This window comes from Myotis daubentonii, chromosome 8, assembly GCF_963259705.1.
Source record: "Myotis daubentonii chromosome 8, mMyoDau2.1, whole genome shotgun sequence".
Classification (NCBI taxonomy): domain Eukaryota; kingdom Metazoa; phylum Chordata; class Mammalia; order Chiroptera; family Vespertilionidae; genus Myotis; species Myotis daubentonii.
The window spans coordinates 43463183-43565645 of NC_081847.1; the positions used below are offsets into that span (position 1 = coordinate 43463183).

General features: G+C 44.0%; 4 protein-coding genes and 1 non-coding gene across 7 annotated transcripts in view; 1 reads left to right on the plus strand and 4 right to left on the minus strand.

Annotated features, from left to right (window-relative positions):
• Positions 1–10158, plus strand: part of GRP (gastrin releasing peptide) — a 10520-nt gene extending 362 nt beyond the window's left edge. Inside the window, 4 exon segments of the mRNA XM_059707583.1 lie at positions 1–88; positions 5164–5333; positions 5335–5407; positions 9773–10158. The exon segment at positions 1–88 is cut by the window's left edge and continues 362 nt beyond it. Of these exon segments, the coding sequence (XP_059563566.1) occupies positions 1–88; positions 5164–5333; positions 5335–5407; positions 9773–9816 (375 nt within the window). The 3' untranslated portion in view covers positions 9817–10158.
• Positions 10159–27564: 17406 nt separating this feature from the next.
• RAX (retina and anterior neural fold homeobox) lies at positions 27565–32298 on the minus strand. The gene is made up of 3 exons (XM_059707584.1): positions 31691–32298; positions 31147–31397; positions 27565–28356 (listed from the first exon to the last, which is right to left on the minus strand). Exons 1-3 carry the CDS (start codon positions 31965–31967, stop codon positions 27871–27873), a joined length of 1014 nt encoding a protein of 337 aa, XP_059563567.1. The 5' UTR covers positions 31968–32298; the 3' UTR covers positions 27565–27870.
• Positions 32299–40690: 8392 nt separating this feature from the next.
• CPLX4 (complexin 4) lies at positions 40691–67625 on the minus strand. The gene is made up of 3 exons (XM_059706233.1): positions 67267–67625; positions 61583–61670; positions 40691–42453 (listed from the first exon to the last, which is right to left on the minus strand). The coding sequence occupies exons 1-3, from the start codon at positions 67431–67433 to the stop codon at positions 42226–42228; spliced, it is 483 nt and encodes a 160-aa protein (XP_059562216.1). The 5' UTR covers positions 67434–67625; the 3' UTR covers positions 40691–42225.
• Positions 50359–50465, minus strand: LOC132240312 (U6 spliceosomal RNA). The gene has a single exon (XR_009454242.1). It is a non-coding gene; the product is annotated as a U6 spliceosomal RNA (small nuclear RNA).
• Positions 67626–70500: 2875 nt separating the features above from the next.
• On the minus strand, positions 70501–95368 carry LMAN1 (lectin, mannose binding 1). 3 transcript variants are annotated; one of them, XM_059706235.1, is made up of 14 exons: positions 95097–95367; positions 91860–92014; positions 91669–91776; positions 90461–90522; positions 88863–88962; positions 86571–86694; positions 84950–85008; positions 84400–84532; positions 82590–82783; positions 82383–82453; positions 76294–76447; positions 74311–74432; positions 73970–74032; positions 70501–70692 (listed from the first exon to the last, which is right to left on the minus strand). In XM_059706235.1, the coding sequence occupies exons 1-13, from the start codon at positions 95332–95334 to the stop codon at positions 73996–73998; spliced, it is 1557 nt and encodes a 518-aa protein (XP_059562218.1). In that variant the 5' UTR covers positions 95335–95367; the 3' UTR covers positions 70501–70692; positions 73970–73995. The 3 variants fall into 3 exon arrangements, with proteins under 3 accessions (XP_059562218.1, XP_059562220.1, XP_059562217.1); XM_059706237.1 differs by lacking the exon at positions 70501–70692 and having other exon boundaries at positions 72784–74032; positions 82590–82780; positions 95097–95368; XM_059706234.1 differs by lacking the exon at positions 70501–70692 and having other exon boundaries at positions 72784–74032.
• Between the last annotated feature and the right edge of the window lie 7095 nt (positions 95369–102463).

Consider the following 102463-nt stretch of genomic DNA (forward strand, 5'->3'; position numbering starts at 1 on the left):
GCGCCCCGGGCCCCCGCCGCGCCGGTGCGGGCGGCCGGAGAGACCACGCTGGCCAAGATGTACCCGCGCGGCAACCACTGGGCGGTGGGTGAGTGTCGGCGCGCGCGAGCCCCGGGCAGGACCCGTCAGCGCCGGGGGCCGTCTCCCCTCTCTCAGCGTTTCTGGGTCCCGGCTTTGGGGGCTGGGTTTGCTCCGACCTTTCTCCCCAAACTCCCCATCCTTCCCCGTCCTGGCCAGCCGGCAGCCAAGGGCTGGCCCCTGGGTCTTCCCTCTTCCCCAGGCACCCGAGCCAGCGCGCAGCTCTCCAAGCACCCAACGCCACGCGAAGATCCCCTTCCCTCTACACCTACCCAACACCCCCTTTCCCGGCACCGTCTCTCCCCGAACACCTTTAGGAAGCCGGGTTCCCGAGAGCGCCTCGGACCCCTGGTCCAGCCCGGCGTGAGCCCAGGCTGCGCCGTTGCGCCCCGCAAAGCCGCAGGTGGGGGACGTTAAACCTGTTCAGCGAGCAGTGCCTGAATCTCGCCTTTGTGGCTTTTCTGAATTTTCTCAGTCCTCCTGCCTCTGCAGCGATTGTTTTTTCTCTGCCCAGCCCTCCCGCCTTCCATCCAGAAGCCTGCGCTCGGGTAATCGTGCCTGCTCTCCACGCTGACCCTGAGCCCTGCTTTCCTCCGCCTCCTGGACCTAGACGGCCTCACCCTCCCCTCGCTCCTTTTCCTTTCCTTCTGCCGCTCTAGGCATGGGCTGGGAGGTTCGCTCATCCTGGCCCCAGGGCTCCCAGCGAGGTGTTACTGGGAGGCAGGTAGCAGTTCTGAAACCTTGCGCTCACCCAGTGTCACCCTGGGGATCTCGGCACGTCAAACAGCCTCTGGCAAATGCAAAGCGCCCCACTTCCTCAGAAACCATAAAGCCAACTACAGCAACCCCAACATTTCCTGCGGGGGAGGGGGGCTGGTCATCACTAATGAGATTTAAGGGGGGTGGTCGGGTGGTGCTGGTGGTGATGGTGATGGTGGTGGTGATGGTAATGGTGATGTGGTGATGGTGGTAATGGTGGTGGTGATGGTAATGGTGGAGGTGATGGTGATGGTGGTGTTTTTATATGTTTGTTTCTATTTCCTTAGTTATCTGTGTAGAGAAGGGGAGGGTGTGTTGGAAAGATACTTGCTAATTCGTATACATCAGACAACTCTCAGGTTCTCTGTGTGAAGACAGGATGACTTCATGGAAAGGAGTCAGGCTGGAACTGTCACTTCCTCAGCATTTCCATGTTGTGGCCGCTTCTGTGAGAGAATCGGAAAGCTCCTGGTTGCAGCAGAGTAGTTCGCGTTGTCGCTGAGTCATTGGCCAAGGCCGGCAGCCTGGGTGAAAGCATTTGTGGTCTCTGAGGGGCATGGGAACCCAGAAGTCTGGTGTGGAGAGGAAAGGCTTGGGATTAGGGAAGATAAAAAGCAAACCCAAAAACAACCAAGAAAGGACACTTGGGTGTCAAGGAAGCCAAATGTACGACTGATGCTTAAAAAGGCTCCTGGGACCTTAGAGCTAGTGGCCAGTGTCCAGGCCAGCCACCATCTGGTCGCCTGGGAAGGTGAAATGAAACTTCCAGACTTCCAACCTCTTTTTGCTCATCCATATTTTTTGTCCTAAAAAGGCTTTATTATTAGGTAACCCTTACAGGCCAAAAGGAGGACAAGAGAGTTAGCTGAGGAGCTAGAACCATGTCATTTCTGGTGCAAGCCAACCCTGATTGCCATAGTTCCAGAGTATATCTGCCTCCAGGGAATTAGGGTGCCTGGCATTAATCACCCTTTGTGGTGGTGCTTGGGCATTCCTCACCCAAAAGCATACAGACCAGTGGCAACCTTACATTTTCTTATTGCTCTCAGACACACTCTTTTTCCTTTTTCTCCCTTGGCTGGCTGTGCAGAGTTGTGGAAGAAAAAGGAAAGAGAAAGGAGAAGGAGAAACTCACATTTGGGTCTAAAATGACATTGTGGTTGAGCAAAAGTTGCCTTTGGGTAGACATGCTCTCGGATGGAATGTGAGCTTTCACAGGCAGGAATAATGTTCGGTTTTGAATGTAGCTTGCCAGTCTCCTAAGTAAATGCTTGTGGTCTCTATCAGGGAGGAGCGAGTCTGAACACCTGTGCTCAGCTACACACTGGCTTGACATTGTCACGCTATTCCAGAAACTGAAATAAAGTTTAAGCATCTGTCCAGAGACACTAGCTCCTAGAAGTACTTAGCACTTTGTCTTAATGGGTCATTTCCTGATTTTGAGTAATCTTCAAGTTTGAGTTCAAGAAAGTTGTGTTTCAAACCTGCTATTTTAGTAGTATTTTTAAGTGAGACAAAGGCCTTTTTTCCCCCTGGCCATGGTTTCATATTTTTCAAGTGCCTGTCTTTTGGCTATGCTGAGATCTCCACTATTATGATATGAACAGATAACAAAAGATGATGGGAGAAGAGGTGGAAGTGGGCATAGCATCCATGTTGCCATAGAGATGATTATTTGGTGGACAGGTGCCAGATCACCAGTGAAATAGGACCCAGTGAATGTGTGTTTCCCTGTGATGTTATAGATGGTAGCCTCTTCTTTTTTATTTATTTTTACTTTTTAAAAATATATATTTTATTGATTATTTTTACAGAGAGGAAGGGAGAGGGATAGAGAGAAACATCAATGAGAGAAAAACATCGATCAGCTGCCTCCTGCACATCCCCTACTGGGGATGTGCCCACAACCAAGGTACATGCCCTTGACCGGAATCGAACCTGGGACCCTTCAGTCTGCAGGCCGATGCTCTATCCACTGAGCCAAACTGGTTAGGGCAGTACCCTCTTCTTCATGACCAGTCTGTGGATCTGGGAGTGGGAGTCAGAACACTAGCCACTTTCCAAATATGCAAATATTAAAAACTCAAGAAAAGGTCCCAAGGATCTACAGGATGTCTCCCAAAAATGTATACATACTTCAACAGCTGAAAGCTGAATTTTGAAAATAAAATGTATTTTAATAAACACTGCCTTTATAATTATTTAAAGCATGTGTATACATTTTTTGAGGGACATCCTATGTGTGAAATCCATCACAGATGGTTTTTAGAAAAGTCCACAAAATTATTCAGGCCTAACAAAAATGCAGTTCTTACTTGTGGAAACATCTCCAGTCCCCCTCTGTCTCATGGGCAATAATGCCTTTCTCCTTTCCAGCACGCTAACAGGATGATAGGATGTGATGGAAGGCAAGAGGGACCGAGGTCATTACTGGGAGCATCAGATTCTAATCCTGCTTTTCCATCATCATGATTTAATTTTCCCCATGTACATAAAGCCAAATACCTTGCTACTTCCTGGGAAGTTCTGCAACATAATCACTGTTCTGGCTAAATGCAAGGTTATTTAGTGGCTCTCTGGGCACCAGGTTGACCAAGCAGACAAGTGAGGAGCCGATCACTCAGGATTCCTTTAGTGGGGACAGGGTCCTCATTAGGGAGGCCTGAAATTGTATGACGTGTCTTAAGTGACTTGACAAGTGCTCACACTGCTGGGCAGTGAAACCTCAGTTGAAGGCTCCTCAATACTCACAGAATTAATTTTCTGAATCACATAATCAATCATGATATATAGCTATATGATTCCTATTTTAAAGATAATATTAGAAAGCCTTTTGCAGACTTCATTCTTATCACAGACCCTAGAATGATTTCTCACTGCCTTATATTCTTAGGAAGTTCGAAGACTTCGAAGCATTATAGTATAGTAGAGTCTGGACTGTGAGCTGGTTTTTTTTTTTTATTGTTTAAAGTATTACAAATAGTAGTACATATGTCTCCTTTTGTGAGCTGATTTTAATCCTAGAATCTTTGCTTACCTGTGTGACCACTGGCAAGTCTCTTTTTCATCAGACTTACTACAGGGTGGATCACATGAAATGACCTGCACTTAGACATCCTGTAAACAGCACACTGTAATACACAATGACGTCACAGTGAGGGCTCCTCTTGGTGAAGAGAGATGCTGGGAAGAGGTTCTTTCTATTTTGTATGACTGAGGTCTGTCCAACATTATTCCCATGATGTTTGCTTGAAATACTTCTAATGTCAGTCAGCATTGGAGCCACAGAGAGCTCTTACGTGTGACCTTTAAATCAAAAGCACGATAGTTTTATTAATATTAGACATTTGAAAATACTATATAAGCTGATCATAGAGAGATGGGGAAAATCGAATGAAGAAAGTAAGTAAGATAATGTGAGAATATTTAAGCAGTGGGCTAAAGTGCTCAGAATGCAGACCTTGAATTCCCTGCCTCCTTTGACCCCATGGCTGTCCCCACTTGCATTCGTGAATTTCCATGGTTTTAGTGATTTGGCCTTCTGCACCGCAACTTTTGTTAATTTACCCGGCACGTGTACATCCCTGGAGCCTTCGGTAGATGTTCGCTGCCCACGTTAGACATCCCAGAGAAAATCCTGCATTATGTGGCTGGGAAGTGTTGGTCAGAGCTTGTTTTCAACCAGTTTTTCATTACATGCTTTACAAACTGTAATTTCTAGGTGACGCTTCCTAGATTCAATCTCAGCTAAGTTCTGAGAAAGTTTAAATGAAAAATTCCTTTGGTACATTTGTATTACAGATAAGAGATAAACAACACCCCCGCCCCTTTTTAAAAATCACACAAAGAAAAGCATGGAGACTTTTCTTTTCTTCGCAGTAGCAATTTCAAATCGGCGGGGGAGGATGTTTCAATTCTACCATTCAGTTGGGAATGGAACTCAGCGCACACAGAATTGGTGGTAGAATTTTAGATATGGAAGGTTCCCTATATTTCATTTAGTCCAACCTGTTCATTTTATATTTGAGGAATTGAAGACTGGGGAGGCTAGATGACTTGGCAGAGGTCACCTAGCTCGTTAGCAGAGGGGCTGGGACCATACCCTGGGTTCCAGAGCTGCAGGTCTGAATTCTGTCCAGTTCACTTCTCATTTTGAATAGAAAGCAAAACCAATCATCTATGAACTAACTCTAATAATAAAATGCTATTTATTCTTCATTTAAGAGGAAGAAGCACAAACATAATTGGGGTCCTTTTAAATTTCTCATTCATTCATTGCTCCAGGTTGAAGTTGTGGCGTTCTGTGTTTGTTTTTGTCTTTTACAGGGCACCTAATGGGGAAAAAGAGCACAGGAGAGTCCCCATATGTTTACGAGGGAGGGAGCCCGAAGTACCAGCTGCGGCAGCACATCCTGTGGGAAGAAGCTGCGAGGACTCTGCTAGGCCTCATGAAAGGAAAGGGGACCCGAAGCCACCAGTCACCTCCACAGGGCGCCCCTGGGTATTCTCCAGTCTACTCCGGATTCTGAGGATAGCAGCAACTTTTCAGATGTAGGTTCAAGACTCAAAGGTATAAGGAACCTACTGGGGAAGTGCAGGGGGTGGGGGGTGGGGGGGGGGTGGGGAGAGGGAGGTATTTGGGGAGAGTTGGGAGGAAAGGTTGAGCGGAGAATAAAATTGTTTACAATGCAAACCTTCACAGCCACTGCATTAGGCCAATACCAATACACGCTAAGGAAATTAGTAGACAACTGCCGCGCCATCTTTTCTTTTCAACATAATAGATTGTTTTTCCTCTTGGCACATAAAAATGCTGTGGTTTCAAAACTCCAGTTTAGGGGTTTTACTAGGAATTGTGTGTCCTAGCAACTGTGCATGGATGGAATGTTTTCAGTCTGCCAGGCCCAACCAGAATATTTTGCTAGTGAGGCTCTCTTTGAGTAAATCCCTGTGGGTCTACAGATAGGGTGTATTTTTGATGGACACGGGAAAGAGCCTCTTCATAGATGTTTTTAGAAGAGAGCATTCTTATTTGTGACCTTTTATGCAAAATGACACTTCTTCATTTTTGTTCCAAGATTACTGATTTCAGGGTTCACCCTAATATTTCAAAACTTGTTGAACATACCTAAGGGCAACTGATTTTCCCTGTATATGATTTTATGGAGGACAGAGAACAACAATTCCACCAAACTGGCATTGGTTAGATACAAGGACAGTCAATGAGTTAAAAGAGAGAAGAAAATGTCTAGGAAGAAGATGAAGCAGCTGAAAATGAAGTGATTCTCATTAACTGTTAAGAAGCTTTCATGAAATTTATGATAAAAGGCAAAATTAATTGGAATACTAGAAATATTAATAATAGCTAATTTTATTGAGTGTTCACTATACTCTAAGTACTGGGAGAAGCAGTTGATCTCCATTTGATCTATTAATACCCACAGCAATCTTAGGAGGAAGATTCAGGAAAATTCTATTCTTCTTTCCATTGTAGAATTCTCTGTGAGGAAACTGAGATGGTCACACAGCTGTTCACTGGTAAAACCAGGACAGGAGCCTGTGCTGTCTGCCTGGACAGTGTGCCTCCAGGACAGACATCTTCTGAGGCACTGTCCATGTTGCTATTATGTAGGAAGGATGCAGGATGCAGTAGCGCCATGCTCCTCCCTTTTTTGATAAGAAACAGTACTGACTTTCCGTCACAGAGCTTGGGGAGCTGGCTCCTTCACTTCGTCATGATGGCCAATTCTTTGATTGATGGTCCCTCTCCAGAGGCTCAGGCTGGCTTTGCCAACCCTCAGTTTATTTTCCGGAGGGAGCTCTGTGCTTCACTGCCCTTTGGTCCACTGTAGATTTTTTAGGCTCAACTCAAAACAAAAATGCATTTGTTGCATTAAGCACTTAGAGAGAATGTCTCTGGAAGCCTTTATTCAGAAAGAAAATCTGGATTAAGTCAACCAATACAGAAATAAGTAATAACTCCATATAAAGCCTCGAGTGATTCTCTTGCCCACACCTGTATGATACCAGCTTCCCTTTTGTGTGTGTGTGTGTGTGTGTGTGTGTGTGTGTGTGTGTGTGTGTGTGTGTATCACAGGGCTCTGAGGGCTCTAAGGACTCTAGCAATTAGTGACTGACTTCTTAGCTTCTGGCTGGACAGACTTTTTCTTGGACAAGTGTTTTGTGGGACATCCCATGGATGGATGGCCAACAGCAGTGCCTTCTCTTTTGTCTGAAGAGTAATACCAATCACCACTACAAAACCCTCTAAAATACTTTCACAAACACTGACATAGACTTACCTTTATAGCTCATTCATAAAATACACACACAGTCATGGCATTCATCTGCAGTGCCTCACTTTTGAATTAAACAGCAATATCCACTTTGAGTTGCTTTTCACCCCAAACCAGGCTCTGCATAACTTTGGATTGTTATGAAAATTCAGCTCCTTCCTCAAGGATAAAAACTTTCCCATCATAGTCAGAAGACTATTCTGTAAGCTTTAAGGCAATTACCAAAGAATAGTTCCAATAAGGTCTCTGAGTGGCAGTAGCGTGGGATGGGTTGAGTGGACCATCACAGAGAGTGACTGCTTCAAGGGGTCAATATTTACCAGTATTCAACATGATCTGAAAAGTCAACTTGATATAATCAGGCCTATTTTTCTACTATATCTGTTTATGCCTTGTTCTTGTTACAAGTTTAGAAAACCCATCCTGTTTCAGTCCACATCGAGTTGAATATTAGCTATTGTAAACATTGCTACCATTCTTTTGAATATATTTCCTGATAATATGAAAAATTAATTCAACAGTTTTTTATGTGCATAGAGCACACAGCTTAGAGCTCCCTTGGCTTTGGAAATTCCACCTCAATGAAAGTATGCTGTCATAAAACTTGAGAACATCTTATAATTGTCTTATTCACAAAGAGGGCATGCCAAGAGAATTGTTCCTATTAGAAATCCATATATCTCTCCAAGTTAGAAGGAAGTTTAGTAACTTAGCTAGGCATTACCAGAATTAGCAGCAGGAGTTCTCAGAGGTGAAGGACTTGTCTTAAAATTAATAACTATCCACATATGCTCTCCTCTCCCCCTTTGGTAAAAAGACATCAAGTCCTATTGCCAATTCTCCCAGAGCTGTAGTTAGAAATGCTGAGCATTTCCTAGGTTTTGATGACAAGGATATTGACTTAATTCAGAAAAGATCTGTGCAAATGTGCACTGAATCTACTAGGTAGATACGATATCATGGCAAACAAGCTCAGAAATTATGGCCAATCATTTTCAAGGTTAAACTTAATTTTCTTTTAACTATATCCTCCTTACAAAAATGAATGGAACTTTGATGCTATGGTTTCTATAACATAAAACAGTGTTTAGGTTGGCCAACTCCAGGGCCTAATCCCTAATCCTGCATGTGGTTGTGGATTGTCCTGAGTTTCAGTAAAGGTTGAAGTTGGTCTTTGGGTTCCTCTTGTCATTTAGACCCAGTTCATTATTCTTTGTAGCTTTCAGGAAAGGGACTTGAGGAATGCGTTGCCAAAGCTGTTATGGAAAGGAAGGAAATGTTGCACGTTTGCCCTCACTTTTAAGAGACTGCTCCCATTGTCCCATCAAATTATTATAGAGAATAGAAAAGTTTTGCTTATTAATATGTGAACTGCTCCAAAGGAAGCTCCAAAAAAAGGGAAAGCAACATGCAACCAAAAAGAACTAAAAATCCTCTGACCACCCTGACAGTTTCCATTAAGGAACAGAGGAATGTTGTCCTCCTCACACCCCTCCTACCTCTAGGTCCTTGATCTTCCTGGGGTACACAATTCTTATCCTTGTAGCTTTACTTCCTCTCCCTGAGCCAAACCACTCAAATTTAATATTTTCCACCAATGGGAGGACTTCTATGGATTATTTCCCACGTCCTCAGCTGGCCCCTTTTATGACCTGTGGCTCATAATGCCAGGTGGGTAGCAGCATCTTCAGGCAGGTTGGCGACCCTTAATAGTGCATCCTGGGCTCATGGAGGAGAGCAAAGCTAACTGGCTTGGGTGGGAGTTGAACCCCAGGCCCTGGCCTCATTAGCACCTGGCCAAGCATTGAGCCATGGAGCAGGTAATTTCTATTATGAGAAAATCAGTTTTGTTATTAGGAACAAATGGCTGGTCTGGATGCCAGAGAACCTGAATTTCCAGAATTATGCTCTTGAAAAGCATAATAAGCTCTAGTCTGGATGAAAAGTGTTTTCTTACCTCAGTGCGTAAAGGCTGCTATAGAATGATAGCTTTTCATTCTTCTTCAGTCTTGGTTAATTTGAACTGAAGCCACAACAAGCAAACCACAATTAATGGAGAACTGGCAGAAACCCATATAGCCTTGTCTTCCCAAGTTGCTCACACTGCTACCACGTATATTCATGGGTTTATTATACATAATTGTGTAATTCACAAATTGATTCATGTAATGAGGTATTGCCAAAAGAAGCCAAGTAAGAATTAAGGTTCCACATTCCCTAATAGTCCCCCTAACCAGCTGCTATTTAGTCACAATTCCTGGGGATAATACATTTAATTGTTAACATTAGTCAAAATATATTAGCGTGCAAGTTAAGCTGATATAACAAAAAGACCCCAAAAATATAGTGGCTCCCCAAAGAGAGGAAGTTTGTTTCTCTCTCGGGACAGCTATGGTTTTGGAGCATTAACATGCTCACTCAGAACACCTGAGACTCGTGAAAGCACGGATTGCTGGGCCTCACCCCCACTGGTTCCAATTCAGTCTGTCAAGGTGACCTAGGTCCTAGGAGTTTGCCTTGCTAACTAGTCCCATGTGATGCTGATGGTTTGTTGGGAATGGAGTTACGTCAAGTATAACTAACTACATTTGCTTAACTCTTTCTAATGTTTTTTTATGGTGCTGATCTCTCTGCTCCAGGTTCTCAATGTGAAGGAAGGAACCCCCAGCTGAACCGACAATGACGGCCTCTCTCAAAGAAGCAGAACAGAACCCTTGAGAATGCATTCCACAGGCATCAATTCTACTGGCTCATCCACCAGATTTCCTTTGTGCAAAATACTTAACTATTCTTGTATCTTTCAACCTTGACTAAATCCGTGGTTTTCAAGCAGCATCTTCTGATTTGAATTTGTCTTCTGTGAAATTATTGTCCATAAAGAGTCTTCCAAGTAATGCTCTTGGAATTTAGCCTCTGTGTCAATTACCTTCCAGTCTCTGACCTGTTGCCATTCACAATAAAAGCTTAAACACACCGTCCAAAAGGCAGGTAGTTTTATTTCAATTCCTAATGAGAGGACAGTGTGGCAGAGATTAATAAAAAACTTGATAATGAACTTGTGTGCTCATTGATGAGGGCTGAATTTTGAGTTCTCCCTTCTGATGGCCACTTATTGAATCCTTGCAGTGACTTACAGACTTTCTAGAGCAGTGGTTCTCAACCTTGGCTGCACATTAGAATCACCTGGGAATCTTTTAAAAATCCTGATTTCTGGGCCTCATCCTCTAGAAATTCTGTTTCTTTGTTATGGGGTGGGGCCACAACATTAGTAACAAAGAAACAGAATTTCCAGAGGATGAGGCCCAGAAATCAGGATTTTAAAAAGATTCCCAGGTTATTCTAATGTGCAGCCAAGGTTGAGAACCACTGTTCTAGAGGTTACTGCTAGAAGCTCATCCTCTGTTATTACCATCAGATGGACTAAGTTGAAGGTGAGGCTGGCCCGATTCACCACTTAATGGTTACCATTTCTTTAGCCCTAACCATGACCAGATACTTTGCCAAGGTTATTGATATTCTCCTTATAGCAGTTTGATAAGCCAAGAATAAACATTGTCATCCAATAGATAAGGAAACAGAGGGTTAGAGAGATCAAGTGACTTGTTCAAGGTCACATCATAGATGGAACTGGGATTCAAACATCCAAAGTCACTAGATTTTTTTTTTGCACTATTTAATGATTTCTACACTACCTCATTTTAAACCCCCCTTTCAGTATATTTAAGTAGCACCATTTCTTCAAAATTTCATTTTTGGTCTTGGAGAAAATGAATTAAGGAGATTCCCTTCCATTTTCAGAGAACATGGACTGGCAGCTCATAATGCTCACCAGGCCCACTTTTATCATGACATTCTCATGATGTTAACAGATTTTTGAGCTTCTTGCCATATGCTCAGATTTCTTTCATTTAGGGAAATCGCATTAGAAACAGTAAAGATATTTATCTTGCTCTGTTTTGATTGTCAAAGAACCACATAAGATGTAATGTGTTCTTTTTAATTTCTTTTAAAACCATGCTGATTCTCAACAGAGCCAGACCTGGGGAAATATGTGAAATGTGCTTCAGCATCTTATCACCTTTCACTTCTGGGACTCACCTGGGTTTCTTTCCAAAGAACTCAGTCCTGAGCAGTGGTAACTAATGTCTGCCATGTGGGTAATGATGGAGAGGTAAGCCCTGTCAGAAGGATTCTCCCTCCAAAGGACATGCATGGTTGACACTTCCGGTGGGGAGGGGAAGGCAGTGCCCTAGAACAGCCCCATCTAGACGGCCACTTCTTTGGTTGTCTCCTGAGAGTAGATGTGATCCTATGTTTTAGCTGAAATCATTTTTTCTTTATGAGTTCTGACTGAGAGACCGGAATAGCTCACCCAAACCTTCCGACCTGGCAGAGCTCCTCTGTACCAAGCCCAGGTCATGATTAGGATCTCTTAGTTGAAGAGCTTTCTTGAACCCTGTTTGCAAGTGAAGTCTTGTCACATATCTGTGTGTGCCTGCTGGGTCAGGCCATTTTTAGCTGCAGATAACAGAATCTATCATCTTGGGTTAAGTAGGAAAAGGACTTTATGAGAAGATAGTAGTCAGGGAAGACCAGGGAAACGTTCTCAAGGCTCAACTTGCAGGTTCAGTGCTCAAAGCCAGACCTCTGGTTGGGTTAAGGAGATGGCAATTGCATACATTGCTCCCCCTAACACATTCCGCACAACTGCCTGAACTGGCACTGACTTTCAAGGCCTCTGTCATAATCTCTGCCCATAGTATTATACCCCCAAAGCCTTGGCTCACTTCCAAATCAGCCTTCAATGTCTATATCTGATTCATGGAACCTGGGTCACACGCCTGTATCTAGCTGTGAGGAAAGCTGGGAAATGTAGTTTTTAAGATTCTACCTTGCTAGGATCAGACTAAAATTATGGGACCCTAGCAAAAAAGAAGAGATGTTGTTAAAAAAAATTGGTCAGCCACAAATAACAGGTGTCTTCTTTCCCTTTTGCCCCTCAAAAGAATTTCCTCATTGATTTCTGCCCATTGCTATTCTAGAGAACAGTTAATACCCAGCTGGGGATTCTGGGAAAGCAGGGCCAGGTGTGTGCACACAGCAAGAGCAGAAAATTGCTTTTAAGAGGTAACAATACTTAGAAATCCTTGCAGCAAAGCAGAACAGTAAGGAGGGAGAATCCACAAGGGAAGGAAGCAATATCACCTTCAAATCTGTTCTTTTAAAAGCACAGTCTTTTTTGTTGTTGTTAAGTGCTACAGGGTAATCTGGCAGCCTTTGCTTACAATCAGAGGCTCAGTGACACGCCAAGCAGGCATTTCAAGCAGCACGGTATAATTGCCAGCCCCACAATGCCCACCTTTCAGGGCCTACTGGGGCTATTTGATCTTTCCAGAGCATTTTTACCCAGCTCTAATGTGCAGGGAGTAATGGAAGTAAAACATGGGGTTGACATTATTCATCTTCTCAGCCACCGGCTGCTTTATAGACAATGAAATAGCGCTACCGGGGCAACCCACAACGATGAACGATTGCCATTCCCAGAGCAGGATGGAAGCCATTGCGTGCACTGGAAATACTCCTAGCGTCCCCTCCTGAGGCTCCATGTTTTTCTGTGCTTAGCTTATTGGCCATTTGTATATCTTTTAGGAAAAATGTTTTTTGAAGTCATTTGACCATTTTTGAAGTGGGTTGTTTTCCTTTGTTGAATTTTAGTTCTCCCTATACCCGTGGCCGGCAAACTGCTGCTCGCGAGCCACTTGTGGCTCTTTGGCCCTTTGAGTGTGGCTCTTCCTAAGCCTTAGGAGTACCCTAATTAAGTTAATAACAATGTACCTACCTAAATAGTTTAAGTTTAAAAAATTTGGCTCCCAAAAGAAATTTCAATCGTTGTACTGCTGATATTTGGCTCTTTTGACTAATGAGTTTGCCGACCACTGCCCTATACCTTTAGCTGTTAATAAAATTGGTGTAAAAGATTTAAAATACCTACTCTCTCATATACAAGAAATCCTGAGGGAGGTGGGATTTAGGGTCGTTTCGTTCAATTTAATTTGGTGACTCCACTATTTCTTCAAGCACGATGGGTTTCCATCTTGCCGCTCTGCCACCATGGTTCAGGTGTGTCCTTAGGCTGATTTCCCTCATGGCCGCAAGAGGGCTGCCGAAGCTCCAGGTGTCACATCCAGATGAGACAACATGCAACAAATCAAAGAGGTCATCACTTTTTAGGCTTTGCCTTATTAATAGCTCGGAGTCCTTTCCCAGAAACCTCTAAATCCCTCACACCTCAATGAGCAGCTGAGTCACAGGCTTGCCCCAAACCTATCACTAACCAAAGGGAATGAGACCGCTGACCTCACCAATTAGGATTTACCAATGAGTCATGTGGGAGGAAGGACAGAAACCTAAACAAAATCAAGGCTCCCTGAGTAAGGCAGGAGCATGAAATTGATTTGGGATGGACATCCAACTGTGACTGCAACCAGCATGAAAGTCATTTCTTGTGACCTCACCCAATATAGCAATTTCAAAAATTAGTCACTGCTATTAAGTGTGAACATATGGGGTTTTATCCATTCTCAGATGCTCGTGTAAAGTCCTTTTGATAGTTTTAAGACCATGAGTCCTTAAGAGCAAGCAGTTATCTGTTTCTCTTGCTCGAAGCACTGATGCTGTGATTTCCTTTGGCAGGCTGCTCCTCTCTCTAGTCTGGGCCTCTTTCATCCATTACTCCTTTCTTAGTCTTTCAAGACAAGTGGCTGTTACTGTAACAACATAATTGTTCCTCTGACTCTACTGCTGAAATAAACAGAAGTGAAAAGGATATAGAGAGCTTCAAATTGTGCCCAACAACTTCCCAAGATGCCTCAGCTATAGACAGCCACATGGACAACAGACATGAACTTTAACTTAAAATAAAGCCTGAGTGTAGTCCTTTCTTCCCACTTAACTTCCGAGGATGTGGGAAACAAGAAAAATGAGTAATGTGAAAAACCATTTACTTAGTAGTCAGGAATTGGCTGCCTGCTGGTCAGATACTACCTGTAGAGGTGCTGCTTGCTTGGACAGTTTTTTAAAAATTAGAACTAGCCACAGACATTTAAAAAAACAAGAGATTTAACATGCAAATCCAGGTTGCAAGTTTTTGCAAAGTTAGAAGACCTGCTCTTGGGTCTACTTTCCCTGAAGACAACTAGTACCCGACAGTGCCCTGTAGATTTGGCCCACATTCTCCATTTTGCCACAGTCCCCATCACACCCTAGTGATGCCCCTGCCTGCTTTATTTGTTTATATAATCTGCCTGCCCACTCTAGGCATTGAGTTGGTGGTCCTCATTTAACTGTTACATATGCCATGGTTTGTTCGACAATATATTGAAACTAGAGGCTTGGTGCACAAAATTCATGTACAGGGAGGGAAGTCCTTCAGCCTGGCCTGCACCCTCTCCAATCTGGGATCCCTCTTGCAATCCAGGACCACTGGCTCCTAACCGCTCACCTGCCTGTCAGCCTGATCCCCCTAACTGCTCTCCTCTGCCAGCCTGATCCCCCTAAGTGCTCTCCCCTGCCAGCCTGCTCCCCCTAACTACTCCCCCCTGCCAGCCTGATCCCTCACTGCTGTCCCCTGCCAGCCTGATCCCCTTAACTGCTCTCCCCTGCTGGCTTGATCCCTAACTACTCTCCCCTGCCGACCTGATCACCCCTAATCACTTCTGCCTCAGCCCTGCCACCATGGCTTTGTCCAGAAGGATATCCAGAAGGTCGTCCGGAAGATGTCTTGTCTAATTAGCATATTACCCTTTTATTAGTATAGATTCCTGCTCACACTTGTGATTCTCTGGGTGCATGTGCAGTGTTTTAGAAGGGTGTTTGCCACATAATATTTGCTTCCCTGGCCAACTTTGAAGATTCACCCCTTCCCTGCTGGTCATTGGATTAAGGAAGGAAGACTGTTGAAAAAGAGGTGAAATTGCTAGGCAATGCCATTCACTCTGAAATGCTGCTGGTGAGCAGTTCTTACTATGTGAACAGAGCCAGAATAGAATCTAGGGCAGAGTGTGGGATCAGACCATCTGTTCCCAAGATATTCGTTTGCTGAAGTGACCACTGTCTCTTGAAACAAGCCAAGCAGCAGGCGCTACTAGAATCTTGATGAGCTCCTGGTGCCTGTGTGGTCAAGCCCCAGTTTGACCTCTCTCCGCTCTGCTCCACCTGATTATGTTTCTGAGATGACTGAGGGCATAGTTCTCATAGAACCAACCAATCATTGTCTGGAGTCTTTAACATCACAAATAGACATTTACAGTTCTCTGGATAATGACATTGAGAGATAGAACTTGCATGAAGACTTCAAGAGATCCTATATGATTCTGATAGGTGAAATGTTAGAGACAGAAAGATGATATAGAGATCATAGATAGATAGATAGATAGATAGATAGATAGATAGATAGATAGATAATAGATAGATATTTCTTTGTCATATTTGAAGATACCAATAAATGTCTGTGTCCAATCTTGACCCTGATGAGGCAGTGGAGGGCGAGGAGCCTCCCGCCATCCCTCCTAACTCTTGCCTCTTTGCTGAGAGGCTGGGCTCCATGTTTGATTTATTCCCTCTCTCTGGACCACGTGAGCTGACTTTCTTTAGGTGGGGTTTGCCAAAACCAAAATACACAATCCCAATCACTTGCCACTTAAACAAGGAGCAATTTACTATTTTAAATGTAAAGGAAATGTGTTACAGGCATCCTAGCAAGTCAGGTGACAATAAGACTCCCGTTGTGGCTGGGATGCATCACTAGAGTAACCCCAAGTCTGCCTCATTTCTGGCACTGCTGGGAAGGCCTGAGGTTTCCAGAACATAATCAAGGAAAGAAAGCCATGGCAGTGACATGGTTGCTGGGGTCACTTATGGATTTAGTTTCTAGTAGAACTCAACCAAGATTTTTTAAAATATATTTTTTTCTGTGTGAATTTCTCTTTTTAGCATTATAGATCCTCATTTTGTTTTTTAATTAATTAATTAGTTTTAATATATTTTTATTGATTTTAGAGAGGAAGGGAGAGGGAGAGAGAGATAGAAACATCAATGATGAGAGAGAATCATTGATCGGCTGCCTCCTGCATGCCCCCCACTGGGGATCGAGCCTGCAACCCGGGCATGCTCTATCCACTGTGCCAAACCAGCTTGGGCCTCATTTTGCTTTTGTTTGTAAAGATTTACTCCTTAAAGTCTATAATTGTGTGACCTGATTTTTTATTTGTCTCCCTCTGCCCCCCCCCCGTGTGTATATAGTTTTCAGATATTTAGGAAGATTTGTGGTTTTGTTTCAGTGTATTACCTTGAAAGAGTATACCTTTACGTAGTATCTTTGGACATCCATTTCCACAGGCAGTCTCTATTCACTTCCTACAATGAACAATGATAATATTGTTTCCTCTTCTTCCTTTGCTTCACCCGTTCTCCAATATCAGTGAGTACACTTACCTTTTTTTTTGTTTTGTTTTTGGTATTTAGCTTTGTACTATTAAGTACACTTACACTTCTTTTACTTATCAGTGAAGTTATTTGACTTTGAGCTATTACATAGACGGCAATCAGCAAATTGACTCTAGTCCTTATCTTTTTACTTCATTCTCTCATTTTCTTTTGGTTGGTTGCATCATTTCTATATTGTTGGTACAGATAATGTTTACTTTGTGTTGTCACACAAAGTCCCACAGTTGCTTCCCTTCTGTTCTGTTTTCTTGCTGAACTGTCCTTAGTCATCTCTCGATTGGCTGAAATTCATCCTCTAATAATTTGGTAAGAAGGAATACTATTCCCTGAATTCTTCTTTGTTCAGAGTGACTTGTCTACAATCTCTATTCCTGAAAGAAAGTCCATCTGGAGTCAATTTTTTTTTCTTGAGTCTCCTGGAGTAGTCCCTCACTCCTGTTGTCCCACACAGCTTCCATGACAATCTCAGCAATTTTGGGCCACACTTACACATTTTCTGTTCATCTTCAAATCACACTATTTTCTAGTATCACTGACAGTGGTTGCGGGTTTTGTTTCTTTTGCATAATATCTGGGAAGAGAAGATAGGAAATGAGAAGGTGCAGTCTCAGAAAACTATGTTTAGCCTTGAACTATCCCATGGGTATCTTTAAAAAAGAGGATGGAAAGATGTGCCTTTGATTTTCCCTGTAACACAAGGAGCAAACACCACTTTAGCATGAGCAGAAGACACACCTGGGAATAGATCATCTTCTTTAGTATTTCAAAGCAACCCTTAAGATAGATATTATGCACACTATACAGATTAGTAACTTCAGTTATATAATTTAAGAACAAGATCAGGGGCATCTGGTCTCTAAATGGGAAAAACAGAAATAAGACCCATTTTTTTAATTCGAAGGCAAGTTCTACTTCACTATATCACATGGTCTCCTACATATACCCATTCCTGGACAGTGAATGTCTAGGAACGTAGAGGAGGTCCTAATATCCTTTCCTGCCCATGAGCCTTAAGTATCACCAGCATCTTGGTCACTTGTGCTAATTGGAGGGTGACCATAAAGGTCATTAAACCTCAAAGCATCTCCCTACCTGATTTTTACACACCTAAATTCTACTCTTCAAGATTTATTCTTTGGGTTGGTCATTATATCTCCGGAAATGCACCTTTAAATTGTAAATATTTCTAGATGACTGGTATGCTAGGATATTTAAGTCATTTATACCTTGGTATTAAATACCAGGTATTAGAAACTAACCTGAGTGGAAATCTTATCCTATCTAATAAAAGAGAAACATGGTAATTAGCGTACGACTACTACCCTTCCCATTGGCTAATCAGGGAGATATGCAAATTAACTGCCAGCCAAGATGGCGGCCGGCAGCCAGGCAGCTTGAAACTAACATGAGGCTTGCTTGCTTCAGTGAAGGAGGAAACCAACGTTCCCCACCTGCCTTGCCAGCCTCTGAGCCTGCAGTTTGAAACATTGTAACAAATATAGAAGCTAAACAAAACCCCAGAAACCTGCTTTCAGCCGGCTGGGATCTCAGAGCTGGAGTTATACATTGTTTCGATTATAGAACGCAAACAAACCAGATACCTGCTTTCAGCAGCAGAGGCCTCAGAGCTGGAGCCTCAGAGCTAAAGCTGGCCCAGAATTTTAAAAAAAAGAAAAAAAATGAGTGGTTGGGAGCTTCAGTCACCCACCAGCCTGAAAACAGCCCTCAGCCCCTAACCCAGACTGGCCAGGCACCCCATTGGGGACCCCCACCCTGAAGGGTGTGTGACCAGCTGCAAACAGCCATCATCCCCTCATCCAGGCTGGCCAGGCACCCCAATGGGGACCCCCACCCTGATCCAGAACACCCTTCAGGGCAAACCAGCCAGCTCCACCCATGCACCAGGCCTCTATCCTATATAGTAAAAGGGTAATATGCCTCCCAGCACCAGGATCAGCATGACAGGGGGCAGCGCCCAAACCCCCTGATCACCCTGCAGCTCTGTGTGTGACAGCGGTGGGGCACAACCTCCCTATCCGCCCTGCTCTGTTCGTGACAGGGGAAGGCGCCCCAACCCCCTGATCAGCCCTACTCTGTGCCTGATAGGGGGGAGCTCCCCAACCCCCTGATCGCCCTGTGGCTCTGTATGTGACAGGCTGCGGCGCCCCAACCCCCTGATTGGCCCTGCTCTGTGGGTGATAGAAGGCGGCGCCCCAACCCCCCCCTCCCCGCCACGGGCCCTGCTCTGTGTGTGATGGGGTAGAGCCATAACCTCCCCATCGGCCCTGCCCTGAGTGTGACAGTGGCGGCACCCCAACCCCCTGATCGGCCCTGCTCTGTGGGTGATAGAGGGCAGCTCCCCAACCCCTTGATCCGCCCTGCTCTGTGTGTGACAGGGGGGAGCTCCTCAACCCCCTGATGGGCCCTGCTCTGTGCGTGACACGGGGGAGCTCCCTAACCCCCTGATGGGCCCTGCTCTGTGCATGACAGGGAGTGGCACCGCAACCTCCCCATCGACCCTGCCTTGAGTGTGACAGGGGGGAGCTCTCCAACCCCCCAATCGGCCCTACCCTGAGCGTGACTGAGGGTGGCATCGCAACCTCCCAATCGGCCCTGCTCTGTGCATGACAGGGGGCGGTGCCCCAACTCCCCAATCGGCCCTGCTCTGAGCCCGATCAGGGGCTGCACCTAGGGATTGGGCCTGCCCTCTGCCACCCGGGAGCAGGCCTAAGCCAGCAGGTTGTTATCTCCCGAGGGGTCCCAGACTGTGAGAGGGCACAGGCCGCACTGAGGGACTCCCCCTTCCCTCCCGAGTGCACAAATTTTTGTGCACCAGGCCTCTAGTCTATATATATAAAAGGCTAAGCAACCCTCCAACTGTCCGACCAGTAGCTATGATGCACACTGACCACCAGGGGGCAGACACTCAACGCAGGAGCTGCCGAGCTGCACTGATTTGGCAGCAGTGGTTCTGGGGTGATGCACCCTGAACCAGAGAGGAGGGAGCCCAATTCTGGGGTGCATCACCCGAGAATTGCCCTCTCGCAATCTGGGACCCCATGGGGGATGTTGGAGAGCCGATTTCGGCCTGATCACTGCAGGCCAGTCTGAGGGACCCCACCTGCTGGAGGGACCCTGCTCACTTCGCAGATGACCTTTGAGCCATGACAGCATCCCAGATGCAGCTGGCAGAGGAGGGACCACGGGAGGTTGGCTCTTGGGCATGTCCAGCCCATCTCGCCCAGTCCTTCCCTGCCAGCCACATTCTAATTAATTTCCTTTCAATGTGCACGAATCCATGCACCAGGGCACTAGTAGTATATAATGTCTAAGGATAGGCCTAAACTTATTACCTAGTTGCTGTGTTTGGAAGGATACCAGGAAGAGGATACCATATTTTTACTGCCCAGGCATATAAAACTCTATGCTTAATAGAATTATTTTAATTAATAGACTTTGAATTAAGAATTGCCATCCTTTAGGGTTCATTCTATTAAAATGCAAGTATTTTTTCATGAAAGGTTTAAGAGGTTAGGTAAATCACGTTTGATTGATGTACATAATTTAGAAGCAATTTCTGCCTAACTTTAATGATGGAAGGGCATGAGAACATAAAAGCAGAAGCTTTCCAGGCCCCCTGGTTTCTTTGAGGTGGTTATTAATATAAAAATCCCCCTGGCTGGGTTGACCTGGTGTGTGTGTGGCAGGGGAGGAGGGCGGCGGGGTGGCAGGGGTGTGTGTGTGGGGGGGGAGGTTCTGAAAGGAAAAGGGGAGACTTTCCACTCAATGAGCAGCATCAAGCCCCTGCACTTGGGAGGACTCAGGGAGAAGGGTGTTACTAGGCTGAGGAAAGGTCTTTCTCATTCATTTCTCGCGATTCTGGGAGGAGGCATTTTATTAGAAAACTTACAGTACACAAGCGGCAGGTGAAGTTCTCAAGGTAGCCATCAGGTGGCACCCTCAGCTAAGTTACTAAATGAGCATCAGCACTGTGCACTGAGAGGATATTCCAAGTCCTCTGGTCCAGCCCTTAGGTCTTACAGGCAAAGAATTTCTGCCCCAGTGAGACCACCTTGCCTGAGACCACATGTCAAGTCTATGACAGAACTGAGGATCCTGTGATCTCCTGACAAGGAACCCAATCATCGCTCTACGATAGTAATCTGAAAGGAGTGCTCCTTACCCTAAACAAAGCAAAGTATAGAAGACAGGGGAGCTGCTGTTTGAGTTTGAGTCCAAAGTTTAGCAGGCTAACCCTTGAATCTTGAGCAGACTTTTGGTCGACTGCCAGGCAGTCACATTTACTGGGTGCTTATTTGCTCTATAAAAGAGCGAGAGAAGGGGGAGGGATTAAGGAAATGAATCACGAAGCGATCTGGGAAAAGTAAGAAAAGACTAGGCATGTAAACCCACGAGAGCTTCTGGAAGGAGATGTACTTTGAACTAGAGATAGAAAACTTCAAGGAAAGAAGAAAAAGCGACCTAGACAGAGGGCATATAGTATTCATCTAGGTGAAATCACAGGAACAAGTTCCAGTGTGAATTTAAGCCATTGCTTCTATTCCAGGAGAGCTGGTGTGTTAGCCTGGTATGTTACTTTGGATAAAAAGGTGTTATCCACCTTGAGCAATAATATAGAGGAGGAACTGGGGAAAGCAAGCCACTGTCAAGGTCATTTGTGTAGAGCAGAGGGTCTCTATTTCTGAGGTCAATGGGGAAGGAAATGAGTGAGTCATGCAGATGAGCCTTGAAAGCAGAAAGAGGAGTTAAGATCTGAAATGGCAGAAAAAGTGTGTGCATTTATTTATCACCGCCTAAGAGAGTAGGCATGCAATGTATGTTAGCTGAATTAATGACATCTTTATTGACTTGGCAACGTTTCACCTTGCAAGAGAGCAACACTTGAAAATGGCATTTAGAAAAATTATTCCAATGTGAGTACTTGAAATGGGTGGAAGCAGCAAGAGTTTGTGGGAAGACTTGTTTTTAAACAGCTTTATTGAGATGTGATTCACATATCATACTATTCACTCATTGAAGTACACTTATTTAGTTGGGTCAAAGATAAATGTAACCATCCATCCATCCATCCATCATCATAGGCAATTTTGGGAAATTTCCATTAATTCCAGAGGAAATCCCATATCCTTTACCTATCACCCTCTGTGTCCCCCATCCCTTGCCCCTCCTCCAGAACAAAGCAACCATGAATCTACTTTCCATCTTTATGGGTTTTCTACCTGGACTTTCATATAAATTCCCATTTTATGTGGTATGTGGTCTTCCACTTAACATAGTGTTTTCAAGATTCGCCCATGTTGTAGCATGTAGCAGTACTTTGTCCCTTTTATGGCCAAACTAGAGGCCTGATGCATGAAATTTGTGCAAGAGTAGGCCTTCCTTCCCCCAGCTGCCAGCACCAGCTTCTCTCTGGCACCTGGGACCCAGGCTTCCCTTGCAGCCCTGGCTTTGTCTGGAAGGTTGTCCGGAAGGATGTCCAGTCTAATTAGCATATTACGCTTTTATTATTATAGACAATATCCCACCACATGTCCATACCACATTTTGTTTATTACTTCAACTGTTGATGGACATTTGGATTGTTTACATCTTTTGGCTATTATGAAAAATGATGGTATAAACATTCACGTTCAAGTTTCTGTGTGGACATCTTTTCATTTCTCTTGGCCAGAATTGATAGGTGATATAGTAACTACATATTTAATAGTTTGAAGTATTGCGAAATTTGCTTTCCTTTTTTTAAAAATATACTTTTATTGATTTCAGATAGGAAGGGAGAGAGAGATAGAAAACATCAATGAGAGGGAACAATTAATTGGCTGCCTCCTGCACGCCCCTACTGGGGCTCAAGCCTGCAACCCAAGCATGTGCCCTTGACCGGAATGGAACCTGGGATCCTTCAGTCCGCAGGCCAATGCTCTATCCACTGAGCCAAACCAACTAGGGCCAGATTTGCTTTCCAAAGCAACCACACCGGGTCCCCTTTCCACCAGCAGTGTATGAGGGCAGCAGGAAACAATGGCTACACCCCATTCTTCTGAAGGAAGCAAGAATTATATCTTATTGTGTCTTCACAAGCTGCTTTTTTCCCAGTCGAGACCGAATTATATTTCGCCCCTTATTATTATTACCTGTCCTAACAAAGTCGGGCCTCTGTAGCTGCCTCTGGAAATACTGTCTGTCTCTCGCCATAATGTATTCAACTCGTGATAGCAGGTGCCTGTCACGATAGTGGTACCTCTGGAAACAGTGGCTTCCTGTCCTGATAATGGCTGCGTCTGGCAATAGTAGCTGCTTGTCCTGTAGTAGCTGCCCGTGGCACTATAACCCAGTCAGGTAGCGTAGCTGCCTGTCATTATATTGTCCTGCCCAGTAGTTACATGTCACGAGGTTTATGGGATTCTAAAGGAATTTTTTAATTGAATTTATTGGGGTTACATTGGTTAATAAAATTATATAGGCTGTGAGACGTGGCCAAGGATCTAGATGATTTAATCCAGTTTTACGAAAGGGCTTTTACAGTGAGCAGTTAAGGCAGTTAAGAAATTAATCACTAATGAGTCATTAACTCTGCCCACTATTGTGCAGTTAACAAATCGAGGTCAGATTATTAGAGCCCGTTCCCAATTAAGGAGACGACATTGGCACTAAGTGCGCCCTGGGGCTCTTGAAGGGACCTGGGCCCCTTTCCCAGGCAGTTTAGGACAGCAGGCCGAGCTCCCGGGGCGGGGCGGACTCTGGCTTCCGGGGCAGAGGAAATGCCAAATTCTCATTCTTATTATCTTCCCCAAAAGTCTTTTCCTGCCAGCTTCCTGGCCCTGGGACTGGGGCGGGGGCTGGAGGTGTGTGTGTGTGTGTGTGTGTGTGTGTGTGTGTGTGTGTGTGTGTGTGTGTGTGTAGGGGGGCGGCATAGACAGCACCTCAAATGCTAAAGTCCTGGGGGCGGCTGGGTCCACACCCTGACATCCCTACCGTACATGCCCGCAGGAGGGACCCGGCTCCCCAGAAGCGGAGTCCTACTGTCCCCGCTTCCCTCATGCGGGTTCCCCGAGGTCTCCGCAAAGACTTTCAATTAACCGATGAATCTGGCGGTGAGAGGCCAGGATCGGGGTTCCCTCCCTCCACTCGCGGGATTCTAGGTTCACTAGGGCGGGGTGGGGCGGGCAGGAGTTGTCTTCCCTGGTTTGATAACTCTTCCACTTGCACCCAGCGGGGCTGCCCAGTCCACTTGCTGACCCCTGGGGAAGCCTGCCCCTCCCAAGGACTCCCCGAGTCCTCGCGTCACCCACAATAGCTCTGATCATCCTCAGGGCGGCGGAGGTGGGAGCGCGGACCCGCAGGGGGCTGATGGGGTTCCGAGAGCCGGAAACCCCTGATGGATGAAAAGCTTGGACGGACCTGGAGCCCAGCGCGGGGCCCCGGTGACACCGGTGAAGAGAGCTCCGAGGGGCTGGGCCGCCCTGGACCCCGCGGCTCTGGAGACCAGCGAGCGGGAGAGAGGAGCCCGCAGTCTCCCGCGTCCTGGCGGTAGAGAAAGCATCGCCCCCAGAGGCGGGGAGCCGTGGTGCGCACCACGGACCAGACACCTAGTGTCCAGGAAGAGACTTCTCCCGGGGAAAATCGCGAACCCGAAGCTCCCCCACCGCCGCAGGAGAGACTGATGGAGTCCGGGAGCCGGGTGGCTGGCTCCGCGCAAGCAGGGGACCACAGGGTCAGCGGAGGGTCCCGGGCGAGCGCGACGGAAGGTCGGGGTACGGGACCAGGGCTGCTCCTGGCTCCGCCTGTCTCTCGCCAGCAGTCCAATTCCATGCGTCCTTCCCTGGGCGCCGCCCAACAGCATTCCCAGGAGCCCAAAATAGCTGCTCTTCCGACTCACCTGCTGGCCTCTCGCGGCCAGAGCAGACGTCATCCTCTGGGAAAGGGTCACCAAGCCTCCCTCTAAGATGAACGGGACCCAGGTCGGCCTGGATCAAGGCCCGCCTCCATCTGGGTCGCTGGGCGCCGAGCAGCGGTGTCTTTCCTCTCTGAACCCCGTAAGGCCACTCGCTACTGGTTCTCGTTCCCCTACAGGGGACCCTCAGGCTCATTACGAAGACTCAACAACCATTTCCCAAGTGGTGCGGGCTTGCTGGGGAGGCCTTTCCCCGGAGTCCCGTGCGCCCGCCCCAAAGCAGAGCCAGCACAGTCTAGTTTTGGAAGCCAGCGCCTCTGCAGAGTGATTTCTGTCACCCTGAGCTTGAGTAGCGGCCCCACGCGTCTCAGGGTTGTCTGGGGCTCTGAAGCTCCTTGTCCCGAGCCATTCTCACCTCCAGTCTGAGTTAAGTACTGGCTTCCAGTCTCACCTGCACCAGTTCGGCTGCAGTGGCAGCAAGAACCTCCGACTTTAGATTGCCCTGCTAGGCAGCCCCTGGGGGTGGGGGTGGGTGCTGAGACAGGGGTGTGGTCCAGCCCTCCCCAGGAGGCCCAGGGAAGCACTCACAGCTCGCTCCCACCTCTCAGGACCTGTTTCCAGGTGGCCTAACGAGCTGTTCTTGGGAACTGAAATAAGGAGCATTTATTCAGCAAATGTTTCCTGGGCGGGCACTATGATGGTGAACGGACCCAGCTTGTGGTTGTTACAGCTCCAAAGATTACAAGGCTGTTAACTGGGGCAACCTCTCTGGGCCTCAGTTTCCTCCTTTATAAAACAGGGCTAATTGTATCTTCCTGGTAGGGTGCTTATGAGTCTTCTATGAGTCAACAGATAGATGTAAACCGCTTAGAAGCCTGTTGGCACAGTTTTCAGTGATCATTAACCTTTAGCAATTTTATTCTCATTTCCTAAGGGCTTGTCCCTGAAATCCAGTTGGAATGGCTCAAATTGTTGATACCTAAAGAGATGGTTTAGCAGAATATCCACTCTCAAACTGAACTAAATAGTAAAGGAAGAGAAGGAGGTAGTGGGGAAATGTGGATGAAAAAAAATAGAGCCCAGGTCATGGTTTCATTTCAGGTCGGGCACATGCCCAAGTTGCAGGCTGGACCCCCAGTAGGGAGTGTGCAGGAAGCAGCCAATCAATGATTCTCTCTCATCACTGATGTTTCCATCTCTCTCTCTCCTTTCCTCTCTGAAATCAAGAAAAAAAATATATTTTAAAAAAGAATTGAAAGAAAAATGGCAGGGAGGAAACAAAATGAACAATTGTGGAAATAATCTAAGAAAAGTGAAGAAGATGCTGAGGTGGGGATGGGCCCAGGACTATGATAGGAATAATGAGGGCAGGCAGAGGGCGAGGGCAGTGAATTTGGGAGTTCTCTAAACAAATTATTCCTAGGTGTTAAAGAATGAAAGAGGACAGGCCGACCTGAAAGAAATTTACCTATGCATTCATCGAGTTTACCCATTGTTTCTTGCCAAGAGCTGATGTCACTTGGGCCACTTCATCCACTTCCCCAAGGAACATCTTTTGAGCGAAAGCGCAGGTATTCCTTCTTATATCTTGGGGGAAATAACCGATTAAATAAATGCTTACCGACCAACCTACTATTTGCAAGACACCAGAGGAAGGGCAAGGGTCCACAGCCCTGTGTATGCCACAGCCTCTCGAACCGGGCATAGCAAGGCCTGAATTCTGCAATGACTCCCTCTATCCCAAGCCAGCAGCAGTCATCCTTCCAAGGAGGTTTTAGGAAGCCAAGCGCAGCGCCGGGATGCTGCGGGGATCAGAGAAACGGCCCACAACGCCTAGGGCTTCACGCTGGGTCATTGACAATGTATACAAAAGACTTACAGCTGACCTGATTCCATCTTTCCCACCTCCCAGAGAGGTGGGCTCCGTTCTGACTAGGAAGGGGCGGGGGACTGGGTGGCTTACTAACGTGCTAACTAACCACCGACAGACAGTAGGCGGTTGATGCTCAGGCTCTGGCAGCACCTTTCGGGGTGTAAGCGTAGCTAGGGGACCGGCCGCCCAGCTTCCAGGGTCAATTTCGGATACCACAGCCGCTCAGCCTGGGAGCCCCGGGCCCTCCTTTACCGCGAGAACCCGGGGGGCTTCTGAAGCCCCGGGGACCTCCAGATTCCGTCTCCACCCCAGAGCGGGTGCCAGAGAACTGCAGATGCTGCCCGCAGTGCCCCGCGAGGACGTGCCTTCCCCGCCCCCCGGAACCGCTGGGGGTGGGAGGGGAGAGGGGGAGGTGCGGGGCGAGTTGGGGGAGGGGCGAGAGAAAGGCGCAGGGCTCAGGGAAGGGAAAGTCGCTCCCGGAATTGGAGGATTAATGTCATGGACCCTGGGTACCAGGGCTGGCACCGACTGGTGACCTGGACCATGATCTGAGGGGGCCTTGGCCGCGGCGCGCTGGAAAGAGGGAGGCAGGGCCGCAGGGGCTTGGAGAGGTTCAGTTCTCACCTTGGGAAGGTGGTGCAGACGCTTCCCATTGGGGGGTCCATCCTTCCAAGTAGCAGCCTCAACCGGGCTGTCGGGCAGCGCATAGGCAGCGGAGCCTGAGGCCCCAAACACCCCGAACGCCGCGCATTCGCACGCGCCCTTCAGCACCGGAAGGAGCAGCTCTGGACCCGACGCCCCGGCGCTGGGAATGGGGGCACTGTCCAGGGTGGGGACACAGCTCCGCGGAAGCACACTGCGCCGGGGGTAGCACAGGGGCCCGGATTCCGCGCACCCTCCTACTTTCCGGGACCCACCCCCAGCCCACAGCACAGTCCCTCTCCCACGCCATTCACACCCACACTCTCCTCCCACCGCCGCAGTCCCGACGGCGTTTAACTGGAGTCCAACCAAAACAAGTAAATCTTTAATTTTCCTCTCAAATACTTTGAAACTATTTATACAAACAATTCTTCAAACGCTATTTCCCCGCCCCCACCCCCACCCCTTCCTCCCAGTTGTCGTTTTCTGGGGCTGCCACGCCGCCCGGGAACCGCGGAGGCCGGGCGCTTTGGGTCCCTCGGACAGGGCCGGGCCGCTCGCTGCTCCCCCTCGAGCAGCGAGGCTGGGGGTCTCCGGGGGTTTGGGGTGGCTAAGGGGCCTCGGCCGGCCTGCGGGTCAGCCCTCCGGGTGAGTCCGGGACGGATGCGCACCCGAGACGCTGGCTGCAGCTTCGGGCTGCACGGGAAGGCGTGGCCGAGTCGGGGTCCCAGGGAGAGGGGCGCACGCCTGCGGTGCGTGGTCGGCTCCGGGCGGGGGGTCAGGCGCCCGGTTTGGGCCCCGCGCCCCTAGAGGGCCGGCCACGGCTTCCCGATGGCCTGGATGTGCTCCTTGGCCCTCAGGCGCAGCGCCGCGATGCTGCTGTTGCGCGGGTCCGCCTCGTCCAGCGGGAACTTGTCCGCGAAGCCGGGCCCGCAGGGGTAGGCGGGCGGCGGCGGCGCGAGGGGCTGCAGGCCGGGGCCCAGCGGCGGCGAGTTCATGAAGGAGGGCGGCGGCGGCGGCGTGTAGCTGGCGGGAAGGCTCTGCGCCGGCGGCCCGAAGCCCGGCAGGCTCTGCAGCGCCGTGGCGCCCCCGCCCGGCAGCGGCGGCCCGAGCCACGACTCCAGCGGCAGGGCGCCCCCCGCCGGCCCGCCGCCGCCCGCCCCGAGGGGCGCCAGAGCAGCCGAGGGCGGGGAGCGGCTGAAGGAGAGGAGGGGCGAGTCCTGAAGCTTCATGGACGACACTTCCAGCTTCTCCTGCCGTCGCCACTTGGCCCGTCGGTTCTGGAACCACACCTGCGGAAGGCGGCACAGCAGCCGTGGAGCTGCAGCCCAGCCAGCTCACTCCCCCCCACCCCCAAGTAAAACTGGGGCGCGGCCATCTCGCCCCTACTTCTTTCACCCCCACCCATCACCCCCCACTCGCATTATCCGTCCTCTTCCTTCTCCTTTCCTCTCTTTCCTCTGGGTCTCCTTGTCCCCCACTTGTCCCTGTGTATCTCACCTATAGCTATGGTTGTATCTGTTTCCAAAAAAGTGAAGTTAACCCTGGAATCAGACCGTGCGCTTTAGAACCCAGATCTCACCCATTTCTGTGACCTGCTGGTTGGCAACCCCTCCTGACACTGCGTTTTGACTCTGCTTCCCCCCTGTGTGGTTCAGCTCTCAGTAACACCCCCCCCCCAATCAGACTTTCTGTGCTTTACCTACCTTTAGTCGCTGTTATAAACATGTATATAAACCAAATACGCTAAGCACTGTAACTAGCATCACTGGATGCTAAGGTACAGCCACTTCCACGAATAACTGGTGATGATAACTATTAGAAAAGTGTGAGTTAGTTTTATCCTAAGTATATTTGAGTTGCTGCTTTGATAAGATTTTTATTTAATTGATACTCATTTAGAATTTTTGATATTGCTTATAAATGGCTTTTGATTATTATAATAGTTCATTATATCTACTTTTACTTTATGGAGCTAGTTCTGACATTACCCTAAGATGGGTTCAATGAGTTCAAGTCTTTTTTCCCCTTTACATATGGAAAGTGCATGCCAGAGTGAAGTCTGGTCTCTTAACAATGAAACATCCATTCTTGATTTGATAAAATCACAAGAAAGGGTGCATCCTCAGAAACAATTCTTGGAGAGGATAGGTCTAGCTTAGTGGAGTATCTAGAAAGAACTTTGGGCAAACTGGTGGCTTCAGTGTTATTTTATGAAGGGAAATGGAGGGTAGATATGACTTTAGAGACTTTAGAGGGAGAAAGCAGTTGTGAGTCCGTAAGGGTGGGGAGGAGCACCTCCAGGGGAGCTGAGAAAAGAGTCACCAGTATCCGAGCAAAGCAGGGCAAGTGTGCGTAAGGCTGGGATTTGGGGGGGAGGGGGGAGGAAGAACAAAAAATATAAGTGCCCCGCCCCCTTCCCACAACGTATTCCCCTACATATCTGAGGCTCCGATTTCCCCAGAAATAGGACATGTTTGCAGATGGATAACTGAGAAAAGAAACACTGGCTTGGGTGAGGGTTCCCATCCCCCGTCCCCTGCTTCTCAGGATGTCCCACTCCATCCCCCAGAATATCAGCCAAGGTCTTCAGATCGATCCTCTATCCGCAGTTGGAGGGCTAAAGACCTGGAAAGTCAGCTCTTATACTGCTGCCTCAACACAGCTGAGACCCTGCTTAGCACCCCACCCCCATCTGATTACATTGTAGCCCTGCATTAAGCACCCACCATATGCTGGACACTGCTGGCCCTGTGGTCACAGAGAAGTCACAGACACTGTTCTCAAGAGGACAAGCCCAAAGGACCAGCCAGAGGACAAGTGAAGAGGGAGGAAGGAAAGTGGGACAGAGGCGGCCTCAGGTGTGAAGGCAGCCCCTGATGGGCCGGGCCTCTATTCCGAAGGGCACTGGAAGGCTTGGCTCAACTCTTTCCCATCTTTCACTTGATGCTTTTCCTCTTCCTAAGACCAGCTGCCCTCCCTGGACAGCAGGTGCTAATATGTCCACCCCTCCCATGACACCATTGCAGCGTCACTGCCCCACTTTAGGAGAAATGGAACTGTCCTTGCCAGTTAATCCTGAGCCACCTTAGGGAACTATGTTTTAAAACAATGACATCTACTCGTTACTTTAAACCCTCAAATTGAGCAGAAGAGACAGACAAGAGCTTGTCCCCTTTTACTTTTAAGACAAGGCTGAAAGCCCCCAACCATCTGAGAATCTCACTTCCTGGAAATACACACACACACATACACACACACACACACACACACACACACACACACACACGCAACCCATTTAGCTCCCCTGCCTTTCAGATGCAGTGAAACTTGTTCCCAGTGACTCTTTTCAGGCCTCTGTAAACTCTCCCAATTTGGAAATCCTCCCAGATTTTTCACAGATGACTAGCAAATATTTAAGGCTTTCAAATATTTTAATGATCAGGGATTAAAGATAACTCAGCTTTAATTAAAGCAAAAACCCCTTTACAACAAAAAGAAAGGGCCTCTGCAGCAGGAAGCTGGTTGGATGTGCACCAGAGAAGCAAAAGTCAGGCCCTTAAATAAATCCCCGGGGAAGTTTCAACGGCGGCGAGGCGCCAGGCCCCTCGCAGGAAGACAGGGTTTGGGGTTTTAAACAGAGTGCTCGCAACTGGAGACTAGGGTGGCATTCGGGGCCCCAACCTGGTGACCCTCAGCTGCTGCCTGCATTCCCTCTCTGCTCAGTACTCACCCCTCCACACACCCCCCATCCTGGTTGCTACTAATGAGCGGTCCTTGCCCGACCGCGGTCCCGATTCCTCTCTTTAGCAACGAAGACGGAGACCCCAGAGGGGATGTGGAACTGAGAACTGGCACCGAGTGCCCCAAGGACAGCGCGGGGCACGTGGAAGAAGATCTGTGACGCTCGTTTGGGGCTCTGGCCAGCCAAGCCGAGGAAGGCCAATGGGAAAAGTGGCATCATAAATGCGCGGGCTCCGGGGATTCAAGGGAGCATTGGCTGCAGCTCGGACTACCCCCCCCCACACACACACACAACACACAACACACACATACACACAGGGACGGCCTGAGCGCTTTACCTGGACCCGGACCTCGGGGAGGTTGACCTTGCCCGCCAGCTCCTCGCGGCTGTACACGTCGGGGTAGTGGGACTTCTCGAACGCTCGCTCCAGCTCGTGCAGCTGGTAGGTGGTGAAGGTGGTGCGGTTCCTCCGGTGCTTCTTCTTGGGCGGCTCCTCCTCCGACAGCTTCGCGTCGCCCGCGGGTCCGACGGGCAGCCCTGGGCTCGGCCGCGCCTCCCCGGACTCCTTGGGGCAGTAGGGGCGGGGGCCTGGGGCGGCGGGGCCCCGAAAGGTCAGAGACACTCCCGGGAGTCTCCCTAGACCCACCCCGCCTACCCTAGGGCACTGGCAGCCAGTTGCGGGCTCCGGGATGAGCCGGCGGGAGGGGGGGCGGTGAGGGCTGCGAGGCGCCCCTAAGCTTTCTCTGAACTCACATTGGAAGCTCCTGCCATCGAACCCGCACCCAGGCGCCTTGATAAAAATTAAGGCTGCGCGCTCTGTCCTGCGGCGTGTCTACGTCTGGGCTCCCTGGGGGCTCGCAGCAGCCGGGGTGCGCACTCACCTTCGTACTCCGGAGCGGGCGGCGGGGCGGGCGGGGCGCCTCCCGCGGGCGCCTTGGGGCAGGCAGCCCTGGCGCCCGGCCTCGGGTCTCGCTCCTTGGTGCCCCCGGCGCCCGGCTCCGCTGCGAAGGAGCCGAGGATCCCGTGGTCCTTGGTAAATCCCAGGATGGCTTCGATGCTGTGCAGCCGCGAGGTGCTGCCGCCCGGGCTGCGGAGCAGGTGGCCGGCGAGCGAGAAGCTGCCGTCGGCCATGGCTGGGGCGCAGCCGGGCAGGTGCATGGGGAGAGCGGGAGGCAGGAGGGCGCGGCCCGCGCTCTCCGCAGCGCCGTCCGCTTCGGAGACCGAGAAGAGGCTCGAAGACGGCGCTTCCCGTGCACGGCCGTCCAACCCAATGGCTACCGACCCAAGGTCAAGCTCGGCTGGCCACACCGGCAGAGACGAGCTCGCTGGAGGCGGGCGAGCGCTGGGCCCGCAGCCGCCTGGGTCCCCGCAGGAGTCAAAGGGGCGACTCCCGGGAGCTGGGGCTCCGGGGGCTAAAGGCTGGGGACCCACTCACCCTGGCTCCTCCCCTCTGGCTCCCGACCCAGTCACCCCCACCCCCGCCCCGCAGCAGGCGGATCCCCCGGGCGGGGGCAGCACCTCTCATCTTCCTATTCCCTCAAGCACACCCCGGGGCCAGCGGCGGGGCTTGACAGGCCTGGGGACCCGGGTCTGGGGGCGCGGCCCCCGCCTTGCCTCAGTGGGCCCGACGCCCTCGGTCTCACCTCTTCGTCTGGGACTTCCCTCCTCCTGGGACTCACCTCCCCCTTTACCTCCCCCTTCACCTCCCCCATCCCAGACTCGCCTCGGTCCCCAGGCTCCTGCCTCCGCGGGGCTGGGCGCCCGGGGCGACCCTCGGAACGGCTCCACGGCGGTGGAAGTCAGTCCGCCCTGCTTTTCCGTTGTAATTTCCCCTCTATGTCCCCCTTTGTACCCCCACAGGCAATCCTCTTGGGCTCCGTGGTCCGAATCCCGGACTTGGGGTTTACTTTGTGTGTGTCTGTGTTAACTGCTCCTCCCCGATTGGCACTGGCGCGCGGCTCCCTCTCCAGCATCCAGCACCGGGCCCGGAGGCGGTGGGCCGTCTGCGCCCGCAGGCCCGGCACCTGCAGTGCCCCACGGCCCAGCCAGAGCCTGGGAGGCCCCAATCGGACGCGCTGCCGGGCTCAGTCCCGCGGGAGATCCTCGCTCTCTCAGCCTGTCCTGCGGGAACCCTCCCCACCCACCGACTCCCCAGGCGCAGGAGGGGACCCACCTCAGGCTGACTGGGGAAGGACCTTGAGGGGTGGGGAGCCTCCAGCTTCCCTGGGAGTTACAGGCGTAACCGCTTGCCTTTCTTTCTTTTTGGGAGACCTCTCGAGGCTTCCGTGGCCCAGAGTGGCTCGGAGGCCAAGTGGAAAGATGATTTGCGGGGGGGGGGGGGGGCTATTTTGTTGTCCACACCCACGGTGCTGTGACCGCTGGCTGAGGCCAGACCCCAGGCGGACCCCAGCCTTTGCAGAACTTAAATGCCTCCTGAAAAGCCAACGACCTTTAGGAAAGGACCTAGAAATTCTTACAAATCTTTGCAACAGGTGCCTTGATCCTTACTCAGGGGCGTCCCTTCCCTGCGCCGCGTTTGGTTATTCCCTTTACCGCGTTCTTTCTGAGGGTCCAGCTCTGACGCAAGCCCTGTCAGCCCCACAAAGGGAAGGAAGGACTGGGCCCCTGGCCGTGAGGAGTGCAAGGTCAGCCTGGGAGACAAGACAAAGGAGACACAAGAGAAGAACACCTGTGTCTGGATCCTCCACATTGAAATTGACCTGCGACTAAGCAAAGGATCCTTAACTGGGCAAATGGAGGGGAGTTAATTACACACATCGTTTTATTTTTTAAATACAAACATAAAAAGGTAAGTTAAAATAGCAAGCATATGAGTTTGAAGTGGCCAGCAACTGATTCAAGTTAAATTATTTTTAATTTGAAGAAAACGCTAAATAAATGAAAATCAATGTGTTGTATAGTGCTTGCAGATCGCTATACATTTTAGAACCCTTTCACATTCTTCCTGTCATCGGATCCCCACAACCCTGTGAGGTGAGCTGGACCTTATATGTCTCTGTCCCCATTTTACAAAGAGGAAACAGAGGCTCACAGTGATATGATACAGCTGTGAAGTGGAAGGGTCAGGACTAGAACTCAGGCCTACTGACGCCGTGGCCAGTGTTTTCCAGCTGCGGCTCATTTGTAATTATTAAGGTAGAGGGTGATGTTTTGGAAAGAATCAAAGCGTTCCTACATCTAAGAAGCTGAGGTAGAAATAAATGAAGCCAGAATCCCTAGACAGAGGCGCTGGAGTCCAGGAGGACTGAAGAGGATCCCACCACAAGCAGGTGAAGGAGCCTGCCCCAGGCTCTGCTCAGGCTGCCCAGGCTGTCAAAGGCACTGCCCGAAATCAGCCTGGCGCACCTCACAAGGTCCCATGTACCGTTACGTAGAGCAGGTGCTGGGGTGCTGAGGCCTTGGTGACCAGAAGGCGGCCTTGGGGGTAATTAATTGGTGTTTGCGGTTTCCCCTCTGACTGAGAATGCTTTTTATGTAAACTTGTCCAATATTAAACTGATCTCTATAATCACCGTTAAACAAAGATTGGCAGGGTTTCCTTAAGCTCCTGCCCACACGCTAAGGGGCTTAGCGCCTTGTTTTCCAAAGTTAATTCCCTCTGGAACTGCCCAGCTCTCCCTAATAGGCCCAGGTGAGGTGGGCTTTTATTTACTGTTTATTTCAGAGGCTGGGGGGAGGGGAGCAGAAAAGACTGCAACAGCCACTAGTGAGGGACTAGGGGGCAAACAGGGCGAAGTGGGACAAGGGGAGGTTGGGCTTCCTTTGTGAGCGACATAAAGAGCTAGTCAATACCATTGTGGGCACGGTGGAGGGTACTCCAAGCAATCAGCCGGGGGCCATTGTTAGGGGCTAATCTACATGTGTATTTCCCAAGAACTCGATTAGGGACGATGAATGGACTCAGCCACGTCCCTAATTCTTCTAGCAATTTTCCGGCAGTTACGCCAGCTCCTAAGCAGCCCAGCTTCAGCAAAAGTAAGGAGCCTGGCTTCTGAACTCCACCTCTGTTTAATTCATTAATTCATTAGGTGGATCAAAGAAAACTCCCCCTCCCACCCACCCCAGAGGGGCTGAATCAAGACACAGCTAAAGCCCCTTTAAACCAGGCATAGCTCAGAGAAACATTTCCAAAAGTGAGGAGAGTGGGGTGGTCGGGGTATGGGGTGTCTTATACGAGAGGGAGGCTCTGTGTAACGTGGGAAGCACAATACAGACAACAGAAGTTGGGAGAAAGATTTTGGGGAGCAAGGGCATAGAGACTGGTGAGTCCTAACAAAACAAAATCGAAATGCAAGCAGCAATTCTGCAGGGTGGCAGCATAAAGAGGCTCTTTTCTCTTGGGTCTATGCAGGAGGGCCTGTTTCTGGAAGTATTCTAGGCAGACTGCTTCACCACAACACTCTTGAGAGAAATGAGTGTCTATAGAGTTCACCTGGGTGGGTAGGGGGCATGGTCACAAAGTGAGTTCATGCCATCTGACCACAGCCTCTAGGAATTTTCCCCTGAAGTGATGTTTCAGGTTTGGGCAAAAAAATGTCGATTTAAGGTCCTGTGCACTATCACTTTATAAAGTATATAAAACAAGTAGATTGTCTGCATGTGGGTCATTCCCTTAGTAGATGTGGTTTCATCCTGGAGTAACTCCACCTACCTCATCCCACCTTATGGGACCATCACCTCTCACTAGTCCATGTTCATTCAGGCAGGCAGCTAAACTTCCGTTTCAGCCAAAGCATAACTCATATAATCATCACACACACACACACACACAGCCCTAGCTGGTTTGGTTGAGTGGATGGAATGCTGGCCCTGTGAACTGAAGGATCCCGGGTTCAATTTTGGTCAAGGGCACTTGCCCCAGTTGCAGGCTCCATCCCAAGTAGGGGTGTGCAGGAGGCAGCCGATCAATGATTCTCTCTCATCATTGATGTTTCTATCTTTCTCTTACTTTCCCTTCCTCTCTGAAATCAATTTTAAAAATATATATGTATTTAAAAACACAAACAATATATAACAGCCCTGCCGATGTGGCTCAGTTGGTTGGACCATTGTCCTGTTCACCGCAAGGTCTCGGGTTTGATTCTGGTCCAGGCACATAACTAGGTTGCGGATCCAATCCCTGGTCAGGGTATATATGGGAGGGAACTGGTCAATGTTTCTTTCTTTCGCTCCCTTCCTACCTCTCTAAAATCAATAAAAATAAATAAATATGCTTAGATCTGAGTTCACAATGATACACATAACATAAAACTTAAAAAAAGAAAATATGCCGAAACCGGTTTGGCTCAGTGGATAGAGTGTCGGCCTGCGGACTGAAGGGTCCCAGGTTCGATTCCGGTCAAGGCGGGCACATCCCCAGTAGGAGGTGTGCAGGAGGCAGCTGATCTATGTTTCTCTCTCATTGATGTTTCTAACTCTCTATCTCTCTCCCTTCCTCTCTGTAAAAAATCAATAAAATATATTTAAAAAAGAAAATATTCTTGAGATGGTTATCAGAAACATCATTACATTGGCACAAACAATAAACTTCTCCTACGCACCAGTTTACGAGTCAATATGACAATCTGAATATTCTCTAGTGTTTTCAGACTAAATTGAAGCAAGTGTTGATATTATGATACTGCAGTGAATAATCCCATCATATATTTGTGGCTAAAATACATGAAGCAGTGAAGAGATGGGCCCACGTAGGCATTTCTGGCTGAACTGAGAGCCCTCGTGGATGTGTGTGTGGGAACAGACATTTCATCTGATCACAAGATGAAACCAGGGCAGTTGGAAGCTGCTGTGTTTCCAGGCAGTAATGCTGTTTGAAAGACTTCCTTTTGTGTAAGAACACGGGCCACAGCTCTCTGCAAGACTGGCCGGTAATTAGCAAGAGGTCTCTGCTTCTTTGGCATTCTCATTGTTTCCCAATTACGATATTTTTTTAAATATATTTTATTGATTTTTTACAGAGAGGAAGGGAGAGAGAGAGTTAGAAACATCGATGAGAGAGAAGCATCAATCAGCTGCCTCCTGCACATCGCCTACTGGGGATGTGCCCGCAACCCAGGTACATGCCCTTGACTGGAATCGAACCTGGGACCTTTCAGTCCACAGGCTGATGCTCTATCCACTGAGCCAAACTGGTTTCGGCCAATTACGATATTTTGGGGAACAACATCATAAAACTAATCTTGATGTAGTTTTCTGTTATTTCAGAGAAATCTTTCTAATATTTAGAAGGGGGAAGTTTGTGGGCTCTCTCACCTCTAGCCCCCACCTTTCCTTTATAGATGTGGAAATGGGGGAACATAGAAGTGAAGGGATTTGCCCAAGATGAAACAGAACATCTGTGACAGGACTTGGGCTCCCCACCTCTCTATTAGGCCACCGAGGCGTTACCGTGCCATGCTCAGCCATCTGGGTCCTACCCTTGGGTGTCCCATGCTGGGACCCGGAGTAAGTCTGTGGATGAACCTGGAGGAGTATGTTTGTTATACAGACACAATGAAGTTACTCTTTACATGACTCCCAATCATTTACCACCCTGATTGCCACAGTCCTGAGCTTGCTTTTGCAGCTGATGCCAATCCAAGCAGACTTTATGTAAGAAAAAGAATCCCTTGGCAATAGTTTTGCATGGCGTTTTGGCAAACAACTGATATTCCTAGCCACTGGCCATGAGAGCCTATGGTTAGCTCCTCTTCCCAGCTCTGGGTTCAGTGACGTCAAGTTAGTAGCCTGAAGTCTGCCATAGTGGGAAGATTTCCACCACAGATATTGGCAAACACTACAAATCAGGACATTTTCCCTCATCCCCCAATTAATGGGCTTTAAATATTTACTAGCATTCCATTAAAGAATGAAAAATATCAGAAAGTATTATTATTAAAACTAACACATGATCTATTAGATAAGAGATGTCTACCTTTTTGCTCCTCCCCCCCCCCCAAAGGAATATTTACATTGTGATCTCAGACTGTAAGTAAAAGGGGAAACTTGGGTTCCTGCCAAAGAAATGGGCTGTTTTTGATTGCTAGGAGCAACGCTATATTAAGATAATTCCTCTTTACTTGTTTTCTAATTAAACTAATTGAATTCAGAGTGTCTAGGGGAAGCACAAGAGACATTTATCTCGAGGGGATGATGGCCTTGAAGCCAGTCAATCCTCTTAAGAGTGTCAGACAAATCCAGGGACGCCCACTTTGTAACAGCCTTCACCCCGCCCCCAACAGAGTTTAGCCATCTTCAGGATTCTTCTCTCCTATTTTATTTTATTTTTTTTTGGAAAAAAAATTAGGGAGCCCATTCTCATAGTTTCACAGCACCCTATGGTGGTCCTTATTATTACAATACTTTATTTCCCATATCACCCAAATTCAGTACACCCCCTTGGCTCTATTTCTGGACTATTTCTCATATCTGGACACTCTTCTCCACCTCCGCCACATTGCAGGCCGTCGGCCTATCTTGCTTGGACGGATTACTGACTTAGCCTTCAAACTGGTCCCCTTCCTGCTACTTTTAGCTCCCTACTCTCCACTCCACTCAGCAGCCAGATAATTTTTCAAAAATATAAATCAGATCATGCCACTTCCTGCATAAAACCCTTCACAGGCTTACTATTTTTTACACTTAGGATAAGATCCAAACTCCATGCACTGCTCTATAACACTTACCCCTTCCTCATTTCTCAAATAGCCTCATTGAGCACTGTGACCACCCTCCTATCTGCCCCAACTTGCTCATGAGTTACAGACACCTTGGCCTTTTTTCTCTTCTTGAACTCCTCCAGGCCCCTTCCTGCCTCCGGACCTTGCACAGACTGTTCTCACTCCCTGAAATGCCTGCCCCCAAATGTATACATGATTCTTCTTGTAATTTATTTTTCTCATAGCATCTTCCACTCTCCAAAAACTAATTTATTATTATTGATTCACTTGTTTGTTACCCATCTACCTTCACTAGAATCTAAGCTGCATGAGATTGGAACTTTTCTATTGGCATCTGGAATATACGTTGCACGCAGTGGTGGTTGATTTAATGAATAACTGCAAGGCCCTCTATTTTACAGATGAGGAGACCGGTTAAGTAACTTGTCTAATTTCACACTGCCGTTCTATAACACGAGGGCACTTTTTTTTTCACATTCCTATAGTCAGTCATCAAGATTAATTCTTTCCCAGGTGTTTGGAAAATGTCAAACTGTTTTGCTTCCCTTCCCAAATAGTCCACAGAAATCATTTGATCATTTTCAAAAGCCAGTTCTATCTGCTCTGGTCTTGTTAGCATCAGCGCTGGCTGGGGTCTCCTTCACCGCCTTTGATGTGAGTTTTCCTGGAATGAGGAGTCCAGCGCACTCAGGTCCGCCCTCTCCTCTCCGAGCGGGAAGCAAATTGTAGGGAATGCTGTTCTTCCAAAGTGGCTCCTGCAATTCTACTGCAGGCTAATAGCTTTAGTTTGCTTTTATAGTTGACAGCAATTTTATAGACATTTGTTTGTCAATTTTTATTGTACTTTCTCCTTTGACCCCTTAATCCCTAAAAATGCTGACCTTATATGTCCTGACCCAACTAATTAGCCCCATTTACCCTCCGGATGCTTTACTGAGGCTGTCAGGGTGCTCCCATGAAGGGGCTTCATTCAAACGTCAGAAGCTCACCACACTTCCTGCGGGGTTAGCATCCTACGCTACAGGAATGAGCTTTAAAGAAATACAACTTGGAAATGTTTAAAGGTTTCTGAAATGACTTAAGAGAATGAGCAAGCATCGCTTGGTACACCTATGCTATCATTCCACAGCTCCAGGAATTAGACATTATCTAAGAATGATGCCGTCAGTTCACAGATGAAGTTCTAACAACATAGTATAGTGTCCCAAGGATAGCAGCACTTCAGGGCAGAGAAGCTAAACTTGGGTACCTGTGGATTTGTTGTACTTATATTTCTAGTTTTGGTAAGGTTTGGACTTTTTCCATAGTAAAGGTTGTTTTGTTTTGTTTTTGTTTTTGTTTTTTTTTTAAAGGCAAACATTTTACAAGATTTCTAAATGTGAATTTAATTTGTACAATACCTAATTTTATAACATTCTCCAAACATAATTTTTTTCAAAGGTACTCCCCCATTCAATCTTGGCTGATGAAATCGGACAGACAGAAAGTGTCAGGACCCTTTTTTCTTGCATTGGCACTGGAACCTCAGTAGCAACTCCAAGCATAATTTTTGTAGTTCCCCAAATTGCTCTTTCTTTAAATATATATATAATTTATGTCCTGGCTAGTGTGGCTCAGTTGGTTGGAGTGTTATCCCATGCAGTGAAGAGCCTCGGGTTTGATTCCTGATGAGGGTACATACCCAGGTTGCAAGTTTGATCCCTGGTCAGGGATTGTACGGGAGGCAACTGATCCATGTTTCTCTCTCACATCGATGTTTCTCTCTCTCCCTCTCCTCTCTCTAATATCAATAAAAAAATACCCTCAGGTGAGGATTATGTATGCATATCTATACTAATAAAAGGGTAATATGCTAATTAGACCAGGTCGACCAGACATCTTCCGGTTGTCTGGTCCTCCTTCTGGACAAAGCCACGGTGGTGGGGGCCGAGGGGGGGGGGTTAGGGGCAATCAGGCCAGCAGGGGGGGCAGTTAGGGGAGATCAGGCTGGCAGGGGAGGGTGGTTAGGGGCAATCAGGCTGGCAGGCAGGTGAGTGGTTAGGAGCCAGTGTTCCCTGATTGGGAGAGGGATGTCTGACTGCTGGTTGGACCAGCAGTCAGACATCCCCCGAGGGGTCCTGGATTGAAGAGGGTGCAGGCCAGGCTGAGGGACAACCCTCCCCCCCATGCATGAATTTCGTACAATAACGGGCCTCTAGTATATATATGTAATATATAATTTATTTGTTGTGAAGGATAGCACATATAGAGAAAAGTGATTAAAACATAAATTACACCTCAGTGAATCATTACAAAGTGAATAGAGAGGCAAGGTCAGCTTCATGGGTGTTGAAACACCTTTAGAAGGATCCTATCCTTAGTTTAATGCTATACTGTAAATATTACAATTCATAATTGCTCTTCAACAACTTTTTCCTTGGCATCGAGAAGCACATCTGGCTCCCACTCAACATCCCTTTGAAAGGAGGTTACACTGACTTCAGAGACAGCCATGGCCTTTTCATTTTCACTAGGCCCCACAGATTATGTAGCTAGACCTATACACAAGTGAATAAATAAAACTCTGCCAACAACTCAGAGAAGCTCCTGGTATTCCCCTCACTATTGAGGTAAGAACATTTTTGAATTACCATTGTGATATCTTTTAACTTAGTGTTACTTTAGAAGTTTGAATATTTCTAATTTTATATTTATTTAAATTTCTGTTTTTTAATTACAGTTTTACATTTAATATTATTTGTATCCAAACTGCTATTTCTAATGTAGACAAAAACCTAAGGATGATTCAGCAATTCCACTTCTTGTGGCATTCCACAAAATGTCACTAAAAAAATTGAAAGCAGGAACTAGAATAGATATTTGTATACTCATGTTCATAGTAGTTTTATTCACAATCATCAAAAGGTGAAAGCAACCCAAGTGTCCATGGATGGGATGAATGGATAAGCCAAATGTGGCATATATATCCAATGAAATATTATTCAGCCTTAAAAAGGAAAGAACTTATGATACAATGCTACAGCAGATATGAACCTTGAGGACATTGTGCTAAGTGAAATAAGCCAGTCAGGAAAGGACAAATATTGTATGGTCCACTCATGAGGTTCCTATGATGCTCTACAAGGCTAAGAGCTGATGAAGTCTGTTCTCTGTCTTCGTACCTCATCTTTTACCACATCCCCTCTACTGCCCCTTGGCTTCCAACTGTCCAAGTGCCACACTTGATGAAAAGCATCAACAATGTCAAGGAGCCTGGGAGTGGGGGTGGTGTGGTCTTTGCCTGCCAATGAGTCTGCAGCCTGGGCTCCTGGTGGCACCCTGACCTTCCACATCTTTCTCGGAAGGGCTCTGGAGTCATGCTAATGATTGGACTAGGTGAGAGTTTGACCTCTAAGGAAGGAAATCAAAGAGAAAATTCCATTTGCTTTTATTTCTTTCTGGCTGTCCTGAAGATCTTTAAGCAGGTATGTGTTCTATGTCATTCACAGCTGAAATTTCATGTTAGCCACATTTATAGCTAAAAGGAACGTATCATTTTCTGCTGCCAGGTCCTAGCTAAACATTCTACCAGGAACAATTAGAACATTAAGTTGTTGTCTACGTGTTTGTAGAGAGTTTTGCCATCATGGTTTTTCTAACCCTGCTCACTGCATTGAATATGTGCTGCTCAAGACATTCCGTAGGAGAGTGGTCACCTCCACCTTGGCCTGGTCCCCTTCTGCAGACCTGCCCACCCCTCACATCACAGAACACTTCTGCTCTGCCGTCTGCTTGATTTCTGTGATTGTGGCCTGGGCTTTTTCTTTTATGGTGTCCAAGTCCATGTTCTGAAGATTCTGTAACTGCCCCAGAATAGAATCCTTATCTTCCTCCTCCTCGTGATCTTCATCTACCATTTTTCGGAGATCTTCAGGCAAATCCACATCATCTCCAGCCATCTGGATTTGGTTCTCATCCATTTCACTCTATGTGGAAAAACAAACGTAGATAGAGAGACCACTCTAAAACAAGCAAACAAACAAACATTAAAAGCAGCAGGAAAACAAAGGTCTGTTGAGGAATGAAGAGGATGGCATGCCTAGCTGTCTCTCAGCAGAGCCTTGGCCTGGTAGCTATCATGGAGGCTAGAAGTCACGGTTGAGACACCCCTCTTTCAGTGCACTTGGGTGGATCAGAACCTCTAGCACAGTGGTTCCCAGGTCCCAGCAGCCTCACCATCATGTAAGAACATGTTAGAAAGACAAAGTTTCGGGCTCCACCCCAGACCTAGTGAATCAGATACCCGCAGTGGGGCCCAGCAATCTGTGTTTTAAGAAGTCCTCTCTGTTGTGCTGATGATGCAAAGCTTGAGAATCAGGCACTAACCGGGCTTCAGGCTTCGGCAGCTAGCAGCCCTAGGCTGTGACACAGTGGCCCTGGCTGATCTGATTCTGGAGGGTGGGGTTTGGGTTCATAGTGGCCTGACAGTGCTCCCCCATTTTAGTCATCACTCTTGACTGGCAACTTCTACTTAACTATTGCCTCTTCCGTCCCTTCTACTAGATGGGGGCTCCTCATGGGTGCAGAATCTTGTCCACTTCAGCCTTCCATCCTTGGCACCTGGAAGCACGTCTGGCTCCCACTCAGCATTCATGACTAGTCACAGTTCGCCTTACAATTTTATCTTGTTGGTTCTGGGCATGGCTGTCCCCAGATTTCTAAGAGTATGTCACCTAATATCTTTGTTTTGTAATGAGAAAGAAGAATCTAGAGAAAAAGTTTCTCTGGGAAAGGTAAGGGCTGTTGACATCCCCAGATGGTTGCTATGAGATAATTTTCTGAGATCAGGTTGTAACAGGTGCTAAACTGGGCCTCAGGGGCAGATAAGATTTAAGAGAACGTCAGAAAAGCAAATGATAGGAAATATCTAAGTAGAATTGAGGACCCACCTCGATATGTTGTGACCAGTCTTGAATTTGTTACCAAAGCACATGACAAATCACATAAATATAAAATTATCATCTTAGTCTTAATCAGACCACATAGATTTGGTTTTAGAAAGGTTTTGACACCTGCTGAGTCCAAGGTGGAGTTCAATCAGCATGTACAGAGAGCATCCCACCCCCTTGCCTGGGTATTTAGTAGTGATAACCATAAACAAATATTGGTTGTCTCCTGGTCCAAATGGTGAGCCAGGGCCATGTGTAAACTTGAGTCTCCATCTCCATCTTCCCATTCTAACTGTCCAAGGCTCCATATTTCTTCAGCAGATCCTTCGAGAAGCTGGAGGCCGCAGCCTTTCCATAGAGCGGTTTCCTGTATTTGTTTCTCTGGGCAGACTAACAGCGAGCCTGACTCTAGAAACAGCTGGACAGGCAGCCTTCTGATGACAGTGCCCCAGAGGCATGGCCCTCACACAGGTCCTCCTGAAGGCCTCTGAGAAGGCCCACTCCCAGCGTCACCTCCCGAGGTCAGAGAAGCCTCTCCTGCACTTAGCCAGGCCTCGGCCCCTCAAAGTGCTTAATGGATTAATTAGTTCCTCGTCAAACTGTTGTGGGGATTAATTAGTTAGTTAATCCCCAGAGGCTCTCAGCCAATCCTCTCTGTCAATTTATTTTTTATTTACCTACCCTAGCGGTTGCCTTCCTGCTGATCACACTCTGGGCAGTTTTGCTGGGAAGAGAGGAGACATGGGATTGCAGCCTGTAGAGTCACAGCTCATGTCAATGAGGGACATCTTCTGTCTTCTCTTCTGCTCCCCGAAATAACATGTAATGATTTGAAAAGGCATTCCTGGGAATTCTGACACCCCATCCCTCTAGTTGGTAATAAGATCCCAGACCCTCAGGGGGGTGGGGGTTTGCACCGGGTCACTGTGACTCCTGCACTCATGGTCAGCCTCATGAGAAGGCCTTGCTCTCTTGGCACCTTACCTCTGGCCTAGGAATGGCCCATTTTTGCTCAATAGGCTCAGCTTTCCTAGCAACCTGGGCCTATTTATTTTCCATTTGTCACTAGGCCCTCAATTTTGGGAGAAAGCCGCCTAGACACCCAGCTTCCCTACCCACTGTCAGACTCATCCTCGTGTTTATGGGACCCAAAGGATGCGCACTGATGGAGGTCCTGGTTCACCTCCTGACCTTCTTTTTTCCAGGTTGTGGCTCCATCTCTCCCTGGGTCCCTGTGTGTATGCTTCCCAGACACCTGCCCTACTCTTCAGCCCTAGCAATACTCAGAACAGCAGCTCAGGGTACTCTCAGGATGACAGACCAGGTGCCGAGGCCTGGGCAGGCCCCGGAATGCATTTAGGCAAGGAATTTGGTTCTGGGTAGATAGAGTATGGTCTAAAAAGGGGTATGGGCTCTGGATAGGCCCATCCCTTTGGCCTTGCAGAATTCTCACCCCATGTGAAGGGGTGTGGCCTGAGAAAAGACAGAGGGGAGCCCTCTACAGCATGCAGCCCAAGGCAGGTGGCCCAGTTATTCAGTCTAAAGGCAGTATTGGGTGCCATGGTTGGTGTGGCTCAGTTGGTTGGAGCGTCATCCCGTGCATCAAAAGGTAGTGGTTTGATACCAGTCAGGGCACATACCTAGGTTGTAGGCTCAATCCCCAATCAGGGGAATGCAGGAGGCAACTGATTGATGTTTCTCTCTCTCTCTCTCTCTCTCTCTCTCTCTCTCTCTCTCTCTCTCTCTCCCCCCCCCCCCAATAAAAATAAATAAGTAGCCGAAACCGGTTTGGCTCAGTGGATAGAGCGTCGGCCTGCGGACTGAAAGGTCCCGGGTTCGATTCCGGTCAAGGGCATGTACCTGGGTTGCGGGCACATCCCCAGTAGGAGATGTGCAGGAGGCAGCTGATCGATGTTTCTCTCTCATCGATGTTTCTAACTCTCTATCTCTCTCCCTTCCTCTCTGTAAAAAATCAATAAAATATATTTAAAATAAATAAATAAATAAATAAATAAATAAATAAATAAATAAATAAAGGCAGTGTTGGGTGTGGTCAGTGGCTGTGTTCAGAGTTCTACAACCACCATCCTTCTAGAACAGTGATGGCGAACCTATGACACACGTGTCAGAGGTGACATGTGAACTCATTTTTTGGTTGATTTTTCTTTGTTAAATGGCATTTAAATATATAAAATAAATATCAAAAATATAAATCTTTGTTTTACTATGGTTGCAAATATCAAAAAATTTCTATATGTGACACGGCACCAGAGTTAAGTTAGGGTTTTTCAAAATGCTGACATGCCAAGCTCAAAAGGTTTGCCATCACTGTTCTAGAAGGACAATGCTACTGACTGTCTATCAGCAGCACAGTTGCTTCTGGTGACATTTCTAGCATTGGAATCAATTTCCTGGGCTGTGGACACCTTATGACTAAGGGTAGGACAGGGCCAGGGAGTGGCTAGAGGACAAAATGACATGCTCTGGAGCCAAGTCTGAACTCCTGGCCTCATTAGCCCTGGGTCCTCACCAAGTGAGCCAGCTCAGATCTAACAGGCCAAGGGCCAGAGTCCCATTTGTAAAAGGCTGAAGCAGATGCACACTGCTTTCCTGCAGAGATGGCCTAGGACAGTGGGAAGATCATGAGGTTTGGAGTTAGGAGACCTGGTTCGTGCCCCAGTTCTGTCATTTGGCAACTGCATGACTTTGGGCAAGTCAACAAACATTTCTGGTGAGGGCCCCCTCAGAGGATTATTGGGCAGATTGAATGAGACATGTTGTGAAACAGATTTGTAAACGTCTAAGACTGGGACAAACAGTGTCTGTGGTTATTAATGTTTTAGAGGAAGAAGGGCAACTTGGTATCAAGGTCTCTGCTAAAAGGGTCCCTGGGATAAAGAAGGCATGGACAGCGAAACAGATTGGGGAGGGGGAGGGTATAGGCCCTTAAGAGAAGGATCCGGGACAAAGCAGGCAATTAAGGAGTATAAGGGGTTTACACAGAGGGCCCTGGGCAGCCTTGCCTTCTCCTGTCTAATGAACCGCCCTGCCAATGGGGCCTTGTCTACAATACAAACAATGAATGTCTTGTCCAGGCTTTCTGCTACCCACTGGCAGATCTCAGGTTGGATATTTTGACACTGCTCACACATATAGGAAAGGCAGTCATGCCTCATTACATCCCACAAATGTAAGTGCAATTACGGCCAATATGATTCAGCTCCAGGGAGGGGAGGCTTGGTGCTGAGAACCAAGGCGTGCATGAATGAATGAATAAATGAAGGAAGGAAGGAAGGAAGGAATGAAGTGAACTAGCATACAATTAGGGGACTGATAAGCTACACTGTATTCTTAGAGGTTCTGTTTCAGAGGTCTTCTCATTTCTAGAAATCTTATCAATTTGGGATATTGTTTAATGCAGTTAAGAGCTCATTCTTTTTATGCCAACTGACTAGACTCAGTTTTAATCTCTTGGTTTTTAACCAGATTTATAATCTTTTTTAAAAATATATTTTATTGATTTTTTTTTTTTTTTTTTTTTTTACAGAGAGGAAGGGAGAGGAATACAGAGTTAGAGACATCAATGAGAGAGAAACATTGATCAGCTGCCTCCTGCACACCCCCTACTGGGGATGTGCCTGCAACCAAGGTACATGCCCTTGACTGGAATCAAACCTGGGATCCTTCAGTCCACAGGCTGACGCTCTATCCACTGAGCCAAACCGGTTAGGGCCAGATTTATAATCTTAATCACCAAGTACTGAAAGCCCCATTACTTAAATAGCCCCATATCGTGCCTTTGCTCTTCTCTATGACTGATTGATGACTTTTCATTGAAAGATAAGCACGACCCTGGATCCAGACTTCCTATGCCCTGGCTCTTGATCAACTGGCCTTCATCTTGTAGCAAATTTGAGATATAATGACAAACTGTCATGGGTGGTTATAAAGCCAAAAAGCTGAGCATTCACTAGAAGCATTGTTAGAGTCTAGTCAACCAGCTTGGTGTGTAAGCAAATACCAGTGTGTTGGATGCTAGGTAGCTTTGATTTGTTTTGGGTTTATCTATTTTGGTCTACATCAGCGGTTCTCAACCTGTGGTCGCGACCCCTTTGGCGGTCGAACGACCCTTTCACAGGGGTCGCCTAAGACCATCCTGCATATCAGATATTTACATTACGATTCATAACAGTAGCAACATTACAGTTATGAAGTAGCAACGACAATAATTTTATGGTTGGGTCACAACAGGAGGAACTGTATTTAAAGGGCCAGAAGGTTGAGAACCACTGGTCTACATGATACCAGACAGCTGGATTAATGGATTTCTTTCATTTTGGTGAGTTGATCTAACATTTGATGTTTATATATTTGTGAGGATCATGGACTTCAACAGTCACTTGTCTTCAACAACCACCCCTCACTGCCTCTAGCCCTGGTGACAGCAACCCCTGGTTCCTGTTCTGCCAGAGCTTAGGTGAGTGGGACTATAGAGCAAAGAATACAGCCAGTCAACAAACACCTCCATAGAAAGTAAAAGCGAGCAAAGGAAGGGGGATCTGGGCCAGGCCAGAGGGGAGTAGGCATGAGGATTGTGGGGGCCAGACTCCTGTAGACATTCATCCTTGTTCTGACCAGGGGACCTCGTCTTGCCCTGACATTTACAGACTGAGTAACCGTGGGAAGTCTCTTTCCCCCTCTCAGCTGGTGTTCTTATCTATGAAGGGGAAATAATATCTCCCTGCCTTCCAGGGTGGGTGTGAGGGTTAGCTGAGAAAGCTGGTGTGGCTAAGAAACATATATTACATTCCCACTGTGCAGCACCAGGGTCCCAGGATTCTTTCTTCCCTTCTCATGTCCCCTTCGGACTTCAGTCCACAGCTCTTTCAAGGGTGTGAGTAGAAGGAGCAAACTGAACTGGGGTAGGATGGAAGAAGAAGGAACAGAGGGCCTGCCTGGGCCTCTGATGGCCCCTTCGTCAGCCTTCTCCCTGCCCCCCCCCCCCCCAAACAACTGCTCAGAAGCAGGAGGTTCCGGTGTCCTGCTGAGCAGCCCCTAATTCAAAGGAGGCAGGCAAAGAAAGGTTCACAGAATCATATCTTTCTTTAAGAGACAAATTTTAAATTCATTTCTAATGGAGCTTTCAGTGTGATACTTTGAAAGACAATTCTATTGATAAACTGTCTTCTATCTTCATCTTTATTCAAACTGAACGACGCCCTTAATACAGCAGACAAACAACAGGTGTAACTAAATCATGGAGCTCAGCTGGGGGCATGACATTATTTTTCAATGACTAACCCAGATTGACAATTCTGTTAATAGGATTAGGGTTCATTGTGGAACTGTTTTCTCTTATTAATTTGGCTTGACTTACATATACATTTTGAGTTGGCTAGGAAGAAGGGGCACCTTTGTTTTAAGACATAATCTTGTGGTTTTATTTAAAATATACCACTTCCTCTAGTGGAAGAAATATGACATCTTAATTATAATGTCAAGGAGCCTTTGCATTTTAATACAGAATTATAATTTCGTATTATAATATTATGATTGTAAATTCAGACTTGTTCTTTTCATGAAAATTTATTTTAAAATAACTGATGGCAGATAGATTCTTTCTGCTGTTTTTTATACTTTGTTCTTTGGGTATGGTTCCCACCGCCCCCCCCACCCCCGACTCTTTTTCCCAATAACATCAATCATAGCAAACCTTTTGCAAAGGTGTGTGTGTGTGTGTGTGTGTGTGTGTGTGTGTGTGTGAAACTTTGACATGCCAGGATCCATACAAGGCATTGAGATAAAGGTGAAAAACGGAGCCCCTTTTTGTTAAGCAGCACAGTGTAGTTGGTGAGAATATTCAGGGTGGAAAAGGCCTAAGAGATGTACTCAGGTATTACAGGAGCAAGGAGGAGGGTGGGTAGAGAGATGTCATGGAGGTTCTGGAAGAAATGGCACTAGACCAAAGTCTTACAGGAGGGAAGGGGACCACAAGGAATAGGATATAGAGAACAAAGTAGGAAGAAAGTACAGTCCAGGCAGGGAGTGGCACGAGGCTGGAAAGACAGGAGCTACATCATGGGGCCAAGGGGTTTGACTTTATTCTAAAAAGTCATGGTATCTCTCTCTCTCTCTCTCTCTCTCTCTCTCTCTCTCTCTCTCTCTCTCTCTCTCTCTCGGGAGAAACAGGATCAGATTTGCCTTTTGGAAACCTCACTCTGACATTTTAAGAGGAGCAAGACTCAAAGTCAAAAAGCTACTAAAGAGCCATTGAAATAAAAGAGGTGAGGAATGATGAGGCCTGCACTTGGAATGGAGTTTAGGAGGTGAAATTAGCATGACATGATTATTTGCTGGAGAAGGAGGAAGAGTTAAGACTTCTGGTTTTCAGAGGGACGGGTGTAGAAAAGTGTAGGGCGGGGCGGGGGTGGCTGGGGGGAGACTCGCCAAGGTGAAGCCAACAGGAAGCCCGGATTAAGAGATAAAGAAGGACTCAATTCTGGAGATGAAGTTTGAGAAGCCGCAAAGAGAGGTGACATTTAGGGAGAAGGTGTGGGATGGAAGTCTGCACAGCAACACACACATAGGTGGTGGCTGGAAGCAACAGCACCTGGGGAAAATGTTTGCCTGGAGAGGGAAAAGAGCAGACGGAGGGAGCACCCTGAAATATCTGCAAATTTGGGGTGGACAGTGGAGAGTTAGCCATGAAGAAGACAGAGGAGAAATAGTTTGAGGAGAATGAGAACCAGAGAGTGGTGTCCAGAAGCTGAGAGAGGGCTTCAGGGAGGAAGCGGTGACCAGTGCCTAAGAAAACGAAGAGAAACAAAAAGATAATGGAACCATTTGATCGAGTGTCTGAAGGAGAAGTTTCAGCAGGACGGTGGCAACCAGTCCTTTAGGAAGGACACCTAGAAAGCACGTTTACTCTGTGTATTATTTTTTTTTAATATGGAACACTTCACAAATTTGCGTGCCATCCTTGCTCAGGGGCCATGCTAATCTTCTCTGTATCGTTCCAATTTTAGTATACATGCTGCCAAAGCGAGCACTACTCTGTGTATTTTTGTTCGGAGAGACCAAAGAGAGGAAAACCTGAACATACAGGATTAATGGACTGAGATCCAAGCCCAACGTGAGCATCACGGCTTGCCATAGCACCTGAGGCCCTTTAATTACTGGTGATTTGAACGCCAGAGGAAATCAGCAGAGCGGACGTGGACATGAGCGTGATCATGGCCGATATGTTTTCTTAGGTGTGCTGCAGATGCTGCCGTTTGATCACTGCACTCATCTGACTCCTTGTGTCATTACTGCAATTAAATGTGGTCACCAGAAGACATGGGTATGACACATGGCATTGTCACTGACAGTAAACAACAACCTCAGAGAGGAGGCCTTTTATAGTTTGTCTCCTCGCAGCCCAAGTTTCCTTTCCCTACTCAGCAACCCAGTGACAACACTCTTCCCCACAGAAAACAGCCACTAAATAACTTAGAAAATATAGTGCTGATCCCCAAACACGACATTGTTATCCTCATTATACCAGACAGCTCCCGGGAAGACATATTCCTCAAGTCTGCTCACTACCGGGCCTGCAAAAGGGGCCCAGAACCGCCTCCTGCTGGCTACACAAACACGGACGGACGGACGTGACCCTGAGGAATTGTGAATGAGGCACCCCAGTTGTCCCTGGTTAGCAGGGGGACATGTTGAGTGTGCCAGCTCCTGGAGGACTGTTGATACTATTAGTGTGGTGGCTTGCCCAACGTGGACTTTATAAGATGGCCCAGGGCTAAGAATTCTGCAAACCTTGAGGGAGGGGAAGGTTGTTACTAGGAGCCCAATAAGGCCTGGGTGACCCGCTCCTTCTGCCCAGCACCTTTTTTCTTGTTAGACAGTTGTGTTCAGTTCTCAACTCTACTGTCCTGGGCGGAGAAACACAGGTTAGAGAGGTTGTGGAGGGCAAGGGCATGAAAAATACCAGGAGAATAAGGAGACTCAAGGCTCGGTTGTCATAGTAAGATTTGTGGTCTTGGGGAAGATCACATGAAACTCAATTTACAGGAGTTTTATGGCTATGCATTGAGTGTACACCTATGTCACGTGCTTTTCTGTAGATAAAACATAAGTTCAATAAAAAAAGAAATAACAGCCCTAACCGGTTTGGCTCAGTGGATAGAGCGTCAGCCTGCGGACTGAAGGGTCCCAGGTTCGATTCTGGTCAAGGGCATGTACCTTGGTTGCAGACACATCCCCAGTAGGGAGTGTGCAGGAGGCAGCTGATCGATGTTTCTCTCTTATCGATGTTTCTAACTCTCTATCTCTCTCCCTTCCTCTCTGTAAAAATCAATAAAATATATTTTAAAAAAGAAAAGAAAAGAAATAACACCCAGGCACTGGGGTGAAGGAGCCAACGTGCCATGGTGGCTCAGGAACCCACACCTGCTCTAGGAAGAGACAGAGAGGGAGAGGAGGGGGCTTCCGCGTGCTCCCCAGGTGTCCCCGCCTAGCCCACAGGTTATTGCTGACTGTTAATAACAATGCCATTTGCCTTATGGATGACTTTTGATCACCATTTAGAAAAAATAGGCATCACACTGTACATTTTAGCCCAGGGCCTCTTTCGCTTCTAAATGGAAGTTTGTCCTCTTGACTCCCTTCACCCATTTTGCCCACCCCAACCCTTGCTTCTGGCAATCTGTTCTCTCCCTCTATGAGCTTGCTTTTTTAAGACTGCACACATGAGTGGGATCATACAGTATTTGTCTTTCTCTGACTTATTTAACTTAGCATAATGGCCTCAAGGCCCATCTACATTGTCACAAATGGCAGGGTTTCCTTCTTTTTCATGGCCAAATAATATTCCATTGCATATACGTCACAATGACCATTTTTAATTGCAGTAATGAGGTAAGTAATCAATTAACTACAGGAATCAAGGTGCCCCCATGAAGGAGATGTATGTCGTGACTTGGGCATCTGTTGTCCCATCTCCACCCTAAGCAGTTTCTCACCGGCCCAGGCCTCTGTCCACCCCCTGCTGCTCTAGGAGGGGAACACTGGCTGGTCAGCCCCTCATTCCTTTCCCTCCAATTCACTGGACACGTTGCCATGGTCTGGAGTTTTCCTAATCACCGTGATGCCCCTGGGCACTGCCTAGCCTTCCAGGGCCTCCCTGGCCCTCAGGGGTGCATCCAGGAAATGAAAACCTGCACTGTAAATCCCCATGGTTTCCAGATGGCACTCGAGGGTTCTTCTGCAGAATCAGAGGAAGACCTAACATTACACCCAGTTCCGTAGTAGCGACAGCATGAGCCCCTCCACATACATGGACTTGACATAGCATGAGATCAAAGCATGGCATTCAGGCCCTCGGAAATGGCTATCCCCACTCATCTTTCCCCCTAAGTCATCTCCTCTCAAGGCTGCATATGCCAATTCCACAAGTACTGTCAGTCTTTTAAGACCCCTGGCTTCCCTCATTGCTGTGGAGACAGCTAAAACCTCCATCCTGGCATGCCATGCATGGGAGGGTCCCGCTGCTCAGATGCCTCCTCCCTCCCACCTGACCCCACCTAAGTCCCTCACGCGTGCTGCACCCTCCTGCTTTGTGACAGCTGCTCCTAGGAGGGCCCGCCAGGCTCTTCCAGGCTTGCTAGCACAGGCACTTGAGAATAAAATGTGCAATCAAAAGAATGGACTTCAAAAAAAAGCGACCCTCAGACATTTATTTCTGTTCCCCACCAGCACCACTGTCCCTGCTACAACGCGCGGTCCCTGGTCCCTGCGGAAGGACTGAAAACAGTCACAGCGAGGGTGCATTACCCGGGGCTGCCTGTGCCCGCTGCGACTGGGGACACCAGGGGGCGCCAGGGGCCCGGATTCCTGTCCCTCGCAGCTGCCGCTACTGTGGGCTCCCAGTGGAGCCAGGGTCTGGCTGGGACAGGAGTGGCCATTCTGCACAGACAGGAAGCCGCAGCCCGAGGTGTGATGTCTGATGGGGGTGGGGGGAGGGAATGGGGGGGGGTGGAGGTGTGGAGACTGGAAAATGTGGCTCTCCCCCAGGGCCCCTTTCTAGCCTAGAGGCTATTGAAGGCCCACTGCACCCAGAGCCTCCAATGGGGCGGGTGGGTGGGGAACTGTAACCTGTGTCAGCCACGAGGCAGAGGAAGTGCCCAAGTGGGGGCTGGCGGCAAATGCAAGGTGCTGCGTTGAGGTTGGGGCGTTCGCCACATCTGGGGATAACTGGGCAAAGTGGAACATGATGGATCATATCCCCCCAAAAAGCAGTAGTTGTATTATTAGTATTTTTAGTATTTTCTACACCATAGACAAATTCTTGAAGCATTGTGTGTAGAACCCATCTTGACAAAACATAGCCATAACTAAGGTGACCCAGCAGGCCCCCATTTGACAGCAAACTCTGCAGCGAAGGATTAAGTCTCATCTCTCTATTTGGATTGTACTGGAATTTAGTCCTTGACTCACAGGTCTGTGGGCAAGCCGTCAGACAACACAGAAGAAGGAAAAGGGATGTGCCTGGCTGCTGGGGGTGGCATTCCGTGACACTTCACTGAAATAGTGACCAGTACAGGTTGTCTGTCCCTAAGGTCTTCATGCAGTTTTAAGCCACATCGAACTGAAAACTGCACTAAACTTATGGGACTCCTGGAATATTAAGAAGAGAAAGAGATGGTGTTCAAATCCTTTCTTAAGTCACTCTTTTTCTTTTTTAAAAATTTATTTTATTGATTTTTTACAGAGAGGAAGGGAGAGGGATAGAGAGTTAGAAACATCGATGAGAGAGAAACATCGATCAGCTGCCTCCTGCATACCCCCTACTGGGGATGTGCCTACAACCAAGGTACATGCCCTTGACCAGAATTGAACCTGGGACCCTTCAGTCCGCAGGCTGACGCTCTATCCACTGAGCAAAACTGCTCAGGGCAAGTCACTCTTTTTCATGGTTGAGAGGCCTAAGTTCCAATCCTGGTTGTCACTCAATAGCTGTGGATTTTTAACCTCCCCCACCCTAGCAGCTGTAGTTTCCTTGTGCTAAAAGTGGCGTTAGTTTCTTACATGAACTCAAAGGCCTCGTTCAGGGTTAATGAAAATATCAGGTGAGGTCTCATAAGCATGATGAATTTGAAACAGTACAGAAAAGGGGCTATATGAGCATAGGTAAATCATGCAATGAAAGATTCTGGACTCCACTGTTGGCCATTTATCAACTTTGTCATAGTTCCTTCCATTCCCAACCCAGCTGGCTTTGGGGAGCAGTACCCTAGGCAATTATAGTCGTTATCACTCCCCAGGGCCTGGCCCTCTCCAGGGAGGATATGAACGTGCAGATTTCACAGCTGTAATTCTTTCCTTTTCCCATAGTTTCTGTTGGAGAGGCTCTTGTCCCACATGCTAGCTTGGGTCAGAGATGTGGGAATTATTTTTCTCTGAAGAGCATTAAAACCCTGCTGCTAAGGCTGAAGGGGCTCACCCCAAGGATCGGGAAATGAACAAGACCACTGGCTCACCACCAAGGAAGAAAACAATCAAAAGCTCTGATTCTTGAGGTTCAGAGACCTCGAGTTGCTGTATTGTTTATAATGTCAGTGCGCTTGCCCATGGTCTCCAAGTCCCCTGGTTGTTACTATGTGCAATAATAAGAGCTATCACATATTGAGATCTTTCCATTAGTCAGGCACTGTACTAGGCTCTTTACATTATACAGGGCGGGGCAAAAGGAGGTTTACAGTTGTGGGTATGCAAAACAGAGTTTATTCTTGTATTATTATATATTAATTATTGTATTGTTTTCCATACAAACAACTGTAAATCTACTTTTGCCCATCCCTATGTTATCACAGACAAAAACCTTGTAAAATAGGTATCATTGCTCCATTTTATAGGTGGGGAAGCTGAGGCTCAGATTGTTTTAGAAGCCCCCTAAGGTTGCACCGTGTCACAGTGGCAGAGCCAGAATTGAAACCCATTTCTCATTATATCCCACAGAAGGACAGCAGCGCAGCTGACAAAAATAAATCCTGAAAAAGTCCACCTTTGTGTAAGAGACATGGCCTGTTGGCTGTGTGTGTGTGTGTGTGTGTGTGTGTGTGTAATTTCTGCTTTGTTCCAAACAAGATTTGTGATGCTTAATCAGATATACCCAAGGCAGGAGGCTGGAGCTCCAGTTTAGCAGCGTAAATCTGAGTCAGGCATCCTGCCTGGTGTGTGTGTGTGTGGGACGGGGGGGGGGGGGGGGGGGGGGGGGACCATAATGCTGAACAGCAGAGACACCCCAGGGAGCACCAGGAAACCCACCAGACCCTGGGAGTGGAAGGGATAGTGTTTAGAAGCGCTCCACTCTTCCACAATGCAAGCTCAATGGGAAAAAGTACTTGTTAAACCAGAATACAGGGCACAAAAAGCAAGGCATTCTTTTCAAACTTCGTTGGTCTCAAAGGCAAATGAGTTCAAATGTCATTGGGAGTTTTCCCGTTCTGGGTCCTAGGGATCAAACTCTCCCACAGGGTGGGTCTATTTAACCCTTTGGTGACTTCAGCAGTGATCTTGCATGGACAGTGTGGCCTGTCTCCCTTTGTTTCCTTGCTTGTCGCTTCTGAAGACAGCTTTCGGGGATCTGCAGAAGACCCACGGGGGGAATAGATTTAGTGGCTCTCATCCCGGGGGTGGGGCGGGGTGGGAGGACCATGTACTTTGGAGGATCTTCCTCTCTGGTTTCTCCAGGTGGAAGATGTTCTCGTAGGGAGCGTGCACCTCCGGAACGTGAAGTTGAACACTGACCTAGAGTCATTTAGAGGAGCTGGGCGATCCCCAGGAGGGGGAATGTCTGAGCCAGAGGAGCAAAGTGCTGGGCCCTCTGTCACCCATGCAGGCCTGGAAGAGTATGTCTGAGCCCTGCCGCACATGTCATCCTCGTCCCTCCGCTCCACAGTGAAATAAAAACAGATGTGCAGTAGATGCACTGTGAATACCTTGGTCCTCTCAGCCAAGACAGGTAGGATGGAGCCAGCTGATGACCAGCCCTGCCACATCATTCCCGAACAGAAGCAACCGATCATTCCTTTGACATCGAGGCAGAATATTAAAGAAGTTGGGCCCCGGGCTCTGCCCTTCCGCTGTGTGGCCTTTGCGAGGAGGGGACTTTCTCTGGGCCTCCGTTTCCCCTAATGTAGGAATGAGCCTGCTCACAGAACTGAGAGGAGGAAATTAATTGACACATGCAGAGCACTTGGCACAGTGCCTGCACTTAGAGCTCAATGAATGGCAGCTGTGATCATTAGCCCCATTATGAATTTGTATATAGCTGTTCTAGAGTCTTTAGATAAATTTTCATTAAAATGTCATCTGTAGGTGTTCATTTTATTGAGTGGAAATGGAAGTTTATAGAAGCAGAATGACTGGGATCCAGTCTTTATGAACTCCTAGTGTAGTGCTCTTTTCACTATACCATGCCTTGGTTATGTTTGGTTATATATATCTCCTATCTAATAAAAGAGAAAAATGGTAATTGGCGTACGACGATACCCTTTTCATTGGCTAATCAGGGCTATATGCAAATTAACTGCCAACTATGATTGGCAGTTAACTGCCAACTAAGATTGGCAGTTAACTGCCAGCAAGATGGCGGTTAATTTGCATATGTAGGCACAATGCAGGGAGGCGAAAGGGAAAGCAGGAAGAAGCCCCCTGCCACTGACAGTGATCGGAAACCCAGGGGGGAGCTAAGAGCTGGGGGGCAGGGCAAAGGCGGCCCTGGGGCCGCCTTTGCCCTGCCCCCCAGCCATGATCAGAGAATCAGGCGCCTTTTCCACCCTGGCCAGTGATAGCAGGAAGTAGGGGTGGAGCCAGCAATGGGAGCTGGGCACGGTCAAAGCTGGCAGTCCCAGGAGCTAGGGGTCCCTTGCCTGGGCCTAAAGCGGAGCCCACGTGGGGCCACTGCAGCTGCAGGTCCCTGCTGCCCGGGCCGGACACCTCAGCCAGAGGCATTAGGCCTGGGCAGGGGCGGAGCCTGCAACCGCGGGGAGCTGGGGGTCCCCTGCCCAGGCCTGACACCTCTGCCGGAGGCCTCAGGCCTGGTCAAGGGGCCGATCCGGTGATTGGTGATCGGAGGGTGATGAGGGTCAACTCCTCTGGCCGAGGCATCAGGCCTGGGCGGGGGGCGGAGCCGGGGATTGGGGGGATATGATGGTCCCCTTGCCCAGGCCTGAAGCCTGGGTCAGAGGCGTCAGGCTTGGGCGGGGGGTGGAGCAAGTGATCGGGGGGAGATGGGGGTCCCCTGCCCAGGCATGATTCCTGGGCCAGAGGCCTCAGGCCTGGGCGGGGGCCAGAGCCAGTGATCGGGGGGAGATGGGGGTCCCCTGTCCAAGCCTGACACCTCTGGCGGAGGCGTCAGGCCTGGGCAAGGGGCCGATCAGGCGATCGGAGGGTGATGGGGGTCTACGCCTCTGGCCAAGGCATCAGGCCTGGGCAAGGGGCAGAGCCAGCAATCAGAGGGGTCTGGGGGTCCCCTGCCCAGGCCTGACTCCTCTGTCAGAGGCGTCAGGCCTGGGCAAGGGGCCGATCCTGCGATTGGAGGGTGATGGGGGTCAACGCCTGAGGGCTCCCAGTATGTGAGAGGGGGCAGGCTGGGCTGAGGGACACTCCCCCCCACACACACACACCCAGTGCACGAATTTCGTGCACCGGGCCCCTAGTATATATATATATATATTAGAGGCCCAATGCACAAAATTCGTGCAAGGGGCTCAGCCCTCACAGCCCCAGCTGCCTCGGCCAGCCCTTGCAGCCCCGGCTTTGTCCGGAAGGTCGTCCGGATGGTCGTTCTGCTGTTTGGTCTAATTAGCATATTAGCTCTTTATTATATAGGCCTAGAGGCCCAGTGCACAAAAATTTGTGCACTCGGGGGTGGGGGGGTCCCTCAGCCTGGCCTGTGCTCTCTCGCAGTCTGGGATCCCTCGGGAGATAACGACCTGCTGGCTTAGGCCTGCTCCCGGGTGGCAGAGGGCAGGCCCAATCCCTAGGTGCAGCCCCTGGTCGGGCTCAGAGCAGGGCCGATTGGGAAGTTGGGGCACTGCCCCCTGTCATGCACAGAGCAGGGCCGATTGGGAGGTTGCGATGCCACCCTGAGTCACACTCAGGGTAGGGCCGATTGGGGGGTTGGGGCACCACCCTCTGTCACACTCAAGGCAGGGTCGATGGGGAGGTTGCGGCACCACCCCCTGTCATGCACAGAGCAGGGCCAATCAGGGGGTTGGGGTGCTGCCCCCTGTCACGCACAGAGCAGGGCCCATCAGGGGGGTTGGGGCTCCATACCCTGTCACGCACAGAGCAGGGCCCATCTGGGGGTTGGGGCGCCGCCCACTATCACCCACAGAGCAGGGCCGATCACGGGGTTGGGGCGCCGCCACTCTCACACTCAGGGCAAGGTCGATGGGGAGGTTATGGCTCTACCCCGTCACACACAGAGCAGGGCCCATCGGGGGGGGGGGGTGCGTTGGGGCGCCGCACCCTGTCACACACAGAGCCGCAGGGTGATCAGGGGGTTGGGGAGCTTCCCCCATCAGGCACAGAGCAGGGCTGATCCAGGGGGTTGGGGCGCCTTCCCCTGTCATGAACAGAGCAGGGCGGATAGGGAGGTTGTGGCCCCGCCCCCTGTCACACACAGAGCCGCAGGGCGATCAGGGGGTTTGGGCGCTGCCCCCTGTCACACTGATCCCAGTGCTGGGAGGCCTCGCGGCTCCACTGATCCTGGTGCTGGGAGGCATATTACCCTTTTACTATATAGGCTAGAGGCCTGGTGCATGTGTGGGGGCCGGCTGGTTTGCCCTGAAGGGTGTTCTGGATCAGGGTGGGGGTCCCCACTGGGGTGCCTGGCCAGCCTGGGTGAGTGGATGATGGCTGTTTGCAGCTGGTCACACACCCTTCAGGGTGGGGGTCCCCACTGGGGTGCCTGGCCAGTCTGGGTGAGGGGCTGAGGGCTGTTTTCAGGCTGGCGGGTGACTGAAGCTCCCAACTGCTCCTTTTTTTCTTTCTTTTTTTATTCTGGGCCAGCTTTAGCTCTGGCTCCAGCTCTGAGGCCTCTGCTGCTGAAAGCAGGTATCGTTTGTTTGGTTCTACAATGGAAACACTGTATCAACTCCAGCTCTGAGATCCAGGAGGGCTGAAAGCAGGTTTCTGGGGTTTTGTTTAGCTTCTATATTTGTAACAATGTTTCTTAGCAGCACAGAGGCCAGCAAGGCAGGCGGGGAATGTTGGTTTCCTCCGTCACTGAAGCAAGCAAGCCTCATGTTAGTTTCAAGTTGCCTGGCTGCCGGCCGCCATCTTGGCTGGCAGTTAATTTGCATATCTCGCTGATTAGCCAATGGGAAGGGTAGCAGATGTATGCTAATTACCATGTTTCTCTTTTATTAGATAGGATACACACACACATACATATAATTTGTATTTGTATATATATATATATATATATATATATATATATATATATATGTATTTGTATATATATATATACACTAGGGGCCTGGTGCACGAAATTCGTGCACTGAGTGTGTGTGTGTGGGGGAGTGTCCCTCAGCCCAGCCTGCCCCCTCTCACATACTGGGAGCCCTCAGGCGTTGACCCCCATCACCCTCCAATCGCAGGATCGGCCCCTTGCCCAGGCCTGACGCCTCTGGCTGAGGCGTCCGGCCCGGGCAGCGGGGACCCGCAGCTGCAGCGGCCCCGCGATCGTGGGCTTCGCTTTAGGCCCAGGCAAGGGACCCCTAGCTCCTGGGACTGCCAGCTTCGACCGTGCCCAGCTCCCATCGCTGGCTCCACCCCTACTTCCTGCTATCACTGGCCAGGGTGGAAAAGGCGCCTGATTCTCTGATCATGGCTGGGGGGCAGGGCAAAGGCGGCCCCAGGGCCGCCTTTGCCCTGCCCCCCAGCTCTTAGCTCCCCCCTGGGTTTCCGATCACTGTCAGTGGCAGGAGGCTTCTTCCTGCTTTCCCTTTCGCCTCCCTGCATTGTGCCTACATATGCAAATTAACCGCCATCTTGTTGGCAGTTAACTGCCAATCTTAGTTGGCAGTTAATTTGCATATAGCACTGATTAGCCAATGAAAAGGGTAGCTCGTACACCAATTACCATTTTTCTCTTTTATTAGTGTTGATATATATGTATTTGTGTATATATATATATATATATATATATATATATATATATACAGTAGTTCCCCCCTTATCAATGGTTTCACTTTCCGTGGTTTCAGTTAACCACAGTCAACTACAGCCCAAAATATTAAATGGAAAATTCCAGAAATAAACAATTCAGACATTTTAAATTGTATGTTCTTCTGAGTAGTGTTATGAATTCTCACACTATCCTGCCCAGTCCTGCCTTGTACATGAATTGTCCCTTTGTCCAGTGTCTCCACACTGTTTATCCGCCCTGTCCTTAGTCACTCAGTAGCCGGCTCGGTTAACAGGTGGACTGTCGTGGTATCACAGTGCTTGTGTTCATGTCACCCTTATTTTACTTAAAAATGCCACATTCACATGACCTTCATTACAGTATATTATTATAATTGTTCTATTTTATTATTAGTTATTATTGTTAATCTTTTAATGTGTCTAATTTATAAATTAAACTTTATCATGGGCATGTGTGTATAAGAAAAACTTAATATATACAGTACAGAGTTTGCAGTATCCGCAGTTTCAGGCACCCACTGGGGGTCTTGAAACATATCCCCTGTAGATAAGGGAGGATTACTGAATACATATATTCATGACCATGATTCTTTGCTGATAATCAAACATTCTCCATTTTTAATTATGTAAGAAATGGTTGGAGGCAAGGTAGAGGAGGGTGGGGATAAGGGGGAGAGATCAACCAAAGGACTTGTATGCATGCATGTAAGCCTAACCAATGGACACAGACACCAGGGGGGTGAGGGAATGAGTGGGGGGGTAGGGGGACAATGTGGGGATAAGGACACATACGTAATACTTTAATCAATAAATTAAAAATAAAAATAATAAAGTTAGCATTATAGATTGCAAAAATAAATAAATAAATAAATAAAATAAAAATGTCTTTTTATGCAAAAAAAGAAAAAGAAAGAAAAGAAATGGTTGGATGTGTATTGTGTTAGGAGTGTCTCACCTTTGGAAGTCTGTACTTTTCTCTGAGATGAACTCTGAGGCATGCCCTCTCTGCCTTTTTTTGTGTAAATGAAGCATCTCTTTCCATCCTAAAAGGAAAAGAATAGAAGAAAGTATCAGAGGGTGTAGAGCAATGGCTCTCAACCTTCCTAATGCCGCGACCCTTTAATACAGTTCCTCATATTGTGGTGACCCCCAACCATAAAATTATTTTTGTTGCCACTTCATAACTGTAATTTTGCTACTGTTATGAATCGTAATGTAAATATCTGATATGCAGGATGTATTTTCATTGTTACAAATTGAACATAAAGCATAGTGATTAATCACAAAAACAATATGTAATTATATATGTGTTTTCCGATGGTCTTAGGCGATCCCTGTGAAAGGGTCGTTCGACCCCAAAGGGTCGCGACCCACAGGTTGAGAACCGCTGGTGTAGAGCTAAGGAGTTCAGACCTGTGCTCAGAGGAGCCAGACATGGGGCTACACCTTCCAGTCCCACTGCCCTCAGACGTGGGGATGGGTTGTGGGAGCTGCATTTCTAACAAGCTCCTGAGTGATTTTCCAGACAACTAAAACATCCAGAACTGGGGGTGCTTTGGAGGCATGTGGTATTGGGGTTGTAATATAAAGCCATTTCCCTTCCTTGTCACCCCCCACCCCACCCCCCAGGGGTGTTCCCTTCCCTGTTTGAAAGGAGGCAGCCCTTCAAAGTGAGACTGATTGCGCACTGCTCTGGGAACCACCTAACTGGACTTGTGATTATGCTGGTTTGAAATAAACTCCCTTGCTTATGATCCCAACAGAGGCAGACACCTTTGGGAATATCTGCAAAGTTCACAATACCACCTCCCCTCCTTGCCCACAGGAGTGTATTCCTGGGGCTAAATTTACACACATGGCCCTGCCCTCTAGCTGGATTGGATTGGACTAAACTGGGTAAATGAAACCTCTTCGCTGGGAATTTGGCTGGAGCTGGTGGCTGGAGCTGTGACAGGTGAACATGGAGGCCATCGGCTGTTTTCCAGGGTCACCTGGTCTGTGTAATAGACTGAGGAGAGAGCTCCCTGCTAAGAAGAAAGAGCAAAGTTTCCTTGTGAGATAGAAGCAATGGCGAGGGATGGAAAAGAGTGCTAGTGGCTTCCCAACAGCTCTCTGCGTATTGGTTTAGGTCCAGGTGGAGCCTGATGGTAGTTCTGCTCTTGGGTTTGGGGAAGCAACTTTGCATGAAGCACTATTTGCATTAAAACAAACTGTTTCATTTTCAGGTGGCTAAACTGATTTCTATTCTCAAATTCAAGTTTTGAAATCATCTTAACCATGACGTGGAAGGCTGACTCCTGGAAGAGCTGGGTCTGAAGCACTCAGATTAAACTGCTCAGCACTGGGCCTTGGGCTCAGGCACCCCCTGAACCCACTGCCCACCACAAAATGTCAGGCCTGGAATAGGCAGGAGGGAGTACTGGGTTCAATCTTCTAGTTTGGGAGAGGGAAACAGAATTAAATGACTTATCCAAGACATGAGTGACCCGTGGCATGGGCAGAAACAGGTTTTTTTGTTCCTCCCAATATTTTATTATAAAAAATTTCAAACATACAGAAATGTTAATGGACTTTTTCAGTGAAACCCATGTACTCACCATCTAGATTCTACAATGAGCATCTTACTAAGACATGTTTTATCATATATGTACCCCCCTCTAGCCATTCCTTTATCCATCTTATTTTTTGATGCATTTCAAAATTGTAGAAATCAGTACTCTTTCCCCCACTGCAACATGCATGACCATTAATTATAGTTATGTCTTTGCTTATAGTTTTATTATTTACCATCTATCATCTACCTACCTATTTATCTTTGTTCTATTGATTCTGTTTCTGTGTATAACACAAACTCCTATTAAGATATAAAAAACATACTGTCACCTGAGCACATTCCCTCATCCCCATTCCCAATCAACACCTACTCCCACTGTGTCCTTGCTGTCTTAGATTGGTTTTGCCTGCTCCAGAACCTCACATAAATGTGACAATACATTATGCCTTCTTCTGTGTAAGGCTTCTTTCATTCAGCATAAAAAACTTTTGAGATTTATCCACGTTTTTCATTTATCAGTTTGTTCCTTTTTATTACTGAGTGTATTCTACCATATGAATATATCACGTTTGTTTATTCATCCTGCTTGCTGATGGACACCTGGGCGATTTCCGGTTCGGGGCTACTGTGAATGAGGCTGCTATGAGCATTTCTGTACAAGTGTTTTTGTGAGCATGTATATTCATTTCACCTAGGCAATATCTAGGCATGGAATTACTAAGTGATAGGGTAATTTGGTTGACTAAGTGTAGTTTTATTAGAAACTGTCAGACCTTTACCCCAGTGGTTATACGCTCATACATCTCATCAACCAGAAGAATTCTATCACACTTAGGCCAACTTTTGGTATTGTGTCTTTTTAATTTTAGCCATTTTGGTATGTGTGTAATGGTACCTTACTGTGATTTTAATTTTCATTTCCATGATGACTAATGATACTGGGCTTTTTTTTTCATGTATTCATTGGCCATTTGTATATCTTTGTGAAGTATTTGTTCAACTCCTTTAAAAAAGTATATTTTTACTGATTTCAGAGAGGAAGGGAGAGGGAGAGATAGAAATATCAATGATGAGAAAGAATCATTGATGAACTGCCTCTTGCATGCCTCACACTGGGGACTGAGCCCACAACCCAAGCATGACCAGAACTCGAACCGTGACCTCCTGGTTCATAGATTGATGCTCAACCACTGAGCCATGCTGGCCAGGCTAGAAATTATTTTTACATTCTAGACCCCAGTACTTCATTAGACATGTTTTACAAATATTTTCTATATTTGCAGCTTGCCTGTTTATTTTCTTAATGGTGTCTTTTGATAGAAGTTTTTAATTTTGACATCTAATTTATCACTTAAAATTTGTATGGTAATTGCTTTCAGAGTCATGTTTAAAAAATCTCTGCCTACTTCCAAGTTGCAAAGATATTCTATGCTTTTTTCTAAGTGCTTTTATAATTTTATATTTTGGTCTGTGATGCATATCAAAGTTCAAGTTACAAACATTACTGTAGCAATTGTACCATAGCTAAGATAAAGGGACATTTTAATGTAATTAAGAGACATGGAGGGATAAGCAGATAGCTGTTTTATTTAGACTTTTCCAAATGTTTTCTGTTTAGGTGTAGACCTCTTTCAGTATTAATGTTATCAGTAGTGAAAAAAAAATCTGAAGATAGAAGTAACATAAAAACGAATGTGCAGTAGAGTGCATTGTTAGGTAGGTTTCAGATTACAATTAGAGGAGTGAATCCCACAACTTTTCTAAAATGACGAGGACAGGTTCAGAAGGTTTCTATTTACTAGTATTCATTTTAATGACTGCATGTGCTATGATATCTATAGCTCTCTCTACATGAAACTTGTGATGAACCATTTTGATGCCCACTTCTTTATGCTGTATTTTTGACAATGAAGCTCTTGAAAACTCAAGCAATGGACTATGGACTAGAAGTCATGCCTCTTGCCATGGAGAAGTAGGCTGGTCCCATTGTCTCATTAATATTTCTTACATTAGATGACTACATAAATTTATAACACACACACACACACACACACACACACACACACACGAGTAGCTGGCAAATAACCCAATCCAATAAATAACAATATCATTTGGGTGTTTTGGTCTTTGATCTGTCCAGATATAAAATTAAGGAAAATGAGGACATTAATCAAACAGATGCCATATCTGTGAGTAGGTTTATTACTGAGACATATTAAATATTTTAAAAGATCAGGTGTATAGTCTAAATACCTGACCATTTTGCCCAGCCAGTATGGCTCGGTGGTTGAACATTGACCTATGAACCAGGAGGTCACACGGTTCAATTCTAGGTCAGGGCACATGCCCAGGTATCGGGCTCATCCCTGCTGGGGGATGTGAAGGAGGCAGCTGATCAATGATTCTCTGTCATCATTGATGTTTCTATTTCTCTCTCCCTCTCCCTTCCTCTGTGAAATCAATCAATCAATAAATACCTGACAATTTTCCTTTTATAAGCCCACTTGAGCTGAGAATTTGGTGCTATTGTTCTATTTCTATTTCTTTATCATACTTGTTTTTTTTACATGCCATAGGCAAAACTAGACAATATTCAAGGAATGCTGCTTTATTTATTTATTTATTTTTGCCCAAGCATTATCTTAGCATCAACATCACTTTTGTGGTTGTATTTACTTTTTAAAGCTGACTTTCAATTACTGCAGAGCCAAGCATAATACCAGTCTAGATAGTTTCTAAGCCATGATTTCTTTCAGAAAAAATACAATAGACAAGGTTTCCATTAAATGTAGGTCTTTGTACTTAGTTTCCTCCAGGTCATTAACCTTTTCACTTATAATCACCTTAGCAATAGGACTTAGGCAACTCTTATGTAACTATCGTTAGCAAAATAGCCATAGTGGCAAAAATATTTTTCTTTTGTAACATATACTGAACATTTAACCTCAAGAACAATGTTTCAATTCTTACTTGATTACTAAAAGATTTTTAAATTGATTCAACCTTGAACTTAAAAAAAATTACATATAGATTGCACTTATTTAAAGCTCAGTCTTTAGTAGTAAAAAATTGTTGGTGATATTCACATTCCATAATACCCAACTAAAATATTATGAATATTTTATTTTTATTACATTTTATATAGCCATCAGACTGTCCTTAATTTTTGGAGGTATATGGCTGAAATAGGGGTGAAGTATGGTGATTCCTATAATTTTCTTTAAAAGTTGTTCTATCTATCTATCCATCCATCCATCCAACGAATCTATCTATAAGCAAATATGTCATAATATCATATGCTCTGTCCAGTGTGGCTCAGAGCATCATCCCATATACCGAAAGGTCACAGGTTCGATTCTTGTCAGGGCACATGCCAATCGGTTTGCCTGCAGGAGGCAACAGATTGATGCTCCTCTCTCACATCTATGTTTTCCTTTCTCTCTCCCTTCCCCTCTCTGAAAATATCAATGAAAGTATCCTCAGGTGAGGACTTAAAATCTATACATAATAGGTATATATGGGTATTCATTATACTGTTCTTTTTCTGTATCTTTAAAATTTTCATAATACACAGCCCACAAATTTATTCATAGTCTGAAAAGCAAGTCACGTTGTGCTTTCTAGGCTTTTATTTGCAACATGTGAGGTCAAGATGGCTGCACTAGATGTTCTTTAAGGCCCTCTTCCAGGTGCCAAGTCTGAATTCTTACAATTTGAAAGCTTTCTATGTGCTAGGAGGGTGAATTTCAGAAAACCAATAAAGATAGGCTCACATTTTTTCATGCTAATATTTAAATTGAGGTTGATTACAACGTGCCCCGATCAGAAAGTGTTAAGCTGCTTAAAAAGAACATATAGATTCACTTTTTCTTTTTCATTTCTATTCATACAGGTAGGATATAGTAACTGCTGATGCTACAAAACTGTTCACTTTAGCAGAACGCTTTCGCAAGGTTGGAGGCAGACAGACAGCACAAGGAAAGGCATTTACAGAGCAAAGAGAAGGATACTAGGGAACTGGTGAAGGTAAGGCCGGCAGGAACTCCGTTTTGTTTTTAAAGGGAAATGAAGTAGCAGGCACTCACTTATCCTCGATCATTTGCTTCTGATATTCCTCATATTCCTCTCTGGTCATCCCCTGAGCTGCGGCAGCACCCGAGGTCCCTCCTTCTTCTTTATTTTCTTCAGACCTGCCACCAAATCCTAAATTCTTTACCTGGTTACTTATCATAGTTTTCACAAAGAAAGCCATTGTTTCTGCTCCAGAAAAAGAAACCCCAAAACTCAGACTAAACCTGAAGAAGAGAAAAAAGACAAACTCTTCAAATATCTTCAATGACAGCCAGGCCTTTAAGAGCAAAGGGTTTTGCAGGGCCTCATGTCCTCAAGGGCGTCCTGATGGAGAAGAGTGGTTTGCGGCTGTAAGCTGGATTAGAGGCGAGCTACCTCGGATGCAGGGGCAGATGGTTCAGATTATGGAAGACTACAATCAGATGGAACTGACTACTTTCTGAATTAATACACTAAGCTAATTTCAGAGGGAAAAATCCTTCCCATTTTCTACCCTCCCTCCTCACCCACTTCTAAGTTTTATATTATGCTAAGCACATCCAGAGTTCTTCAATTAAATTAGTCTGACATTATATGGCTGTAGTATAATTTCCAAATTCTAGCCCAGAGCATGTCCTATTGAAAAGCGAGTCCAATGAGACTCAAAACCCAAAATGCTTCATTAAGCAAAAATAATCCGTTGATCCGTCATTTTATGTTATTGGACTTTGCGCTATGCAAGGATTTGTCTTTGATTTGCTTGGATTCTGTCCTGCTTTGGTGGTTACTGTGTCCCATACAAAAACACTTAACTGTGGCGAGTCCAAAGGGACTGCCAGTGGGTCCTTAATTTACATCTGGAAGGTTCTCCCAGCCTTCTGCACTGAAATGGTGCATGCCTGCATGGAAGTGATGCTCTGGACACTTTTCGGTGCTCCCATCCTCAGGGTAGGGACATATAGGTCACATCATCAATGTGATGGGGCGCCTTCTTTTACATACAGTCCACTTTCTGGGTGCTCTCTTTAAGCTCAGTGATGTACAGTACTTGGAGAAAACCTTTGACAATGTCTAGTCACACAGCAGGTTCTCAATAGTCCTGGTTTTCCTCAGGTCAAGGGAGGAATCTAGTACGGCTAAGACTTTAATCTACATTAGTATCTTTCTAATTAAAGCATTCCAAAGCAGGGGTGGGGAGGACATGTAGGCTATTTTTTTAATCTTTATTGTTGAAAGTATTATATAGGTCCTCCTTCACCCCCACCCCCATTAACCTCTTCCAGCCCGTTCCCATTCCTCCTACCCCTACCCGCCCCCAGCCTTGTCTGTATCCATGGGTTATGCATACAAGTTCATTGGTTGATCTCTTCCCACCCACCCACCCTTCCTTGCCTTCCCTCTGAGGTTCAACAGTCTATTCATGTTTTTTGTCTCTGGGTCTATTTTTGATCACCAACTTATTTGGTTCATTAGATTCCACAAATGAGTGAGATCATGTGGTACTTATCTTTCTCTGACTGGCTTATTTCACTCAGCATAATACTCTCCAGGTCCATTCATGCTGTTGCAAATGGTAAGTTTTCTTTTTATATTGCCACATAGTATTCCATTGTGTAAATGTACCATAGTTTTTTTATCCACTCATCTGCTGATGGGCACTTAGGCTGTTTCCAAATCTTAGTTATTGTAAATTGCGCTGCTATAAACATAGGGGTACACACGTTCTTTCTGATGAGTGTATTGAGTTTCTTAGGATATATTCCTAGAAGTGGGATCACTGGTCAAATGGAAGTCCCATTTTTAAGAGATAAGGGCTAGCTGCAACCTATGCCTATTTTAACTGTAGACATGAGCCCTTCTAGGAAACAGATGACTATTCTTCAGATTGTACAGAACTATGTCATCTGCAGTTTTGCCTAAAATGCTTGTTTTATATACTTAAAGATCTGGTTTCTCTTTTGCTAACCTATTTAAAAATTATTTCCCATAACAATGACTATTTGCTGGAGATCTGCCCTATTAAAATAGTTTTGGTCAGAAAGTGAAATTCCCCAGTCAACATGAATTTGGTAGGTCTGACAAAAAAACCAAAACAATAAAAATTTCATTATATTTTGTTATAAATTATTTATATTGATTATAAAATCTTTTAAAATTTCACTTTATTAGGAATTAGGAAATATAAATGGTAATGGTGTCAATTCTAAACTAAAACCAGTTTGTAAAGCAGCCTCTCCCTGTCCAGTCCTTTTCTGTGTGTGTGTGTGTGTTGTGTGTGTGTGTGTGTGTGTGTGTGTTGGGGGCAGTGCCAAGCATTAGAGACCCTTAGGTGGTAGCTACGCCAGTGTGCAAACTGAACACTCGGGCATTGCTTTGTTTCATGAAGTCAAGTCTCTCATTGTCTTCCCAAAAGATAATTCCATTGAAAATGGGATGTCTTTGAAAACTTTTTAATTCTTAATTACAATGGCCTTTCTACTTGGGACATTCAGTAACTGTATTTGCTGCTGTGTGTAGAATCATTCATCCCTCCAGAAAGGGAAAATAAATGGGACCACTAGGTGTTATCCCTCCAAAGGCTTCTCATGCTCCTTGAATAAACCCCAGATGTTCACTATGGCCTGCAAGGCCATGTCCCAATACCCCCAAAAGTGTCTAGCTAGGGCCTTCAGAGCATCTAGTTTCCACCATACAGCCCCTCCAAGCTCACTAATCAGGCTTAAGTTTCCTTTGATTTCTTTTAAACCTATCTAATTTATTTAAATTTTTTATTTTATCCAGTATTCTCAGAAGAGGGGTCCATTTCCTTAGTCTACCATTTTCTGACACCACTTTATGAAGATTCTCTTTTACATTCCACCAACCATGGGGGAAAGTATTATGAGGAAACTGAAGGTCTTCTTTACTGAGTGGCGGAGCCAAAATTCAAGCCCAGATTTGTCTGGCCCAAAGCTCTACTCTTTCCTTCTTATACTGCATGACTCTCAGAATTGAAATTACTTGGTTAAATGGTGCTTGCTAAAAAGATTAAAAGATTTTTTTACTGCCATTAATAATGAATGACTAAGATTCCAGATTAATTATACTTTTACCAGTATTTGATTATGCAGGGTTAGCATTTACCCATGACCATTTCTACCTCTTTTCTTTTTTATTTTTAAAAATATATTTTGTTGATTTTTTACAGAGAGGAAGGGAGAGGGATAGAGAGTTAGAAGTATTGATCAGCTGCCTCCTGCACACCCCCTTCTGGGGATGTGCCCGCAACCAAGGTACATGCCCTTGACCGGAATCGAATCTGGGACCCTTCAGTCCGCAGGCCGACGCTCTATCCACTGAGCCAAACCAGTTAGGGCTCTACCTCTCTTCATATGCTCCCATGTGTTGATTCCGCAGGTGGTACGCCACCCAGGGCTGAGCACACAGTGCGTCATAAATGAAATACTATCACAAATCAGGGCCTATTTGGAAAATAAATACCTACCGATTACTGGAGAACAATGAAGGAAAAAGTAAATTTACTAAAATATTTCTTTATTTGAATAAGGTCAATGTCATTTCTTGAATTCCAGCTAGCATCAATAACAATCAGAAAGAAAAAAAAAACACTTGACAAAATGTTATCCAATTAAAATTAACAGTGGGTAGAAAATTCTTTTAAACTTTTAAAGAAATATATTAAACAGGCAACATACAGATCTAAAAAGTTGCAAGTGGTGATTTCACATTAGATCGTATAAATAAAATAATCCCCAATATAATCACTTGTTCATGATCTCCCTGTGAAAAGCACACGGCAGGAAAAGATATCACATCCGAATATTCACAACTGTCACGTTGTCACAGACACCGCGTCTCTGAGATGCAGCGGACCTGGCAATCCCTTATTCAAGTAGTTTCTGTTTTCCCCAAGTTATCAAAAAGTACAATTGTCTGAGACAAAATGTCACAAAAATCGCAATCAGGAACACAAAAAGCTTTAGCAGGCAGACATGAAGATGGGAGTTTTCATGGCCTGACCATGATGTGAAAATGATTTTTAAGTTTAAAAGCCATCAACTAAAGTATGAAGAGCTACAGGCAACAATCTGGGTTTAGTTTGTAGCTGCTACTAGACCAAGAGTTTCAGTAAAAAGAGCGTTAAGTAAACTGTGAGTATAAAAGACTCAGTGCATGTTGCTAATATAATTGACAACAAAAGTTACATTATGTGCTCAGCTCAGCTTTAAGCCAACAAAACAATACTCATTTTCCTCCACTCCCCTTCTTAGTGGTTCTCAAAGTTAGTGTGCTCAGGATCACCTGAGGCACCTGCTGAAAACAGATTCTGAGGCCAACCCCTGAGTTTGGGTTTGGATGAAGCCTGGGACCTGCATACTTAACAAGCACTCCAGGACCCGAAGGTCCATGGACAACACTGTGAGAAACACTGATATCCCTTTAGTACGTAACAAAAAAACCGTTTATTGTTTGTGGTTTCACAGGAAAGTTTCCAGCTGCATAAAACATCTAAACAATTAGAACACAAATAGGCACATTAAGTAAGGGTGTCAACCATTATGCAATTGCATTTCTTTTTTAAAGTGGCATCGTAAGCATGATTTACAGTATAATTTAAAAATCAATTTTGTTTTAATCCAAGGCACCTGTAAAATACTTGCTGGTGTGAGACAAGTTAACAAATTCAATTATACAAAAACAGTACAGAAATGAAAGAATCCTGGCAGTGACTGATTTTTCCACAGAGCAAATACATTTTTCTTCAGAAATGAGCTCAAGTCAATTGTTTTGAGGAAAATAAAACAAATTTCAATTAATATGATCAACACCTGTGCAAACTGTTTTGCCAAGTAATTTTGAGCAAATTAAATTACTAAGTCATGCTCGTGATCTTTCATAACAGCTGTCTTTGTTTCTATTAGGATGGTCAGAATGACTCCTCTGGAACTTCAGGCTGAAAATATACACTGCATAGACTGGTATTCCTCACTAAGTACAGGCACGTGTGACTGCGGATTTGTAATACTGAATATTTGGAAGCCTTTTATCTCAAGAGGATTTCCCAGTACATAGTCTACAAACTTAAACACTCTTCTGAAAGTATTAATTTTTTTTAATGAAATAAGAGTAAATTCTGTGATGATGTCTTTTCAAACATGAATTCAAAATGTTAACAGTACCAGGAAAAGCACTATGGAAGCATTTTCTATGTTGAAATGACTGAACTGAGTCAGTAATCATTAGAATATTCTCGTTCAGTGTTCTAGGAGAAATGCTAACATAAAAAGCAATGTTAGGACTGTTTGCATATGTAGCTCAAGTTAGGTACTGCTAACATGTAGAGTTCTTCAGAGTCTTTGTATAGATTTTAAGCAGTCAGCTCAATCTGTAAATGACATTTCAGAATAAACTTATGAAGGCTTGGAAGAATTAAATAGCACTACTTTACAAAACAGTATTATTTTGGATTCTACAACAAATGAAAGATAACCACTTTAGCTAAAAGAGATAAAGGTATTTGGAAGCCAGCAAAAATAAGTCTACATCAGCTGTGAAAACAAAATGAAGTGCATTTTATTTTGTTTTAGTCTTTTTCTTTTTAAGTGCATTTTAAAATGTCATTGACAGACTGTTTCAATAATGCCCAGGATTCTGTACAAAGTCTATATCAACTCCTTCCATTCTGACATTTCAAGGTCGGGCTTACTAACAAGTACTTCACAATATCCTCAGTTCTGGCACTAAAAGAAGGGAATCAGAAGTATTAACTCTATTTCTCAAATTTTGCCTTCAAAAATCTTAACACTGCTCCTACCCAGCCTCCTTGACTTACACAAGCATGCAGAGTCGGCAACACCAGGCTGTATGAAGTAATGTAAACTAGGACGTCACGTGGGTTTTGTGAACTAAAAATCCTCCGAACATGCAACCTGAGCTGAATTTACAAGCTGCATAGAAGGGGAGCAGTTCCTCAAATCACATATACAAATGCAAACGTTTTCATGATACTGAACTGACACTGTTAGAATGAAGACATTCAAGCATATGAGTGATGATGAAATGAACACATTACCAGGCAAAATACCCATAAAAACTATTATCAGAGGAATGCATTCACCTAATTTTTTTTTTTAAGGCAAAGAGCAGCTCTTAATTTCCCCCAAAAATTTCCTTTAAAGGTGAAATATATAATTGATAATCAGAGGGAAAAATATTTCAATAATAATTATGCAGACTATTATCCAGATCTTAATGCTCTCAGACAACATATTCTTTGATTTCAGAGGGAGTAGTATTAGATTACAGGATTGTGGGGACTGGGTCTTAGAGGAGAAAATTCTGACATTTAAAAAAGACTGTTACAAAATAATCATGATGAAGAGCTCTTAGACCTCATATTTGGGGGGGGGGGGGGCAGGTGGGAAGTGTGTTTATATTAAATAAAGAAACCTCCAACATCTGAGACTTGGGGGTATCTTTCATATCTGGGGGTTGTCCCATTTTCTATTACTTTTCCTCTTATTTATCAATATTCTGTTCAGCTATATTCTACTGGACAGAAATTCAGAGAAATTTAAATAGATTTTATGTACTATGCACAAATTTACACGTGGCTGTCTTTGCGGTTCATTCTTACTGCAAATCAGTGTTTAAAGTTATTTTATACAAAATTTAATAATTTAGCCTATGAAGCAATTTAAATACAGTCCCTCAAAAAGACATTTTGTACATACATACATGATGTACACATATGAAAATGGTGGTCAAAAGAATTTTTTGGCAGCTGCTTCTTGCTGAGTCCTAAGGAAAGAGAAAGAAAAAACAAAAAATTTCTATACACTTTACTTTGGGAAAGAAATAGGACTGCTTAAAATTAAAATATACAATATCTTTTGATGTATAAAATACATTACGTATACATTCTGTACATGCATTCCCAGGTGAACTGAAATAGACTAGAAATATTTGTTTTGTATAAACCTAATTTAAAGGTATTGAAAGTTCTAGTATATGAACATGAAAAACTTCATTATTTCAAATTAAACACAAAAATGTTGGGTCCAATTTTAGAGACTTACCTATACATGATATAACCAATGAATAGCACCGATTGTATCACTACGAATATAACGAAGTGAACCGTAGATAAACATGATGGAAATGGTGGCAGTTCTGGGCATTTTGGTCTTTCATTTGATGGCTATAAGGCAAAGAACTCTCTATTATAATTAGTCAAGTTAGTATTTTAGAAAAAGAAATGTGAAATCTTTATAAAACTCATGGTCTACTGTGTAAACTCAAGTATTTTCAATTATTCATCCTATAAATATGTTCCATCCCTTAACTTTCACCACCAAACTTTCTGAAAGAGTAGTTGACACTGGATGGCCTCCACCTTTCACAGTCCAGTCACTAACTCACTGCCATCTCCCATGTTCATCATGTGACAATAATTTTAGTGTCCTTGAAGGTCACAGACCAGGCACTCCCAGCTGTCGCTTGCTGTACTGGAGGAATTCTTAATAGCATCACCTTCAACAGGGTAACCATGTAATTGTCTGAACTAGAACACTTGAGAGCATTCAGCACCACTCTCAAAGTGCTCTGGTTCAGACAATCACATGACTACTCTTCCAATGAATTGCTGACAAATCTAATGGCTTTTTGCAGTTCTCAAGCATGTGACATTACTAGTTAGTATTTTGAAAAATGTTTTTTCCCATCCTGGCCAGGTAGCTCAGTTGTTCAGAGCACTGACCCAATATGCCAAGGTTGCAGGGTGGATTCCCAGTCAGGGGCATATACAAAAAGCAACCAATGAGTGCATAAATCAGTGGAAAGATAGATCCATGTTTCTCTCCCCTCCCCACCCCCTGTAAAATTAATAAAATAAAAAAGGAAGAATGTTTCTTTTCCTATTTCCATGAGTATTCCTTCTATTATAAGGAGATAATTGAATATCAGAGACAAAGATTCCCTCAAGGTATGTAGACAGAATGGCTTCTAAGATTATTTGTTTTCAATATGCTTACACGTATGGGACAAGTTCTTCAGTACATATATATAATACCCACAGCGTCAACTTGGTCCTTTCAACAAAGGCTTAAGTGGGGGGGAAATAATCTCAAACAAAATTAAGGAAATAGTTAATAATGCTTAGGATGAGAGGTAGCGATCAATAAGAAAACTACTAAGCCACATTTGGAAAACTGAAGGGGAAGAGGCAAATGCTACCAGCATTTGTGAATTTTGTAAGGGCTTTTAAAGCCAATAATTAAGAAAGAAAAAAAAAGTACTAGGGATCTGTCTTCAACATTGTCTCTTATGCATCTTACATTTCAAAAAAATGTTAGCTATTTTTAATATTTATTGCCAATCTCCAAAAATGTAGGGGGCTTACACTATAAAAAGTACCTAATAAACAAAAACAAAAACAAACAAAAAAGGTTTAAAAATGAAACAAGACAGAAAAAGTAGCTGAAAAAAAGAAGAATCTTGCTTAGAGAAAGCTGCTATCAGCTTTAGATCTGCACTTCCTTAACACTCGAAAGAGAAATCTGGGTTACCTGGCACAGTCTGTCTGTCTGACATAAGAGTTTGTCAAGAGAGACATTTATCTTTTCAAAGTTGGTGAGAGATATCATTACTGAAAACAAGAACTTTTTAAAAAGAAAACTTACAGAGAAGAATCTAAAAAAAAGTTTGAGATTATGATAGTTTCACTAATTGGAATAGCAATCAATTTTAAAAAATTCTATTCAATACACTATGGAAGCATGATGTAGAACTTACAGACGTGGAAAAATTCTACCTAATATGGGGGGGGGTAGGTTAATAATAATAATAATAATAATAATAATAATAATGATAAATAAATAAATAACAATATAAGAATAAACTGTTTTGAGTACTCACAATGGTAAAACTACTTTTGCCCACCCCTGTGTTATAAAAGAATATTAACTAAAAAGTTAAAATAGCTTCAGTAGAATGTAACAGAATATGTGTTCTTCCTTTCCTAAAGAAGGCTGGTCATTATGAAGCTAGAAAGGAGAGCTCACCGCGTTCCGCAGCACGAGGGACTCTATGTCCCGCTTCACTACGTGAAGGTGCTCTTTGATGTCATTGAAGTGCTGGGTGGCCTCATAAACGCCCCCTGCAGACCCAGGATGCTGGATGTTGCTGACTAGCCTGACGGTGTCACTCATGGAATTCCTGGAATAGAAAATCCCTTTAGATAATGGAATCACTGGGAAGATGACTTTTTTCCATCACAGATTTTCAAATGATTAGATACACTTCCAAGCTCAATATTTCAGATAATAAAAAAACAGAAAGAGAACATAAATATTTTAGAAAACAGAATTATTTCCAACATTGGAAAATAATTTATAAAACTGTAACTTAACATTATGCCTTTATCTTTTACTAAAGGTCATCAAATCACATAGAGAATAACACTAAATAATTTGTGTTAAAACCAGTATTATAAATGGGTATTATATAACATAATGAATTCAAATCTTCCTAGATGTTTAATGTTGGGCAGTAAAGAATTAACCCTGCACACTCCAAAGGTTTTCAGGACTGGCCCTTGACCAGCCCCTGGGAGGTAACCTCTAAGCCCCTGGAATATCCTTCATGATAAGAGTGTTTTTGTCTACCTGGGGCTTGGACCCCACCACAGAGTTTATGCTAAGGATGTGATTTGCCTGGAGCCTTAGGTGCTATATGAGTTTGACCTCTAGGGGGACTGCAGATTGAGTAGTGAAGGTCAGCCACATGGGTGCTTCATGCCTAAGTGACATCTAATACAAATTCCAGACCCCAAGGCTCGGGCGAGCTTCCCCACTGAACACGTCACAGGTCACTCCTGAGGGGAACAAGCACTGTGCATGGGACTCCACTGGGGACGGGAATAACTGAAAGCTTGTATCTAGTTTCTCCAACTTCACCCTACTTACCTTTTTCCTTTGATTTTATTCTATCCTTTTGTTGTTATAAAACAGAACTGTGAGTATAGCAGCTTTTCTGAGTTCTGTGTACTTCTTGCAAATCATAGAACCTAGGGATGGTCCTGGGACCCCTAAGTCAGATGTAATTCTGTCTATTTCCTCTTGCAATTCTATCAGATAGCCCCGATATACAAATCTACTGCCTCAACTGAAGAGGCATCAGTTTCAAATATGAAGGAAAAATTGGTTGATTAGCACACTGAGCAATGGTGTGGTAGTCTTCAATGTGTCATCTTTTTGAAGGGTAATTTTGACTTTATACAACATTTCACCTTACACACACTGACGTCAGAATATAATCTCCATGTAAAATGTGATTCCACTATTCAGATGCAAGATCAAGACGACCACTGAGAGCTTCAGTGGTGGGCTGGGTCATAGGGCTTGAGGAGAGTGGTGAGTATCTTGAATGAGATGTAATGATCAAGAGTGAAGAAAGATTGCTAAGCAGCTTAAGTATTATATTACAGGGATAGGCTGAAGGTACAGAAGAGGATAATTAAGAGCAATCCAGAAGAACATGTGAACATGTTGTGAAAAGTCTAGCACAGTAGCTAGAATGCAATAGGTACACAATAAATGAAGTAAACATGAAATGCTAAATGCTGTCTACTCACCAAAAAGAGCACTTAATACCTTCAATTCAACATTTAAAATATATAACCAATTAACAAAGGACATAAGCTACCACATACAAATGGCAAAGCTCAAAAAACATCTGTAACTCTGTCCACTGAAAAGGCCTAGCAGCAATGACAATCCAGTAGCAATAAGCACTTGGCTGCCTATAAACAACATTGCCAGGGCTCCAAAGAAAAATGCCTTTTGCCATTTCTCTTTCCAGAAATCTACAAGAGAAACCTGAAAAGACTTACACTGGAAAGGAAGGAAGCTACCAAAGACCACTGGGGCTGCGCTGAAAGGACATGGAAGCTAACTTCAAGGGGGCACTAGTGGCCAAAGATAGAACAATTTGAACATTAGTTACAAAGACTAGTGTCTCAAAACAGCAAAATATGTTAAAATCCATGAGTTGAAAAAAAAATCATCACCCCTCACTACCTCATCACTTAACCTTGGAGATTGCCAGGGAACTGACTCATTATCCTGAAAAAATGGTAAGGAGAAAGAATCAAGTATTTATTCCGCCTTTCCGGAACTAGCTTAGGATAACAAGTGATGGGGGGAAATTCTTCTTTTTAAATGGATAGGAAATTTTAGAATGGGAATGTCACCCTTCCTCAACCTCTGATGAAATGATGGATTCAGGTGAGGGCCCATCACCAGCTACTAAAACTTAGGCTAGTTGATAAGACATTTTATCATGAATGGCTTGGGCTGACAACATCAGGTTATTAATAACTGTTGAAAGTGGATAATAAGGTTGAAAATTTCCATAAGGCTTTATATGGTAGAAATAGCATTTAAAAATGAAGAGATAATGAGAATTAATTCAGACTCTATTTTCATATTGTGATCTTTTATCATTCAGGGCCTTTTTGTTTTCTCTTTTTGTATACTGAAGGGGATTGAACTCCATGTTTCTGCTAAAACTATAATTCTATGATTCCCTAAAAAAATGAAAATCCATAAAGACACAAACCACATTGAACATAAAAGGCAGATATTTTCAATCTCTTTTTTTTTTTTTTCTAAAACTTAATTCTGAAGAAAAAGCTCTACAGGACAAATTCAGAAATTTGATTTCAGTTTTTATACTAACTTATTGTATACATGACATTTGGTCTCACTAAGTGGAAGTTTACAAGGACTGTTAACTACCCTAAGTAAGTGCTTTCATGGACAATACGAACAGATGGCTAGGATTTACTAAGCACTAACTGAATCTTAAGATGTTCTTAGCATTACTGTTCAGTAAGGTAAGCAAAGCACTAAAAGAATATCTAGAGTGTACTACCATCCACATAAGAAAGAAAACCTAAGAAAACACACGTGTGCAGAAGTAGTACAGGAAGAGCAAACAAGAAATTAATTGGATGGGTCACCAACAAGGGTGGGTGTGAAAGGGTTGAAAAGAAGGGAAGAATGGGGAAGGGGTAGTAGTGATGAAGAGGGAATGATACGTCAATGAATATATATCTTTTTGGCTCTTAGAACCATAGTATTCATTTACCATTCATATACCCAAAATATAAACAATTAAAATCAACCAGATGTAGGAGCAATACAACCACTAACAAAAAGCCTATCTGTATTATAAACAAACTAGAGGCCCAGTGCACAAATTTCGGGGGCGGAGGGAAGGAGAGGGTCCCTCAGCCTGGCCTGCACCCTCTCGCAGTCCAGGAGCCCTTGGGGGATGTCTGACTGCCATGGGGATGTCCGACTGCCACCACAACTGCACTTGCCAGCCTTGAGCTCAGCTCCCCCGTGGGAGTGCACTGACCACCAGGGAGCAGCTTCTGCATTGAGCGTCTGCCCCCTCGTGTTCAGTGGGTGTCATAGCAACTGGTCATTCGCTGTTTGGACGATTTGCATATTGGCTCTTTATTATATAGGATATCATAAACATACTGAAGAGAGTGGGGAAGAAGAGAATTAAACTAGATTATTATAAGGCTAGAGGCAAAAGAAACTTCATATAAATCCATCAGTAAATGTGTTTCTCACACAGATCTGTGTTAATTTGAAACCACTTATGTGCACACTAAAATTAAATCAATTAAGTAAATATATTATAGATACTAAGAATCAAATTTCTCCCTGTTGGAGAAAGAATGTTCAAATAGGAAAAGGAGAAAGGCTAAAATCAACCCTGTACTATTCATTCTAGTCCAGTCTAGTCCAGTACAACTAGAATCCTAAGTATTCACATAATCCCATGGTTTTTTAATATAAATGTTGATTGATGGATACAAAAATAGAGAAATGTGTACATGTGTGGATTAGTATATGTTCACCTACTCCCTGAGAGGGCCTAGCATCAATGGCATCCCAGTAGAAATGAGCACACCTAGTGCCCAGATCTTGGTTTCTAAAAATACCTTTCTCCAATAAAAGAACCAGGTCTCAATGGAGAAGTGGTTGATTCTAGAGCTGGAGCAGAGAAAATACAAGATGTGCCTGAAACAGAGTGTGGTGTCAGAAAGTAAAGAGATGCATAAAAAATGATGGGGGCTTGTTGAAAGAACACAAAAGACAACATGGAAAGGCTTCTAATGACCAGAGCTGGGACAATTTGAATAACAAAATAAATAATGATGGTGTTGGATTATAATCCTTAGAATAAATATTCATGAGTCCACACTGATATAAATAATTGATTAAATAAATAAATGGGGGAGGAGGAATAGCTAATCCATACAGAATTCCAATAAATAAATGCAGAAGAAATGATGGAAACAGAAAAATCAGCATTTGGTAAATACCACATACTTGTTTCAGGCAAGACATCAATGACGTTAAAATCAATGAGCAAAAGTTTAAAGTGAAACAGGATATTTATAGTCTCAAAGTATCTTTCCTACAATATTTATTAACCACCAAGGGAAAGGTAGTAACTTTAATGAAGAAAAACTGGGAAGAAACCATCATAACCAAGTGATCACAGCCAACATTACCAGTGATAAGACGTTCGGATATCATGAACATGATACACTGTTATATTCTTGTAAAAAAATGCAGAACCTCTATCCAATCATGAGTAAATACCAATAAACCCAAACTGAAGAACAATAAACCAAATAACTGATCAATGCTCTTGGAATTGGTATGGTCATGAAAGACAAAAATGAATTATTTCAGACTGCAGAAGTCTAAACAAAAATAACTAAATGCCATTTGAGATCCTGGAACAGAAAAAGGCATTAGTGAAAAACTGGTGAAATCTGAATAAGATCATTAGTTAATAGTACTGTACCAATGTTAGTTTCTTGGTTCAGATCATTGTACTATGTTTATCTAAGATGTTAACATCAGGGGAAGATGGGTGGGGGTTATATGGAAACTGTACTATTTTTGAAACTTCTGAAGTCTAAAATTAGCTAAAAATAAAGATTTAAAAAATTTTACACGAATCAGTCTATTTCTAAAAGTATTTAACTATTCATTCAGCATCATATATATTTTAATCTTGCGTTTACAACTTGAAGATTTTTTTAAATGCTAAACAGTACAACTGAAAGAAATACAAATTTGCTGTTAAAGTTGGGTTGTCTTTAATGTCTAGGATAGTTTCACCTTCTATTCAACCTAATCCTGTTTAATTTTCTAATCCTAAAGAACTCATCTTGACATTCTTGTCTATCAAGGATTGTACTGGTTGGGGCAGTGCTCTAAAGTATTAGCTTATGAAACATGACATTTTGGCTGTTTCTCTGCTCCTGAAATTGAAAGCTGTGAATTATTTGTATAAGTGGATCCTTTTTAGAAACTTATCATTCATTGTAATAAGGACACAGTATCTCTTATCTGCTCCAACTCTTTGTCCAGTCTCTCTTAGGATACAAGATGGAATAAAAAAGAGGTAGTCACACATAGCATATTTCCTTCAAAATTCTTTCATTCCAGTGTAAGTTCTTGCATCAGGTATGCTCGTACTTCAGTCCTACAATGGTATGCATGCTTACTGCCCTAGTATTTTCCAAAGGGTTGTTATATACACTGAGTGGCCAGATTATTATGACTGGCCAGATTATTATGACTACCCCATCAGTACAATGAAGTGAATCAGTTATCCAAATAATAATAATAATAAAACCTTGAGAGTATTTGCTTAGGAAGTTTTCCATATTCAGTATTTTTGGAAGTGTCAATGAAGTACTGATGGGGTGGTCATAATAATCTGGCCACTCAGTGTACTACCCATATTCTTTTTATGTATGACTATGTCTGCCTTGTGTCAAGTAACTAGGACAAACCTAATTTTTTAAAGATGCTATAGCATTTTTTCCTTATCTAGCTTAGAACAATTAAAAAATTTAGATGTGTTTGTAGTTTCTAAATGTCTAAAGTTCCTCTATTTTACATTAACTTTAGTACTTATAAAATGAATCTAGAATGTGATTCTTACCCTCATGCAGGAACCTTAAACAATAATGTGCCTGAATATTTAGAATAGTCACAAATTTAGGATAAAAATAGCACCTAACACTACATTACTGTTGTATACTTACTTCATTTCATTTACGTGTCGCAGAATCTCATGCTGAGTGTTCACAATGGTATCCAGTTCTTGCTGAGAGATCTGAAGGAAAAACAAAATGAGCCGCCAGCTCAATAATCCACATTCTATAGGAACACAGAGCACAGTAGCCTTTCTTTTCTACCTCTTCTCCATCAGGCCAACTAGCTAGGGCATATCTGCGTATTTCAAAGCTCACCTGTCCATGATGCCCTGGGATTCCTGCTCCTCTTTTAGAGATCTCCTCCGTCAAGGAAGAGACGTATTTTCTCTGTTCATCAAGAATCATATCTAATTGTCGGTTCAACTGCTTGATTTCAAGATGAATACGATTCTGTCCTTCAAAGACTTGTCTCAGCTCACGATCTCCTACACTCTCAAATATTTCATCTGCTAAAATGGAAATTACAAATTAAAATTAGTAAATTGTTACTAATCACTTAAGAATCACTTATGCACACGTAGTTTTCAAGATACGGTAAGTGACCAAGGTATCAATATATATTAAAATTAGAACATCACCAACATGATGGTATAATGGTATAATCTCCCCAATAGTGAATATGCAGATAATTTCCATCATGATTAAATTACTGTTTGTTTTTGTCATGTCTGGTGGTTGAACATTTATTGTAAATTCAGTCTGACTTTTTTCACCTAAAAATCATTTTCTCTTTCAAATGTACTGTGAGTTCTATTTATAAGAATGGGCAGAACTAATTTATGTCAATAAAATCAGAATAGTGGTTACCTCTATGGAGGGGGTTTGACTTGAAAGAGACATGAGGGAACTTTCTGGGTGATATTCTGTGTACTGATCTGGTGATGGTGAAATGGGTATTCACATCTTGTCAAAATTCACCAAACTATACTCTTAAAATTTGTGCATTTTATTAGCGTAAAAGATTAAGAAATGGAGGAAAGGCCTGATTTTCCTTTTATACCTGACCATACTGAAAATAGTTTCATCCACACGTTAAAATAAGCTTCAAGATATGCTCTCTAAACACGTGATACTTAAAACAAATCCGAGAAAAGAGTAAAATTTATATCTTATTTTTAACTTAAGTGTGAATCGTACTGTTGGTCACTTAAGAATCACATACTACAAACAGTTCAATTGTGCTGAAGGGGAACAATTCAGATAGCAAAAGTTAGCAAATAAAATAAAGTCACTCTATTTGGCCTTGCTATGTCTTATTTTTGTTATATAGCACACTTAGGTTCTTAATTACAGTGGCTTAGACAAGTATTTTAAAATTTTCAACCTTTAAAGTCCAGAATTCTGTTGTGTAGTAAGGGGAGGAGAGCTAGATAATCATTTCACACTACTCTCCCAATAGTTCAGTTTTCAAGTATTACCTCTGTATAAATAAGGTAATTGTGTGCCACTAAAAGGCAAGAAATCAACTTTAGCCAATTTCCTTCAACAAATATTTATTGAGTTTCAACTACTTGGTCAGCATGGTTGCTTTTTAGGTTTAGGGGACACAGCAGTAAAAACAATGCCCCTGTCCTCAGGGGGCTTACACCGCACTGGGTCACTGCTTATCTATGGCACCGCTGGAGTCCTTTCCGCCCACTACACTACACCAGTGACTGGTGAATGCATCAATCTCCAACCCCTTTAAAGACTGAAGATTTGGCCGAAACCGGTTTGGCTCAGTGGATAGAGCGTCGGCCTGCGGACTGAAAGGTCCCGGGTTCGATTCCGGTCAAGGGCATGTACCTGGGTTGCGGGCATATCCCCAGTAGGAGATGTGCAGGAGGCAGCTGATCGATGTTTCTCTCTCATCGATGTTTCTAACTCTCTATCTCTCTCCCTTCCTCTCTGTAAAAAATCAATAAAATATATTTAAAAAAAAAGACTGAAGATTTGCTCATAGATTATTCCCGGAAATGACTTGGTAGGGGCCAGATAAGAGAGGATGAGATGAATGAAAGTGTTCGGGACACACACGGGCCACCACCAATGCTGCAGTCCTGAGGACAGCTTCACTCCAACTCACCAGGTTGCCCTTGAAGGTCAGGGTGGCCCTTCTGAAATTCTTCTTTTTTTTTATCCAGTTCTTGTTGAAAGTGCTCAAATTCCTCCTGATATTTTTCTTTTTCTTTTTCTGAAATTTCTTTATCTGGTGTAGGCTTTTTTGGAGTTTAAAGAATAAATCATTAAAAAAAATTTAAAACAATAAACCTCAATATATGTCCTTTTCTCATTGTAACTACTCCACCAATAGTTGAAAGGTTAACATGAAAATGTTCTACTAATAATTCCAACCAAAAATACTAAGCCAATCCCATTCATCGAGAGCTTGCCAGAAGTACATTGCTTTATTTAGTGCTTACAGATTTCTCGAGATAGCCAATACAAACACCTCAGTTTACCAGTGAAGGAACGCAAAGTAACTCGCAGAAGGTCAGATGGCAGTAATTGGCAGAAACAAGAGGCAAACCTAAGTCAGTCTCCCCAAGTTTTCAGGTTACAATTTTCTCTTTAATCTGGCTGCCTATCTAGGTTTAACCTGAAAATAAATTTTTTGAAAACCTGTTTATACTTACTGGCTCTTTCCCAGGCTCAGTCAATTGGAAAGTCAGAAAAGAAAGGACATCATGGTCATCTATAAATTAAAAAAAATTGGAAAAAGTTCCATAATAGGTTATTTTTGTGCTTGTAAATCTGTAGATAGTTAATTGCTTTAAAAAATAATAAGTCAGGGAAATAAAAATTAGCTCTAATTTGGTAAATACAATGGTGCTGTGAGCTTAGACAAAAATTCATCAGAAAGATTTACATTAGAAATAAGTGAAATTCACGCTCTTCAATCCTAAACTAGAACATTTAGCAGTATTTAAAATAAAACAGATGTTTAATAGATGTCTGATAGGGGAATGAACAAACAAATGTAGGGTCAAATCAAGCCCAAACTCCTAACCCTGGCACCAACATCCTACCATGTTTTCCCATAAACCTTCATGGACTATATGTCCCAGCCAAGTAAGACAAAATCCTGTCCTACACATATTTCCTGTACCTGTCTCTGCCTACCTGTCTTACAGCATTTACCACTTCATGCTTTACTTTCTAGTTATAAACCTGACACTGCTTCCTGGTTTATATGGAGTATTCTGATTTATCCATGTTGTCCTGACATTACTAAGAGCATCTCCTTTTACTCTAAAAGCATCACAATTTAGATAATATGATTCCTCTAAAACAGCATGCATAATTGTTTCCCTCACACAACAGATATTAACAATTTTATTTTATATAAAAATATAATTAATTTTAAGCTGAAAACAGGGACCTAGCAGATCAAACCTCCTAAGATTGAACTAAAATGCCAATCCTGGCTAGTCACATCCACAAAGCAAGAGCAATTCATTCCAACTATATAGCAATTTTGAAGCTTTCTGCCACTATTATGGAGATCTAGATATGCAGCCAGATTAAAGAGAAAACTGTAATAGTACAATGTAGGTTAGGTAACTTTAGGAGCAGTCATGCAATGAAATAGAGCCCTGGACTCAGAGGAGTCAGAATCCAAACCAAGTTCTGCCTGGATCTGACTGTTACTGGCCATGTGATCTTTAGAAAGTCCTTTAATTCAAGATTTGGCAAACTCATCTAAAATCAGGTAAAAATCTATCGTCTTTCTCTCCCTCCCTGTGTTGCTGTAAGGAAAAATTTATATATTTGAAAATAATAAAAATATTGTATAATGTACCATATAAACCAGGTGGTATTAATGTCAAATGATAAGTTCATTTATGATCACACATGGAAAAAAAAAGTAAATATATCTTGCTTAACATTTAGTCCTCAATAATATTTCCTCAGGATACCAAATTCATGTAAATGTGTAGTGACACCTCACAGTATCCTAAAACATTTGGAAATTAACCTTTATAGCTTCAACTTTAAATGTCTCCTTCACTATGAAACGGCACCCGCACCGATGCTCTAATATCAGTGTATGTAGCCCCAGCCAACTGTATTCCTGCAGAATCTAAGTACAGAATAAGCAGTCCCAAGAGACCAAAAGACTGGCCCTGTTGGCTATGGGAAGCTTACACCTAGTCTTAAAGGTTAAAAGTAAACAAGTCTACACATCTCTAAAATATACTATTCCCAACAAAACTCAATTCACAAACTTTTAATGTTAAAGATGGCAAGATTTACCTGCAAGACCTCCAGTTGCAGCAGATATTCCAAAATGTCCTTGTGCAGGGATAATCATATTTTCCACTTTGGCACAAAATTCATAATCATTTTTATCTGGTGTGAAGCCATTATTGATCATTACCTAGAGAGACATACAGTAGCTACAGCTTTTACAACAGACATTGTAAAAGGGATTTCAAGTAGTCAATTTATGTCTAATATTAGTTGATCTTTATATTTGGTCTAATAACCAACAGTCAAAAAGCTATCAGCTTTCTCTCACTATTATAAAGGGTAATCCCTGTCTACTAAAAAACCTCACTTATTTTTGGTAATTATTTCACTTTTGCCCTACTATGTGCCAAAGGCTTACAGAGACAAATGTGATAATTTCCCATGAAAATCTTTCTAAAATAGAATATGGTTCACCTTTTTTCAAGAATTCGTAGGGAACCACGATTTCTTTGAATGGTTCACACAAAAGGGAGATCAGACTTGTTCTGAAACCCCAGGGAGAGAGCTAAAAAGAATAGGTTGAATTTACAACTTTTACCATAGCAAGTTGAAAATGAAATAGATTACCTTATTAGCAAATAGTGAGCTCTTCATTAAATTAGGAAGGTAACTGGACTATCATTTGGTTAGCAGAAAAACAGAAATGACAGAAGTCATACTGACAAAAATGGTGGAAAATGAAAACACTAAAAAGACACTATTTTTGAAGTAATGACACGAGATGTCTTAAAAGAATCCTAGGATTCTAAGCACAGGAATCAACCTGACACATGAGTACTCTTCTCATGACCCCAATCAAGCAGTAGTCAGCCTTCTCAAAACCCTTGGGCTCCAGCAACACCATCACCAGCCCCATCCAAAAAAGGGTCACTGAGATTAAGAGTGGAAGCATTATATAGAACTTTATAAAAAAAAATAAAAAAAAATAAAATAAAAATATATATATATATATAATTGATTTCAGAAAGGAAGGGAGAGGGAGAGCGATAGAAATATCAATGATGGGAATCAATGATTGGTTGCCTCCTGCACGCCCCCTACTGGAATCGAACCCAGGACCCTTCAGTCCGCAGGCCGATGCGCTATCCACTGAGCCAAACCAGTTAGGGCAGCATTATATAGAACCTGACCTTTCATATTGACAAGCATCTTGCCAAAAGATTTGGTCAGAATATTGTAACATTTTCCCTGGGTGACCTAATCTTTACCACCACTGACAGAACTTTGCAAAATTAGGCCTTCCTACTCCCCCTCCAACAGAAACAAGTGGACACTCTTGGCTAGTTAATGGTACTACTTTTGTACAAATTCAGGAACTATTTCTGACTCCACAACTGCATTCACCCTTCCACCCCAAGCAAACTAGTACTAAGTGCTATAGTCTCTACTTCCTACCCACTCTTCTTAATTCAGACCACAAGCACAGTCTTACAGTTAAGAGGCTGCTGGGTTCAAATCAGTTCTGCTACTTATTTGGTATGACACTGTCGAAATTTCTTAAAACCTCCCATATTCAACTTCCCCATGTAACTGGCGATGCCCATCCCATAGGGCTGTTAGAAAGAATGAGAAACTGCATGTAAAGTATCAAGTACAGGGCATGGCCCATTAAAAGTCAATGAGTCTAAATGATTGTATCTTTTGCTCCTTTGACAAATACCACAATAAGAACACTGCTGCATAAGTCTTCTTCCTAAATTGCAAATCTAATTATTTCACTTTCCTTCTTAAAACTCTTTAAACCAAGCATGTCAACAGGCATGCTTGCTTTAAGCTGATCCTTATGATATAAACAACACAAGACCTGAAGAACTTGTTTAAGCTACACTCTTGATCTATTAAGGCAGCGGTCACCAACCTTTCGGACCTCACGGATCACTAGTGGTCCGTGGACCACCTGTTGGCGACCGCTGCTTTAAGGGGTATCTGTGTTGTAGCATTCACCACACAGCATAGTAATGCACACAAGTGTCTCCTGCATTCAACTACAAGCTCTTTGGAGAAAATGATCTTTGCCTTACTTATATTTGTATCCTGATGGCTTGGATATGCATATAATGTGTGGCACATAATAGGATGCTTAAATGTTTACTGACTAAATAAAAACCTAGAGGCCAGGTTTTATAACACATGACCACTTACATCAAGCTTTGAAACCACTTCTGTTTTCTCATATTAATGAGAAACACGAACAATACTCAAATTTAAATGCAGTTAATTTATATCAAAGACTGAAAATTAAAAGTCATATAAGAATGCTGTTCATTTGATTATCACTAAACACATGGTACTTACTGTCAATGTTTTCTGGTAATATATAATCTTTGCCCGGACAGGATAGGGTTTATTACGAAAATCCCTCTGGCAACTTGCTAAAGCTTGATTAGCACCATCACTATAGTATGAGGGAAAGGAAAACAAAAAGAAACATAAGCTTTTCAATATTTAAAAACTCATATTTAAAATGATTCATATCCTGAAAGATTAAAATAGTATCAAGTTAAGATAAAGTCTTTGGGTAACATGAGGAGCCACTATTAGCATGTGCTGATAGTGAGGGCAAAGCGACACTACTCTTCGATGTGAGATTGGGGCGAAGTCCTTCATCCTAGTGCAGAATCAGAATCACAAGAAGGTCTGGCACCTTTATTTAAGTATCTCCACAGGCCCTACCAGTGTGGCTCAATAGTTGAGCGTCAACCTATGACCGTGGAGATCAGGATTCGATTCCGGTGAGGGCATATGCCTGAGTTCTGAGTTCGATCTATCTCCATTGGGGGGGTACAGGAGGCAGTCAATGATTCTCTCTCATCATTGATGTTTCTATCTCTCTCTCCCTCTCTCTTCCTCTCTGAAATCAATAAACATATATATTTAAAAATTATAAATAGTTACACAGGTATCTACCAGAGTAAAAAAAATCACTAAGGTAGGAAACAGTAAACTGGAATGTGGATGAATAAATTTTCTTCAAGTTTTATTGACTGGCTAGAAGGTAATTCCTCCCACAACAAACATGTAGAATTAAAAAATGTAGGTACCTAATTCCCACACATTACAAATACACTAAATACTTAGAAGCTTTGTACGCCCCAAGAATCTTAAAATATACCAATTCTAAGGTGGAAGAAGGTAGCATAAATTTCTTAGTCGTCAGGTTAGTCAAGGTTCCAAACCTTATTTTCGAAAGATCAAACATCTCTTTTAATAAAAATAAATAAATATGATAAATGGCATCACTGAGAGCCAAGAACATTTCATTAACTTTTAAAAGTATCATATAGCCCTGGCCAAATAGCTCTAGTTGGCTTACAGCAGAGGAGGGGGACATCCGGCTCACAAAATCATTTGGTCTGGCCCTGCCAAGGCATTAGGGGTGAATTAAGTAAATGTTTGACCAATAATACAGCAGGCTAATTTTTAAGTTGCTAATTTTGTATGGCCCTCGAATGATGTTACAAATATCCAAAAGGCCCTTGCCAGCAAAAAGGTTCCCCACCATTGGCCTACAACATCATCCTGATACATCAAGGTTGGGGGTTTGATATCCGGTTAGAGCACATACAAGACCAACCAATGAATGCATGAATAAGTGGAACAACAGATCAATGACTGCTTCTCTCTCTCTCTCTCTCTCTCTCTCTCTCTCTCTCTCTCTCTCTCCTCCTTCCTTCCACTCTCTCTAAAAATGGAAAAAATATCCTGGGGTGAGGTTTAATAACAACAACAAAGAACCAAATTAAAATAAGACCTTTCCACCAAGTTATAAAATAAATCTCAAGAAAAAAACAATCTTATTTCATCTGGAAAATGTTCATATTTGAAATAATATATTTTATTAGGTTTCCAAAAAGAAGCTGAAATTAGGAATAATGTAAAAAACACATACTTACTTTTGATGGTCATAATGGATTTGTCCATTGTTGCCTACAATTACTATAGCAGGATTATTTTTCTAAAAATAAAAGAGAATATGTTTTAAAGCCCTTAGCCAAAGAATTCCAGATCATTCTGGATGTGTTATAAGGTTTCTTACATCTCTAATATTCTAGAACTGAAGTTTTTAAAATAATAGAAGAGATTTCTACGTAATTTAGAAAAAAATTAGTAAACTCTTACAATCACTCAAAAAGTGTCACTTAACACCCCAATAAAGATTGATGACGTGTTTTCTCTTTGAATAATCAACCCAACATGTATTTGAGGACACACCATTGATATGGGACAAGTGTGGGATTTGTGGAAGCTAAAACAGGAGGACTAACATGGCTTCAGCATTCAAGGATTTATTAAAGTTCTCTCTTAAATTGCTAATAATGACTCCAGTAGAGAAACAACCAGCTGAAATGAATATAATCAATTTTAAGGCTGCTCAAACACAAGTTAATGTTGCCAATTCGTAAGTATATTTTGTTCTTAACTGTTTTAGGAGAGATCAGAGAAATTGGTTGATCAAAAAGAGTGATTAATACAGGAAGAGAAAAAAATACAGTAAGAGATATAAACTTGTGAGCTAGCAGGAGTAATGAACATGGGTATTTTCATAAAAAACAAACTATAGCACAGATGGTGTGGCTCAGTGGTTGAGCACTGACCCATGAACCAGAGGTCATGGTTCAATTCCCGGTCAGGGCACATGCCTGGGTTTCGGGTTCAATCTCCATTAGGGGGTGTGAAGGAGGCAGCCAACTGATGATTCTCTGTGGTCATTGATGTTTCTATCTCTGTCTCCCTCTCCCTGAAATCAATGAAAAACATTTTAAACAATGTTTAGTTGACTCTAAACACTAATGGTTTCACTGCCTACATCTAAATGACTCATGCTTATCCATCAAAATCACTGTGACATACAGGGTGTTAGGGAGGGGGGCATTGCAAAATTATCAGTTAGGGATCCATTATGATCTCAAGTTGAAGCATGACAAATCAGGAACACATAGGTTTAAATGTATAAATTCCCAGCTACATAAAGATTAATCATTATACTTTGAGCAGTTCTCTACTATTAAGCCTACAAAAGTATTAAATAAGTTGTATTTCTCACAGCTTAACTATGAGCAGATATAATAAAGTGGGTTAACAGTCCTGACAACAAATATACCTTTCCATCATTGTCAAAAGAATCGAAGAATATTCCAACACCATTCCACATATCAGCTGATCCAAATACAGGACCCTCCAAGCCTTGATTTTCTGTATACCAAACTGCCTGTAAATATATAATAAGGAACATTAAGAGGCTGGTGGTATATGCATTTATATACATTTTCTAAGTTAAAGAAATGATCATACCAGGCCATCAGCTCCAATTCGACCTCTTCCAGTCACTCGAAATGTAACCTCAATTTCCCAGTTCTCAAAGGCTGCTTTTGTCTTTGTCCACACTGATCCTCTTTGGCTTTTTAAGGATGGTGCTATTCGAATTTGATCTGAACTTGGAATGGCATCTAGAACAAAAATCAGGGAAGAAAAACTTTAAGTTATAATTAGGTAAAACTCAATGAGTCATCACCAAACTGTTACATATACTTATAGAGATCTAATTTTAACTTAGTAAGCTGTACAATAATTTTGTTAGAAAAAAATTTCATGTCGACAGTTTTAACTTTAAAATTTTAGGGCTTTCTAACACAGCTCCTCTTATCTTTTGAGTAGTGAACTATCTTTGGAAAAAAAAAATTAAAGCTGTAACCATACACTAAAAATGCAAGGGGCAGGAGGGAGGAAATTTTAGCTAAAGTCAAACCAAAAATTTGATTCCTATATTACTTTCAAATTCTTTTAAAAACTGCGATGTATTCTATCAGTTTACAAATGTTAGAAAGCTCAAACAGCGTGAAAAGAACATACCACTAGGAATGAAGAGACTTATTCCTAGTCTCATTTCAGCTGAAGGACTTTGAGCAAATAATTCTCTTACCCTCTTGGGTTCACCATATGTTCACCTGTAAAATGAAGGGGTTGGGCTCAACCACTTCCATAAAACCCCCAAAAGCTACATGCAAAATTCTGTGCATATATACATTCTCCTAGGGAGAGGGTCAACTGAATTTCAAGTCAGTAAACAGTGCTTCAGCATCAGCAATTCTCAGAGAGAAGAGGTCCCCAAAATGGTGGTTCCCATTTCCAAGCTAGGTTCAAGTCCTAGCTCCACCACTTACTAGCTGTTTATCATAGGCAAGTTTCCCAACAACCTCAGAGGTATATCTCAATAAATGTAGCTCTTCCTATTACTGGACTAAATCATTATTAAAGCAACTATCAGGCCTAATTTTTAACAATTCTGGCACACCCTCTCAGATATTAACCAGTTCTGACATCCATGCTGGGAAATAACTGTACCGTCTCTTTGCCAGTGTAGAAAACACTAACAAGTTGAGATTCTTTAGTAACACCAGCCACTGTTTGTCACCATCACTTTCAAACATTTAAGGGATGGAGGCAGGCATCCCAGAAAGAGTTCTAGTCTGACACTAGCTATGCAACCTTTTTCAAGAAACAACCTTTCTGAACATCAGTTTTTGCATTTATAAAATAGACAACACCTGCCATGCTTACTAAGGATTAAATCGGAATGAAGGTGAAAGAGCCCTGAGAGCTCTTTATAAGGGGTTATAAATTGTTATCATTTTTTGCCCTTATGGACCCATGGATGTGTACTGACAGTACAAAAGGTCATTAGAGTTAAGGCGAAGAAACACCAAAAATTTGGTCCTAATTTGGGGATGAGTAAAGAGCCAGGTTTAAACTAAATTTAAATTTTTTTTTTTCCAAAATTGTTTTAAATAAATCTCAGAGCAAAATGAAAAGGTAAAATATAATCAATGGAGTAAATAAAACAGTGAAACCATAAAAATCACAGTAATAATGAAAGCAAAGGATACCTATAGCAGTGATTCCCAGCGTCAACAGATAGAGGTGTCATGGCTAATACTAGGTATACGAATCCCTTTATTTCAAATTCAGTCTAGCCATACAACTTTAATTCACCCCGATACATTATCTGACATTTCTGCAGTGAAGTTAGTTGGTTATAGGCTCTGTAAAGAAAGCTAAGGCAACTACTGTGAGTAGCTGATTAACATTGCTAATTAGCTGATTATGTGGCATAAGCATGAGGGAAGAGCCAGCAGGCAATGGAAGGATGCAGAAGTGAAAAGGGTGAACAAATTCATCACCACTACTGACAAATTCATCATCATTCCATAAAGAAAAACAAAAAAAACTCCAAAACTTGTGTCTGGTACATCGGAATCATCTTAGTGTATTAAGAACGTTACCTTGATAACCAATGTCCAGGAACATACCCTTGATGAATGGGCACATAATTAATGTCTTCTGAGTAACAAAATAATTGCACTCTACTTCAAATACTTAATAACTTGTCATTATGTTAAACTGAAATTTATACCTTTTAATTATACATTGATTTCAGTGAAAAGGGGCCTTCCGAAAAGTGTTTCCTAGTCAATAATCACTTTCTAGAAATGGAACATTTTGTTCCAAATATTGAACAGCCTAAAATGATGCACACAAACCTTACATAAATGACTTAACTACATATAAAGACAGAATTCAAATGGCCACAGGCAGCATGTCAAGTGCTGCGGCTGATTCCTTAGTCAGCAGTGACACATCAGCACTAAAGCACAGATTCGTTTCTTTCACACATGCAAATGCCCAGCAAGGCCAGCTCTCATCTACTCACAGGGCCAAACACAGAGTGAATCAAACATGGAGCGCAGATCACTTTGATTTTTCCAAAAAACTTTTTTTAAAAAGCTGTAGACATAATAATGATTAGAATCGAGTTCTGAAACAATATAAAAAAAAATGTCCCTTGGTCTACTAAATAAAGGGACATGTGTGCCTATTCAGTTACATAATGACCTAATACAAAGCCTTAAAGGAGAGATCAAAGGCCACACCAAGTCACTGAGAGTGGCAACCTCAAGGGCTCGTTCCAACAGGGTGCCAGAATGTCCCCACATAAAAACGTAAAAAGTTACCATAAAACCAAAATGTATCGTCTCTGGAGCCGTCAGGGGGCATCGGGCACAAGCTGGAGCATTAACCATTGCTAACACCAGATTTTTAAAAAGCAACAGAAGCAGGGGAGGGCGGAGAAGCGGGAAAGGAGGCGGAGGGGCTGGTGATGAGGTCTCAGGGTGGCACCGCCAGGGGTGGGATGCCCCACGTTTCCCCGGGGCCGTGGCGTCGGGGTGAAACGTGATGCCCAGAAGCGAGTGTAAGTGACTGCTTAGGAAGGTAAGTAACAAAAGCCTCTCAGAACAAACGGAAAGAACCGACGAGATCAAGGAGAAGGCCGGCGGAAGGCGGAAGGGGGGGAAGACAGACGGGGGGGAGCTGGGGGGCAGGTGGAGGGACCTAGGGGCCCAGAGCCGACCTGCAGGAGGGGCTGCCTAAGGTCCCTTTCACCGCGCACGAGGTGTGCAGCTGAAAGGAGGCGAAGCGAAGGAGGCGCCAGGCGAGGAGGGACCCGGCCCCCCGCCCTCGGCCCCGGCTTACTCCCCGCGTGGGCCCAGAAAGGCACGGTCCCGTCGCTCTGCACCAGGTGCGGCCCCTTGAAGCTGTATTTGTACTCGAAACGGCGATGTGGCAGCGCGGCGGGGGTGCCCGCGGCACCGGCGGACCCGGGGTAGCCTCCCACGCCGTCACCCCGGACGAAGTGACTAAGCGACAGTAGCAGGGCGCAGAAGAGTGGCCGAACTCTGGCCTGAGGACCCCTTTGCCTGGATCCCGCCATCTTGGATTCTGGAAAGCAGAGGCTCGCGGCAGGGGGCGGGGCGCGGGAGCCGCGGTCGGCCAACAGGGCGCTTGCTGATTGGCGGAGCCCGAGGTGCCCCGAGGGCAAGGGTGAGCCCCGCCCCCGGCCTCCGCGGTCCAAGCGGCCGCTGGACCCGGAGCATCGGTGGGCGGGGCCACGCCAAATGGGGCGGGGCCTGGAGGCGGATCGGTGCGCACGCTCCTCCTCCAATCCTGGGTCGGGCAAGATTGTCCACACTCTTCCGGTGTGACACAGGGAGCCCACTGTTGCAGGAGCCCACACTGAACGCGTTAGAGGTGGAGTTTGGGAGCCCTAACACCTGGGGACTCACCACATCAGCCCTCCATGGCTATAAGAAACCTTTACAGAGTTAGAAGAAGGCATTCCTTTGGCTGTAATACCAATTGTTCAGTGTCTGGTTTTCATTAGGTGTTCTTTGCAGAAACAAGTCTTTACAGGAGCAAGGAAGGCATAACCCCAGCCCACTGAGCTCCACCAACCAGTGTTAGGGCGTTTCAAACTGGGAACCAGCGATCCGCAGGGCTGGGGAGCCCTAGGATCTTTTAGTTGATGTCCAATCGGGGGTTCCTATGGATATGTCACTCAGCCTTTATCTCTCAAAATGTAATTCCAAGGGCTAAGAATGATGGCTCAGGAAGCCAGAGGAGCCCCTACTTTAAGGGTTTCCTTGAGCCCCTCTGGCAGGCCAGGTCTACCTATCTCCAGACTTCTGTTTTCTAAGATAAGACCCTGGTTCATTTAAGCCAGAATTTGTTACCTTCACTCCTGATACCAGAACTCACATGTATTGAGTGCTACTACATATCAGGCACTGTTCTGGGTGACACACATGCATTCAGTCATTTAAGAGGAGATTCATCCAAGGTTTTCATTTAATATCAAGCATTGCTCTAGCTGTTTCGTTTATTAGAAACAGTCCTTTTCCCCCAAACCACATGTCTGTCTTCCCTAAAATAACATGTTGAACATCTTAAACGCTCTTCTTCAAGTTTTCAGCAATTACAAATCAGTGGTGAAGCACAAGGGCTTTGGATTCAACTGGCTGGGGGTGAATCCTGGTTTTCCCAGTGTGTGATCTTGCATGAGGCGTTTAACCTCTCTAATTCTTGGCTTTCACATCTAGGTAAGGGAGATTAATAACAGTACCCATGCCATTCCATTTTAGAAGGAATTCGGTGCCGGGTACCCAGTAATCTCCCAATAAACAGGAGCTATTCTAGTGACATTTATTCACTCTTCCACTGATAGCAAAGAGAAGACTGACTCAGCTCCCATGAAGTCAGTCACATTGTGGTTGTATACATTCCAACACACAGTCCATTTCTTATTTTCTTCTTAAGTTAAGAAAACACAGCCAGTGCAGTCATATTTGGACAGTGAACACTGAAGTATTAGTTTAAATGAACACAAACTGCCTAACTTCTTTTCGGTAAGTGGCAGATATTTTATAAATAGCCTGAGGGTCATCCCGCAGATCTGGACAGATCAGAGCTAATACAATTAATTTGGTATGTTTTAATTGTATTGTATATATTATGGTAGTTAGTGTTAAAGAATTTGTCAATTGTAATTAAATTTCAATTTAATTTGTCATGTTTACCCTTTAGGCAATGAATAAAACATCTAGGTAAGAATTGCTTTGGATGAAGTTTAGGTTAGAAAAGAGACGGGAGAATGATGCTATATTTGCACAGTATGTATTGATATCTGTTGCCTATGTATTAACATGTTATGTGTGGGTTAAGCTATCAAATAGTATTTGTCTTATACAGCCAGTGTATGTGAAGATAATCTTCTTGGTCCTGCTAAGTTTACATGGACTAATTGACCCCATTTCAACTTTTACTATATATATAGTAAATTACATATATATATATGTGTATATATATATATATATATATATATATATATATATATATATATATATATCTTAGTAAATGTAAAATTAGGGCTCACACTTGAAAGAGGATATGTTGCTTATTATAAATCAAAGCTGTTTAACTTTTCTTTGTATCTGAAAAGGTCAGCAATAATATGCCCCTTTACACCTCCATTGGTATAAAACATTGTCTTTCATTCATTTGACAAATTCAAGGCACAGTTAAGTGGAAAAGGAGAGGGCAGTAAAAGTAGGCAGGAGAATAGAAAGCAAAAGAGGAGAGAAAGAAATGTTTGTAGAGGGAAGAGAAATGTTCTTATTTGAACTATTGTATCTGCACCATTTTGACCTCAGAATAAATATTTGTAGATATTGATTTCCCAATGTAGAATGACAACAGATCCATTAAAGGGAAGCTAAGCAAAACATTTAAACTATGACTCAAAGCTAGATCTAAAAAAAATAAAATAAAAAAAATAAAAAAGGGCATGTACACAGACAGGGAACCATCTCACATCTCCACTACATTAATGAAGAATTGAACCAGAGCTTTCAAGGGCTTTTAAAAATCCATTCTCTAGAGACAAAGTCTTTCGCATACATTTGGGGTGGTGGAGCATATTCAGTACGAAGCTCAAACAAATCTCAGTGACATGTGAGATAATAATAAAATTTTTTTTGTCAGCTACTGACTAGCTCCGGAAGTAAAGGATTTTTCTATCTAATTGTTTCACAGTGTTCCAAGTTGTGACACCCATGGCAAGATGACATTGGAAAGAGCATTGTCAATAATGAACCTCCAGCAATGCAAATCTCCCACCAGACAAACAAATGCTTCAAACAATTTAGGTCAGAATTAGGGGTTTCTTCCTCTCCCTTCCCTCCAAAACAGCAAGCATATGGTAAAGCCGAGTATCATTTCAAACTTAATAACTTGAAACATGGGATATTTCACTCAAATCAGAGTTGGCTGAAATTTGCCATAATTTAAGCTTGCTAAGCAAATTCACAGCAGCACCACATTAAATCTAATTCAAAAAGCAAACAATTTTAGGGACTGGCTTATTAATTATTCAGGAGAAATGATACATGCCAATAATTACAGATTAGTTGGCTTGCTCGTTAAAACAACATTGTACTTCCACTTGTTATCATTGTTACAATATGTAACTGAAATAAATAAAACTCTATTAGAAATTTCTGACAGTGCTGACCAATGTATAAATTAATAATTCATGAAAAACAATACTGCTTTAACCTCTCCACTAAATCAAAGTGGTTTTCATCCTATTTGTTATGCTGAGTGAGGTTTTGCTATACATTTTAAAGCATGAGAATAAATCATTTATTAAAATCATCTATCTCACCCCAGAATTCAAGGATACTTCAATATTAGGAAATTTACTAATGTAATATACCACATTAAGTGATGATAATATCTCAATAGATGCAGAAAAGAATTCCATCAAATAATCCTCATTAATGACAAGAAGTTTTAGTAACTTAGGAAAAAAGATAATTTCTTAACCTGGTAAAAGTGATTTTTCAAAAACATACAGCAAATACTATTCCTTTTTTAAAAAAAATTGTAAATACTATTCTTTTTTTTTATATATTTTATTGATTTTTTACAGAGAGGAAGGGAGAGAGATAGAGAGTTAGAAACATCGATGAGAGAGAAACATCGATCAGCTGCCTCCAGCACATCTCCTACTGGGGATGTGCCCGCAACCCAGGTACATGCCCTTGACCGGAATCGAACCTGGGACCCTTCAGTCCACAGGCTGACGCTCTATCCACTGAGCCAAACCGGTTTTGGCGTAAATACTATTCTTAATGGTAAACTTTTAAAAACTATTTTTATGACAGTTAGAAATAATAAAAAGATTCTTATTATTAGCTTTATTATTTAATACTAGAGGCCCAGTGCACGAAATTTGTGCATGGGTAGGGTCCCTAGGCCTGGCTGGTGATCAGGGCCGATTAGGTTCCCTGCCTCCCCGCCTCCTCCTTTCCTCACTCCCTCAGCACCCTGCCGCTGCCACTGGTCCACCGCCATGTTCTGCCCCACCCCCTGGTGGTCAGTGCACATCATAGCAAGTGGTCAAACTCCCGGTCTCCTGGTCGAACTTCTGAGGGGACGCTTTGCATATTAGTCTTTTATATAGAGAGATTATTTATTATTGTATTGATGGTCTTAATTAATGCAGTAGCCCAATCAATGGAAAAATATTCTCAGGTGAGGATTAACAACAACAAAAGTGCAAAACCTTCAAGAAAAACATTATTTAGATAGAACAGAAGACCAAAATAAACAGAAATATATACTATGTTCATGTTTGAGAAGACAAATGATAAAAATCTTAATTCTCTCTCTATTAATTTACTTTATTTTTATCCCCACCTGAGGAGATATATATATATATATATATATATATATATATATATATATATATATATATATTCCTCCATTGGTTTTTTTTAGAGAGTGGAGGGGAGGGAGGAGAGAGAGAGGGAGAGGGAGACTGGTTGCCTTCTGCATTTGCCCAACTAAGGATTGAGCCCAGAACTGAAGTACAGTACATGCCCTTGACCAGGAATCACACCCATGACCCTTCAGTCCATGGGCTGATTCTCTAACCACTGAGAAAAACTGGCCAGGGCTATTAGTTTATCATTAAAGGCAATTCTAATAAGTGAGGAAAATGAAATTTGACTAGCTGATCCTACAATTCATGTGGAAGAGCCACAGGCCCAAACCAGCCAAGACTATTTTGAAAAACATGTCCAAGGAGGCAGGATTTTCTTCTGTTAGACAGATTGTTCTATCAACTCTACTATCTAATTATGATCATTTTTATAATGAACACAGGGTGGTATTGGCACCGGGCTATAAAGCCCAATGGACCAGAATGAAGCCCACACGCACACATGTTTAGAAACATTAAAGTTTTTATTACAAAGTATTAAAAATATGCTGGACTATTCAATAAATGGTGCTGGGAAAATTAGCAATTCATTTGAAATAAAAAATAAAATGAATTCTTACCTTCCACCTTACATAAAATGAAATTTCAGGTGAATTGAAGATCAATATGTTAAAAAGCAAAATTATAAATTTTTTAGAAGAAAATATAAGTGAACATATTTATGTGTAGGAAAATATTTCTTTCAAATATACACAAAAAGCTCAACTCATAAGGAGGAAAGATTGATAAATTTACCTACTATAAATTCACAAAAAACTTCTATTCAACAAAAGTCACACTAAACAAAATGGAAACAATATTACATACAGGAAGAGTATAACTTCAGTACATAAATCTGGCAGGGATTAGAATCTAGAATACAAAAAAGACTTGAAATCAAGAGGAAAAAAACATACAACATAATTAACAAAACAAAACAAAGATTAGAACAGACCATTTCCCCAAAAGGAAATCTGAATTGCCAAGAAATGTTAGATGTTTATTTTGAGTAATGTGAATTAAATCAGAGAAATTTGAATTAAAACAATGAGATACCATTTCTTAGTCATTAGACTAATAAAAATTTAAAATTACTTTAATGTGAAATATTGGCTAATATATATAGAGAAATGGGTACTCTCAGTACTCTCAACAACTTCCCTCACCAATGGCCACATTCTTTTTTTTTAAATCCTCACCTGAAAATATGTTTGTCTCCTGTACACCCTCCAACCAGAAATTGAACCCAAAACCTAGGTATGTGCCCTGACCAGAATCAAACTTGTGAGCCTTTGGTGCACAGGATGATGGTCCAACCAATGAGCCACACCAGCCAGGGCTGGCACACAACCTTAATGGCTAAAATCAGAGGTAAATTCTGTGGTCTACGAGACACTTCAGTAACCTTGTAATTGACCTGCATTTTTGCATAAGCTTGCTGGAAAGGATTTCACTTAGTTTAAACAAAAATAGTGTTAAAACTAAGGTTACACAACAATTCATTGTTTGCATTCGTGGATTAATTATTATTTGAACCTCATAATGACTTTGAACCTGTTGTATTTTGTTAAGAGTAATGAACATGATATCTGCTTGCTCCTTCAGTTTATGATCATTTTTCATTCATGCATGTGTCCATTCACATTCACTCATCAAACATAAATGAATGCTCCACTATACCAGAGGCAAGGCAAGAGGAATACAACCTCCTTGGAGAGTTCAGATTTAATCTTAAAAATTAGAAAATTATTATACATATTTTAATAAGTGGGATGTTTTAGGCTGCAAGATAAAAAAAAAACTTAATGCAAAGTGGCTGAAACAATAAGGAAGCCTGTCATCTCACAGAACTGTAAGTTAGAGGTAGGACTGGGTGCAGGAGGGTACAAACAGGCTCTGCTCTGCATCTTTGAGATGTCCCTGGCTCCACCTTGTATTGAGTTAGTCTTCAGGCTTCTCTCTGGGTTCTAAGATGGCAGTTTCTTCCTGATGGAGAGAGAGAGAGAGAGAGAGAGAGAGAGAGAGAGAGAGAGAGAGAGAGAGAGAGAAGAGGGGAGAGGGGAGAAGGGAGGAGAGAGGAGAGAGGAGAAAGAAGAGAGAAGAGAGGAGAATAGAAGAGAGAAGAGAGAGAAGAGAAAATCTCTCTTCTAACCTTGGAATACAACTTCTGCCCTTCATTCTGGTTAGGTTAACTTAGGTTACATGTCCATCTTTGGAACACTAAGAGCAGCCTGGGAAAGGCCATGCACTGAATCAATTACTGTAAGGAGCATAGAATTACCAGGTTTGTTTAAGAACAGTGGTTCTCAAACTAGTGTGATAAAATCACCTGCAGAGCCAAGCCCCCAACATTCCTAGTTTAGTAGGTTAAAGATAGTGCCCAAGAATTTGTATTGCTAACATATTCCAAGTAATGTTAATGCTGCTTGTCCAGGGACTACACTTTTTTGAGAATCACTGGCTTAGAAAAATCATGACCAGAAGTTGGGGGATAGAGGCAGCTTCCCTGAGTCACATGGGCTATGTGTGAGAGGGGGAATATCTGATCAAAGCAGTTCAGGAAGAAGATTGAATTCAAAGTTCGAAAGGCAACCAACAGTGTCTCCTACACATATGTAAGCAAGAACATGATAATGTCTTATAGATTTTGTAGATTATTTATTAAGGATGCAAAATGCAAGAGTGATCTAAGTTAGGAGGACATGATAACATGAGTTCTCAATTCAAGATTACACCCCAG

Bases quoted from the DNA above. Each gene is read 5' to 3' on its own strand.
- RAX (XM_059707584.1), bottom strand. From the start codon at position 31,967: ATGCACCTGCCCGGCTGCGCCCCAGCCATGGCCGACGGCAGCTTCTCG. The intron at 31,398-31,690 runs GTGAGTGCGCAC...CCGCCGCCCCAG, and splicing joins GCCCGCTCCGGAGTACGAAG to GCCCCCGCCCCTACTGCCCC. The intron at 28,357-31,146 runs GTAAAGCGCTCA...CGCCTTCCGCAG, and splicing joins TCCCCGAGGTCCGGGTCCAG to GTGTGGTTCCAGAACCGACG.
- LMAN1 (XM_059706235.1), bottom strand. From the start codon at position 95,334: ATGGCGGGATCCAGGCAAAGGGGTCCTCAGGCCAGAGTTCGGCCACTC. The intron at 91,777-91,859 runs GTATGATCATTT...ATATATTTACAG, and splicing joins GAATTGGAGCTGATGGCCTG to GCAGTTTGGTATACAGAAAA. The intron at 86,695-88,862 runs GTAAGTACCATG...ATGTCTCTCTAG, and splicing joins ATTACCAGAAAACATTGACA to GTAATGATCAATAATGGCTT.
- CPLX4 (XM_059706233.1), bottom strand. From the start codon at position 67,433: ATGGCTTTCTTTGTGAAAACTATGATAAGTAACCAGGTAAAGAATTTA. The intron at 61,671-67,266 runs GTGAGTGCCTGC...TTTTCCTTTTAG, and splicing joins AAGCAAATGATCGAGGATAA to GATGGAAAGAGATGCTTCAT. The intron at 42,454-61,582 runs GTGAGACACTCC...TTTTCCACATAG, and splicing joins AAAAGTACAGACTTCCAAAG to AGTGAAATGGATGAGAACCA.